This window comes from Dermacentor andersoni, chromosome 1, assembly GCF_023375885.2.
Source record: "Dermacentor andersoni chromosome 1, qqDerAnde1_hic_scaffold, whole genome shotgun sequence".
NCBI classification, from domain to species: domain Eukaryota; kingdom Metazoa; phylum Arthropoda; class Arachnida; order Ixodida; family Ixodidae; genus Dermacentor; species Dermacentor andersoni.
The window spans coordinates 28568490-28712668 of NC_092814.1; the positions used below are offsets into that span (position 1 = coordinate 28568490).

The 144179-nt window shown below is 45.6% G+C and overlaps 2 protein-coding genes across 3 annotated transcripts; both read left to right on the top strand.

Moving 5' to 3' along the window:
* The first annotated feature begins 12437 nt into the window (after positions 1–12437).
* Positions 12438–90332, top strand: LOC126545474 (cubilin-like). 2 transcript variants are annotated; one of them, XM_050193358.3, is made up of 11 exons: positions 12438–12755; positions 29722–29912; positions 35521–35662; positions 43414–43610; positions 44251–44583; positions 54380–54542; positions 65773–65954; positions 86819–86978; positions 87587–87700; positions 88129–88350; positions 89590–90332. In XM_050193358.3, the coding sequence occupies exons 1-11, from the start codon at positions 12638–12640 to the stop codon at positions 89703–89705; spliced, it is 1938 nt and encodes a 645-aa protein (XP_050049315.1). In that variant the 5' UTR covers positions 12438–12637; the 3' UTR covers positions 89706–90332. The 2 variants fall into 2 exon arrangements, with proteins under 2 accessions (XP_050049315.1, XP_054917239.1); XM_055061264.2 differs by lacking the exon at positions 87587–87700.
* A 32912-nt stretch (positions 90333–123244) lies between these two features.
* LOC126545481 (uncharacterized) lies at positions 123245–143635 on the top strand. Its single transcript, XM_050193369.2, has 5 exons — positions 123245–123319; positions 132281–132486; positions 138487–138558; positions 142425–142631; positions 143105–143635. The coding sequence occupies exons 1-5, from the start codon at positions 123304–123306 to the stop codon at positions 143372–143374; spliced, it is 771 nt and encodes a 256-aa protein (XP_050049326.1). The 5' UTR covers positions 123245–123303; the 3' UTR covers positions 143375–143635.
* Positions 143636–144179: the final 544 nt, after the last annotated feature.

Here is a 144179-nt window from a genome sequence, read left to right on the forward strand (position 1 = left end):
TCTGGCATGACCGGCTTCCGAGGTGTCACAACAACCCCGGTCGTCTATTGGCACTGTCACGGAACCGCTTTCTAGCTATGTTGATGGTCTCATTAAAGAAATTCCTCATTCATTTCCCTCGCATCGCAAGGCCACTAACGATTTTTTCCCTCACAGTCTTGACCTCGACGTGCCTGCCAACTGGATACTTGTTATATTGGACGAAGCTTCCCTCCATACTAACATTCCACACGACGACGGCATTCCTTCGGTAATAAGCGTTTATAACGAATCTACTTTGAATAAACCTGTTGACAGCTCAACTCTAGCCTCTCTACTAAAACTAATCTTCCAGCTAAACAACTTAGAATATAATGTCACGCACTATAGGTGCAGGTGAGCGGGACCTAGATATATACTAGGACCGAATTACGCCAACACATTCATGGGTCAATTAACTCACCATGAAAGAGAGGTACGTGAATCATTTCTGATGTATCAATTTAGGGCCGTATCATCTGACATTTAACGAAAACGCAGGAAGGCTGACATTCCTGCCGATGTAGCGGATAAGCCATTCCAGATCACCACATCACGGTCAGTGCTAGTGATTTACATTTCTTTTGTATTTCGTACAATTTTTAACACTCGTCTTGTTATTTCACAGGCGTTTATGTTATGCCCCTCTTGGCGCTTTTTTGTTTCCTCTTATGCTTTTATATACCTCTGTTACCGCTGACGTCTTATTCTGATGGTATGGTTTACGCTGATGTGTAGCTGTTACAAGACCACCGTTATAAAACCCATGTACATTTTTTGTGCTAAAAAATCCAGTTTTTTAAGCATTGATATTTAGCTCTGATCCCCTCTCAGCAGCTATGGTTAACAGGAACCAGAATGCGGTGAAGACGCGCCATGAGTGGGGCCGCAATGTTCTGTGCATGGGAGAGATGATTGCCCCATGTCAACACCACCACCCCCTTCGGACCGCCACTAGCTCTCGCTTTGCTTTCACATTCAAGCTTTCCCTTTCATCCATGTCCCCCTTTCGGAGCCCACCTCCTGAAACTTTCTGTTCTTTACGAAAGGGGGTGCGGGGGGGGGGGGAGGTTCGACTCCCCCCTCCTCTGGCTATGCAAATGTCCGCAGTGTTTACATCTTGGAGGCGGTGAGTCTCCTGAGCCCCAGATAGGGTGGAGTGGAGTGGGTAGGTTGTTGGTTTGTGCTTATAAGTGTGCCCTGTTTGCGTTGAAGTGGTGCGCATAATTTTGGAAAGAATCGTCTGGACTCTTGGTATTGCCAAATCGTGCGCTGCTTGTAAAAGCGTCTGTACTGGATCGAGGATTTCGGCGCCCAAAGTAGCGTTTCTAGGACGAGCTGGTTATCCCATTCATTTCCGGATAGTCACGCGTATCCAGGTACCCGAATGATTTGTTGGTTTGCTGAGGCTGTTTATAAATTATTTCATGTAAATTGGTTGGTAGGTAGCCCGCAAGCGTTTGGAGTGTGTGTAGACTGTGATGGCTGTAGCACTGGCTGGTGCATGTTGCACAGCCCCAACTACGGCTGTAAGCTCAGCCCAGCTCCATGGCAGAGGTGTCTTCTGTATGATGTCTTATGTATGTATGTATGTATGTATGTATGTATGTATGTATGTATGTATGCATGCATGCATGCATGCATGCATGCATGTATGTATGTATGTATGTATGTATGTATGTATGTATGTATGTATGTATGTATGTATGTATGTATGTATTGTTGCGGACTTTTCACTTTCATGCGTGAACTTGGCCATCGCTGCCGACTACGTCCGGCGTCCTGGTCACGAAGACGTTGTAGCCGTAACATCCAGTCAGATCGCCGACGGAGACGCGCTAATCGCCCCTTCTTCCCGCTGTACTTCTCGCGGAATCTCATTGCCACCTGTCTCATCCGGTTTTCACGTGGCCGCGCCCTTCTGTCTGCTTGCAACACGACCCCAGATCTAGTGATGCTGCCCAAAGGGATGACTCTGGCAACCCTCGCTGACACTCAACCTATCTCTATAGTTACGCTTTGCCCTTCCTCGTCGCCAGCATCAACCTCAGGTTTGGATTCTTCTTTTCCTCCTCCAGCCGTTCTTGGTTCTGACCTAACTGCCGCGCAGACCGAAGCCTTACTGGTGGTCTTGGCAAAGCACAAAGCCTGTTTCGATAGCTGTTCCCCTGTGTTGAGCCAAACTTCTGCGGCTACACACCGCATCGAAACAGATGGTTCCTCTATAATACGACGACGCCCCTATCGTGTATCACCGTCCGAACGCAAGATCATTGCACAACAGGTTGCTGACATGCTTGCGCGGAAGATAATACGACCTTCGTCAAGCCCATGGGCTTCTCCCGTGGTTCTGGTAAAGAAAAAAGATGGCTCCGTTCACTTTTGCGTCGATTATCGAGCGCTCAATAAGATCACACGCAAGGATGTATATCCAATACCTCGAATTGACGACGCTTATTTGGACACACAAGGGGCGGAGTATTTCTCCAGCATTGATCTTCGATCAGGATATTGGCAAATTCCGATGAACGAGACTGACAAAGAAAAGACCGCATTCGCTACACCAGACGGACTTTATGACTTTAACGTGATGCCTTTTGGCCTTTGTAACGCTCCTGCCACATTTGAGCGCATGATAGACAACGTACTTCGTGGTCTAAAATGGAAGACCTGCCTCTGTTATCTGGACGATATTGTCATCTTTTCGTCTGACTTCAGCCAACATGTTCATCGATTAGACGAAGTTCTTAAGTGCCTTGCAAATGCTGGTCTCCAGATCAATACAAAAAAAATGCAAATTTGCAAGCAAGGGCATAAAAGTATTGGGCCACGTCGTCTCAAAAGATGGCATCCAGCCAGACCCCGAAAAGATTAGTGCTGTTCTTCAGTTTCCTCGCCCCCAGCAACAGAAAGATCTACGCAGTTTCCTCGGCTTGGCGTCATATTTTCGTCGATTTATACGCAACTTCGCTGCAATAGCAGCTCCTCTACACAAGCTACTGGTTACCGGTGCCTCTTTCACATGGACTAGCGACTGCGAGTCGGTTTTTCAAGCTCTTAAGCGACATCTTACTTCCGGACCAGTGCTTCGCCACTTCGATAATCGAGTCCCCACCATACTTCATACTGACGCAAGCGCACAAGGTATTGGCGCAGTACTTCTGCAACGTAATGCAGCCTCTAAAGAGCAAGTCATAGCATATGCCAGCCGAACACTTTCTCCAGCTGAGCGGAACTACACCATTACAGAGCAAGGGTGCATTGTAGTAAGGTAGGTGCAAGGTAGGTGTGGGGCGCGCTACCGGAGCAAGAGGCGTCGTGGGTGTAGTCATCGCTGTCAACTCTTGCTTGACGACCTCGCGCAAGTTGAAGGTGGGCGTTGGGGCGCAGGTAGCAGGTGGATGCCTTAGGTCTTGTATTTGAAGCTCTTCGCGGATGATGGTGCGGATAAGAGCACGCAGATCTGGAGAATGGGGAACCTGAGGATCGCTGCTGTCATGTTGAAGACGAATAGACTGCAGCTCGTCTAGGCGTTGACACGTGGCAGTGATGTCTTGAACAGAAGCCGGATTTTGCATGATTAAGGCATTGAACGCGACAGACCCAATGCCTTTTAATATGTGGCGAACGCGTTCGGCTTCCGTCATGCTAGGGTTCACACGGCGGCACAGAGCCAAGACATCCTCTATGTATGAGGTGTAAGACTCCTGTAGAAGTTGGAGGCGCGTGCCCAGCTTCTGTTTGGCGACTTCTGCACGGCCAGACGAGGAAGCGAAGATTTGCCCCAGTTTGGCGGTAAACGTGGACCAATCCGCGATGTCGGATTCGTGGTTAAAATACCACGTCTTTGCGACACCGGTCAAGTAGAATGCGACGTGCCTCAATTTCTGGGTGTCGTTCCACTTGTTGCAAGAACTCACGTGGTCGTCTTGGTCGATCCAATCGTCGACGTCATCACCGCGGAGTCCCGCAAAGGGGGATCGCGCTGAGGGCTCGTCACAGTCCAAGAGGGTGCCGCAGGCGGGGTCGTCTGTATGGTAGGGTTAGAGGCGCCGGAAGAGCCGGGGTTGGAAGCGTCCATCGTTGTAGGGGTAGCCGGGCGCACGCGGCGACCGGAACGTAGCTCCAGGGAGGACGGGAACGCGAGAGAACGTCGGGGTCTTGACGTACCTCCACCGCTTTATAATACCGAGACCGACCAAGTTGTCCAGCGCTGTTTATTCCCCAAAAAAGGCAACGCCCCAGCTCATGCGCGAAGAAGTCGAAGAACAGGGAAGATGATGATGGCTATGTACAAATGAAAACGACGAAGTACGTTAATAGTGCTTACAGTATGTATGTATGTATGTATGTATGTATGTATGTATGTATGTATGTATGTATGTATGTATGTATGTATGTATGTATGTATGTATGTATGTATGTGTGTGTGTATGTATGTATGTATGTATGTATGTTACAGCTTCGGCTGTTTCCTTGAAGGAGGTGTCAGAGAGAGAGATAATTTAATTTAAAGTAAGAAGGCAGAGAGGTCGGCCTGAGCTAAGGCGCTCTAGCCTGCTACTCTGCACAGGGGGAGGCGGAACGGGGACATAAAGGTGTGATGAGGGATGATGATGACATAGCAAGAGGGATGCGCAAAGGTGAAAGCAAGTTCAACACTCTGATGATAAACATTCACAAATGTCATCCTAGAAGCCACTATCAGGTTTCGTATCAAGTCTGTAGTCACCAATTCAAGTGAACTTAAAGATAAAGGCGCTGGGACGAAGCTGGTGTGTGGACCTCCCCTGTGTGAACAGCACAAGCGCCAAACAAAAGCTTTATAGTATTGAAAGAGCTGCGATAAGCGGCTCCAGCACGGCGAGCACTTGTAGGGCACCTTTAGCGGCCGGATTCTCGAGACCACCGAGAATCACGCGCATTGACTTTACCACGTTCTTCAGCATTTTTTGTACACTCTCCTTCTCATTGTGTTCATCTCCTTGCTTGCCCGTAGTGTCGCCGGTTTCATTGGCCCTATAATTCTTGGCTTCATGGCGGAGAGGACCACGAGGGCCCGCTGGCATGGCCGTGGGCCTAGAGGGCAGCAAAGACCATTCCGTGTCTGTATCAGCCGGTGGAGGTGAATGTTTGCCGCGTGCTCTCGTCGACCTTCAACTATCAGTAGACGCCGTTACCGTCCTCGATGCACGCACATGCAGAGGTGGTTGTGGTACTTGTGCCACGCTAGGTAGTTCTCCTGAAATGGTTTTGTAATGCTTCTGTCGCGAGCGTTGGTCACTTTGGCGAACAGATTGAGCAGCCTCCTTACGTGAAGATTGGTCTCTTGCAATTTTTCGAAGAATACGAACCTCTTGTTTCATCTTTGGGCATTCCTTCGAAGGAATGCCCGCATTTCGATGGGGGCGAAATGCGAAAACACCCGTGTGCTTAGATTTAGGTGCACGTTAAAGAACCCCAGGTGGTCGAAATTTCTGGAGTCCTCCACTACGGCGTGCCTCATAAAGTGGTTTTAGCACGTAAAACCCCATAATTTTGTTTACAGTTGGGACATTTAAATGACGACGCCTCACAGTCGGTGGTATCATGCTCTCCGCCGCAACGGTTTTACAAACAGCGCTCACGTGTCCTATCTTGTGACATTTCCGGCACTGAATAGGCCTCGGAACGAATGGTCGTACTCGGTGTATCACGTAGCCCACTTTGACAGACGCTGGTAATGTCGAAGTAGCAAATATTAACTTGATACATCGGGAGTGCCCCAGGCGGTGAATCTCAAGAATGCGCAACGATGACCTCAAAAGACTCTTGATGCTTGATTTCAAGCTCCACGTCGGAAATCACTACACTTGTTGTCTCCTTCCCGTAAGTATTAAATGAGCGGACGGGGATTGCGCTTAACTGTGGAATGGTCTTTAACTTCTCAAGTATTGCGGAATTTTTCACATCTGTTGTCAGGATGTTCTTGCGAGTGTTGATCTTGATCTCGTTGATTTGCCCAGGGGCCACACTCTCAAAATATTCGGTTAGAAACTGCCTGCTGAGGGAGTTCATGCTATGTGACGTTGAGAGCGGCACGTAAGAAACCATGAAGGATTCCTGCTCACTCTGATTCGATGAAGTCGCCTCAGTCGACATACGGCGCATCTTCTTCATACGGCGGCCCATGACTACGGTGTACTCGCTGTCAGAGTCCATGGCTTCTGGCGTTGAGCTCTCCCAGGAATCGAGCTGGTCCGAGCTTCCAAAGGCACGTCGTCCAAAAATGAGCGATTGAGTAGACGACTGACCTTGTTCAGGTGGTCGCGGGAACATCTTCTTGCTCATCCTTGATGAAATGACTCTCACGAAAATGGCAAGAACGTAAAAAAATGCATAACAGCGAGAGGCCCAGAGCACCAGTGAGCTCTGGGCACTTCTTTCTTTTCCTCCTTCAGAGGTGTGCGTGGTGTGGGCTGTTTCGAGCATATTTTTGGTAAAATATGCTTTCCTGTTCCCGCCTGTTTACGTGACGGGATGGACCCATGTGTCGGGGAATGGGCGCTGAGTAGGACAGAAGTAGTGTGTGGAAGCATTTTATGTTCCGGCGGTGGTTTTTCTGTTGGGGTAATGCCTGTGGAACTCAGTATGCCTCCGCCTGCTGAGGTCTAAAATGGATGGATTGATACAACTTTCTTGTACGTCCGGCAAGGTTTAACGCGACCCGGGCTCAGGTCTCCCACGGGGGAACGTCAAGGCCCTGCCTCAACGCCGCCTCACGGGCTTGCTGGACTGCCCACGTCTGGATTCCGAGGTCTGAGCTGCGCAGAGCTGCGGCCCACCTCGACGACAGGGTCTTCGGAGTAACTGCCATCCCTCCTATAATTACATTGCACTCCCACAGCATGTGTTTGAGTGTTGCTGGTCCTTCCTGGCACAATTTGCACGTGTCGTCCTGATGCTTATCTGGGAAGATACGTTTCAGACGGAATGGATTAGGGAAGGTGTTCGTCTGGAGTTGCCTCCAGGTGACGGCCTGCCTCCTGTTCAATTTGGGACTCGGCTGTGGGTATATAGCCATAGTTATTGTCGTCATTTGTGCACAGATATGAGTTTCTCATGTCTCTTGTAGTTGGCTGTCTGTTCGACAAGCCATGTGTTTGTGTTGCTCGGAACGCCGAGTGCAATTTTGTGCTTTTGCGAATGAGCGTTTCTGTAAGTGTGTGGTTTCCATCTTGTTGAGGTTAGTTTCCGGAATGTGTTACCGAAGCGGGACAGGAGTACAGCACATCTCTGAATTGCAGCATGTCCTCTTCATGCAGACCTTTGTTCCGGTTAGATATGCAGCGCATCATCCTTAGTACTTGCTCTCTCTGTCTTCTCCATCACGTTGGATGCGGAGGCCTAGAATTTTGAGTTGTGTGGCTTCTGGTATTAGGGTTCCCGCGCTATCTATGAATATGGGCGGCGGTTTCCATCTGTTACTGTGTACCAACAGAACCTTGCACTTTTCAGGTGAGCGTTTAGGCCCGATGCTTTGTGCTGAAGTGTGTACCACATTCATCGCTGTCTGCAGGGTATCCCCAATCTGGTCTAGTGAGCCCCTGTTGATCCAGCGTGTGATGTCGTCAGCATATATGGTGTGTTTTAATTCAGGGATGGGTTGTACAGCTTTTTATATTCGCAGTATGGCCAAATTGGATATTCGTCCCTAAACTCTGTAATGAAATACGTCGGTGCTGCATGCAGTTTCGCCTGCAGTGCGAGAGGAAGGCTCTGTGGGATAATAAAAATTGTTGAAGAAAACACCGTACATGATTGTCAAAGTTATGTGGGCAGCATAAATCAAACGGAAGCACTATGGCAATATTTCCGCAGTAAACTGCTGGCGTACTTCGATAGCCGCGTTTGCACTGCGGGAGTCGTACGACGCGAAGCTGAGTTGAGCCGCGAAGACGGAACAGTGCATCTGGGCAAAGACGTACTTGAGCGACGAACCCGTCTCGCAACCGCCAGCCCAGGACGCGCAGAAACGCGACAGAGTACCACCACCATGGCCACCGCCGAATACAGCATCTACGCCACAAACATTGAATAAATAACCGTCACAAATCTCTCGCGCGACAGCACAGGCGTCTCGAGGATCCATACTCTATCTCAGTACTTGCTTGCAGCACCGGGGGAGCTGCAGGGCTCCTTAGCCTAAGGTCCCTCTATAATTTTTATTGAGGGACTTTACATTAGCCAATAGGAAGGCTGAATGCGCCTCAATATGTGTTCATCCACGCCGCGTTGTCTGCTCAGCATCTGCTTGCCATCCTTTCGATACACCTTCCACTGTTGGTGGAGTGACACAACAAATATTTTTGCGTTGTCACTGCATTCGTACTGAATGCCACAGCGGGACTTCGGTTCATCGATACGCTTTCTGAGCAGTTCCATGCAGCCTTCTTTGCCAGTTTCAGTAAGAGTGAACGCCCTGATGAATGTTCACACGCGCCGCACCATCTGCTCGGCGTCTATTTGGCGTTTGCTCCCCACAGTCATCACATACCATACTGGAGGCAAGGAATTTATATACCTAAACTTCTGGAGTGGAGGTGGCTCTCCAAAGGTGAAACCGGTGTAGCACGCCGCTGTACAGGGTGATGACACCTTTTGGTCTGCGCCGCACCGCCGTTTTGATCCGCGGTCGCCATATTGGGGAGAGTCGCTTGCTGCGCCCGTTCCTTCCAGCGTTGGTACAGCAGCATTGTTGGGGAGTTTGCGAAGCTGCTGCGTTGTGCGCCAGTTGCTGGGCGGTTCAACTGTGTTCAGTCGCAAAAACCAGCATGCCAAGGTGTTGTGTACCGCTGTGTGCCGGCTCGACAACGAAAGGCATGCGCCGTTTTCGCTTTTCACGGCATAAGGAACGGAGAAAGGTATTCCGCTTTTAGGTACCAGCATTGTGTGGTTAGAGTAATGCCGCGAAGCTTGCTTTTATTTGTTTGATCATTCTTAAAGCGGCCGGCACGGCGCATTATCAGTTTTTCTGTGACGCGAGATGCGACCAGATTTATCTCGATTGATCCGAGCCACGCGCGACTATGTCGGGTTCCAGAATTTTGTCGTTGTCTTTAGCATGTTCTCTCGAAGTTTCCTTACCGGCTTTAAATTGAGCTCGGCCGAGAGAGGCGGGCATCCTGTTCACTGATGACAGCCGAGCACGTTTGCTGCTATCACCGCCGCGAAGTTGTGCAGTTCTTAGTGGGCGCAAGCCAGCCTAATAAAGGGTTTCTTTTAGGAGCCTCAACTCAACGTCAACTGGTTGCTGATTTGTAGCAAGAGACACAGTGAAGCCTACTACATGTTGTGCACCTTATAAACTCTCATGTCTGACAGCACCCAAAGGCGTTCCTTTATAAAGCAGTCAATCTAGTCAAGTAATTCATTGGTTTGAGCATCCCATTTGGCCAACGCGGACCTAGCTGCACAGTATAGTCATTTCCTCCGAGATCTATGCACGCAAGCATACGCTATTTCATTTCTGTGTGCAAGAAGCGCTTAGGATGGCGAGTAAATGTGCAAGACCATTATACACCTGAATTTGCTGGCGCAAGCGCATGCTAAACAAGAATATAGGCCGACGCTCCATTGCCCACCGTATCTGCACGCGCTCGCCGCAATATGGCGGTCACGAAGGCAGTGTCTCCACTCTCTACGGCGGCGCGCTACATCGAGGCACCCTAGTCCGGCCTCGGAAACTCGGCCGCTCCGGTGGCAGAGGTAATTGGCGCCATCCATCAGAAGGGCGGGAAAGCAAATCCGCATCCCTTGTACGACCTCCTAGATCGGCGCGCGCCCGCGCGCGCCGATACAAGAAGCCGTGCCCTTGCGCCCCTCCTCTCAACTCGTTTCCCCTTGCCCTCTCACAGCTCCCTCACCTTCGAATGTCTCCACGCGCGCCCGCCGGCCCGGCGCCAGCTTAGCCCGCTGCATGACGTTTCATGTTTCGTTATCTGCTGAGTGCAAAATAATGTGATAATGTGTATTTCCGTTTTTAATACAGATATTTTTATTCTGCCATATCTTTTCCATTTTGTTCAGTAGTAACGAACATGTCACACATTTCATATACTTTTGTGCAGGTTTATAAGTAAGCGCTTGTTTTTTTTGTATGGCTGTCAATCAAACAATCTTAACATTTTCTTCTATTTCTTAGGTATTTTGCGTGTTATTGTTTTTGCCATAACCAGTGAGTTTTCCCTTCTTTAGTTGTCATGACTATGCCATACACGTCGTCCAATTTTGTGCAATATCTCAGTGAGTATATCAAAAGCTATGAGTGCGCATATCAGAAGCGCTTCTACACTTTGGTCTTTAGGGCATTATATAAAAATCTTCTATATGTGTGCACATGAAAAGGCCTTCGCGTTTTCTCGAGTTTTACTTATTACTTTTTTTTCACTGTCTGTGAACTTTCGTGTTGTTTAGTAGTCATGTACATGCCATGCCTTTTTCACTTTTGTTTATTTTCTGAGCGTGTATCATACCAAGTTATGCAAAAAATATTTGTTTTCGGAAACGGAAGGGAATAAAGCGAGGCCAAAGATCTGTTGTGTTGGAAGTGGAATTTATATACGCTCTGGCATATGCCGGCATACTCAAAGTATAGACAAGACTGCGTGCGTGCTAACGCATAAGGAACCCACGGCGCGCCACTCACCAGTTCACAAACAATGCCTGGGGTAGAGCACGCGCGCGATAAAAAAAAAAAAAAAAAAACGCGCCGTGGGCAGGCAAAAAGAAAGCAAAAGTAAAGGCGCGCGGGACATGGGGAAAGGTGGAGAGGTAGCGGAGCGGGTCGGCATAATAAATAAAAAAAAACGCGAGAGGAGGTGCCACGCGGCTGTTCCTGTTGCCGTGACAACGTAAACAATCGTGTGCGCCGTCATTTTGCTAAAGCATCGCCCTCCTGTTAGGGCCGTAACTGAAAGGGACCTTGGCGCTAGCGTCGAAAGAGCGTCTGCTTCAAAACAGCCAATGGCAACCATCCGGAGATTCACCCCTGGGCCCTAGTCTTTCTGTATACGCCGCGCCATGTAGTGGCGCTGCTGAGAAGTACGCGCATATCCGCCGAGACGAGAAGAAAGCGAGAGAGAGGAAAAGGCGGGGAGGTTAACCAGAGAGGAAGATTCTGTTTGCTACCCTACGCTGGGGAGAGGGGAGGGAGAGGTAAAGTGATAACAAAGTAGAGATAAAGAAAGGAGCACAGACATACAATCACAGTCGGTAGCGTGGCACGCCGGTGCCTGCGAACGCTGAGAGTTGCTCCCTCGCTTGACGCGCACCCAGGGGCACATACTCAGTGACCCAAGTTGGCAAGAGGACTTGGCTGGGGTGCGTTTGGCAGGCATTCTCAGATCATGAACAGCAGGTTGCCACTATCCCTCAAGAGAAAAGTGTATAACAGCTGTGTCTTACCGGTACTCACGTACGAGGCAGATACCTGGAGGCTTACGAAAGGGTTCTACTTAAATTGAGGACGGCGCAATGAGCTATGGAAAGAAGAACGATGATTGAAACGTTAAGGGATAAGAAAGGAGCAGATTGGGTGAGGGAACAAACACGAGTTCAAGACATCTTAGTTGAAATCAAGAAAAAGAAATGGGCATGGGCAGGACATGTAATGAGGAGGGAAGATAACCGATGGTCATTAAGGGTTACGGACTGGATTCCAAGGGAAGGGAAGCGTAGCAGGGGGCGGCAGAAAGAAGGTGGGCGGATGAGATTAAGAAGTTTGCAGGGACAACATGGCCACAATTAGTACAGGACCGGCGTAGTCGGAGAAGTATGGGAGAGGCCTTTGCCCTGCAGTGGGCGTAACCAGGCTGCTGCTGATGATGATGAGAGCGGCACATCCCCAGTGGCACATAGTTACCCAAGTTGGTGTCAAAGACGTTCACTGAAGAGCGACACACACCTACTGGCACATAAACATCGACTCAAGTTGGCATCGAAGAGGTTCATTTAATGCCAACGCAGACCGAGTGGCACATCCGCAGTACTCCAAGTAGGCGTCAAAGTGTTTCTTCGAACATTAGTGCCTACCCAGTCCCGCATCTACAGTGACCCTCGTCGGCGTGAAAGAAGTTCATCGAAGAGAGGCAGGTATGTGCACATCACCACATAGACGTTGACTCAAGTTGGTCAGGTGGTTGGTTTCGAACCGTGTTATCTCAGCAGAGCAACCCGATGCGCTAACCATTCGACCACGGACTACTCAGTGACCCAAGGTAGGTGGGAAAATGGACATATACAAACACAGATAGTCCCCTCGAAAGTGCGTGAAGCACCCTAATAATGCGAACGCATAAAAACTTTCAGCACACGATAAGGAAAAGTGAGACAAAATGTATGTTGGTGTACTCGTTATTGTGCGCGGTAAGTTACTCAGCGTTGATATTATTATGATTCGGGATACGGCTATCACCTGAGGGGCCAGCCCAGCAACGTGGGCGTCTGAGCAACCGCGGGACCGGGCTGCTGCGGAGAAGGAGGCAGGAAGCGACATCGCCTCGACCGCCGTCCGGTGTCAGGTGGCCGCGCGCAAGGGACAGCCGCGGACAGCCTCAGGCCACACCGCGCAGCCACTCCCATGAGCGCTTGGCCGCCTGCCCTGACCAGGGGCCCGGATCTCGCGCTTCTGCGCCTGCTACTACCCTCGCTGCTCTTCACCTCAGCCCTATGGCCGGCAGCCCGTGCACGAAACGCCTGTGAGTCAAGGTCGCCATCTTGCCATCCGAGTAATCGTTGCGGCCCGGTGCACAGACTTTCCACATTATAACTTGCGCACGCAAAAAATAAGAAACAGAGAATAACCCTATTAATTTTTCTGCTGCGTTCGAGGTTGTCGCGTCGTAATTTATGTGACTGTGCTAAAGAAAGAAAACGAGTGACGAGAGCTGCCTCTCAGAAGTTTCACGCAAGCGACATGACAAGGTGCTTACTCTCGTCATAACAAATTCGAAGCGTCGCCACTCCTGTCGTTTTCATACAGATTGCTCCTATGCTATTTTATGCTATTTAAAACTTAAATTTGGAGGGATGATCAGCTGTCCTATGTAATATGTGATCGTTTTATTGGTATTTGTCAGTGTATATGAATGTGTTACGTATTGTTTTCCGGCAGAGTTATCAGCCTTTTGTGCTATTGACATTTGTATATACTGTGCGTCGGCGACAAAGGCGAAGCACGTTCCGGTCGGGTAGCTCGATCCCTAGAGGCAGAATTTCTGACAAGCATTCTCTGTCATTAGCCGCGTTTACATGAATGCGGCAGAGGCGCATCGCATTTCTAGGCATCGCATCCACCTAAACGGCTGATTCGCTTGGAAGACGAATCGCATTAAATCACCAAAAGAGTGCGTAGATCGAGAAATTGTCTCACGCGACGCGCGTAAGCGTTGGCGTATCGCATCGACAGAGGAAGATTGCGACAGTGCGTGCTGGGCTCAACTCACCGGCGAAATGCGCTTGACGGATGCGTCTTCTTTCTGTCGAAGGCGCCTCGTGCAAGCGCTATCGCGTAGTATTGCGGTGATGCTCTAAGAAATGTTACACGCTACTGTCGCATTCATGTAAACGCGGCTATTGTAAGTTCTTAACTTTCCTCCATATTGACACGTTAGCCTGTTAATAAACACACACACACACGCAGATACATACATACGAGGGGAAGTCAAAAAGTAAAGGGACTTTTGAGGAAAGGTACATTTGCTCTAATGATAGAAAACTGAACCGTACATTATTTTTCTACATATCCTCCCTGGACTACAACGCACTTTGCCCAATGATTCACAAGTTTTTTTTATTCCGTCGGAAAAAAAGCTTTTTGGTTGCACCTGTAACCAATTTTGCACCGCATCAATGACTTCTGCATCGGTTGCAAATCTTCTCCTGAGCGCTTCCTTCACTGGTCCAAACATATCAAAATCGCTTGGAGCCAGATCTGAACAGTATGGCGGGTGTTCCAGCAATTCGAATCCCGACTCCTTGATTGTTTCGGCCGTCCGTTTGGTAGAATATGGCCGAGCGTTGTCTTGCTGCATGATGACATCTTTTCGCAGTTTTCCACGACTTTTGGATCTGATTTCAGGTTTCAGTTTAGTTTGCAACACATCACAATAGTTCCCACTGTTCACAGTTTCGCTTCTTGGGTTGAAATGAACGGCTACCACATCTTCCATGTCCCGGAATAGTGTTAGCATAATCTTACCAGCTAATGGTTGACGTTTAAATTTCTTAACTTCTGGTGATGATGAATGTTTCCAAACCATGGCCGCAGCCTTACTTTCCCATTCGTGATGATGTGTGCCCAAGTTTTATCTTCAGTAAAAATTTGCTGTAAAAATCCATCTCCCTCGCGACGATAAAGGGCCAAATGTTTTCGAGAGATGTCCAACCCTTGTGCCTTACGCTGCGCTGACAATTCTTGCGGGACCCACCTTACACACACCTCCCGAAAATTTAGCCTGTCGTCGTGTAAGATGGAATACGCTGAAGCATGACTGATATGCAAAGTATTGGCGATTTCGTCCACTGTGATTCCTGTTTTCCATCACCATACCCTCATCGACTTTCAAATTGTGCTTCCTCGTCCCGTGCTTTCCCTTCCCCGTGCTTTCCTCGTCACATAAAGAAGTTTCTCCTTGTTTGAAACACTCTATCCATTCGCAGATCTTGCTTCGCGATAAACAACTGTCACCATACTGCGCTTCCATTCGACGAATAATTTCCGCAGGTTTAACACCTTCCGCAAACAAAAAGCGAATCACTGCCCTCATTTCCTCCTTGGTGCAGATTGACAATGGAACTGCCATGTTTAACGGTCTGCAACGCTCTAACGACTGACGCGGGAATAAGAGTGACACGTTGCATAGAAAACGAGAAGAAAGGGGGTTAACCGAGGGGCCCGATTTTTATTAGTCATATCATGAGAAGCCAACAAACACTGACACCAAGGACAACATAGGGGAAATTACTTGTGCTTAATAAATGAAGCACAAGTAATTTCCCCTATGTTGTCCTTCGTGTCAGTGTTTGTTGGCTTTTCATGATATGACGTTCCATAGAAGTGTTACAGACGACACTAAGAAGTGTTGCAGACGACACTAATTTAGCGCTGGATACTAGCAGCGTTACCAAACCCTAGAGCGAGAAATTGCAAAAGTCCTTTTACTTTTTTACTTCCCCTCGTACGTGCATACATACGTGCATACATACATACATACATACATACATACATACATACATACATACATACATACATACATACATACATACGTACATACATACATACATACATACACACATACGTGCATACATACATACATACATACATACATACATACATACATACATACATACATACATGGCACTGAATATTTGGCTGCGCGTGTTCAAAAAAAGATTTTGCACTCGCCGCTGCACTGTTCTTGGTCAGATTTTGCAGAACGATCGCATTTTCCTGTCGACTTTGTTTAGTATAACACTTGGCACGATTAGTCGCCTGTTTTTAAAGACAAAAATGAGAAATTGTTCGCCTATGGGAAAAATGGAGTCTGACAAGACGGCCCTGGCACAGACTTGTGCCGCCTGCCGGCAGCAGCAGGAAGGAGCTGATGCGCAGACCATAGCCTCCTATGTAGGAGGTTATTCGCAGACGAAACGGCGGCCGCTTACGCTGTAGCAGTGCCTTCCTGCTGCTGCCGGCAGGCGGCGACACAAGGCTGTACCAGGTATAGTACCAAGGTGACTTGTGTCGGTTTGAATATTTGGAGTTTGAAGAACGACTGAGGAATATGAAAGAAAGTAAATGGGCTGGGAGATTGTTGAGGTATGTGTACAGGAAAAACATTGATTCACAGTGGAGGAAAAGAACTAGGAAGCTTACCAGCAAGTATGCGGCCTGTAGGGTGGGCAACACAGCAACAAAGAACATCAAGCGGAAAGTGAGAGAGGCTGAAACAATCTCACGGGTGGCGACCATGTAAAAGAAACCTGCCATGAGTAACTACTTAAGAGGAAAAAAAAACGAAATCAGGAAAGAAAGAATTTATGATAACTCAAAGGGAAGCTCATTACTTTTCTAAGCGAGATCGGGATGCCTTAGAAGAAGCACCTATAAAGCGATACATAAGAAGGAAGAAGAAGCATGTGCTTGCTGCGGTAAAGCTAGGGAAACTATGGTGCATGTTTTATTAGAATGTGAAGGCGTCTGCCCAGTGGTTGATTTAGGCACCACTGGCCTCCTTGAAGCCCTTGGGTTCCGCGAGAGCAGTGGAAAAGTAAACATGTCTGCAATAGGGATTAGCATAGAGTTACTATACTGACTCTAGAGGACAAGCTACCCATAGGGCCCATGCATTGAAATCGAGAACCGCAAGAGCGTCGCAAAGTTGCTACGCGCCGAGGTTGCCAGTTCCTGAGACGCTTGCTAGACTTGGTGACAGTAGTCAGTTTTAATCTGGCAACCGTAGCAGCGTAGCAGCGTGGCGTCTCGCCTGCAGTGTGGTGATGTGGTGTACGTGCAGCCGTGTGTTTGGGGCTTTATAAGTTGGTTCTTTACTTAGAATACTTAGAATATTTGGATGTAACGTACACCGAAAAGCTTATTTGGAGTCTGCATATAGAGCATATTACCTTGAAGGGAGCACGCGCAGTAGGAATGCTGCGTAGACTTGCAGCAATTGATCAGGGTTGCGTCGGCATGCCCTCATTATGATCTATTGCACGTATGTTCGCCAGATAATTGAGTTTGGCTGCGTTTTGTTTTCTGGGGGACCTGCATACAAAATTTGGCCTCTGATTCTATTAGAACGAGAGGAATTACGTTAATGTCTTGGGCTTCCCAAATTTGTCGTTAACGATATCTTATATTGCCACGTGGTAGTGACGTTAACGAACACAGTAGCAATACTGTGAAAGACAAAACTAGCTTTTATTGGGCGAACCTGTGCCCACAAAGACAGGCTACACTTAAAGCACAACGATAGCGGCGAACGCAGTCGGCGATCGTCGAAAATCTGATCAGCGGGTCAAGCGCGTACGCTTTTATAGATCAGTCGTCGAACGTTCCAGAGTAGCCGCTGGGACCCGTGTGCCTCCCACAAAATTCTACACTATTCGCGTCGCGCATACATGCAATCAGATCACACAAGTTGCGGGGAAAGACAGCGGATGGAACCATCGATAACATTCCAGAAACTTCTTTTACATACAGGCGCATCCTGCGCTGTGCGATAACATTTGTTAGGTGGTGAGAAGTGGTCGCCCGATAAAGATAAAGAAGTACACGTGTCAATATCAAGAAGCACGCCTGCCTTCTTTTCTCATACGATTTCATATCCTAACAGTACAAACTTTTCTAAAGATATATGCATCACCACAGAGTAGATCACAATATGTTTTCCTTAATGAACCAGCCTCATTTTTTAACTATCAGTGATGTCTCTCACGTTGTCCTCAAGTTGTTTTCGTGCAAAAACTATTGAACCCATTAAATGTTCGCCTATGCGAGGTGCTGTTACTAAATTCCTCTGTTCCAGTCGCTAAAACTGAATTTGAGTATATTTTTCCAAATAATGCTAAACATTTGCCCTATCAATATCTGGATAGTATTTTGGAAGACCACCTTGCACACCTGGATGCAAAGACCGTTATAGCAATTAACTGATGCTTCCGTCTGCGAAGAAAAGGGAGGTGTGGGCATTGAATCACCACATCTAAATTGGTCTTTTTCCATTCGGCTACCTGACTTCACGCCTATCTTTCAGGCGGAATTATTGACAGTTGTATTAACCTTACGTAAATTACCACCATCTCTGTCATCAGCCATAATATTAACTGATTGCCTGTCGGTTTGTACTTCACTCACCAAACCCAAATTGGCAGATTCATTACATTTCCGTTCTCTTCTCCCAAGACACTTACGTCTTGTTCGTTTAGTGTGGATGCCAGGTGACAGAGGTCTAGCCTTAAATGAATATGCAGATACGCTCGCAGTAGCATCCCACGATGGTCCTATATTCGCCATTTTGCCTTCGTCAGCTTTCATCACTGCGGCACGATTAAGAAAATATCCTACTACAAATAAGTTCGCGCAATCATCATTGGCAACATCTGATTTCCCGCATCTATTTTCCTTGGAACAACAAATGGTGCTCCTCTAGAAAAATTGAAGTAACGGTTACAAGACTACGGTGCCGAGTCCCCTACACTGAACATTTACCTCCACAGGTCTGGTCAGGCTATATCGCCTTTGTGCAATGAGAGTGAATCTCTGCAACACTTATTTCTGACATGCCGTCGTTTCATTATTCAACGGAAAAGATTTTTAGAAGAACCCTTCCAGAAGCTTGGCTTGAATTTGACTCTTCCTGTAATTGTTTTCTTTGGGGCTACCGTACTAGGTTACAGTCACAGGAACATTTGTGAAGCCCTCTGTATCTTTCTGCGTGAGGCAAAACGAATTGCATGCTAGAATTCTTAATACTTATTTTGCTCACACAATTGTTTTTATGTAATACTTAGATAATTGATTATTCATATCTGTAACAGTAGCCACTTTAAATCCCATTTGCAAGATACTTTTTCATATAACCTTAATTTATAAAAAAAATGATAATAGTTCTTTCACCGCCCGATTCATGGACGATCCTCCAGAGTGGGTTGCGCTATTCACTTCACTGGGGAACAAGAACAAGAGCTCGGTCTGGTGTGCTCAACTATCGGGCGGCGGTATTCTACTGTTCATTTAACGTCTTTGTTGTTGATCACGATGATGATGACCTTAATGTTCATGGTGCATACCCACTCACGGGGATTGACCAAGAGTCGGGCGGGCTTTACATGTGTCTTCAGGTAAGGAATTTATAAATCGATAATTTTGATGACTAAATTAAAGCGAGGAAAGTTCAAAACGATTCAGTAGACAGTAATTCAACCAAAAAGAAAGAAATTATATATAATATAAATGAGGCAGTAAAGGAGAAATGAAATGAATAATACGGTCAACAATGAATCGGTTTGATTCAATAATGAATTTTTCTAAGGCGATGCATACATTCTGTGTGAGTGCCCAAGCACAGACGCTCCGAAAGACAGCAGTACCGGAGTGTTCAGTGGCAGGCCGAGCTGTTGCACTTTAATTTCCTTTGCCATTTTTCTCAGGAAAGAGAAACGCCGGAATCCCAGAAAGCAGTGTTCAACCGTTTCTAACGAATTGCAAAAATGGCACAAAGGGGAAATTGCCAGACCAGATTGGTGCATGTATAAATTTAGGGATGGGACTCGACAACGCAGTCTCGTTAATGTCACTTCCGTCTGTCTGGTTTTGCAAAATTTCCTGCTCCAAGGGAATTTGCAAGTGGTGTAGTTCTGAGGATGATGTTAGATTTGATTTTGATGTCAAAAGCATGTATCTTCTAAACCTGACAGACGTGATGAAACGCGTGGTTGGTAGAAGGGTAAGCACAGGGTCGCTGATAGAAGCCTTGGCCAAGCTGTCTACCGCTCAATTCATAAATATGCTTTTGTGCCTAGGTATCCATATTAATCGTAAACTCCGAAAATGACTTGGAGCCAGTGAGTACAAAGTTTTTAATATATGCGACTCGCCGGGAGCAGTAAGTGAGGTGCATAGCGATAAAGAGTCTGTGATTATTACCGCGGTTGTCCTGGAAGCTTGTAGCTTACGCAAAGCTAGGACAACAGATAGGAATTCCGCTAGGAATATTAGAGTGAAGTCCGGAAGCCGAATAGAAAAATACCAATCTAATATGATGAAAAAAATTCCAACTCCGGCTTTTTCCTCACTGCGAAGCACCTGTTGCTATAATTACGTTTGTGTGGAGCTGATTCAAGTAATTCTGGAGTAAGCCGTTAAGAACATGCGAGGGAAGCTGCTTTGCATTGTTTGGGTATATGTCCTCATAAGTAATAACCAATGAATTTGAGATACTGTTCATCGTGATTACATCATTTATATGTGCGTCTAACACACTCAATAACGATTGTGTTATAATCACTTGTGCCGTGTGCAATCGAGGCCATGTTATTCCAAAAAATTGGGCTCGTTCATTGGTAAAGATTGACTGTGACCTTTTTAATGGCAATTCATAGAGCCTTATGCATGTTTGAACGGTGAGTATTTTAAATCTCATTTCAAGGGAACGTATTCGTGATTCCTTGTAGAGCACAGCGTTTCCTACAAACTTTGGTAGCCCCAGACATAAGCGAAGCGCTTCCCATTCCAGCAAAACTAGTGGACGTAGCTTGTGAGCAGAGGCGCCGGGGAATAACAGACAGCTGAACTCTAGTATAGGTCGCATATATACATGCGGTAATTCATTATGAGTGTGTCTATACGCATGCCCCATCGATTATTGCTTATCCTTCTTAGTATCCTCATTGCACGGGAAGCTTTTGACGTTATATGTTCAATATGATGACGCCAGTTAAGATTTACAACATAAATAATTCCAAGGTACTTGACTTTTTTCAATTGTGGAATAGTGGAAGGCCCGTATGAAAGGTATATGTTAACTGGGTCTTGTAGAGAGAGATAGAGAGAGAGAGAAGTGGTTCTTGTGGGGGAAAGGGGGAAAGGCTGACACTATCTTCTGCAACCCACGCGAGAGCACGCCTCAGCGCCAGCAGGGTGGGGGAGATGGGAGAAAAGGAGAGAGAGGGGAAAGACAAGAACGGCACTCTTACTTACATTAAGCGACAAGCGGATACTGTCCAGCCATGCTTTTAGCTCGCATAAGTATTCCTGTAAGCACTCGTACAGTGACTGAATGTCACTTGCCGAAGCAAAAAACGCTATAATATGAGCGCAAACGTACGTGCTTACATTCTGATGATAAGGAATGGAGCTGAGTAGGATGTCAAACAACAGCGGGGAAAGAACTGCGCCTTGAGGAACCCCGCGCGTTTGTCTGAATACTCCCGATGAAATTCCACTTTGTGCACAGTAAAACTCCCTGCCCTGCAAGAAGTCAGCAGTCCACGTTACGAAGTATTCAGGTAATCCAATATCCTGTATTCTCTTTATTAATATACGGTATTCCACACTATCGTATGCTTTAGAAATTCCTAGTGTAAATAGAGCTGCATATTGTTTTTTTGACGAGCCAACTGAATTCGGCTCTCTAAGTCGACATGTGCGCACCAAATGGACACCCTGGTCTAAATCCAATTTGGCAGGGGCTCAATAATTCTCTTGTGGTCACAAACAACCATACATGCGTTTAATAATCTTTCTATTAAGTTCACAAAATTTGATGTTAGAGAAATAGGCCGAATATTGTCTAGGACATACCCTTTGGTTTGGTCTTTCTGCAGTGGAATCACCTTGGCGATTCTCCACGCAGGAGGGATCCATGCATATTGTATCGAGCAATTTACGGCATCTAACAAGCCGTTAGGAGTGACGTCAAAGAGAAGTTTAATCATCTGAGTAGTGAGTCTATGGGCACCTGGGGCTGCAGCTGGTAAACATGAAACAGCTTGGGACAATTCTCACATAGAAATCTCTTCGAAATCTGCTGATGTGCCCTGTCATTGAGGAAAGGAGGGAAGGGAGGTAACGAATCGGGTTTCTAACCCTCTCGCAATTACATCTAGAGAGTAAGCTTTTTCATTGGTGGTTCAATCTATTGACTCCAAGTTCAAGGGGCGCAGAATAATTTTTTGGGATCTTAAAAAGCGCAATAATGCATGCTTATTATTTGATTTTGAAAGAAATTCGAAATGGCGGACATTGTAGTTGTCTTTTGCTTTGGATACGATTGTTTGAAATGTTCCAGCAATACATTTATAGTTGCTCCAGTTTTTCAGAGACTGGTTATGCATGAGTTGTTTCCATGCAGTTAGGTCACTTGTAGTCCCGCGAGCAATCGTCATTCCACCAATTTGTAGAAGCAGTGTCTTTGCGTGCTTCGAACTGGAACTCTGACCTTTTGCGCGAAGTATCTAAGATTGAACAAATATCCTCAGCGTTCAATGAATAATCTTCAATTGATTTGAAAGTGGTCTGCAAGCATCTTTTAAATGTATGGTAATCCACAAAAGAGTGGATTCGAGCCTCCACGGTGGACTGTGGACCTACCATTTCAAACACAACTGGAAAATGATCACTGTTTGTCCCAACACCCACCGTTTCCCATGCGGATATGGAAAGACCTGGACCCGGAAACGTAAGATCCAGCAAAGATCTAAACTGTCCGCGAAGAAATGTAACTGAACCCAAATTTTGACACGAAAAGTTATTAGTTGTTGCCCAGTATTATAGATGCTTTCCACACTGGTCTGATCTGGATTCCCATAATATATGATGTGAGTTGAATTCACCAGCCAATATTATCTCTTTACCGCATTTTTCCAAAACTGAGTCTAGTAGGCGTGTATCCTGCACGCCCGAAGGAACGTATATATTGACCAACGAGAAAGGCCTACTGCCACGGAGAATAATTTCTACTGCTAGAATTTCCCATTCTGGAGACATCAGCTGGAATGATGTATTTTCCCTGTGGCAAAACTTGCTTGAGACCATAATTAACAAGCCCCCACCTCTAAACGGGCGACCTAGGCGAAAGGACCTAAAATTGCGCAAACAAATTAGTTTTTCAGGCGATAACCAAGCTTCTTGCAGTAAAATTGCAGCTGGAGAAATTTGAGATGATAGAACGTTTAAATCAGTAGAAGCAGCGAATACTGTTTTGCAGTTCCACTGCAGCACCCCCATCTACCTTCCAGTGATGAGAGCACCGCAGAGGCAACAGCCTCCTCCAAAATTTTTTCAGTTCAGGTTGACTTCAGGGGGGATTTTCTTCGATTTACTAAGTGTGAAGTTGTAGCTTCCAGGGGAGAACAACTCGTTTTCTGTGCCCTCACGTCAATTTTCATGTTTGAGGTATCCTGATAATGAGAGTTGTCTGGGCTAGTAGTGACCTTGTTTTAGGAACCTGGAACAGGCCTGACGTGCTTTATATGGGATGTGGACACAATTTCCCCATCATGCTGAGAGTGGGGTGAACAAGCTTTGTTTCAGAGTTTATTGGCTGAGCAGTAGTAGTCGGTAATAATTGTGTTAATTGTGATGATACCATTCCGTTAAAGCATTCCGTGACGCTTTGTACAATGCGCTCCATAATTTTAGCCATAGAATTTTCAATAGCTTGTGCAATTACCTCTGACAAGCTTCCATCAATGACAGCCTGGTGTCGTGCTGTCACACTGGCAAACCATGGGCTCTTTCCTTTACCGCCGCAATGGCCTTTTGGCGTGAGCAATGCCTTTTGTGCATAACTTCCAGTATTTGGACAGTATTTGAGGGCAGTTCGAGCAATCAGCCTTATGGGCTCCACCGCAGAGGCATCACGAGTCCGATTGGGCCGAGCAGTCACTAGTGGATTGACTCCCGCCGCAAGCGCAACAACGAAGACAAGATTTACAACCACCCATGCTATGACCATAGCGTCAACAATTGGGACATTGTAATGGACGCGAGGCAAGCGGGTCCACTCTGAAGATTAGAAGCCATACTTTTATCTCAGTAGGACAAGATGTACCTGCGAACGTGGAAATTACTGACTCGGTTATATCGGTTACTGACTCGGTTATATGACAGCTTATATCCCTAGCTGAGAGTGACCGATAGACTAACTTTTACGCAGTGGCATCAATAGTGTCCTTGTGGCTATTGTGCCTACCAATGGGTGTAAATACAGATGAAGAACTCGAAATAGATTCAGGTGGTGCTTCGAAAGGCCACGTCCCAGTTCCAGAAGATCACCGATGTCCGTCAATTTGGCCGCGGTGCTATTCTTTGTTGTTCATCATATCAGGAGTGCGTTCGAGACCCCCTCAATCGCTCTGAATTTGCATCGAATCCGGGGAGCCCGTTTCGCCCGAATCCGGGGAGCCCGAATTTGCATCGAGTCCGGGGAGCCCAAACCATCACGCGTCAAGCACTTATCCTCATTTTTTTTCCCGGTGACCCTGTCCCGCTTCGCATTCCACCACACAGTCTAAAATGGAAAACCAACTAGCCGCCCTTAGCTGGAGGCTTGAAAGGTCCTCGCAATTGAACGCATACTATAGCAATCCTGAGGTTGATCGTCGCGTCACTCCCAGGCCATTAAAGACGTGGCACAGCATCCGCGCCGACTTGGAACATGTATTTGACATAGCGAGGGAGTTCATGTCGATTACAGCAAATCTATAGCTTCCGAGACTCTATTCTAACATGCCGGTTATGTGCCTATTCAAAGAAAGTGTCGGTTTCACCCAAACATCCTGTTTGGATGAAACAGCCAATTGACGTTCCTTCGCTCTGTAGAAAAGAACATGTGGTATAAAATCTTAAACCAGTAGTTTTATTTTCCCCTGTGAAAATTGCGATTTCTTGCATATTTTAGTTGGACTTCACCTTTCAATTTTGCCGTTTTTATTATTTCTTGTTTACTGTATAGGAATTCACTAGTACCTTATGCGTATCTTGTTTATTTCTGCTGTGAGTTCCATTTTATGACATATCTTGTTTATGTTTAGAAAGGCGACTAGTACTAACTCTATTTAGTCTTTACGAAATTAAAGATTATTCGTTACCAAACTTTATACACTTGTATTTCAAACTTGCTTCCCCTTCTCAGACATTAAAATAAGGTCCTACAAAAGTAGATAAATGTGTGTCAACCTTTCTAAAGTGCCGGGAAAATCTTAGCTTAATCAATTAATCAATGAAAAACCCTGCGTCAAAATCGATTACTCGATTAAAAACTAAAATGAAGAATGATTATTCGTTAATCGAATAAAAAAGTTAAGCGACCATCCCTAGTCAGCTGGCGCAGTTTCACTGGTGCAGCCTCTACCCAAGCTCTTGCATCCCAGGTTTCAGCTGCTTTAAAACTAGCTCAAAAATAAACATCGTCACCCAATCCATTAGCTGGCTCTCCTTGTGCAGGACCTCCTACATATGTAGAACAGACGGAACCAGAACTCCTAACGGAAGATTATGAAGACTACCCGGATGTAGACATGGAACTTTATAATCAGAAATGCACCAGATCTTCCTACAAACTTTCTTCTAAGTCAAAAGCTAAAACAAAATATGAAAATGAGAATCTCTCCAAGAAGGACTTTCTGAAAGAGAGTATTTTGGAACAGGCAGTTTCCGCTACCGTTCTATATTAAACATAGGCTCTTTTGAAATCTTACAGTGGAATTGCCCTTTGATTGTTTCTGATACTATAGATCTATCATACACTTCTTCTAATATTTACCCATACATAATTATCTTACAAGAAACCTGGCTTTCAAATGGTCAAAATTATTTCCTAAAGAAATATCAATTGCTTCGTTTGGATCGACCTACCAGACTTGGTGGCGTTGCTTTTTTGGGTTCAGCTGAATATAGTCACAAAGCCACGATATGGCATCACTGTTTGTGTGCCGAATGCAAAATTTTAGCATTAGACATAATACTCCCAGACTGCTACCCTTTTACTTTAGTTAATTTATTTTTCACAGCAGGAGTGCATGATCTAGACAGCCCATTAGTTTTTTCCAGAAAAGGCGTAGTACTCGATGGTGACCTTGATTCTCACCATTAGTCTTGGGGTTTAAGACTGATTTAGGTGGAAAATGCCTCTGAGAATGGACTCTTGGTCATAACCTATATTATTTAAATTCAAAAGTTGCTATGTTTGTTCGCGGCCAGTCTCAATCGGCAATATATATCATTTTCTGCAGTTCGTCTCTAACAATATCCTCGTGGAATATACTATAGACTGTGCTACAAACAGCGACCACCTTCCTGTTATTTTTGAGATTGATTTCCTTGTGATTTTTTCAGAAGAAAAAATACCACATTTGTAAACTATGACAAGCTTCAAAAATACTTGATGTCTACGATGCCTTCCCGTACGGCTATGCAAGAAGATATTAGAGCTATGAGCTTCTGTGCAGATTTAAAACGTTCCTTGAAAAATGCAGCTGTTAATATAACCTCCAACGCAGGTAGATCTTTCAGTCCATGGTGGAATTTAGAATGCACGTGGGCTCACCGAAAACGAAAAGCTGCCTGGACGCAACTTCTTTGTAATGAATGTCCAAACAATTAGAGTGACCACCAAATTGTTGCTGCATCTTTCAAGTGCAGGATAGCTGAAGCCAAAGATGAGTATGACATGAACAAATTCACTTACCTATCTAAATAAAAAAGCCTTTTTATATTTTTACGCTCTCGAAAGATGATTCCGGTTCCAGCAAATATTGACTCTTGTGTTTTTTTCGCCACGTGAATTGTCAGAATTATTAGAAAATATTGGAAAGGGACTCTCTTCAATCGCAACTTTTGAAACCATTACCTCTAGAGGAATTTAGGCAAGTCACATGGCAGGAACTGGCGGATGTTGTCAGCTCTCTGCCTTCATCAGCACCAGTTCCAGATGCAGTTACCACAGCCGTGATAAAGATTCTGTATGAATTGTCCCCGCAAGAACTTTTAAATATGGTGAATTACTCTTTAAAAGATGCCCGGATACCTTCTAAAAGGAAAATTGCTCAGGTAAATCCGGTATTTAAAAAAACAGGGAGGTGGGTATTATTTAGGTAATCGTAGACCAATTTCTCTCACATCCAATTTGGTTAGACTAACAGAAATAATTTTGAATGGCCGAATTACAGCCTACATTTCTCAAAACTAAATACTTAGCCCCGTCAAATTGGCTTTAGATCTGGGTTACTCAATATGGTGTGCGCACGTAGACTTAGAGAGTCGCACACAACTTGCTCGTCGCCGAAGGGAATATTCAGCATTAGTGACCCTACATCTAGCTAAAGCTAATGATTCTGTGGAGCATGGCATACTGATAAAGCAACTAGAGAATTACAGGTTCTCAAAATACATCACGGCATGGGTTTCAGAATTTTTAAGGGAAAGAGAATTCTACTCTTTTCAAATCGGATGTTCATCGTCTTGGTATAAGCAGAAACGCGGGGCACCACAAGGGTCAGTGTTATCTCCTGTTTTATTTATTATATATTTAAGCTCCATCCCTTTGCTCCAGGACATTCAGGTATACGTTTGCGCCGATGAATTCAATTAACGGATGTGACAGCGAAAGCTGTTTTACGTGACTTCCAAGTGCCAAAAGGGAAAACACTGTTTATTCGAGCAAAAATCGAAATGGTGAAAGTCTGGAGATGGTATCAACGATAATTTGCTTAAATCATTTTGTAGGCAAAGTTTTCTGTGCTTCGATGCAGTGACATAAGCTGTATCTGGTAAAATAGGAATCAAAGGTCCACTTAAAGACGTTCAGGCTAATAAATCTGTCATTTAGTTTAAGTATAAACCGCGGTGTCCAGGAACCCACAGCAAATTATTTTTTTATATATAGGAACTAACTTTTGGAATGCGTTTAAGATAGTTGTATACGTTGCCGAGGAAAGTGGCACAGATACCGACAAAGAATCTATAACTACGACTGCTTATGATTGATTCGCGGGAAGCTTGCGCAGCGCTAGAACAATAGCCAATAATTCTGCTATAAAATAGGCGTGTAATGTGGAGGGCGAATAAAAAAGGATCAACAAAAACAGAAGGAGACAAAATGCATACGCCAGCCTTCTCTTCAGTCAGTGAAGCATCAGTGGCTATTATATTGCTTATTTCCAGGCGAGAAAGGTAATCTAGTAATTGGTGATTTAAATATTGATATGTCATTAGTTTAGCATTTGAGGGGAAACTAAATTCTATCTGGAGGCTCATCTTGGATTGACCTGTTGGTTGAATACGTTGAATTCGCACAGTTGATGGTTTTAGCTGTTCCTGTACAGATACAATGTGAGGTGTGCGTAGTCGCGGTCAATGATTATTAAAAAATGAACTCGGTTCATTAATGAGAACATACATTGATCTTCTTTGAGAAGAATCGTAAATTTTTAGGTACGTTTGGACAGTTAGAATTCTGAATTTACTTTTTAAACATGGTATTCGCGCTTTCATATACAGAACAATATTTGCAAGTTCTTATTTATTTATTTATACTATACTGCGGACAAGAAGCCCAAGCAGGGTGAGCAAAATACAAATGAATATATACACAGAAGAACAAGATGAAACAAGTGTGCAACATGTTTTTCACACAAATTGTTTGGTAATAAGGTAGACGATTAAGTAAAATTTAAACTTGATTACAATATAACTATGATTAATACACGAAATAACAAGATTGCTTGCACGAATGATATACAGATCATGGGCGCTGGGGGTATGCTTCAGTTAGTTTATTCCAGTCATCTGTTGTTTGTGGAAAAAAAGAGTACCAAAACGTGTCAGTCCTTGTTAAAATTGGTGTTAGAGAATGAGGGTAGTGGTGTCGAGGGGGTCTGCTTATCAAGGGGGATACGTATTTTGCGGTGTCTAAGGCTAGCCTATGATTGATAAAGTTTGAAAGAAACTCTAGCCGCAGAGCTTCCCTTTCTAATAGAATCATAGGCCTAATGTTATAAGCTTGGATACCGGAAAACAAGACGCACCCAAATTTTATGATGGGTTGGCCCTACATTTTATATATCATAATTAATGCGTGTCTTCGCAACCCATACGGACGGTTACTGATCTTACGCAACAATCCGACGGCACGAGTTGCCTTAGACGCGACTTTTTCAATGCGGCTTTTCTTGTTTAGTGTACCATCATACGTGAGTCCCAAGTGTTTATGAGAATCCACCTGGGAATGAACTCTTGACGATACATGACTGAAATGGGAACGGGAACATCTAAAGGAAAGAAAAGAAGGGCACTTTTACTGATGTTCAGAGACTTAGGCACCTTCTCAATCGAAGCTTCAAGAGTACATAAGTAGATTTGAAACGATTGATGAAGTGAATGTAGATCATCATTCGATGCCATGTTCCACAGAATCATAAGCTTTAGCTAGATCTAGGGTCACTACTGCTCAATATTCCCTTTGGCGACGAGCAAGTTTTATGGGGCTCTCTAAGTCTACGTGCGCACACCATATGGAGGACCCAGACCCAGAAGTATTAAGTTTTCAGAAATATAGGTCGTCATTCGGCCACTGAAAAGCCTTTATATTAGTTTAACGAAATTTATTGTGAGAGAAATTGATCTAGTATTATTTAAATTATACCCACCTCCCTGTTCTTTTAAGTATCGGAATTATCTTAGCAATTTTCCATTCTGAAGGTATCCGAGCATTTCTTTAAAGAGTAATTTACCATATTCAAAATTTTTTGCGGGGACAATTCATACAGAATCTTTATCACGGCTGTGGTAACTCCATCTGTACCTGGCGCTGAAGGAGGCAGAGAGCGAACAACATCCACCAGTTCTTGTAATGTGACTTCCCTAAATTCCTATAGAGGTAATGGTTGCAATAGGTACGATTGAAGATGGTCCCTTTCCAATGTTTTCTAATAATTCGGACAATTCACGTGGCGAAAGGACAAACGAGTCAATATTTGCTGGAATCGGAATCATCTTTTGAGAGCGTAAAAAATATAGATGACTGAGTCACAGCGATTTGATGGAGAGTCATACCTTATTTCTCCGAGAGCACGTTCTGCTTTCTTCAGAGTAACGTGACAATCCAATGAGGCAGAGGCACAGCTGTTGATGGCCCTTTGCGTTCTATTGCTGCGCAGCGTGTGGCGGCTTCCTGACGCAGTTCCGGGGTCACTTTCAGTCGCCAAATTACCCCGACCACTACGACGACTCTGCTGTGTGCCGCTGGTACATATTCGCGCCGAAGGAGTTTGCCATCCTCATCGAGAAGCACGCCATCGACATCGAGGACGATGCAAACCGGGCGGACTGCCCCTACGATTACTTGAGGGTGAGAGCCTGCCCACTGTCACTGCCTAAGTTATTTCCTAACACATTTTATTACTATTTTATGTTCTTTTTCACGCCTCACCATAATTTTTGTTTTTTGTTCCTCGTAATGTTGTCGCTGCGCTTAATTACATCTTCAAACTCTAAGTGCTCAAGTAACTTTGCTGATGGGGAAAAAGGGTGCAGTTCGGCGCGAAAGGCGAAGCATCGATTGCCCAAGCAAATTAGTGGGTAGGTACACGAAGTAAGGATAGTAGTTTTATCGGCCGTGTAAACTTGTAAACATAGGCATACTATACTCGCGGACAGCTTTCTGTGGCTGTGAAGGGAATGCTACGGGCGCGTGGCTGCTGCACATGTGTTACAGCGCCAAGTAGTCCGGCAGCGTTTGACAGTGCGTTTGGTTGCTCGGAACAGACGCTGAATTGACGCAGCTTCCACGTGCGACGGTTTCGGGTTTCCCAAGACACGGAAGGAAAAAGCCGCAAAATAAGTGAACCTTTACACTCACTGGTGTGTTCTGTCTTATTTAATTGTTGCCAATAAGGTGTTTATGTTTTGTCTTCCCCCGCCTAAACTAACCTCGAGTAAAACGCGGAACTCTTTTCAGAAGTGCGCTCATTTCTGCGCTTTGCCTTCGTAGCTTTCCCTTCATAGCCACAGAAAGTTGTCCGCGAGTATAACTAAATTAACAAGCATGGTGTCACGCGTGCGCAAGCTAACACGAACACATTTCACTCGATGACCGCGGGAACTCAATGTCAAAACGCTGCAGTCAGGAAACTCGGCCGCAGCAGCGAGTGAATTGACTTTCGTGCAGCCGCTCGCATCAGCGAGAACTACGTCTTGAAAAGAGAGTGCAGCGCATACTCTATACCCGTCGCAGATGGCTTTCAATATACAGCGACCCGGCCGGGCGCACGTGGCCGCCTGTTCCGCCTGGAGCAGAACGCGCTCCCCCTCCCTGCCCTCCCCCCGAAGACTTGGGCGCAACGGAAGGCGGTGCGCTTGGTCCCCGCTTTCCGCTGTTGCGTGCGCGAAATTGAGCCGCGATCGAGGGCTCACCCTCGCACGCTTTCGCACGCACATACAGCATACGGCGCGCGGCGATGATTTATCGCCCGTGGACTTTACACGGAACCTCACGGCGACGGCGACGGCAGAAATGTGCCGGGAGTGTCCATATAATTGCTATCGCAACAAAACTGGATAAAGTAAACAACCATACCAGTAAATATTTGCAGTTTTTGGCAGGATTGTGGTTGTGTTTTACGAATGTATTGGTAGATGGTTTAGATTCCTTTCTGAAGCTTCTCAAACCAGCTTTGCTTTGATTTGCTCAACTTCACAAATAAATTCATGCCAGTTCGTCTAGGTACCAATTTTTACAATACAAGGCTGAAAAAGATTTAGTTGCATATCCTGCAATTGTGTCGCACTTAGATTACACAAATGGAAGGCTGACGGGAAGTGTAACTTGACCTTCATTGCCTATATCCTGCTTTATTTGACTCCCCTCACTCCCATATTCACATAGTGTGGTGCTAGCGCAACATTAATACCGCACGTTAGTGAAAACATGTCAATTACTATAAACAGTGTGAAATAGTGGTCGAACAAAGGACGTCTATGGAGCCAGCGTTTCTAAAACGGTTCCTTTTCTTCACGAGGGCAAATCCCCTTGTCGAAGTCTTGCCTTCATATATCCCTTGTTCAATCGCGGCTGATCAAGTCCCCATCTCCCTGTGTGTACCTCAGTCTTCCTTTTATTTGCTCTGAGAACGTGACGGCAATTTGTGCTGATACGTTAAAAAATAGTCTTTAGCACACGGGGCATCGGTCAACGGTCAATACCGCGTTTCCAGAACACGATCGGCGCCGGCAAGGCTCTGTGAACGCAGGCGCAGCTGCTAGGGCACATGCTCACGTGGCCCTTCAGGAAAAGGAAAGAATGAGTATACAAATGACTGCATCAGCAGGCATTAGTGTTTCAAAGGGAATTTTGTAATATATTCGTTACATCAATGACAAGAATGCAGTAAACAACAGCGCTTAACTTTTGCAGTATTACATATGGTCAGAACAGAGTTCCGAACACGTACACGAGGTGGCGTTGCGGTTCAAGGTGGTTCAAGGGGAGCGTATGACAACGTAGACCGCAACATTTTGTGGGATATTTTGGAAGGGGAAGGCCGAAGTGACGATTGTCTGCAGCTTTTAAGAGATATTTACCTAAAAAATACCGTTTGCGTTGAATGGGAAGGGATGAGGAGCAAGGGGAAAGTTGATATCAACGAGGGACTGAGGCAAGGGTGTCCTTTATCCCCACTGCTTTTTATGATGTGCATGGTAAGGATGGAAAGGGCGCTAAAGGGAAGCAGTACCGGGTTTAATCGCTCATACGAACAGTCGGGTACAGTAGTAGAGCAGCAGCTTCCAGGTTTGTTTTATGCGGACAACATTGTGTTACTTGCTTACAAACTAAGTGACATGCTACGTCTGGCTGATATCTGTGGACAAGAAGCTGAGAATTTAGGATTAAAATTTAGCGTTAAAAATTCAGGTTTTATGGTATATAATGAAAACAGTGAGCAGACAGTCTTAATCCAGGGCCAGGAAATATCTCAAGTAAAAGAATGCAAAACCTTGGTATATGGATAAACAAAGTCGCTAGATATCTGAAGAGATAGGAAAAACGATAATAGCGACAGGAAAGAGAAATGCGACCATAATGCAACACAGCGGAGTTATGGGGATACAATTGAAAGGAGATGCTCCGGAGTATGTGGAAAGGTGTTGTGGTTCCAGGAGTTGCATTTGGAAATGCGGTTGTTAGCTTGAAGTCAGGGATACAGTCAGGGATACAGTCAGGACTCGATGGCAACCGAAGGTCAGTGGGACGCCTCGCATTGGGCGCTCACGCGAACACTACAAATGAAGCCGGGCAGTGTGATATGGGCTGGACAAGTTTTGAGTGAGAGAAGCTCAGGGTAAAATTGATTTTGAACAAAGACTTAGGAACATAAAGATAAGAAATGGGTTGCTAGATTGTTCAGATATTTGTACACGAAAAACATTTATTGACAGTGGAAGAAAAGAACTAGGAAACTTAACAGCAAATATGCGACCCGTATAGCAAATAACATGGCAACAAAGAACGTCAAACGCAGAGACAGAGAGGCTGAGAAACTCTTATGCATGACGGCAATGGAAAAGAAGCCTGCTTAGAATAACTTCTTAGGAGGAAAAGACGAAATCAGGAAAGAAACATTTTATAACGCAAAAGGAAGCTTTTTACTTTTCGAAGCGAGGCCAGGGACGCTATAACGTAAAACTATTCCAGACTTTTCTATTCCAATTTTCAAATCAGCCCTCGGCGATTGGTCAAAATCTTTTTTGAACCACCCCCACTTCGCCTGTCTGTCAAGCGACGTCACGAAAACCGCGATAGCTCTCAATCTGATAGGACGCCTACACACTGATTATGCAAGATTGGACCGAACAAAAGAAAAATGGTTATTTCTGATTCGACGCCTTTTCGCCATTAGCCCTCGACTAATGGTCAAATGTTTTCGGGCTGCACCCACTTCACCTGCTTATCACGCGACGTCACAAAACCGCGACAACTCACCGCGTCAAAGTGACGTGTACGCGTTAAAAATACATTAATAAGCCGAACACAACTGCATTTTTGTCTGAATAGCGGCAGGCTGCCCCGTTCCGGAAAAATAAAAGATGGCTGCAGCCGTTCGTTCATGCACTGGCTACTTGCACCTGCCAGAGAGCATGGGTTTATTTGCGTACAATAAACTTCTTGCGTGGCCGTGTAGCGTGTTCGAGCATTTTCGGCACGTTTACGACCTCGCTCTGCCAACTCTTCTTTGCTCCGTTTAGCGGCATTCTTAACCTCCCGTTGCATGCCGCCGCGATTTTCCACCAGCCACCTCAAGCTAATTAAGGGAAGGGGGACCGGTCGTAGACTCTGGCACTACCCTCTTCATCCGGTTATCGATTTTCAGTGCACTGGCTCGGCCCCATCGAATCCCTCTCCACTTGAGTGTACTACTCTCCTCTTGTCAGCCATTTAGATAAGACAAGCGGCTCAGTGTAGGCAATGTTATTCGTTTTTAAAGCAAACAAAAGCGACCTCCTTTAAACGAGGAGAGCGTCTCATTGGTTTGTTCAGACAAACCTGCGGATCACCACCCGATGCTTGCGTCTGTGGTTACGCAAACTTGACGTCAGGAGATTGGAATAGAAATTAACATATTCGAATAGCTTTAAGTCATAGGGCCCCAGGATGTGTTATAAAGTGCACTTATAAAGCGACGTACAACAAGGAAGAAGAAGCATGCGCATGCTGCGGCAAAGCTATGGAAACGATGGAACATGTTTTATTAGAATGTGAACATATCTACCCATTGGTCGGTTTAGGCTCCTCTGGCTTCCTGGAGGCCCTTGGGATCATCGATAGCAGGGGAAAGTAAACATGTCCGCTAGAGAGATTTGTAAGAGGCGATTGCGAGTTTGGTGGAAGAAAAATCGGGAGATCACAGACAACAGAGGCGCACAAAAACAGAGTTCCCTCTAGTGGTTAAGAAAGCTTGACGCTGGGAATTCTGTTTTTTTTTTCTTTTTTTGTGTGTGTGTTTTTCTGTCTTTTTAAACATAGGTAGGAGATTAGGCAAAATGACAACAAGAGCCTTGTGGCGCAACTCACCGCCCCGTTTCAAGGGGACCGCTCATAGCATCCATCCATCCATCCATCCATCCATCCATCCATCCATCCATCCATCCATCCATCCATCCTTCCATCCATCCATTCATCCATCCCACAATAAATCATCATTATCATTATCATCATCATCAACAACAGGCGTGCTGATAGGGAAGATACACGGATGGCGTAATACGCACACAGAGACTCAATCCTCAAAAGCGGGTGTGACTACACAAAGATGAGTCGACACACATATTGGACAACAAGCGTCCACAAATGAAGCAGATTGTGCGCACCCAGTACCCAGTACGGCAACATATAGTACATGTTTAATATGCCTGGGTTGGTCAAAGAATTGTTCAGGTGCGTTGAATACTTCTCGCTGTGCTGTTTCCGGTGGGCAAGGGTTGCGCAATTTTACAAATGAGAAAGGTCGGTGGGGATGAATTTGGTGTCGCAGTTCTTGTTATGGCTGCCGTCTATGCGCTAGCGTGCCTGGGTGAATCGAGGAGAACATCATCATCGTTTCCTTGTTCGGCTTCTCCTTCCCCTCTGGTTAACTCTGGTTAACCCACCTGCTTTTCTCTCATTTGCATCTCTCTCTCTCTCTCTCTCTCTCTCTCTTGATCGGTTTCCATTTGCCCTGCAGAATAAGCTTGAGCTTTTCGGCGGCTGTGCCGAAATAGCGACAGCATAGCTTTGGTTTATCTTCCTTCCACAATCGTGTGTTGAAAAATCCGTTGAATAGCGCCACCGAAGCTTGTTCTGCGTATTGAGGCTAAGTGTGTCGGTGACAGTACGAGATTTAATAATAAAGAATACCCCAACGACTGCATCAATCTTTCTCTTATTTTCTTTTTTATTTCCGGTTCTCGATCCTGCCGAGCAGTATTCTTTTGGAAACTGGAAGAAGACCTTCTGCGGAAAAGGAGCGGTCGAACCTATTCTCCTGGACACAAATTTTGTTACAGTCGTTCTCAAAACGGACGCAAGTATGTCTGGAACAGGTTTCAACATATCATACAGATTTGGTGAGTAACGTGGCTGCAGTTTTATTCTCTTTTCTTTGAAGACTCGTCAAAGGCTGAGCTCAGCGGCCTGTGATTCACGAAAAACAACAATTTAAATAACACCTGCAGGAAATTGTGTCTCCATGAACTATGTCTCACGATTTGAGTTAAAGCCCTCCGTGTGCGCTTTTTCGTCTTGCCATTTTCTTCCTCTAGAAAATGTTGCTATGTTACATAAGTCCAGTGAAGAAAAGCACAACCGTTCGGTCGATGTGACGGAGGTACTGATGGGAAATAAAAGTTTATTACCCACTACGTTTCTCTGCTTCTACATATTCATGAATTAAACTTTCACTTATTTTGCACAAACCTGGGTGATCATTTCATACTGGAGCTTATCACCACACAGTATCAATGAGCAGATTAAATTTGATGACAATCTAAAGGTACGAGAAAAAATACTAGTACTATGTTCAGAAATACTAGATGTTCAATTTGAATTACTTTTTTTTTCTTTTTTACTTTTTGCGTTGCGTAAACATCTGCAGGCTTGGAGTGACGCCTGTCACCGGTAAAAGATGCCGAGAGCGAGTGGGGCTATACTAATCCAGGTACAACCAAATTAGGAAGGCCCACTAAGCTTCAACAAGGACACTCCCTCACCAGAACTGGAATTGGCCTCCCTGGTGCAGTATTCGGCCACTACTTCCCAAATGACGCCTTCAATAAACCCATAGCCATCAGTCCCCAGCAGCTGCGGCGCATCTGACCAAGGCGGCGGTCAGACCTGTAACGCAGCAGATGGTGCTAAGAATCTCTGGATCCGGACAGGCCGCCAATGGAAACTGACCCTTGCAACGGTTAACACCCGAACCCTCTCGCGTGAATCTAGTTTAGCAGGACTCTTTAAGGAACTATCAGACATTGTTTGGGATATCATCGGCCTTAGTGAGATTAGAAGAACTGGTGAGGCTTATACATTGCTGAATAACAGACATGTCCTCTGCTATAGAAGTATCCCAGATCAAAAGCAATATGGGGTAGGATTCCTAATCCATAAGGACATAGTGGATAACATTGACGAATTCTACACCATAAATGAGAAGGTAGCTGTAGTCCTAATCCAACTTAATAAGCGGTATAGATAAGAGGTAGTACAAGCCTATACGCTCCAACATCCAGTCACGATGATGAGGAAGTAGATCACTTTTATGCAGGTGTTGAATTAGCGATGAGAAAAGTGCAAACTCAGTATACTGTAGTAATGGGCAACTTAAATGCAAAAGTGTGGAAAAAGCAGGCTGGTAAACAAGCAATTGGCAACTACGGCGTCGATTCTAGGTACGCTAGAAGAGAGATGCTGGTAGAATTCGCAGAAAGGAACACGCTTCGAATAATGAACACCTTTTTCAGGAGGCGTAACAACAGAAAGTGCACCTGGAAATGCCCTAATGGGGAAACAAGAAATGAAATTGACTTCATACTTTCTGCTGATCCCAACATAGTGCAGGATGTAGAAGTGATAGGTAGGGTAAAGTGCAGGGATCATAGGTTAGTGAGGGCTAGGATTCACCTCGATTTCAGGGGAGGAAGAGTAAAATTGGTCAAGAAGTTAGAGGTAAACCTAGAAGCACTAAGGGTAAAACCTGGCGATTTCAGGCTGCTACTTGCAAACAAATATGCAGCCTTAGAACAGAGAGATGATGATGACATAGAGCTAATGAATGAAAGCTTACTAGGTTGGCTTCAGAGGCAGCAATTGAAGTGGGAGGCAAGGCACCAAGGCAACCAGTCAAGCTCTCCCAAGTAACAAAGGACCTAATAAAGAAACGACAAATAATGAAAGTGTCCAACTCAAGAGAGAAGGTAGAATTCGCGGAACTGCCAACCCTGATCAACAAGACGAAAATAAGTGATATTCGAAACTATAGCGTGAGAAAGACCGTAGAAGCCGTAAAAAATGGACGCAGCCTGAAATCAGTAAGAAAGAATCTTGGAGTAGGACAAACAAAGATATATGCACTGAAAGATAAGCGGAGTAATCTCATCAGCAATCTCGAAGATATAGTAAAAGAAGCGGAAGAATTCTATACTCACCTCTACAGTACCCAGATGAGTCAGGATACCTATATTTGAAACAGTAATGAACAGGATACAGAAGCTCCTCCTATAACTAGCGATGAGATCAGAAGGGCCTTGCAAGACATAAAACGAGGAAGAGCGGCAGGAGAAGATGGAGTAACAGTCGATTTAATCAAAGATAGAGGTGACATACTGCTTGGGAAACTGGCGGCTCTTTATACGAAGTGTCTATCGACTGCAAGAGTCCCAAAAAAGTGGAAGAATGCAAACATTATACTAATCCACAAAAAGGGAGACATTAAAGAATTGAAAAATTATAGGCCCATTAGGTTACTCCCAGTATTATATAAAATATTTACCAAAATTATCTCCAATAGAATAAGGGCAACACTGGACTTTAGTCAACCAAGGGAACAGGCTGGCTTGAGGAAGGGATACTCTACAATGGATCACATCCATGTCATTAAACAGGTTATTGGGAAATCCGTAGAGTGCAATAAGCTTCTCTATATGGCTTTCATAGATTACGAAAGGGCATTTGATTCAGTAGCGATACCAGCAGTCATAGAGGCATTGCGTGATCAAGTAGTACAGAACGCTTACGTAAATACCTTGGAAAATATGTACAGAGGTTCCACAGCTACCTTAATTCTACACAAGAAAAGCAGGACGGTATCTATAAAGAATTGGGTCAGACAGGGAGACACAATCTCTCCAATGCTATTCTCTGCGTGTTTGGAAGTATTCAAGCTATTAAACTGGGGAGGCTTAGGAGTAAGGATCGACGGCGAATATCTCAGCAACCTTCGGTTTGCCGATGACATTGTTCTATTTAGCAACAATGCAGACGAGTTACAACAAATGATTGAGGACCTTAACAGAGAGTATGAGAGCGGGGTTGAAGATTAATATGCAGAAGACAAAGATAATGAGGAATAACCGGGCAAGGGAACAAGATTTCAGGATCGTCAGTCAGCCTCTAGAGTCCGAATGAGTACGTTTGCCTAGGTCAGTTACTCACAGGGGACCCTGATCATGAGAAGGAGATTCATAGAAGAATAAAAAGTGGTTGGATCGCATACGGCAGACATTGTCAGATTCTGACTGGAAGCTTGCCACTATCATTGAAAAGGAAGGTGTACAATCAGTGCATTTTACCAATGCTGACATATGGGGCAGATACTTGGAGACTGACAAAGAAGCTTGAGAACAATTTAAGGACCGTGCAAAGAGCGATGGAACGAAGATTTCTAGGCATAAGGTTAAGAGGTAGTGAGAGAGAGCGGTTTGGATCGCAGAGCAAACGGGTATAGACGATATTCTAATTGACATCAAGAGAAAAAAAATGGAGCTGGGCAGGTCATGTAATGCGCCGGTTATATAACCGTTGGACCATTAGGGTTACAGAATGGATACCACGAGAAGGGAAACGCAGTCGAGTACGGCAGAGAACTGGGTGGAGCGACGAGATTAGGAAATTCGCGGGCGCTAGTTAGAATCGGTTGGCACAGGACAGGGGTAATTGGAGGTCGCAAGGAGAGGCCTTCGTCCTGCTGTGGACATAAAACAGGCCGATGCTGATGATGATGACTTTTTGCGTGCATCATCAGAAGAGTAACGAGGCTGATAGCAATCGGAGGTCCCAGAGTTAGGAAACTGTGGGAAACGTTTTATGAATGTGGATCCAGGGTTCCTAATTACAAAAGGCTCTTACGTTAGAATTATTCGCAAGAGCGTGTTGTAGCCAATCCCGACGCTGGATATATAATTCATTCGCGAAGCCGGCCGGCCATTGGCGAAAAGCGCTATTGAAGGAAACGTTTTGTGATTTCTATCAACAGGACTGCATTCACAAAGGCGTACTTAAAATTGTACGTAAGTGCAGGTACCGGTACATGGTTTATTGGACATGTTAGCGGAAGTGACCCGCCAGTAGCAAACAGAATTTACGCATTGAAACCTTTGTGAATTCGGCCCCAAGGCCGGTATATTGAAACGATTCAATTGAAATACTTTTAGCGCTACGTCAGTTGTTCGAGCAGCGCTCAGCCTTTATCACCACCGGGATCGGCAGACCCTGAACGGTGTACGATAAGGAAGAAAGAATCGAGCAAAATGAGTCATTACATAAATACTTTCCCAGAATGTCCTTTCTTGATTTATTTTTATTTCAAAGGAGGCAAGGCGCACACATCCATTACGCGTTGCCACCGCACTGTATCTGGTTATTACGACTGCGCGGTTGCTCGCGGTTGCTTGGCGGTCTTTCTTTTAAGGAGGCGTCCCATCTATATCTACCAGATGCATCCTTGTGCATGAGGCGGTAGCTTATAGTGGCTGTGGCGTTGTGCTGCTGAGCTCGAGGTCGTGGGTTCAATCCCGGCTCAGGCGGCCACCTATCGATGGGAGCCATATACAAAAAAAAAAAAAAACGATCGTGTACTTAGGCGCACGTTAAAGAAGCTCAGGTGGTGGTAAAGCTTAACCCGGAGTCTACGGCGTGCCTCATAACCAGATCGTGGTCCGGCACGTAAAACGTCAGATGATGATGATGAACAAACTTCAGTGAATTCGCGGTAGGGTCCCCCTCCCCCTCGCAGGGGAGGAGGGGGGTGCCCAACTTAGATGTCGGCCATGATCCCTTGGACCCTGGCGGCGTCTTCGGCCTGCCGGATTAAGAGTGCCTGTTTTTGTGGGCTGGAGCTCAGGAGAGGACCCCCGAACCCCCACCCCTCCCGTTCGGGAATTCGACCTTCATGGTGACCTCCGGGCAGGCCCAGAGCATGTAGCTCAAGTCCACCCTGTTATTACAGAATGTACATTTGCCTGAATAAATTGCCGGTGCGTAGTGATTCACTGTTGCCAGACCTGGGAATGTTGTCTGAAGTAGGCGCCACGCTACTGCCTGTCTCTTGTTTAACACCTCAGAATGTATTCCTTCTTTATTTAAGTTCTGATACATAGACAATCGCCGTGCCATTCAGCGTCTCTTTAAAAGAATGACCCCGAAGTAACCGCCCCGTAAGAATGAGATGCAGAATTTTTCACGGGCAAATTGCAGTTGGATGCAAAACGAACTGAAATAATTCTAGTGGTCGTTTCTTATGAAAGCCTGCAGATATAAAGTGTGAATGATAACTTGGCTGTTGCTTTGTGGTTAAATAAAACGACTGCATGACAAAGATGTTCTGCAACGAACAATAACTCAAAGTGGCGTCAAGCAGTGTTCGACGACGTATGTTAAACGACATTTCAACAAGAAAAAGGACAAATAAAGAAGTGTATACGCAAAATTTATGCGCAATAAGGCACTAAAGCAATATACACAGAAAGGATGAGGTCGTGGGATAAAATCCCGGCCATGGCGGCCGCATTTCGATGGGGGTCAAATGAAAAATACCCGTGTACTTGGATTTAAGTGCACGTTAAAGAACCCTAGGTGCATAAAATTAATTTGGAGTCCCCCCACAGGGCGTGCCTCATCATAAGATTGTGGTTTTGGGACGTAAAACCTCATAGAATTTAAAAAAAAGTTTTTGAAGTGTTTTTAAAAAATTAAAAGCAGCTAACGAGGAGATATATATATATATATATATAAACGGGAGAAGGACGGAAACCAAGGCGCTCGATTTTGTTTATCATGACCACATAAAGCCAACAGACAATGAAGCCAAGGAAAGCACCGGGGAGAAATGGAAGTGGACGAAAAGATAAGTTGTCGCCAGTGGGAGCCGAACCCACCACCTCCGCATTACGCGTGCGTTCCACTGCCAATTGTGCTACGGCGACGACTATCAATTCGTCCACTAACTTCGGTATTTATGTTTACTAGATCAAGCCCTAGGAGTGTTAGCCAGCGCAACTCAGAGCCATGGTAGGCGGATGTCGAACATCCTTTTTTGCCCGATACCGTCACGTAACACGGGATCTTAGTTGAGTAGGCGCGTGACTAATAAACCCTCGCATGGTACCTAATGACATCAAGGCTGCCAGATTCGAGACCCTCGCTATGAATAAACGAGAGCAGAAGGGGAACCGAGGGGCTCAGTTTTGTTAATTATGACCACATAAAGCCAACATACAATGAAGGCAAAAAAAGCATCGGGGAAATTAGCTGTAGTTGATGACTAGGTGGGGTGAAGAAATTAAGAAATTCGCAGGCGCCAGTTGGAATCGGTTGGCGCAGCACAGGGCTGATTGCAGATCGGAGGGAGAGGCCTTCGTCTTGCAGGGAACTTAAAATAGGCTGATGATGATTAGGATGAAGTCGAAATGTAGAAAATAGTAGTCGCCTAATCAGGTGAGTCTTTATTTCTTTTTCCTGCTCAGTGATCTTATCCGTGTTTGCTTTCTATACTTGGCTATCAATTGGGGGATCACTCTCCGCGGTCAGTGACAAGTTAAGGAGCACCGTCAAGTCTTTGACGTAGTAGTTCTGCGGAAACCCGCAAGGTGGAGAGAAGTAATGAATAAAGAGAAAATCAGACATCCACCCGTTCGCAGCAATTGCTACAAAGGAAACCCATACGGGTTCATACGGTTCGAACCCGTATGGGTTTCCTTTGTAGCAGTTGCTACGAACGGGTGGATGTCTGATTTTCCCTTTATTAATTACTTCTCTCCACCTTGCGGGTTTCCGCAGAACTACTACGTCAAACACTTGCCTTTGCTTCGTGTTGTTTACAAATTCGACTTCGCCCTGCCATCTGCTAGCCGCCTGGTTAGCTCAGATGGTAGAGCGGCTGCCCCGGAAAGGCGGTGGTCCCGGGTTCGAGTACCGGACCAGGACGAATTTTTCTTCAACTATAAGGCTTCTCTTTCCAAGAACCCGCATGGGTTTCCTTTGTAGCAATTGCTGGGAACGGGTGGATGTCTGATTTTCTCTTTATTCACCGTCAAGTCTATTCAACAAGTAGGCACTTCTGTGCGCCACGGTTGTTACTGATCACTTTTAAAGATTTATTAGCAGCTGTCATTGAGTGTCAGTCTCTTGTTCTTCACTAAATAGTTATACTCAGCCAAACACAAACACGCACCCACAAGGCCTGTGTGTGTGTGTTTGTGTGTGCGTTCGTGCGTGTTCCCAAACCAATTTACCGAAATTTGAATGTTACACAGCTGACTGCTCTCAGTAAGGTAGCGACGCAATATAACGACTCAGCTAGAAAATAACAGGCATTAATAAATACGGTCTCTGTCAAACGAATGGCCAATATACCTACCTATGTAGTGGAGGAAGGGACAGAAATCTACGAAGGAGCGTCACATGACATGCCTATATAAAGAAAGGAAGGCTCGCGAAGAAAAGGCCTTACTCACAAGGCAAGGCAAGCGCTGCAGGTTTTTATAGTCGCCGCACGCGTTGAGGGTGTGAGGAGGAGGAAATAAAGAGAGAAGGCAGGGATGTTAACCAGAAATGCGTCTGGTTGGCTACGCTAATCTGGGGGACGGGAAAGAGAGTACAGAAAGATAAGAGTTCCGGAGAACCGATCTGCTCTACCGCGGCGAGAGCTATCATGAACCAGAACAATGTCTTCAAAGACGCTCTACTTGAAACGTCTAACAACTTTATAGTTGGCTGAAAACAGAGGCTCCGATGAGGCTTTTTAAGGAGAGAGAATTGACAGCGTCACAGGCTGAGCGATTGGAGTGGCGTCGTTGCTCAGGCTCGTGTGCCGTCTGCATCGCAGTTCTTCCCCCGTGCGTGCGGACCTTCACGTCTGGCGAAGGCCTGCTCGAGATCCCCGAGGACAAGAGCAAGCGGAACATGCTCATTCGCCGCCGGCGCTGGTGCTTCCGCAGTGCTCGCGGAAACAGCTACCAGTTCACCTTCGACTACTTCGACCTCGTCGGCGAGCCTCCAAAGTGCCGCCACATGTACATGAAGGTGTGGCCTCTCGCCAGCTCTTCGCATTACTTGTGCACTGGACGCGCTAATGGCGGTACTCGAATAAGGCACTGTTGAAAGCCTGAGCCCGTATTCAAAAAAAGCGCTTGTGCTAGAATTGTTCGTAACAACCAACTCCAGCCAGTACTGTTGCTAGACATATATCATTAGCCAAGTTGGCCAACCAATGGCAGAGAGCACTCTTATCCGGCCCTATTGAGAAAAACGGGGGTGATGCGGATCGCGGCCTTTCTGGGCATCGCCACAGCGTCAAACTGAATTTTCTCGTTCTCGTTATCGTCAGCTCGGTATTTCTGCCAATGAGCATAACTCCAAAGTAAAAAATAAAGATCAACCAATAAATGAAAGAGAAACGGAAACAAGTGTTGTATTCGGCTTCAGTTCTTCTTTTCTTTGGTGGAACCATAGGTTCGCTCAAGAATAGACAGGGGCCAAACTAGAAAAGTTTGCGCACAACCCCTTTTCACTGCGTCGGCTAACGTGCACGTTGGTATCTGATGACGCGGCCTTGTGTATGCTCCGGCTGCCCGTGTGACTAATGGATTACTCTTACGTTCTCTCGGAGCTGACCATCGCCGTCGTGGCTGTCGGTCTCTCGTCAGTATGAACGCGCGCGCAGGTCCTGGAGAAGAACGAGGGCCAGGTGCGCAGCCATTCGAGGATGTGCGGCAAACTGATCCCAGAGCCCGTGCATACGCGTAGCAGCTCGGTCTCGCTGCTCTTCCTGAGCGACCGCCCGCTTGACAAGAATGGACTGCATGTCAGCTGGAAGGTGTTCGGCTGCAACGAGGAGCACCGCGCGGCTGCCGGCAAGCTGCGGTTCCCGCGCGAGGGCGTCTACACCGCCTATCCGGCGACCTGTCGTTGGACCATCTACGCGAACAGCGACCAGACCGTCGAGCTCACGGTCACCAGGCTGAACCTGCAGCGCTGCGACCTCGAATACCTCAGGGTGAGTTGGGGCAGCCGTGGGATCGGCTGTCCGGCCATCACAAATGTCTGCGAGAATACGTTGCTGTTTAGTCGAGGGTTTGACAAAAGTTGCTTTGGTCATCATCATCATCATCATCATCATCATCATCATCATCATCATCCTGGTTATGCCCACTGCAGGGCAAAGGCCTCTCCCATACTTCTCCAACTACCCCGGTCATGTACTAATTGTGGCCATGTTGTCCCTGCAAACTTCTTAATCTCGTCCGCCCACCTAACTTCCTGCCGCACTCTACTACGCTTCCCTTCCATTGGAATCCATTCCGTAACTCGTAATGACCATCGGTTATCTTCCCTCCTCATTACGTGTCCTGCCCATGCCCATTTATTTTTCTTGATTTCAACTAAGATATAATTAACTCGCGTTCGTTCCCTCACCCAATCTGCTGTTTTCTTATCCCTTAACGTTACACCTATCATTCTTCTTCCCATAGCTCGTTGCGTCGTCCTCAATTTAAGTAGAACCCTTTTCGTAAGCCTCCAGGTTTCTGCCCCGTACGTGAGTACTGGTAAGACACAGCTGTTATAAACTTTTCTCTTGAGGGATAATGGCAACCTGCTGTTCATGATCTGAGAATGCCTACCAAACGCACCCCAGCCCATTCTTATTCTTCTGATTATTTCAGTCTCATGATCCGGATCCGCAGTCACTACCTGTCCTAAGTAGATGTATTCCTTTACCACTTCCAGTGCCTCACTACCTATTGTAAACTGCTGTTGTCTTGCGAGACTGTTAAACATTACTTTAGTTTTCTGCAGATTAATTTTTAGACCCACCCTTCGGCTTTGCCTCTCCAGGTCAGTGAGCATGCATTGCAGTTGGTCCCCTGAGTTACTAAGCAAAGCAATATCATCAGCAAATCGCAAGTTATTAAGGTATTCTCCATTAACTCTTATCGCTAATTCTTCCCAATCCAGGTCTCTGAATACCTCCTGTAAACACGCTGTGAATAGCATTCGAGAGATCGTATCTCCCTGCCTGACGCCTTTCTTGGAATTTTGTTGCTTTCTTTATGGAGGACTACGGTGGCTGTGGAGCCGCTATAGATATCTTTCAGTATTTTTACATACGGCTCGTCTACACCCTGATTCCGCAATGCGTCCATGACTGCTCAGGTTTCGACTGAATCAAACGCTTTCTCGTAATCAATGTAAGCTATATATAAAGGTTGGTTATATTCCGCACATTTTTCTGTCACCTGATTGATAGTGTGAATATGGTCTATTGCTGAGTAGCCTTTACGGAATCCTGCCTGGTCCTTTGGTTGACGGAAGTCTAAGGTGTTCTTGATTCTATTTGCAATTACCTTAGTAAATACTTTGTAGGCAACGGACAGTAAGCTGATCGGTCTATAATTTTTCAAGTCTTTGGCGTCCCCTTTCTTGTGGATTAGGGTTATGTTAGCGTTTGCATTTTTTGCAAGTGCATTTTTTTATGCTTTGGTCAGGGATCATTAAAAAAAAATGCACTTTCATTCCACCTTGTTAAAGCTGGTGCGGACGTTAGACAAGTACCGCCCCACCAAGTGACGTTAGACGACGCTACACAAGCACCACCCGTCACGCGCGCACGCACGTGTGCGGAAGTGCAGAATACGCCCTCATTCTGCTAGGCCGTCGACCAAGCGCAAGTGCTTTATTGTACTAAATTAAAGGGAAAAATGATTTCTTCTGCTTCAGTAAATTACCGTTCTACAACGCCAACAACATCACTCTTACAACGATAAGACGTTTGGTAAGCCAGAAAAAGCGCAAGAACGAAATACGGGTGGCGACGCCTACTTAAAGGGCCACTAAAGTGAAAATTGATTTCTTCTGCATCAGTAAATTACCGTTCTACAACACCAAAAACACCACTCTTACAACGATAAGACGATTGGTAAGCCAGAAAAAGCGCAAGAACGAAATACGGGTGGCGACCCCTACATAATTTTCCGCACCTGGGGGCTGTGACGTCTTGAATTTTGATGACATCTTCTACGGCCTACTAATTATATATAGCGGTACAGATTGACTACATTGTGTTCTAAAGGAACCAAATATTAAAGATCGCAAGTTTCGGGAACCTTTACTCAGCCAAAGCGGCCCAAATGCGAAAACATACTTTAGAATACCTGACGTCACGCTGACGTACCGGCGCTGGGGTTTCGGCGCGAAATTCAAATACTGAGACTTGGACCTTCATTATCTCATCTAATAATCAAACTATTTCTTTTAAATGACTGCCTGCAGGGTTCTCAAACAATGCTTCATTAGTCTAAACTGATTTATTGTTTCGCTTTAGTGTCCCTTTAAGTTCCCGCACCTAGAGGCTGTGACGTCTTGGATTTTCATGGCATCTTCTAGGGCCTGCTAATTATATATAACGGTACAGATTGACAACATTGTGTTCTAAAGGAACCAAATATTAAGCATGGCAAGTTTCGGGAACCTTTATTCAGCCAACGTGGCCCAAATGCGAAGACATACTTTGGAATCCTTGACGTCACGCAGACGTAACGGCGCTGGGGTTTCGGCGCGAAATTCAAATACTGATACTGGGACCTTCATTTTCTCATCTAATAATCAAACAATTTTTTTGACATGACTGCCTGCAGGGTTCTCAAGCAATGCCTCATTAGTCTAATCTGATTTATTGTATCGCTTTAGTGTCCCTTTAATGTTGAAAAGTATATTGCGTCAGAAAATGCGTAAAGTACGACTTATACAGAAGCTGCAGACATGATATGTTCGGATTGTAATAGGAATAAGTATTTTTTGATCTATATATAGTCACCAGTGGCTCTGTATGTATATTGGTATGGGTGTGCATGTGTATATGCGAGTATGTTGGTTCATGAGAGTATATATATCTATAATGCATATGTGTTTGCATGTACGTTGTTGCCGAATATTCTTTAGGTGGGGCTGCGGGCCTCGTCGAGCTGCCTCTACTGGAGCAGCTTTTACTTGCAGCCTTCTCCATCAAGTAGATGGAAATAAAGTTATCCTATTCTATTTTATTCTAATATACAAGAAAACATAATTCTGTTTGGCGGAAACTGAAAGACAAAGCCCTTTTTGCAGCTGCCGTACGAGGTCCATCCTCATTCTTGTAGGCCCTCTGCCTGGCTCAAGAGCGTTATTGAACTAATTGAATTTCTGAAAATGAAATATAACGTAGAATTCGTAAAGTAGAACTGATACACAACCTACAGACATGGTAACATCGGATTGTAATTCGCATATACGAGAAAACATAGTTCTGTTACGTGGAAACTCAAACACAAACCCCTTTTCCAACTGCCTCGTTTGGGGTGAGCACGCCACGAAAAATCCCGACCAACCGGAGGCTAACTGTTCGCTGTAAAAATTATTTCGATCACTGACCAAGCCAGGACTTCCGGAGCCCTTACGGATTCCTCGGAGGACCAAGAAGGCTCGTAAGGCCTGTGAAACGTAGTTTTCTTTGCGTCTTCACTTTGTCAGTGACCGGAATAACTACTCGAGCGCAAAATACATAAGAACACCGCAAAAATGAGACTTCATGAGAAAGTCTTCAAGAGGGGGTAGAGCTCGGTTCGGCCTTAGTGTCGCGATATTTTAACTGACCATGTGTATTTGCCTGTCCGTCTCTGGTTTTAACAAAACGTCGTCAGCACGATGCCCTCACACAGCGGCCAGTGATCGAGCTCGTCCGATACAACGACATGAAGCCAACAGACAATGAAGCCAAGTAAGGCCAATTACTGTTACAACAGTCAAAAGAATTCAATCGTGCTCGTTGCGTCCGTCCGTCTTTTGCGTTACGCCATCGTCAGGCTACCCGCTGAGCCTCACCATAGGGCGAAGAGCAACAAAATTTAGGCACCGCCGCTGGAGGGTGAACGTCAGCACCAGGGGCAACGTCGGTCGGGTACACGCTAACATTTGATTGCAACGCACGCAGAAATTGGCCATTTCTGAGGAGGCTTGCCCATCACGCACACTTGCCCACAGCAGGCAATACTCTAGCAAACGAGGGCTTCTCTGCGCCCATCTGAAAGAAGGTATTGTTGTTGCCGTTCTTGTTTCCCAAAGTTCTTGAAAAGATGTCGATGTCTTCGTCTAAGTTTCTTATAGACGATAATTATGGCCACTTAGGCCACAAGGATGGCTGGCTATCCCGAAATCACATATTTAAAGGGACACTAAAGAGAAAAATGATTTCTTCTGCATCAGTAAATTACCTTTCTACGACACTAAAAACACCATTCTCACCACAATAAGACGCTTGGCAAGCCAGAAAAAGCGCAAAAACGAAAGGCGCGTGGCGACGCCTCCTTGAAGTTCGAAGTTCCCGCACCTGGTCGCTGCGACGTCATGGATTTTGTAGGCATCTTCTAGGGCCTACTTACTTATACAGTGGTATAGATTCACTACATTGTGTTCTAAAGGAACCAAATATTGAACACAGCAAGTTTCGGTAACCTTTTCTCAGCCAATGCGGCTCAAATGTGAAAGCATACTTTGGAGTCCCTGACGTCACATTCCCGTGCCGGCGTCGGGGTTTCGGCTTGAAATTCAAATACTGATACTTCGATCTTCATTTTCTCATCTGATAATCAAACTATTATTTTGAAATGACTGCCTGCAGGGTTCTCAAACATTGCTTTATTAGTCTAAACTGATTTATTGTTTCGCTTTAGTGTCTCTTCAAGAAAAGCAACAACATTAATAATAACAACAGCAAAAAGATTATGAAAATACACAACACTGTCAAAAAGCTATAACGAAATAGCAAAATGCTAATAGACCAAGTGCGCAGACCCTGGTGGAAAATAGCGAAAGAGTGAAAGAAAGGTTGAATACTCCAAGTGTTTTGAGACAACACGAGTATGAAAAGGTCAGAGCTACACAGAGGAAATTTAGAATGCATATAAATTACTGTTCACAAAAAAATTATAAACTCGCTGGCTGCGAGAAAATCCCGTGGAGCCTTGAGAGCTAACCTCTGGTTGCTGGGGCAAGACCAGAGTCCAAGGAACTTTTGCACAGGGAAAGGGCTTCTAATAAAATGTTGAGACGACTGCGATATATCTCTCGCTGTTGGTCGTGTTGTGGCTACTCGATGAGACAGTGCCTAACTGAAGCTTCTATTGCGGTACAGTCTGAGCACTCGGAGATGGCGGTGTCCGCTGTAAGAATCTGCCGCAATAAAGAGTTCAGGCCTGGGCCGGATAAATCCTTGAATTATTTGTGTTTTGCTAGTCATCACCACGAAGACGCGTGCTTACACAGCGCCTGATCCAAGGCATCCTGCTCTCGATTCGTCTGTGACCCAACAAGCTCTGTCCATTGACTAACTTATGCTCAGCCGCCGAGCAGTAGACAATGAGGCAAACTGCTAGTCAGCTTTGCCGAAATAATCAAGCATTGTACTATACCAATAAATGCCAGATGTAAAATTGAGTGAATGATGGGGTGGCGGCACGTTACTTTCTGCCCTTAAATACATGTTGTCCTTATATAACACAGATCATAAGCCAGGAAGGTTTCTTGTTAAAAGTGTTCAGAGCCCGAAACGTGTTTTTCAATGTATATGGAGGTGGCAGAACCTGATTCATTGGACGCATACATCCACACGTTCACAAGATCCAAGTGTTACGGGATCGCTTTTTCAGGCACGTTGACATTCACGCACTCGAAGACTTGAAAGACTGAAATACCTCTCGCGAGAGCTTCTTTTGATTTTCCACCCGCTGCTCTATATATTGTCATGGAGTAGTTAGGATAAAGAACTCAGCAGCAATACTGTGAATGACAAAACTAAATTTTATTGGGCGAACCTGTGCCGCAAAAACATGCTACACGTAAGGCACAACGATAGCGGCGAACGCAGTCGGCGATCGTCGAAATCTGATCAGCGGGTCAAGCGCGTCGGCTTTTATACATCAGTCATCGAAGGTTCCAGCGTAATCGCTGGTGCCCGCGTGTCTTCTAGAAAGTTCTACACCATTCGCGTTGCGCACAAATGAAATCAGATTACACAAGGTTAGGTGACAACAGACACAGGATAGAACCATCGATAACATTCGAGAAACTTCGGATCTATACAGGCGCGTCCTGCGCTGTGCGATAACATTTGTTAGGCGGCGAAACTTGGTCCCCCGATAAAGATTAACAAGTACACGCGTCAGTATCTGCCTCTTCAAAAGCATCGTCTCGATGCTGCAAACAAACTAAAATAATAAACAAAAACACCCGTAGTAAAAAAACAACAAAATGACGAAGTTCGTCAGCGTGCGTAAAAGGGCTTAAGACGCACCACGTGGACCACTTCAGATCGTGCGCAGCGCCGCTGTGATTGCGAAATGCCGTTTGGCACGACCTCATAGCCGAGTGCGCCGATACGTCGGATGATGTTGTAGGGTCCGAAATAGCGTCGCAATATTTTCTGACTGAGTCCTCGTCGGCGTATCGGGGTCCAGACCCAAACACGGTCACCGGACTGGTATTCCACGTAGCGTCGTTGAAGGTTGTAGTGTCGGCTGTCGGTCCTCTGATGGTTCCTGATGCGCATGCGGGCGAGCAGCCGGGCTTCTTTGGCGCGCTGGAGATAGGCGGCGACGTCGACATTTTCTTTGTCGGTGACGTGCCACCTTGAACGGGGTGATCTTTGTTGTTTCTTGTACTGCCATGTAGTAAGCGTAGGTTACGTATGACAGGACGGCATCTCACGTCTTGTGTTCGACGTCGACGTATGTACACTGCTAGCATGTCGGCGAGAGTTTTGTTCAGCCGCTCCGTATAGCATTCGTCTGCGGGTGGTAGGCAGTTGTCTTCCTGTGGCTTATCTGGCTGTATTGCAGAATGGCTTGGGTGAGCTCTGCAGTAAACGCCGTTCCTCTGTCGGTGATGAGGACTTCTGAGGCACCATGTCGCAGCAGGATGTTTTCGACGAAGAATTTCGTCACTTCTGCTGCACAACCTTTCGGCAGAGCCTTCGTTTCAGCGAAGCGAGTGAGGTAACCCGTGGCCACGACGATCCACTTGTTTCCAGATGTTGACATTGAAGAGTCCAACAAATCCATCCCGATCTGCTGAAATGGTCGGCAAGGTGACTCGATCGGCAGTAGTAATCCCGCTAGCTTCATTGGCGGTGTCTTGCGTCGTTGGCACTCACGACAAGTCTTGACGTAATGGGCGACGTCACCGGTCTGGCGCGGCGAATATTACTTCTCTTGTATCCTTGCGAGGGTACAAGAAAACCCGAGGTGCCCGGCTGTCTGATTGTTGTGCAGAGCGTGCACAACAATCAGACAGGCACAATGAGGAGGTAGTTTGTATGGTTCCAGGAGGGCCAAGGCAATGGCCACTTGCTCGGCCGCACGCGACGACGTGCTTCGTACCGAAGCGGCGTTAACGGTCGAACCCCTGTGGTTGATTAACACTACCGTGAAATTGTTGCTGTTGCCATACTGGGCCGCGTCAACGAAGCAGCTGCCGCCAGGGAGTTCTGGCGCGAGGCGTAGGAGCGCCACCGCCCTGGCCTTCCTTCTTAATATTTCTACGTTGCGCTGGGAATGTATATTGCGCGGGGCGGGCGATATGATGATGTTATCTTTCTACTCTTTCGGAAGGCCCTGGTAGGCGTCTTCGACAGTGGCCGGGGGGACGCCCATCTCTGTTAGGAGTCGTCTGCCCGCCCTGGTGCCGGAGAGCCTAATAATCTGTGCCATTTCTTGTGCTTCTGCATTTTCTTCCAGGGTATTATGAATACCCGATGGTGCCAATTACCTCTGCCACCGAAGTGGTGGAGGCCCGGGTGTCTTCCAGAAAGTTCTACAGCATTAGCGTCGCGCATACATGAAATCAGATTACACAAGGTTCGGTGACAACAGAAAGCGGATAGAACCATCGATAACGTTCGAGAAACTTCCGGTATGTGCAGGCGCGTCCTGCGCTGTGCGATAACATTTGTTAGGCGGCGAAACGTGGTCACCCGATAAAGATAAACAAGCACACGTGGTCAATATCCTTTTGTCATTGCATGCGCGTGATCGAAGCCGATGCTTTGTGTATGACGTCGCGCGATCAGTCATACGCGACCTTGCCCTGTCTTTGGTTTTCATTTTTTCCGATCAGCCCATGACCGCTTAACCTCCGAAATAAAATTAAATTATAGGGTTTTACGTGCCAAAACCACCTTCCGATTATGAGGCACACCGTAGTGGAGGACACCGGAAATTTCGACCACATGGGGTTCTTTAACGTGCACCTAAATCTAAGTACACGGTGTTTTCGCATTGCGCCCCCACCGATATGCGGCCGCCGTGGCCGGGATTTGATCCCGCGACCTCCGTGCTCAGCAGCCCAACACCATAGCCACTGAGAAACCACGGCGGGTAACCTCCGAAATAGACTCGCTAATGGTGTCTTTATTTTTCAGTTACTCTTAAGTATAATATGCGTGTGCATCGAAGGAGAGTTTGCCTTTGGTCGAGAAAGGCCTTCAATTAATCAATAAATCCGTTTATTTTCAAGCATTTCAATCTTTTCTCCATTTTAGAACAGCAGTTCGGGGTCCCTCAGGCGAAGAGCGGTTGCAGACCACTTGAAAGTGCCCGACGGCCCACGTACATGGCAGCGGTTTAACAGGCCAGATGTGGGCAAATGTAGACAAGCGCAATACAGTAATAAATAAATTTACTTAAAAATACGAACGTATTAAAAATGAGTATTTATTACAAATACACCGAAGACAATTATTCAACGAACACGTACATTCAGGAAATGTTTAGCACACTTTCAGTTCGCTCAGCATAGGGGGTCGCTTGTTAAATCTGCATGCAACAAAAACACCCAATACTACTATCGCTTATATATTTGCAACCGTAACTACCCATGCACCTTACTTTGGTATCTTTGTGTAACGGAAAGTCGTTATTCCATTGTGCATGGGTCACGCGCACAGATGGCGCCGTTGTCGCTCCACACATGGTGCAATCGGAGCTAAATTTACCCTCTCGCTCGGCGTTCCGAGAGGCACAGCTAGGCAGTACGTTCGTCGATCCGAGCGATCTCCCTCTGCCGTAGTAGGTTGCTCGGATATGGCGCTCCGCGTTCGACACCAAGAAATGGCGGGAAGGATCTCGGGCAGCGAAGCAGAAGGATGCCATTCCTCACCCACCACCTTCGACCACGGCGGGCCCCCTACGGATAGGGAGCGAGCACGACTGTGAGTTATCTATTTGGGCCTGTTGGTGTGCCATAAGTATGTGCAGAGTTGCGCATAAGGCTTGTGTCCGTGTCCTTTATGCGCAACTTTGTGCATACTTATACGACTGCGAGGTTAGACCGTGGGACCATCACTAGCTGTATCATAAGTTAAGCTTGTACAGCGCTTAGCGATTGAAACGCGATACTCAGATAGCATGATGGCCGGCACGTTTTCGCGCCACCGTTGGACGCTTGGGACGTTAAGCTGATGCACTTTTTTTGTCACGCAAAAATGAAAATCATTTCGATGCATCGTGACGCAACTGGGCCCCTTCAGCGATCACCCAGCGCTCACCGGTGGCGCAAGAATCACCAGCCGCCGTACTGTCCGAGTATCGCGTTTCACTGTACGCTTTGTAATGCGTGTATAAATACTGCTTGTGCATTTGGTTACGTCACATCTGTGCCCTGGTGCCCATACACCCTCAGCAGCACGCACAATATATTTCACGTATTCTACTGTGGCTTTGTCCTGATACAGCTAGCTTACATTTTTTTTTTCAATTCGGTCGCAGATTTTCGAAGGCGAGGGTGAGCGTCGCACGCTTTTGGACGACGTGTGCCGGCTGGACTCCCCGGTGGTGATCTCATCTACCCGCCGCATTATGAGCCTCCAGTTGCGACTACACGCTCTACGTCGAGACGCTGTCGAGGCTGCTTACCAGATGAGGGCCACGCGTGAGTCCGCAATCAGTATCCAATATTTTACGCACTATTGTTTTTATGCTGATGTAAAGATTTGTGAATTACTGAGAAAGATTTGAGCTCCTAAAATCATACTTTGGAAGAACACATACGTGCATAAAAGCATTACGTGCACATATATATATGTTACGTTATAAGTATACCAAACGTTTCAGCTAAGATAAAACGAAAAGCCTTGTGAATTCTCGCCCAGGTTCCGAATTTGCCAAGCTAGGATCGTTTGTAAGTGCTCCTTGCCTCAGGGCGCTAGCCTTCGCTAGTACTTTGTCCAGCATCAGGACTGGCTGCATTTTTCTCTTACGAGAACAATTCTAGCGTACGCGCTTTTTGTGGCCTTTTTTAAAAAGGCATTATACAGGGGCGGGGCCGCATTTACGAAAATTATATTGCCTAAGAGTGTTTTCTCGTTTGCTCGTGTTCTGACCACCACTCATGAAAGAGATCGGTGCGATAACAAGACGATAGGCACGACGACTATAAATGGCAGATGGTGCTTGCACAAGATAAATTTTGGGAATGTGGATCCAGATTGAAATAAAGGTTTCTCTTCTTTTCCCTTGCTTTCTTTTTCGACAACGCATTCATTGCAGCGGCGCACACCCTAGAGAATATTTCACACAATTAGAAGAATAGTCACCGAATGTGGCCAAATAACTTTTTATTCATTTTATTTTATCTTAAAACACACATTTGATATCACGCTGTTGCAGTTATAGTGACTGCTGAAAGCACTTTCAATTAGTAGGAATCCTCAACATAGCCCCTGTTTCTGCATATTGTGCCCCAAGATCTGCCACAAAATAGAAAAAATAGTGGTGCCTGACCCCGGAAAAAGATGCCGAGTGCGAGTGCGGCTATACTAATCCAGCTACAACCAAATTAGGAAGGCTCATTAAGCTTCAACAGAGACACTCCCTCACCAGAACAGGAATTGGCCTCCCTGGTGCAGTATTTGGCCACTCCCTCCCTCATGATTGATTCCTAAAATTAACCCATGGTCCTCAGTTCCCAGAAGCTGCGGAGCACCTTACCAAAGCGGCGGTCAGACCTGTAACGCAGCAGAGGGTGCCAAGAACCTCTGGACCCGGAGAGGCCGCCAATGGAAACTGACCCTGGCAACCTTTAACAGCCGAACTTTGTCGAGTGAGGCTAGCTTAGCAGGACGCTTTGAGGATCTATCAGGCATTGTTTGGGATATCATTGGCCTTAGTGAGATTAGAAGAACTGGTGAGGCTTATACAGAGTTCACTATACGGCCATGTCATCTGCTGTAGAGGTCTCCCCGATAAGAAGCAATACGGAGTAGGATTCCTAATATACAAGCACGTTGCGGGCAACATTAACGAATTCTTAATAAAGGAAAAATCAGACATCTATCCGTTCATAGCAGTTGCTACATAGGAAACCCATACGGGTTCCTGGAAAGAAAAGCCTCACAGTTGAAGAAAATTTGTTGTCACATGAAAAAAGTAACATATGTCTCAAGACGCCCTTCTTTGCTCCGGCTTTACCGGGCGTAAATGGGAAAGAATGCTGCATTAACCAGCAGCCCGAGCTCGTGCACCCGATGTACCAGATGTGTAGTGATGCTGAATTGTCTGTCTGTTGCTTAGAACAGAACAACGTAGGATGGTGATAAGGCTGCAGCCGACGCTTCTGTGGCAGCTACGCAAAAAGCCCTTTATTCGAGGCAGGAGCGTACTTTTACAGATAACGCTGCATGCCGGTCAGGCACACGTCATTCATGGTACAATCTTATCAGGCCGACTGGCAGATACAGAACATACGTAATAATTGCACGAATTTGTGGGCTAAAAATTTAATTCGCTTAGTGGTCGCTAACCTACTCGCCTTAGCGGAACGTTTCATGTGCTCGTGCGGTGCGCTCATCTCCGATCATGGTTTGTGTGTCGTCAGTATATACAGGGTGCCCCAGCTAACTTTAGCCAGAGTTTAAAAATATGCGAATGCCACGTAGCTGGACAGAATCAAGGTAATGTTGTTTGCCATCGCTTCGAGATACTTAAATTATTGTTTTTTTTTCATTCCGCATAATTAGATAATTACCATTGATTAATTAATCAACTTCTCATATACAGGGTGTCCCAGCTAACTTGGACCAAGATTTTGAAACAACCTATGCATTCTTCAGAACAGAAATCGCGTGGATGTTAGCATTTATCTAAACTTACATAGCCATTTTTTGCTCGTCTTCTTTAAGTAATTAGCCGAGATAAATTAACTTTTTAAATATAGCTCGAGACGTTCAGGCGTAAATAGGAAAGTTGTGGAGCTTCACAAATATTGCTCAACCCAGGTACTTCCAACGAGATAGACTTAGCGTGGCCGTTTTTCTTCGGGAAAAACGAAAGCCCGCGAAGTTTAAAAAATACCAGGTGACAGCGCGCTCTGTGCGCCCGAATGCGCCGCGATTACAGCGCTCTCGTGAGTGATTCGTAAAAACATCGCCAGCGCCGCGCCTTCCCTTCACTTACACTCTTAGGCAAAGTTACACCCTTTGGCTTGCCCCTTCTGCCACACAACAATAATCGTTATCTGCCTTGATGCGTTTCCTTTCTTTAACGCTGCGAGCCCGGAACTTTCCAGTAACGAACGGCACGCGCGTTATCAGCATAGAACAGTTTACACCCTTTGGAGTGCCCCTTCTGATAACGCGCGTGCCGATCGTTACTGGAAAGTTCCGGGCTCGCAGCGTTAAAGAAAGGAAACGCATCAAGGCAGATAACGATTATTGTTGTGTGGCAGAAGGGGCAAGCCAAAGGGTGTAACTTTGCCTAAGAGTGTACGAGAAAGGGCTTCAACCTTTGCTCGGCTCTGACATTACCGGCAGCGGCTGGCGACGGCGCTCCGAAAAAGCGCTTCGTCAGCAGCCGCTCGCGCCTGTCGCCCAAGAACGCGCCGTCATCAGCGGTTTGTTCCGATATGACGAGAAGAGCAACTTTTTTTTCCAGCGTTCAAGTCGATGCGGAATAGAAAAAAATACACACAACACATGCATCATACATGTGAAACCTGTGCGAGAGAGCATCATTTGTTACAACGCGTTTTTGAAGGCCTTTACTGGCCGCGAACTTGCGATTTAGCCGTGGCCGTGCTCCGAGGAGGCACATGACGTCACACCGCGTTCCTCGTCACACCGCGTTTCTCGTCACACCGCGTTCCTCGTCGTTGCGTTCGCCTCCGCTCGCTGCGCCAGCTGCGTCGCATGCCTGAGAACATGCCGGAGGATTGAAAAGGAGAGCTCGCGTGCGCCGCAACCACAGTTGAGGCGGCAGTATGGACGGCGACAAGTCTGATGAACAGGAGGAGGCATGGAATCGACATCGGAACGAGATAAAGAGGAAACAAATCACCCAGGAAACAGACGAACAGCGCGCCGAACGACTGGCTAAACGCCGCAACATAGCTAGACAACCAGGCTAACCTGGACTTGCAGTCAAGAATAACCAAGGCTAACCTTGCTATGCCTTAGCTTTCGCTACGTATATCCTGGCATAGCCGAGCTAAGCCACTGCTGCCAATTTTTTTTCCAAACTGTGCCAGCGGCTAGATGCATGTGAGCTCGACTGTCTATTACTGTCGTGCCGCGCAACCGTTTCGAAGAATCTGTTTGCAGTGCCTAAAGCATGCCGTACTCAAGCGAGCAGAAGGCGAACACGGTCTTAGCCTTGGAAGTGGCACGAGGCGACAAGAGGAAAGCTGCCAAGGTATACCGGAATTGGCAATGTGGGGAAGATCTAGCGCGAACACAATTATGAGGAGTTACGTGACGCTGAAAGAAATAGGTAGCTTCAAGAAGACGCGGCACAAAAAGGGGACCATCAGTGAAGAGGCTGAAGGAGGCATTTTGGCTTTCATGACTGCAAACCCTTTATTCCAGCGTGCGTGATGTGAGGGGTGAGGGCGGCATTTGAAAGTCTTCAGTGTCGAGAGTTCTTAGGAAGGCTGAAATGCATCCGTATCACCTCCAACTGCATCAAAAGCTGCAAGAAAGAAACTTTCAATGGCGGCTTGATTTCTCAAATTGGATCCTTGTGAACAGTGACGAACTACCGTATTTTGTTGACAAAGTGCTCTGGACAGATGAGGCAACCTTCTCCAGAAATTCTCAAGTCAGCATCCATAATGCGCATTACTGCAGCAATACGAAACCGCATTGGGTGGCGCAGACCAGACACCAGTACCAATGGTGATTCAGTGTGTGGTGAGGTATCTTTGACGAAAGAATAATTGGCCCCATATTTTTGACCACATGCTCACTGCTCAGCGGTACGTGAACGACATCTTGGAAGGCCCAGTCGAAGATTTTCGCTGTGATCTTCCTATTGCGTTTTCAAAGCAAACTTGGTATCAACACGACGGTGCACCAGCTCACAGCAGCAGCCTTGCCCGAGCCTGGCTTGACGAAGCCTTCAAACGCCAGTGGGTCGGGCGGCATGGACCAGTGGCATGGCTTGCAAGGTCACCGGACTTGGCACCTCTTGACTTCTTCTTGTGGGGACATGTGACGAACCGAGTGTACCGCAAACCTACAACTACACCAGAAGCGGTAAAGGCAGAGATTGCTGAGGCCTGCAGCGAGATACCGTCCTGCGTCATAAAAAAAAGCTACATCAGACGTGCTGAAAAGGTGTCAATACTGCATTATGGCAGAGGGCGACTTGTTTGAACGCATTTGACTTGTTTGAACGCAGCGAATAAATCTCTACAACCATTATCCATGAAAAAAGCCATCCTGTGTGAAACTTTTGTACGAATTGGAAAAAGCACGTAAGTAACATGAAATTACAAATTCTGTGCCGTCAAGGAATGGACAGGAAGCTTAAAAGCTACCCTCCATGTCAGTTTACAATTTGTGACAACCAGCGTAATTCACTCGACGTTATCAATCTTGTTATAACGCGTGTTTGCGTCTTGCTCCCAAATTCGAACTCATGAGCTTGTCATTTTTCCTCCGCATGCATTCTGCTAGCGTGAGAGTGCAATTATCGCCGCAGAAATTAAATTATGGGGTTTTACGTGCCAAAACCACTTTCTGATAATGGGGCACGCCGTAGTGGAGGACTCTGGAAATTTCGACCACCTGTGATTCTTTAACGTGCACCTAAATCTAAGTACACGGGCGTTTTCGCATTTCAACCCCCATCGAAATGTGACCGCCATGGCCGGGATTCGATCCCGCGACTTTGTGCTCAGCAGCCCAGCACCATAGCCACTGAGCAACCACGGCGGGTTATCGCCGCAGAAACGGGTGCCGCGCTGTATTTCAACTGCCGCCCGAACCCACTGGCGTTTATCGCGGAACAAAGCGCAACGCGAAGCTCTGTCTTGGGCAGCACGAAAGGCGCAAAGCGAGCGATCTTTTTTACAAAGCACGGTTGAGAGCGCTGTAATCGTGGCGCATTCGGGCACACAGAGCGCGCTGTCACGTGGTATTTTTTAAACTCCGCGGGCTTTCGTTTTTCCCGAATAAAAACCGCCACTCTAACTCTAGCTCGTTGGAAGTGTCTGGGTTGGGCAATATTTGTGGAGCTCCATAACTTTCCTATTGCCGCCTGAATGTTTCAAGCAATATTTAAAAAGTTAATTAATTTATCTCGGCTAATTATTCAAAAAAGACGAGCAAAAAAATGGAGGACGCTTAAGCTTTGCCTTCAAAAGTGGAACGCGACAGCGTTCCCGTTAACCCGCCAAGGGGTGTAAGACAATGCGCTACGGCGCAGCGATCACTTACGAGGCGCCCCGCATCGGACTTTGCACCCACTAATCACGCGGTGAGCGCCGAGCAACGCAGCGTTCGGCGCGGCAACGAAACGTGCGCCTGAGCAAGCGGGACGAACCAAAGAACTCGGTGATTCGGAGGGCGAAATCATCTACGCGAGCCAAACGTCGTGATCGGCACGGACAGCCGGGCCGCGACGCGCCTCGCCCCGATCCCCGCACAGCCCCAATGCACTCAAACGAGATGAAGGCGAGAAGCGGGCGAGTGGGGCGCCACCTGTCGGGACAGCGCCGTACAATGCGAGGAGGGGGTCTTCTCTGTTTGCCGCAAGATGGCTCTGCGTGTGCGGCAAGCACAGAAGAAATGTAGCGGAAACATACTTCGCTACGCGTTTAACTGCGACTTCTGTAATTTACATGCTAGTAATTACCGATATACACAGCAGTATAACTTTCTACGGCAGGTTTCTAAGGCAACACCGCATTCACTAGAGGCGCTTTTGTCCCACATTGAACCCTCGAACTCATGGCTGAGTGGTAGCGTCTCCATCTCACACTTCGGAGACCCTGGTTCGATGCCCATCTTGCAAGTTGTTTTTATTTATGAGTTGCCTTCCGGGATTTTTCGCTCACGGCCAACGCCGCCGACACCGGCTTTTCTGCGACACGAGCTCTTTAACGCTGTCGCTTTAATATGGTCCTGTAAGTTTAGATAAACGCTAACAACATCCACGAGATTTCTGTTCTGAAGAACGCATAGGTTTTTTTCAAAATCTTGGCCCAAGTTAGCTGGGACGCCCTGTATATAATTAGATGAAAAGTGCCAATGAGAAAATTGTAGAGCAACATGAAAAGCGTCTGATATAGCTTTCTGTGTTGCTCAATACGTGCTACATAAAAGTGTTTTTCCGAACGTGAAATAAACCCGCGAATACACGTGAAATTGCCTCGCGACTGGCCGCTCGATGCACTTTGCGTTACCTTACACCATTACCTTACCGTTACAACCGCTACAACATTACCTTGGTTCTATCCAGCTGCGTTTCATATGCATATTTTATAACTGTAGCTAAAGTTTGCTGGGAGACCCTGTATACAGTGCTCCATTTATCAGTTTTGTATCGTTTGTAGTGGTTTTGTATCAGTTTCGCGGCGTTGAATAAAAACACTGTCTCGTTGTCCTAGCTAACCGTGTCTTTATCATTTTGTTGTTGTTTTTTAACTTCATGTCAGAAATACAGTGTCTTGTTTTAGCTGCACGGAATTTTACAGAAAGGTGAATTTTGTGAGTATAGGTCCCGATATTCTAACAGGTTATGTATGTTTGTGAACACTAGGAACTCGGTATCGTGCAAAATATGGCAGATAATTCATTAGGATATCTTAAATAACTGCTTAATTGGCAATTATAGCGGAAATTCGGGAATTGAGGACCCAAAGTTACATTATTAACTCAACAAAAACTTATTTTCTAAACAAAATCGCCTTGGATGTTAGAGCCTGCAGTACTTTGGCCCTGTGGGCGGCCCAGTATAGCAGTACCGAAAGAAATATGAAATAGTACATGGCTGACGTCGATCTCTCTATTCTCTCAATTGCGTGTGCAGACCAACAGTAGCTCAAGCTTTAGCTGGCACGGGCTTCATCGCAGCCTTCTTTTTTTTTGCATGGTGACGCCACAAATCGACGCGAAGCGTGCTCTATTCCGTTCCCAACATTGTGGTGGTACCGCAGCTTGGATAATGACGTTTGCCAACAGTCACAAATAAAGAAAGGCTTTGTTAATCAGTATCAAGAGAACTCGTAATTGCCATAGAATTGATGCCCGTGCAGCAGAATGAAGGTGACGTTTTCTAATAGGGTAGGAGACCAGCGTCACTGACACGCTATTTAATTTTTGTTTGCTTTCAGGGCTGCCCACAGCCAAATTACTACAAGCCGTAGTACCTACGACGATTCTTTTGAAGTTGTTTTTGGGCAACATCGAACTGTCGGCCTTCAATTTTACAAAGGAAATATTGGCGCTAAAACTGCTAATTAAAACTTTATTGAAATATCTTTGGTACTTGTGAGCCATATTTTCCACGATGCCGCATCTGTATTGGCTGGCAAGCCTTACAGTCTGACATCAGATATCCAAATGCGCTTATTACAAGTTATCAGTGCAGCACCCTGTGTTATTTGGTGCAGAAAATAAAACAGCGTGTATACCTGCTACATTCTGGGAACGAAAGCTAATTCTGGGAACGAAAGCTAAGGGGGGGGGGGGGGGGGGGGGGGGGGGCATGCGCGGTATCCAAGGTGGCTGTGCTAGTGTTGAATCATCACCCTCCCCCCCTCCTCGGAAATTTTCGATATCCTCGCCTTGCTTACTACCCTGGGGGGGGGGAGGGTTGACAGAAGACCATGGGCCCCGGTGGTCAAACGATCTAGCTGCGCCACTGCACAGGGGTAATGCATGAAACCGTAACTAGGCTGGCTTCAAAGGCAGCAAGTGAAGTGGGAGGTGATGCACCAAAGCAACTAGTAGGCAAGCTCTCACAAGTAACATCATCATCGTCATCATCAGCAGCAGCAGCAGCGTGTTTTATGTCCACTGCAGGACGAAGGCCTCTCCCTGCGATCTCGAATTTCCCTCGCCCTGCGCAGATCACAAGTAACAAAGTACCTAATAAAGAAACGACGAAGAATGAAAGTGTCCAACTCAAGAGATCAGATAGGATTCGAGGAACGGTCAAAACTGATCAACAACGAGAAAATAAGGGATATTCGAAACCATAACATGAGAAAGGCTGAGGAAGCAGTAAAAAATGGACTCATCATGATTTCAGTGAGAAGGAAACTTGCCATAGGACAAACCAAGATGTATGCACCTAAAGATAAGCAGGGTAATATCATCAGAAATCTCGAAGATATAGTAAAAGAAGCGGAAGAATTCTATACTGACCTGTACAGTACCCGGAGGAGGCACGATACCTCCATTCGAAGCAGTAATGAACAGGTTGCAGAGACTCCTTCTATAAGTGACGATGAGGTTAGAAGGGCCTTGCAAGACATGAAACGGAGAAAAGCGGCAGGAGAAGATGGAATACCAGTCGATTTAATCAAAGATTGAGGAGACATAATACTTAAAAAACTGGCGGTGCTCTATACGAAGTGTCTGTCGAGTTCAAAGGTCCCAGAGATCTGGAAGAATGCAAACATTTTACTAACCCCCAAAGAGGGAGACGTTAAAAAATTGAAAAATTATAGGCCCATTGGCTTACTCTCAGTATTATATCAAATATTCACCAAGATAATTTCCAATGGAGTAAGGGCAACACTGGACTTTACTCAACCAAGGGAACAGGCTGGCTTGAGGAAGGGATACTTTACATTGGATCACATACATGTCAGTAATCAGGTAATCGAATAATCCGCAAAGTACAATCAGCCTCTCTATATAGCGTTCATAGATTATGAAAAGGCATTTGATTCAATAGAGGTACCAGTCATAGAGGCATTACGTAATGAAGGGGTGCATGCCGCTTACGTAACTATCTTGAAAAATATCTACAGAGATTCCACAGCTACCTTAATTCTACACAAGAAATGTAGGAAGATACCTATAAAGAAAGGGGACAGACAATTAAGGAGACAATCTCTGCAATGCTATTCACTGCGTGCTTGGAAGAAGTATTCAAGCTTTTAAACTGGGAAGGCTTAGGAGTAAGGATAAAATGGCGAATACCTCAGCAACCTTCGGAATGCAGATGACATTGTCCTGTTGATCAACACTGGAGACGAGTTACAACAAATGATTGAGGACCTTAAAGGTACGTCCTCACTTGCGGAAATTAGCGCGCAAGGCGGCGCGCTTATTTCGGCAGCGCTTGTGGTGTCGTCTTCTCGTCTCTTGTCCCGTCCACGTTTCGCGCTGTTAACACCACGATGGAAAACCAACAAGCCCAAGCTGTTATTCTAGAGAATTCTTGCTGCGAAAGCGCCTTTTGCTGCGCGCGTTATTAAGCGCGCGGCTTTGCGCGCTTAATTCCGCAAGTGAGGCCGTACCTTAACAGAGAGATGACATGACATGACCTTAACATGAGAGTTGGGTTGAAGATTAATATGCAGAAGACATAGATAATGAGGAATAACCGAGCAAGGGAACAAGAGTTCAGGATCGTCAGTCAGCCTCTAGAGTCTGTGAAGGAGTACGTTTACCTAAGTCAACTACTCACAGGGAACCCTCATCATGAGAAGGAAATTCACAAAAGAATGAAAATGGGTTGGAGCGCACTCGGCAGACATTGTCAGCTCCTGACTGGAAGCTTACCATTATCATTTAAAATGAAGGTGTACAATCAGTGCATTTCACCGGTGCTGACATAGGGGGCAGAAACTTGGAGGCTGACAAAGGAACTTGAGAACTAGTTAAGGTGCGCGCAAAGAGCGATGAAACGAGGAATGCTAGGTATAACGTTAAGAGACAGAAAGAGAGCGCTATGGATCATAGAGAAAACGGGTATAGCCGATATTCTAATAGACATTACGAGAAAAAAAAGTGGAGGTGGGCAGGTCATGTAATGCGTGGGTTAGATAACCGGTGTACCACTAGGGTTACAGAATGGGTGCCAAGAGAAGGGAAGCGCAGTCGAGGACGGCAGAAGACTAGGTGGGGCGATGTAATGAGGAAATTTGCGGGTGCAAGTTGGAATCAGTTGGCGCAGTTGGAATCAGGACAGGGGTAATTGGAGATCGCAGGGAGAGGCCTTCGTCCTGTAGCCTACATAATAAGCTGATGATGATGATGATTGTCCGTCCACGTACTTCCGTGGGCAGGGCGCAAGAAAGGCGTTTGGGAGGAGATAACACATGGAATGGCAGCTCGCTGTAACTTTTAGGGGCTGAGAGATCAGCCAGACGCCCGTCCTGTTCTCTATATCATACACAGGGGAAAGGTGTACAAAGCGATAAAGAGAAATGAGAAAGAACATTTCTTATGCGCACTCGAGGGGGTGCACGTCTCGTCTACAAACGTTCACTCAGTATTTCTGGTAAGTGGACATAGCTTCAGCGTTGACTAGATTCAGTTCCCCAATCGCAACATGTGCCACAGAAAGCATAATCGATAAGCTAATGGTGAAATTCAGTTAGTTCAACAGCGTATTAGTCCTCATCGGTCACATAATGAATGCTATTTAACCCCCATCGAGATCCATGCACACAATCGGCCTTGTGTGTATGCCTAGTAATAGTTTTGTGCCTGAATATCAGAAAGATAAAATATATGCCTTTTGAAGACTAGGATTTTTGTATTGTATAGAGTGCCAGCGCCTACACGAAGACATGGGTTTGAACTAGGCCTACATTCAGAAAAAGCTATTTCCAGCCAGTCCTATTGGTGGACATATATCCAATGGCAAAGAGCCCTAAGGAACGAAACGCCTCGTGAGTAAGGGTTTGCGTGTCTCTTCCACAGCATGCGGCGGCCTGTATGAAGCCAGCGAGGGTTCAATCGTGTCACCAGCCGACTTGGCCGAAGCGGAAGGCGGCCTCACGTGCCTCTGGACTATTCGCGTCAGGAGCAACTACCTGCCACGCGTCGAGTTCAGGGAGTTTGCATTCAGCGAGTCTGAAAATTGCTCCTCCGGATACATCGAGGTGAGAGAAATTTGGGCGGCGCTTACGGTTTCCCGATATTATGTGTGAAGTGCTGAGTATAGGGGTGCGGAGTACAGGGCAAGCACCGCCAGACTAGTGTGTTTACAGAGGGAGTCGACGTAAACGTTAATGATAGTGGGAAGATTGTCAATCGCTGTACCCCCCCCCCCCTACCACCGTTACACAAAGGGTCATTCGTGTGTTCGTTTCTAAACCTTTTTGGCTGCATTGTTTCTGTTGTATATCAATAGGCATTATTCAGTGTGTGTTACTTTACTGTGCCGCCTCTGGTTAGGGGTGGCTTTTACGAAAGCCTACTCATTCCTCATTGGAATGTCCGACACACCGATCTGTGACTCATGCAACTGTGAAGAGACGATCGAGCACGTGTTGTGTTTTGTAATCTCTATGACATCGAAAGCGACGTTCTTCGGAGGGTGTTAAACCTATTAGGTAGCAGACTATTTTCAGAGACTAAGATTCTCGGACCATGGCCTCACGCGTCGCAGGCTAATAAAACGACGCTTGCACTGCTATAATTCATGACATGGACTGGCCTCAGTGACCTATTGTAGGCCTGAAATGATGGACAACCGCTCGTGTTCACAATAAGAGTACGTTCATCCCTCCCTCTCTTTCCTTTCTTTTCATCCCTTAAACCCCTTCCCACGTGTAAAGAGAGAGAAGAATACAGGAAGGCAGGGATGTTAACCAGTCAATAGTCTGGTTGGCTACCCTACACTGGGGGATGGGAGAAGGGGAAGAGAAAGAAGGGAGAGAGAAGGTGTAGGTACGTGTACGAACAGTACTTAAGTTAAAGTCGTTCGAGCAAACCAGAAGTTCTGAGAAAACACAAAAGTGCCTTCACTGCCTTCTGAGCCGATGATCGGTCGGGACGGTGCTCTAATATTGTCTGTTCACTCAGAGGACGATCATCTAGTTTCCTCAATGTGTCGGACAAATACTGTCTTTGTGCTTGAAATTGAGGACAATGGCACAATAAGTGGTCAATGTTCTCCTCGCATCCGCAAACATCACATGCAGGACTATCAGCATTCCATTTAGTGCTGAGTAGGCATTGGTGAAGGCCACTCCAAGCCATAACCGACACAGAAGAGACGCTTCACGCCGGTGCGCACCGGCTGGAGGTCTGAGTTGAAGTGACGGGTTTAGTCTGTACAGTCTTGTGCGCCTTGTATGTACGGTATTCCACTCTGCTAAGGAGATCGTGCGTGCCAGAATGCCAAGTTGTCTCGCGGCGTCGGTCCTTGAGAGCGGAATGGGGACGCAGTGGTCTTCTTGGTTTGACGTCCGAGCTGCCTTATCGGCGTCATCATTTCCAAGATACCGCAATGACCTGGTATCCACTGAAAAGAGATATCATGGCCTTTTTCTCCTAAGTGATGGACAAGTTCCGCGATTTCGCACGTGAGCTGATCGTGAGTTCCATGTCGGAGAAATGACTGCACACATTGCAAGGCCGGCCTTGAATCGCAGAAGACTGCCCATTTTCTAGGGCTTTCAGTATTTATCACTTGAAGCGCGTCGCGGAGAGCCGCGAGCTCTGCAGCTGTAGACGTAGTGACATGGGAAGTCTTGAACCGCTTGGTTATTCTCATTGCTGGTATAACTACAGCGCCGCCGGAACTGGTTGATGTAGTTGATCCATCAGTGTAGACGTGTGTGCAGTCGCTGTATTACTTCGCCCGGACCCCTACCCACCACTTAGCAAGTCTCCCAGTAGATAGGCCCCACACGACATTCAGTGGGGCTGTCTTCACGCACCGTGCCTTTTTCAGGTCAGGTTACGCACCTGCGGCAAGGCCTTCTATTCGTCCATGGTGTATGCGCCGTACTCAAGTGAACCTTACAATCCCAGGACTTCGGAAAAAGTCGGACTTGCCATCATCAGCGCTCAAGCAACTTCCCACGTGTAGGGTAGCAAACCGGACGTGCATCTGGTTGACCTCCCTACCTTTCCTTCCTTCTTTTCCTCCTCCTCCTACATAATCTGCAAATAATGTAAGGCATTAGTCCTTGCCTTTGCGAGAATATGCTCGCATCTTCGCGGTATAATTGTGGCATACGGCTGCACCGCGGAAAATTCATTGTGATAGTAGTTGGGCGTGAGAGCAGGTGGAATTTCCTTATTCCCTCTTAGTGAATTTCCCTTATCAGAGCAACCCTCGATTACGCCTCTTTTATTTGGAACCCTCGCGCAGCTAACCTTTCTGATTGCATCGAATCTATTCAATATAAGGCTGCGTGCTTTATTTTGCGCTCCTACTCTCGATACCGAAGTGTCTGCATTAAATCAGACCCTTAATTTTCCGGATCTTGGCACACGACAGAAATATTTCCGTCTCTTTTTTTCGCTCCCTTTACTATTGCGGTTCATCTTTTTCATCGGCTCCCACCTTGCCGGCCCATTATCTGTCTAACCGCAATAACCATATATGCCAACTGTATCCCATATTTGCTAGGACCAAAAAATTCCAAAATTCTCCTTTGGTGTTATCAGTGAATGAAACGCCCTACCCCAAGATATGGTAACAATCACTGACTCTGCGCACATTTTTAAATGTATAAAATGTTCAGCTGCCACTTCTTGCTTGGCCTGTTTTGTATATATATAACATTTTTAAATGTGTATTTTTCCAACATTCACCTGCCGCGTGTGCCTTGTTGAAGCGTGCCATGTATTGCAAGTGTGAATTGTACCCTGTACTCTCACCCTAATTTCTTTTTTTTTTTACAAACTGACTCTTTACCCAAATCTGTGCTTGATTGTTCTCTTCAGTCCTTGTTATTGTGTTGACATATCATGTGTGAATTGTATCCCGCCCCCCCCCCCCCCTATGTAATGCCTTTCGGGGCCTTTAGGGTATTAAAAATAAATAAATAAATGATAAATAAATGAATACTATAGAGGCAATGCGCTGACTAGAACGAAGCAGTAGCAGTAAATGGTTATTTATTGTTAAATAACATGAATTAGAGGACAGCAAAGAAATTACTCTGGTCGCGCTGTAACTGTCTAGCTACGTTTACTGACACCTGAACGGCAGTCAGCAAGGACTGCCGTTCAGGTGAGGAGGGGGGGGGGGGAGGATAGGCGAGGACGAAGCAAACCATCTACACATTGTACAATGTGGTAATAAATAAATAAATAAATAAATAAATAAATAAATAAATAAATAAATAAATAAATAAATAAAGTTATGCACATCGCACGTACTGTGGAAATCGAAGTTATGCGAAGCATTTTGCAGTTAGCTGTATATGGCATCGGCCCTGCGGCGGCGCGTCTCAACCGGCTCTTTGACTCGGTCACTGACTTCCAGTAGGCGCTCATCGTGGAGTTCGGACGTGCTGAGGGTGAGAAAGAACGTGGGCTTGCCTAGCTGCTCGATCATTGCGAGCATGGTCCCTTTTCTCTGCGCCCAGCAGTACGCCATCCTCGAGCTGCTTCAGTAAACCTCTGAGGAACACAATGCCCGACTTGACGCTCTTCTCGACGTAACTGTGGCCGTCCAAGAGCTTCTTCCGGGAGCCCGGGATTGGCGTGCACGGGATGGGAAACTTGCCTTTGAATCGCTGTTCGTAGGGAAGTAACCACCGACCGGTGCTCCGCAACCGGCATGCCGGGATCTTCTTGTGCGCGCCACCTGGTTCGGCGCAGGTATAGTACGCGAGAACCAGCGGCGACAGTCGGATGGTGGAGCTCGAATGACGACGATGCCGCGACCACGCCGGCAACGTGATGAGCACATATAGCTGGTAGGCACCGCCAGCCCCGCAGCGTAGAAGGCTAGATATATATATACACTCAAAGGGCTTGAAATTCACGTAGAATGCTTCGCATTAAAATCGACTATGTCGTCGACAGTTATTAAAAGGTGCAAAATTTTACGAGCAGAATCTCCTGTAAGAGTTGTCTAAGTGATGCTTGAGCATTTGCTACTAATTACCTGTTGTTTCGTCGTCGTATGCTCTTGTGTTTGGAATAATTGCGAGAAACATCGCGAACGAATCGGGAAAGGGAGAAGCGTGGTTGCGACACCGAAATGTTAAGTGAGACCAGCATGAGATGACGAAGAAGAGGAGAATAGTAGCAATGTTCACTCGTGTTATATGATGGTTCATCTGGATGATTCCGCTGCTTCGTGGAATATTAGCACTGGTCGATGCGTGCTGTGGTACGTGACGTAACTGAACAGTTTCACGTCTGGTAGACCTCGTACGTAGACGTGCTCGATGACGCTGCTTCTACTCAATGCGAACCATTATCAACCGCGATCAACCGTACTCTGGCGGCAGCTGCGTATGGTGCGGCCACGCGTGCCCTATCTGGAAAGCGATCTGCGATGGGAACAGAGTGCGCCGAGTGCTGATGGCTTCGTGTGCGTTGTGTTCTGGCCGCTTAGTTCACGTTGAAGCGAGAGGCAGCACGAAGGTCAATTCGCTCGCTACTGCGGGCCCTATATTGAAAGCGATTGTCCTACCTGACGGACGGACGGACGGAGGGACCGACGGACGGACGGACGAGTTTTTTCGTTGGGTAGGCATAAAAATGCTTACGCATTTATAAAGGATACCAGCACTCCGTGAGGAGGCCTGTTGGAGACGCAGGCAGCGAAATGGTCAAGACAAGACGAGAAGCAAGAGATGCGGGTCGGACGCGCCTGCTTTGTCAATCTTTTGTGAACTCTTTTGACTGTGCTCGACGCGAAGACTTTCTCTTCTGTTCCAAACGATTCCAGTGGTGACTTGCCCACAACAGCAACAGATATGTGAATGATTATTGTTACCACTTATCGTTTCACAAATACTTATCAGAGAAACACATGTCGCGTGTCAGATCAACACCAGTGGGATACCAATATCATGATATGTTTGTGTCATACATGGATGCTGGGTTACCGAAGTAATGTATTAGGGTCGCAGTCGAAGATAATAACAGAGTTTATCGCTATATAGAGGCCAATATAAAGCTCCGTGCATATTCGCCAGCCACGGCTCACGTCACGATTCCTTCGTGCGATAGTGCGAACAAGCGGGCAATTTCTACGCGAAGTTGCTCGTGGATGCTCCGACCTCACATCTATATGGCAGGGCGTGCGTTTTTCATTTAGTAATTATTAGCTCGTTTACAGTCAACGGAGCACAATATTGACAACAGTAGAATTCATCGTGACAAGGTAGGTAAGCACGTTGCCACACGTGTAGTCATAAAAAAGAAAAAAATATTTATTTTGCAGCAATAGCATATAGATCTTTTCATTGACTGAGGAGGAAAGAGTGTGCGGCGAGTCCTTCCTCCTCCTCTCTCTCTCTCGTGCGAGCCGGCGCGGCGCTGTTTGAATGTGTTGTCGTCGCGTGCTGCGGAACGATTCGGGGATGTTTTAGCTCGTTGTCCGTCAAATTCACGTGACCTGAGTTCGTACAAAGTCGCCGAAGAACCACTGTGCAGCCTTTCGGTGCAGCGGTAACTACAGTATGCAGAAATTTCTCTTGGCTTCGAAAAAGACGACGCGCATCATCAGTGGCCGTGCGTGTGCGTGTTGTGAACTATTTTGCCTGTATCGGTTTTTATTCAAAGAAGAGCAGCGGCGTGAAATGGGAAATCTCGTCATTATCTGATCGGTTGGCGTAAGAACTAAAACATAGAGGTGCTCGTGTGCGGCGAACCTAATGGCACCTCGAAACATTGAAGCGTCAATCGTTATCAAATATTCGCGGCAGACACGTTGTTACGAATTTCAAGTCTAGTAGATTTGAAATTCCTAGGCTATGCCTACGTTTGCCTCCTGTATGAGGCCGATGGCGTTGCTCAACGCAGCGATCACTGCGGTTGGCAGACGAGCATGATACACTCAAGCGTTGCGCTTCAGCATTGCCTTTTTGCCCTGTAAACCAGTAATATTAAGAGGGGATCGCATAAAAAGAATACGACGGGTATTGGTGAGCACATAATGTCCGTAAAACGGGTGAGTACGTCGTAGATGATGGGACGAACGAAAAAAAAAAAATCGGTTTTCATCCTCTTCTTTTGATATAAAAAAAAATAGACCACTGGGTAACGCCTCAATAAGACCTCACACGGTAATGACGTACGCTTGGACCATGCGTTATACATAGCACAGATCTACAACCCGGTATATACCACTGCTTCGGGCGCTCGTGCAGTCCGCAGCCGGTCGCTCGGCCGCTCGGCAAGTGTGATTCACAGTGTACGGTATGGTGTTCTCCGTTGCCGAAACGATTGTATTCGAAGGCGGAAACCGTGTCCATCGAGCGAGGTACTCCCGCAGTGTACCTACAGATAACAATTTGAGAGAGAGAGAGAGAGAGAGAGAGAGAGAAGGAGAGATTTACAGAAAGGCAGAGAGCTCGACCTGCTCCTCTACACTGGGGAAAAGGGACGGGGCAGAAAAAGACTGATGAATGATGATGTTGATGTAAGGAAGAGGTGCCTATATACAAGGTCACAGCGTTATGTCATTCCTAAAGGCGTGTGTCCAGCCCAGTGGCTTGGAGAAACGCTATAGCGGCGCTTGTTATCAAGGCTGCGCTGTCTGCATTTAATTATTTATTCATTTATTTATTTATTTATTTAGTACATACTGCAGACCTTTCGGTACAATCAGAGGGGAAATATAATGCAAACAAAAGAGAATAAATTAGGAACAAGCAAGTACAAATTTATACAACTTTTAGTCACACTGTGTCTGTAATCTGTCGTTCCAGTCTGATATTGTTCTGGGGAAAAAAAGAAAATTTAAACGTGTCAGTTCGAGCATCATAGGGTGTTAGGGAGTCCAGATGGTGCTGTCTTGTGTGCCGTGTTATTGCAGGCGTTATGTAAGTCGATGGTTTCATTTCAAGCCTGTTGTTGAGAAGAAGTGAAAGGAATTCAAGCCTTACTGCTTTCGGCGCGATTCAAGAGTGCGTGTGGAATTTTCGGTCATAATTTTTGAGGCAGAATCCAGTCTTGCAAATTTATCAAATAAAAACCTAACTGCCTGTCTGTATTTTTTCAAGACGCGCGATATTTGATTTAGTGTAAGGATCCCATGATATACATGCATACTCTAACTTTGGTCTAATAAATGAAAAATAACAGTAATTTTACATTAGGCGAAGCATTTTTCAGATTTCGTCTTAGGAAACAAAGCTTGCGCAAAGCAGAAGAAAAAATATCATTAATTTGCATGTTCCACGACAATGTGGAAGTCAAAGTAACACCTAAGTATTTGAAGTTGTTAGTCTCACGCAGAGCTGAAGAACCTAGCGTATAAGAAAAAGTCAGTGGTTTTTTTTTTACGAGTAATACGAATACATACGTATTTATTAGCGTTAACAAAAATACCCCATTCATTACACCACTGCAATATGTTAATTAAACTCATTTCGAGGACAGTGTGATCAGTCTGACAAGTGATATCACTGTACAAAATACAATTATCGGCAAACAGTCTAAATTGCACACCAGGAGTTATGGTTTTACCGGTGTCATTTATATACATTAGAAACAATAAAAGGCCCCAAGACACTACCTTGGGGCACCCCTAATGTGACTGGGACAGTGGCAGAGCTATGTTGACCAATTGCAAAGTGCTGAGTGCGTTTGGTTAGGTAAGCAATAATCCAGTTTATGAAAATGTGAGGTATGCCAATGATTCTAAGTTTGAAGATTAATTTGTCGTGCGGAACAGACACAAGAACGGCCAAGGACCTAAAAGAAGCTCGTCTGATAGCGGTCTTTTATCGACGTTTGCAATGCAAGAGACCAGTTGCTGCCGTTGTTGCGCGTACGCGTTACAAACGCAAAATATTTGATCAAGTGTTTTGGGTACTTGACAGTATTCACAGTTTGGGCTACTGTCACTGCAACCTGTCAGATGTCTCTAACGGTTGGTGAATGCGACACCAAGGTGAATTCGGTGCACCATGCTTGCTTGGCTTCTTTTGAGCTTGTGAGGTAAACAAACACTTCATTTCTTGGTCCCACTTATGTACTCTCTTGTGTCGTCGATCTGGTAGGCTCCAGTGTTCCAAAGTACGGTTGCGTATTACGCAACGAAGTAGGGCGTTTGTGTCTGTTCGTGAGAACGGAATGTGTACTTCAGAAGCATTATTTAAAGCAGTTTTCGCTTCAGCGTCTGCCTGTTCGTTCCCTATCACGCCACAGTGTGAAGGCGTCCACTGAAAGGTGACATTGGTGGTCATTTCTATTTGCATGATCGAGATGCTCTGTACTTACTATAGCCATTGAATAATATGGGCCCAGTCTGAGGACATAGTCAATCGTTTGAAGAGCTGGCTTGGAATCGCACAACATCGTCCATGTGTGAGGAGGCTTCTCGGAGAGAAATCGAAGTGCCTACCGGATAGCAACAAGTTCTGCGGCAGTTGATGTTGACCAATGGTGCAGTTTAAACTGCCGAGCGATGATCATACGTGGGATGACGAAGGCTGCAGTGGAGGCATATGGTGTGTCAGATCCATCGGCATACACTTGTACAGTACCTCCATACTCTGCAGAAATGGGAAACAGCGTAACTTGCTCGAGGCCAATGGATGCAATGGATTACTTTTTTTTGTAATTCCAGGGATCTGCAGTGTAAGGAAAGGTTTAGGCGGGACCCACGAGGGTATTCTGGGAATACAGGCGGGAGAAAATCCTGACAGCAGAATATTCGGATAACGCGATAGAGTCCTTGAAAAGCTGGAACCTTGGTGGGTGGCATTGAGTGACGACAGGGGATGGTTTCTCTGTCGGGTCAACACACGAAGGTACATTCGAAGAGGCTCGCAGGTTTAGTGACTACTCGTTGCTGCTAAACCACAGCTTCGAATTACGGTGAGAATGCTGTAGTAATGTCACATTCGCGAAACAAGTTTTCAGAAATGCATAGCGCTGGTCTCCGACACTGATTGTAGGCTCAAACGCGCGCGCACACATCGCGCTGGGAACCCTGCGCGGTTGCTTAGTGGCTTTGGTGTTGCGCTGCTAAGCACGGGGTCGCGGAATCAAATCCCGGTCACGGCGGCCGCTTTCGATGGGGGCGAAATGTAAAAACCCCCGTGTACTTAGATCTAGGTTCACCTTAAAGAAGCCCAGGTGGTCAAAATTATTCCGAAGTTCCCCCCTACGGCGTGACTGATGGGATCGTGGTTTTGGCACGTAAAACGCCATAATTTAATATTTTTACCATCGGGCTGGGTGACCCCATAATTTAACATTTTTAACATCGTGCTGGGTGACCCCTTAATTTAGTTTTTTTACATTGTGCTGGGTGCTTCGTGTGCCTCAGCGCCAGCAGAAACTCCGGTCACGCAGTCGTGTATCACTTCAACACGTCTCATGGAACCGTTTCGCACTTAGAAGGCGCCCCGTCATGCTTAATTAACAGACCGCGCGAGAACAACAACCAGAAACTGCCGCCGGGCGCATGTATACCATGGCATACAACACGGAGCCCAAGCTAGCATGCCGACTTCCCATAGATGGTGCAACTGCTTACGCAATATGGTGGCGCCTGTGAAGGAAAATGTTTATACGGCGTCTAACGGGCTGTCATTACGGAATTTTCAAAAATCAGCGGTGGCAGATATTAGAGTCCTTGATCTGGATTACTCGAAGCGGCGGACATGCACGAGGAATCGAAACACATAATCAACTAATCAACAGAAACTCACTCTTAATTAATTACATTACGGCACATATTACTGTTTACGATTGTAGTCGGTTAGCTTGCAAGGCATATCCACCAGGAAAAACTTTTAAGGATGCCACGGGTTTTGAGATATGCGCCACAAACTCGCTGTAAAAATGCATTGTTGTTCCACCTACATTTCTATAAAACGCTCTGTTATGCATTAAAGCACAATAGTAACTGGAACGCCCATGTATTTCGTCGCACGCTTTGGCAATGTATATCTCGAAAAAGAGACGGAAGAAAGGGGAAAGGCAGGGAGGTTAACCAGGTGCGAAGATATCTCTGTAAGTGAATGCGCCTTGCCAACTCACTGGCTACAATCCGCATTGTGCAAGATGTGGCGTAAAGTAATTAAAGATAAATTAGTTAATTGCTGTTAATTAGTATAATGCGTTTTGATTTACCACGCAAGTAATGCCAATCTCTTTGAACATTCCATCTCAAGGAATGGAATTATGCCATCTGCCCCAATGGATTTTTAAGGATTATGTAAAACTTAAATATGACCACCCGGTATACCGGGTGCTTTCATTTTAATGTTAACGTTTTTTTTTAAATATAACATGTGGCACATAGCACTAATTGACTCACTGAGATGAATTACTCAAAGAAGCGGGCATTACATACACTGGTAATAATGCATAATGACTAATAAACTAAATTTCATTAAATAATTTCTTAACTAATTACTTTAGAGCACATATGCAGCACACGTATTGAAACCATCGATTTCAAAGGCGCATTGACTTCGAACGAATTTTGAAACTAGCGCCAATTTCGAGATAAGTACTGTCAAACTTTTAAAAATGCACTGTTGCTCCACTTTCTTTTTTAACAGAACGCCTCTTTAGGTAGTGAAGCTCAAGAGTTACTGGAATACCAATGCATTTCGTCACAATATTTGTAATGCATATAGGTCGAAACTGGTATCATCATCATAGTTCGTTCTTAGTGGATACAGCGTTCGAAGTGACCGGCTGCAATTCGTAAAGTGAAATGTGCTGCAAAGTAATTTATTTAAAAATTATAGCGAAACCGGGCTAATTATTCAAACATTAATTTTGCTTCTTAGTGCATATAATGTTCACCTCCACAGCAATTTTGCTCAGGCAGTTGCATTGGGCCGCATGCCTCAGGATATTAAAAAAATTATGTTAACGATAAAATAAAAAAGATTGTATAGTAACCCGAAAGATAGCAATACGCACATTATTGAGAAACCTCCGGAGCAGGCGATGAAATTGGCCGCTCTGGCGATACGCTTATCTTCCGACGCAATGCTGCTGCTGTTCTACTACGTGACATTGACTTTTACAAATAAAAAATCAGATTCTATTATGGATCCACGTCTATTCAGCGCGGCTTCTCCCGGCTTGAAGCACTACCTAACTTCTCGACTCATGTCTCACCGGAGTCCTCGCACCGGATCGCACCGGAGTCCTCTGTATATAGACGAGGTGCGTATGCGTTACTTCATTCTTTCTTGGGAGCAGGCCTATCACCACCGCTAAAGAAAGGATTCGCTCAGGAGAACTAAAATCCAGCTATACATGCTTTTTGTGCAGTGAGACGGCTCCTACTGCTAGCACAGCACTGACCGAATTTTACCGCACGGCCCGGGCCCGCCCTTTAATGCGTAATAAAGCTGTAGGGACATTAAAACAGTGTAAAAAACTTTTTCTAGCAGAGCAGGTGCACAGCTAACATGAAAAGGTCGACAGAAGAGATAGCTGGTCAAAAAAATTTCTCTCAGGTCATTTTGTTGTTCAAGGCTATTATGTACATACACTTTGTTGTAAACGCCATGCAAGGATTATACGTATACAGTCGAACGCCTTCATAATACGTCGCTTGGGGCCTCCAAAACCATTCGTTAGACAGGTCACTAGGTTGTAAAGGTCTTGGACAGCATGGCTCACATTAAACCAGGACAGAATTATTGCTTTGTTACACAGGGTATTTAGTTCTAGAGACGTCCTTTGCAGAAGCGCTCGACTGTAACACCTGTAGAAAGGTTGCAATTTCGCCCGAAAGGCGAAACATTAATAGCGATAACAATTAAGGTTTAGCGCTAAACTCGCGCTCCTCGCAGGGTGTTGTAACAATACGTGGAGGTGGCATGGCGGGACGCAGCACGCGAGGCATGCGCTGCTTGGCAGCACGCAGGAAAATCGCAGCCACAAGGCGCACGATGGCGCATCGAGCAACGTCGGAAGGTGGCGTCGCACCTCGATGGCGCACGCGATGAGGTCGACGGAGAAGGCTGTCGGAGTTTGTCAGCGCTGGATTGACGTTTACTGTCCATTTCTTCGAAAAAAAAAAAACCACGAACGCAGAATGACACCATACGAACACAAGCACCGCTATTACGTGTTGGTGTCTTTCTGTGGCGCCGTTTCGAAGAAACAACCCTTGTACCAACTCGCCTAGCTGCCAGTTAATGTTTTGCCGTCCTTTCCGCTCAGTACAGTGTGTATGCACCGAGGTATAAGCACACCGCCACTCAACGGGAGCGATGCTGACGCTCATGCCAGCAGGACTGGAAGCCTGGCCGGCTGAGCGAGGTTCATCCCTCGTATCACACCGCGGGGGAGCACTAGCTGGCTGGTCTCATACCCTGCTCGAGGTCGACTTGGCTTCGACGCTTTTGCAGATAAACGCGCTACGCGTCCCTGTGTAGCCAATCTAAGCCAACAGGGCGCATGCGCGTTGATACCGCGACGCGCCGGCAACGCGCCTCTTATAGTGTTCTGATTAGTGTCGCAGTAAAATGACTCTTGTAAATAATTCTTACACCAAGACAAGCTTAAAATTATATTAGGTACGAAGCATTTGAAAGTTCCAACGCGGATATTCTAACTTGGGCACGAATGTAATGAAGATGGGAAATGCGCTGCCACACCAACCCCTGCAACGCCCACGACGAAGCACTCCGCAAGTATAAATTTAATGCCCGCGCAGACCGTCGCGAATTCGTTTAGGGTGGAAGCAGCCAGGTGTACTGCAGCGAGCAACCAGAAAGGAATCGTCAAAGGGGTGAAATAAATAAAAGGGGCAAAAATGACGCAATCGCAATGAAATAATCCTATCAAGAGCGATAAAATAGTGCAATCGTAAAATTGGTAACAGTATGCCTACGAAGTCTCCCAAATTTTTAGTAAGCTTTGCGAATTTTAGCCCGTTTTATGATTTCGCGAATGTTGCGTAAAGTTCTACAAAAAAGTAAATTCTGTCTGCAAACGAGTTGTCTTCACCTATCCCTCACGCTATATTGATTGAGTGTTACGGAATATTGATTGTTACGACATATTTGGATCACCTTTACAACGGACTCAAAGCTATCTTACTTATCGGACGCAGGTTGCTAAAGTAAATGTTTATTTCTGAACAGCAAAAATCACTAACATAGGCGTTCCCGGCGACCAATCTTTGGGCCCCTTTTATTCTTGCTCTTAAAGATTTACCGCTTAGGTGGAAACACACTACCGCTCTCCTTTATGCTAATGATACCACAATTTTTGCTATACATGCACTTACGCTACAAGACCTACTAAATGTCGATTTTAACAACGTTCATTCATGCTGCGTGACGGACGCATTACGTATGAAACCATCGAAGACAAAATTCATGGTGTTTCATTCCCCTCAGTTATCGCCAAACATTTCCTTAGCGGCGACACTTTGTGGACACCTCATTCATACATCTGCGTCTACAAAATTTCTTGGAATCATCTTGGATAAGCATGTAAAATTCCGTAATCATGCTCAGTCTCTGATTCAAAAATTTCTTTTGGCAGTCATATTATCAAAACTCGCTCCTAATTACTTTGAAACATAAGTCATTCTTTCCATATCATCATCATCATCATCATCAGCCTAGTTACGCCCACTGCAGGGCAAAGGCCTCTCCTATACTTCTCCAACTACCCCGGTCATGTACTAATTGTGGCCATGTTGTCCCTGCAAACGTCTTAATGTCATCTGCCCACCTAACTCTCTGCCGCCCCCTGCTACGCTTCCCTTCTCTTGGAATCCAGTCCGTAGCTCTTAGTGACCATCGGTTATCTTCCCTCCTCATTACATGTCCGGCCCATGCCCATTTCTTTTTCTTGATTTCAACTAAGATGTCGTTTACCCGCGTTTGTTGCCTCACCCAATCTGCTCTTTTCTTATCCCTTAACGTTACACCCATCATTCTTCTTTCCATAGCTCGTTGCGTCGTTCTCAATTTCAGCAGAACCCTTTTCGTAAGCCTCCAGGTTTCTGCCCCATATGTGAGTACTGGTAACACACAGCTGTTGTACACTTTCCTTTTGAGGGATAGTGGCAACCTACTGTTCATGATTTGAGAATGCCTGCCAAACGCACCCCAACCCATTCTTATTCTTCTGGTTATTTCAGTCTCATGATCCGGATCCGTGGTCACTACCTGCCCTAAGTAGATGTATTCCCTTACCACTTCCAGTGTTTCGCTACCTATCGTAAACTGCTGTTCTCTTCCGAGACTGTTAAACAGTACTTTAGTTTTCTGCAGATTAATTTTCAGACCCACCCTTCTGCTTTGCCTCTCCAGGTCAGTGAGCATGCATTGCAATTGGTCTCCTGAGTTACTAAGCAAGGCAATATCATCAGCGAATCGCAAGTTGCTAAGGTATTCTCCATCGACTTTTATCCCCAATTCTTCCCACTCCAGGCCTCTGAATACCTCCTGTAAACATGCTGTGAATAGCATTGGAGATATCGTATCTCCCTGTCTGACGCCTTTCTTTATAGGGATTTTGTTGCTTTCTTTGTGGAGGACTACGGTGGCTGTGGAGCCGCTATAGATATCTTCCAGTATTTTTACATATGGCTCATCTACACCCTGATTCCGTAATGCTTCCATGACTGCTGAGGTTTCGACTGAATCAAACGCTTTCTCGTAATCAATGAAAGCTATATATAAGGGTTGGTTATATTCTGCACATTTCTCTATCACTTGATTGATAGTGTGAATATGGTCTATTGTTGAGTAGCCTTTACGGAATCCTGCCTGGTCCTTTGGCTGACAGAAGTCTAAGGTGTTCCTGATTCTATTTGCGATTACCTTAGTAAATACTTTGTAGGCAACGGACAGTAAGCTGATCGGTCTATAATTTTTCAAGTCTTTGGCGTCCCCTTTCTTATGGATTAGGATTATGTTAGCGTTCTTCCAAGATTCCGGTACGCTCGAGGTTATGAGGCATTGCGTATACAGGGTGGCCAGTTTCTCTAGAACAATCTGACCACCATCCTTCAACAAATCTGCTGTTACCTGATCCTCCCCAGCTGCCTTCCCCTTTTGCATAGCTCCTAAGGCTTTCTTTACTTCTTCTGGCGTTACCTGTGGGATTTCGAATTCCTCTAGGCTATTCTCTCTTCCACTATCGTCGTGGGTGCCACTGGTACTGTATAAATCTCTATAGAACTCCTCAGCCACTTGAACTATCTCGTCCATATTAGTAACGATATTGCCGGCTTTGTCTCTTAACGCACACATCTGATTCTTGCCTATTCCTAGTTTCTTCTTCACTGTTTTTAGGCTTCCTCCGTTCCTGAGAGCCTGTTCAATTATATCCATATTATAGTTCCTGATGTCCGCTGTCTTACGCTTGTTGATTAACTTAGAAAGTTCTGCCAGTTCTATTCTAGCTGTAGGATTAGAGGCTTTCATACATTGGCGTTTCTTGATCAGATCTTTCGTCTCCTGCGATAGCTTACTGGTTTCCTGTCTAACGGCGTTACCACCGACTTCTATTGCGCACTCCTTAATGATGCCCATGAGATTGTCGTTCATTGCTTCAACACTAAGGTCCTCTTCCTGAGTTAAAGCCGAATACCTGTTCTGTAGTTTGATCCGGAATTCCTCTAGTTTCCCTCTTACCGCTAACTCATTGATTGGCTTCTTGTGTACCAGTTTCTTTCGTTCCCTCCTCAAGTCTAGGCTAATTCGAGTTCTTACCATCCTGTGGTCACTGCAGCGTACCTTGCCGAGCACGTCTACATCTTGAATGATGCCAGGGTTCGCGCAGAGTATGAAGTCGATTTCATTTCTAGTCTCACCATTCGGGCTCCTCCACGTCCACTTTCGGCTAACCCGCTTGCGGAAAAAGGTATTCATTATACGCATATTATTCTGTTCTGCAAACTCTACTAATAATTCTCCTCTGCTATTCCTAGAGCCTATGCCATATTCCCCCACTGACTTGTCTCCAGCCTGCTTCTTGCCTACCCTGGCATTGAAGTCGCCCATCAGTATAGTGTATTTTGTTTTGACTTTACCCATCGCCGATTCTACGTCTTCATAAAAGCTTTCGACTTCCTGGTCATCATGACTAGATGTAGGAGCGTAGACCTGAACAACCTTCATTTTGTACCTCTTATTAAGTTTCACAACAAGACATGCCACCCTCTCGTTAATGCTATAGAATTCCTGTATGTTACCAGCTATTTCCTTATTAATCAGGAATCCGACTCCTAGTTCTCGTCTCTCCGCTAAGCCCCGGTAGCACAGTACATGCCCGCTTTTTAGCACTGTATATGCTTCTTTTGTCCTCCTAACCTCACTGAGCCCTATTATATCCCATTTACTACCCTCTAATTCCTCCAATAACACTGCTAGACTCGCCTCACTAGATAGCGTTCTAACGTTAAACGTTGCCAGGTTCAGATTCCAATGGCGGCCTGTCCGGTTATATTATATTAGGCATTTATTCATTCTCATGTGTCGTAGTGCCTATCCTCGTAGCGCAATACATATTGGTCGCATCTTGGACCCTTTGAACGTTTGCAAAAGCAAGCTTTAGGACTGAGCACCTTAAACCCATTTTCATCTCCAGCAGCCCCCATTTTTTGTAATTTTTTGTACTCGAGACAATGCCGAAACACGGGGAAAACGTGGTCATGGCCATCGACATCAAGGGAGCCTTTGACAACGTGTCCCACGCCGCCATTAAGGAGGGGATCAACACCACTAATTGCGGGAAGAAAGTCCATGACTATATCAGAAGCTTCCTAACCGACAGAACAGCGACAGTAGGCCTGGGAGACCTACGGAGTGTGACAGGTATTCATGTGACAGGTAAGTTCTCCAGACGCCTCAAGGACCATAAACGTGACGTAAGAAATAATAGTCACATGACGAACGCCCTTGCCGAGCATGCGCAAGAACATAATCACAAGAGTGACTGGGACAATGCCACTGTTGTTGCCAAAAAAAAAAAAGAACGTGTCATCCCGACGGCTGCTAGAATCTCTAACCATTCAATCGCCGCCAGCTACGATGAACCGGGCACCAGTGACTATGCCTGCCATTTACGCACGTTCGTCACGTCACGTGCTGGCTATATAAGTGACGACGATTTCCTGTCCAACTCAGTGAACAAGGAACCCGTACGCGGTTCCGAAACGTCGGATTATTCATCAGACTTGGTCAGTGACCGTGATCCCCTTCATTTCCATGCCTGACCAGATGAACTTTCCTCAAACCCTTGATTATTATAGTTCGCACTTTATGTTAAAGCAGATTATGATATTTCGAAAACCTGGTGTCGTTGTTATTCATGAGACTAAGATCAGTAAGACGGGGAATACATAATTGAATACTTATAAGACGAGACATGACGATCAGTAATTTATGACTAACACGTTTGCGATGAACGTTTATGGTCCTTGAGGCGTCTGGAGAACTTACCTGTTTCACCAATATATACTTTGTGGTAATCAGCGCATGGTATCTTATGCAGAACTCCTGGGAATTATTCAACAGGTAACCTGCCTTTCACATTCATTAGCTGGTTCCGGAGCTTGCTCGTGGGGATGTGGGCAATGCGCAAGTCGTATTTTGAAAATACGCGCGACAATGTCTCGCTGATTGCTTGGACGTAAGGGATGGCTGCACGTGCACAGATTGTCGTGTTGTTCTCCGAGCTTGGCTCTAATATCCGCGTCTCGGTCCTGCATATGAAACGACTACGGTAGCCGCTGCGGGTTAGTTCACGGTGGATCGTCCGTAATTCCTTTTTCATTGCATCGTCACCTGAGCAGACGCGTACGGCGCGTGTTATCAGGGACGACACTACGGACGTCTTGTGGCCGACAGGATGACAAGAATTAAACCTGACATCATCATTGGCATCATTTTGCAGCAGTGGTCACGGCTGGAAACTACGAACTTCAGTAAAAACATTCTGCTTGCTTTTGCAGGTTAGTGCCGCTGCTGGTCAAGCATTTATTCAATTTACTGTTTCTTCCGTGACTGCTGCTGCTCCAGGTGCTCGTATTATTTTTGTGCTTGCCACTATGCCTACTTGTGCGGAGCTTGCGAAACGAATTGAACAGTTAGAAGCCATGTTCAAGGGTCGATGTGACGAGGCAGTCGCTGATCTTATAAAAAAGTGTTCGCTGAAGCTATCGACAGAACTAAACGTTGCTGAACTGACACGTGAAATGGAGTCTCTAATTAAAAGTGTCGACATGCTCAACTCAACGATTGAAGAAGCTCGAGCTCAAAATGCTACTTTGACCGCAGCTAACAAAGAACTATAGACGGAGAATGAAGCACTCGGCAAACGCCTGTCAGAACTTGAGCAGCGCTCAAGAATAAGCAATGTGGAAATCAAGGGAGTAGAATGTACACAGGGTGAGAACTGTCTTGCGATCATGAAAGCTGTCGGTGAAAAAATATACTGTCCAATTTCTGACGACGACATCGATGTTGTACACCGCGTCTCAACGAGTTCAGGAATGGGCAATAGGAACATTATTGCTCGGTTTTGCTCAGCGAATACAGCGGGTCAAGCGCGTCGGCTTTTATACAGCAGTCGTCGAATGTTCCAGACTAATCGCTGGGACCCGCGTGTCTTCCACAAAGTTCTACACCATTCGCGTCACGCGATGAAATCAGATAACACAAGGTTCGGCGACATCAGACAGTGGATAGAAGCATCGACAACATTCCAGAAACTTCCCATACATGCAAGCGCGTCCTGCGCTGTGCGATAACATTTGTTAGGCGGCGTAACGTGGTCGCCCGATAAAGATAGGCAAGTGCACGTGTCTATATATATATATATATATATTTAACGTTTCGGCCGTGCCACGGCCGAAACGTTAAACCATTAAAAATGCAATTTTCGTAAGTGTGCTCCTGCGTTTCTTCAACTACCTATGCACCGGACCTACAGATCTGTTCCTTGTATTATATATATATATATATATATATATATATATATATAACGCCAACAATCAATCGCTCCTAGGACAACATAGGGGGAATTACTTGTGCTTACTAATTGAATTAAAGGAATAGTAAAACAATGAAAATGGGTGAAAAAACAAGATGGAGGCTTACACTCCCACAGTTAGTTCTAGTAATAACGTCATAAATACCCGAGGAAGTGAATGGGAAAACGGCACCGTGGTAGCTCAATTGGTAAAAGCATCGCACGCGTAATGCGAAAACGTGGGGTCGTTCCCACCTGCGGTCAGTTGTTTTTTCATCCATTTTCATTTTCGATAACTTATTGTTTATGTAATTCAATTAGTAAGTTCAAGTAATTTCCCCTATGTTGTCCATGGTGTCTATAATTGTTGGCTTCTTACGATATGCTTAATAAAAATCGGGCCCCTCGGTTCCCTTTCTTCTCATTCTTCACATATATAATACTAGCCCGACTCGTTATCGCTGTAATTGTAAACATGTGTCAGGCTAGCGTTTAGAAAAGAAAAAGTGGTCGACGAAGGAAGAAAAGACCTAAGCAGATCGCAAGTGCAAATTAAAGGGAGTGGCGACCGCTGCATGGAAAAGCAGAGAAGGGAAATCAGCCCATGTAATCTAGTTTTCTCTAGAATAAAAACAGGAACAGCGCAACACAGGACGAGCGAGTAAAGAGCACAGGACAGAGCGCTGACTAGCAACCAAATGTTTTATTTGCAGAAGCAGCATATAAAGACATCATTGAATGTTACATAAAGAACAGAAAAAGAGGGATGAGAAGGATAAGCGTCAGCCACGTAGATAATCCAGTTCTTTTGTTGAGAGCGTGAGGGACGCAGAACTGACGCCCGCATCGCCACTTTTGAATATGCAAAATGCGTCAAAGTTTTCCCACGTACGCTTTTCACTATATCTGCCAATTATTTCGCACTTCTTTAAGATCGGGGTGCAACCTCACGTGTTACAGTGGGCAGCCAGATCACTGTACGGGTTTCCTTTTAGCGAAGCGACATGCTCGCGCAGGCGATCATTAATGCACCTCCCCGTTTGCCCTATGTAGCAACGTTTATAATCGAGCGGTATATTATAGATGACCTGCGTTGCACAGTCAATGAAGCCGCGAACAGCAGCTTTTGCGCGCGACAGTATCCACCCAGTTCACTATTTTGCACAACCCGCGGGAAATCTTTGAGGCATTTTGCATATTCAAAAGTGGCAACGCGTGCGTTAGTTCTGCGTCCCTCACGCTCTCAACAAAAGAACTGGATTATCTCCGTGGCTGACGCTTATTCTTCTTGTACCTCTTTTTCTGTTTTTATGTCGCATTTAATGATGTCTTTATATGCTGCTTCTGCAAATAAAGCATTTGGTTGCTAGTCAGCGCTCTGTCCTGAGCTCTTTACTCGCTCGTCCTGTGTTGCGCTGTTCCTGTTTTTTATTCTAAGGATGAACCAACCAGCGCCATTGAACACACTGCTAGTCTTCTCTCTCGCGCAGAAAGTGCCCTCCTACGGAACAACTGGTTGAACGGTCGACGGCCACGCTCTAAACTTCATATCGCGTGCGCCTGTACCTTGACGCATAGAGTCATCACTTCAGAAGAGTCCTGCCGCAAAAAAACTTTCCAAAGTGCTTTATACCAGCAGAATTTAAAAAACAAGGATTTCCCTTGTGTAGTACAAGTGACATCTTCAGTGCGATATTGTGGGTTTCCTGCTGTGTGGGGGTGGGTCACGTATTCACCATCTAGCCATTGTGAGAGTTTATTGTCCCATGCTCAAATGGCGCTATATGGGATCCCATTTAGACAGAACTGCTTCGGCAAGCCGTCGTTTCGACGTCAGCAAGCGTGCAGAACCGAGCTGACAAGCGCGGCTGCCTCTAACCGCTGCATCGTGGCGCAGGCCTACTTCCTGAACCAGGGCAGCCACATGCAGCTGATGCCCCGCCGCTGTGCGGCCGAGCCTCCGCCGCCCGTGGTGGGCATCGACAACGAGGTGCGTGTCAAGCTACACGTCGAGCATCGCGACTCCCACACGCACTTCAGACTGCGATTTCGATCAGGTACACACACTTGAGCGTGCGTGCATGCAGACGAACAAAGACACGAGGGAAACACTTTTGTTGCTTTTCTATTGTAGGCTCGGGTTATAGCGCGGTCTCGTTTTTCTGTCTATGTAGCCACGATTATTGCGAGCATGTTCAGAAGGCTGTCGCTCCAGGCACATTTCAGAGTCTGCATGCCCAGCTGGGGACTTTCGGTGTCTGTTGGCGAGTGACGACACAGCCTCGACATCTGGAATGCATCCCAGAATTTTTTTCCTTGGGGTGGGCAGAGGTGGGTGGTGAAGTTTCGCCGAGACATCTTGACGGTGTTTACACTAGATCTGGGATCCTGTAATGCAAATCAACAGTTGCATTTCACTTCTATCTGAATGCGGACGCTGCGGTTCAGGGTTTGATCCAAGTATCTTATGTTCAGCTGCAGAACACAGCCCCTGTGCTAAGGGCGGCACGTGGGGCAGTTGAAGTCTGCTACACTCCAGATAAAGCCCGTACTGAATGCGCCTTTTGAACACTGAAAATAAATCGTCAAGTGGCAGCATACTTCGGATCCCTCTTAGGCCGGTAATGTTTAGCTGAACTGAGTCGTTGCCATGTCGAATCCGCAGTGTGCGAGACAATGGTGATCGCTAACCGGACCGGTGGCATGTCGCAGTCCTTCGGCTTTCCCAAGCTTTACGAGCACGAGTCTGAGTGCAGCTGGAATGTGTACGCGCCAAAGGGTAAGTGTTGAGAACACAGAATTTTGGGGATCTGAAAGAGCAATTCCGAGGAATAACATCACAAAGGCATTTTATCCAAAACAATGTGGACGGTGTACCCAAAGGCATACACTTTCCCCAGTATTATGCGGCTACATGCCCTCGCATAACGCGACACGACACGCTTGTGCTTTCGCTCTGCTGATATTATTTGAGGATGCAGAGTAAAATTTGGCCATGCAACTCCCTCGAACTTAAGGACTACAGTGAATAAATGTATTAAATATACGCCGAACTGGCACTTTAGCGTGACTGTGGAAATATGCCGCTCATCGCTTCAGATTTATACGGAATTCGTTACATCTCTAAAGATACAGCGATGCAAAATGTACCCTAATGGCATGCGTTTTGTTTTTCTTTCCCCTGACGCGTGCCTTACCCGAGCGCAGGCGAGCGACTGGCGCTGTTCGTGACCGACGTGCGGTTCAGCAAGAGCAAGTACTGCGCCGCGAGCACGCTCACAGTGACGGACGGCACGCAACCCACGTCACCTGTGTTGGCCACGCTGAGCCGGCCCGAGCCCCGCGCCTTCCTTTCGAGCGAGGACGCCCTGTCGCTGCGCATCTGCGGCGGCGTCGTCAAGTTCGTGTACATGTCGGTGCCCAGCGAGAGTGAGTGCACTAGCCGTGCATGCCTCGTGCGGCCACTCATTTCCTTAGGCATTGCATCCCTCCGTGTGTATATGTTGCGCGTGCTCTAGTTCACGTACACCTGTGTTCGGGTGTGCATATAGTGCACGACGGTATGGTACACATGCACGGGTAGCGTACGACTCGCGTTGCCGTCACGAGAAAAAAAGAAAGTGCATCCACAGTGAGGCCAGATGTAAACCATTCGCTGTTTTCCTTCAACTTATACCAGCACTTGATCATGTGCACCTATCCTTTACTCTGCAAGATACTTTTGCGACTATAGCGCATGATTTCCTATATCTAAATGTCTTCCGGTCTGCGCAGCAGATGCTGCCGCCGTGTGCAAACGTCTCCTGAGGTGTGCCTCACACTGGACAGCTTTAGCTTTGCGTATATAGCAAGCTGTGGTAGTGGTGGCTGCCTAGTTATACCGTCATTGCGTCACAACATGGCAGCGCCAGTTCCCTGCTTCGATTTGAATTCACCTTAGCTACTTGACCTACTTCGTAACAAAATAAAATAAAATAAAAATAAACGTTAAAATCAGAAATTGCTTAGCCTTCTTTTATGTTGAGGGCAAGTATTAGCGATGTTTTCTCATTATGTGTGAGATGAGTTGTTTGGCTATTAGTTAAGACAGAGAAAAGACGCCACCGTGCTAACTAGCGTTAGTCTCGCCTTTGCAACATAGAACACTTTAAAAACCTCATTGTTCACTGGACCATTAATTTACTTCTTCCCTTAAGCGCGGTACGCGATAACTGTGTGCTAAAATACTATGTCCACAGCGGATTTGTGGACAGGCAATGAACCTAATAATAATAATAATAATAATAATAATAATCATAATACAATGGACCTAACATATCACGCATTTGTGGTTTCAACGGTTAGGCGTGGAAGACACGGACACAAGACGAACGGAAAGAACAACGCAAACTCAAAGTTCACACTGTGGCAGACAAGACGGAAGGCACAAAATACTATCTGTGCATGCGCTAGGGAAGGCAGTGGTGTTACACATCATGCGTAGATAGTTTGGGTAGCGCTGCCTTCCCAAGAACAATCAAACATTACTAGCATTCCTTTTTTTTCCCTTTCGGTGTACAATCGGCGTTTGTGTCGTCGTTTTTGGTCCTCTCGTGTCCGCCTGTGCCGTGCCAGAGATTTGAAGCCACTTGACTCGTGGTCACGCTCGACTTGCACGTCTCCCCGCAGCATGCAGCAAAGCGGAGCAGCCCGTCACGGAGCCGCCGCGCCGGGAGGTCGCAGCCAAGGCAAAGGCTGCTGACACGTCGGTCGTGTGGGAAGAGATCGACCAGACCCCAAGTTGAGGACGCGTGTCCGGGCCCGTGCGGTCGCCGGATGCCGGGTTGGCTCGCTAGAATTGCACAACAATGTAGGCGGGTCTGGGACACGTGAGCGCAAGAAGAACGCAGCATGAAACATATGCACCGTATCATCCACTGCGCCACTGCTTTTGCAGCGGATTTAAGGACTCTGGGCCTCCTCTCGGTGCTGCTACGGTCTGCAAGTCAGATAGAATCAGCAACGACTGGCGCAGCATAAGAGCCGATTCCTGCCAGCAAGCAAACCTGCAAATGTTTCGTAGCCGTGCACGTCTGTTTGGCGAACGGCATCGCCTGCTCAGTATAGTAGCATCAGTGCTTTAGTCAGATCATTACGGCGCAAATTAGACGGGTACGATGGAGCGAAATCTGACAGTATAGGTGCACATGCGTTATACAAATTTTCATTGTCGCCACAAAACAAACGTGCGCGTGCTCACTTGTGCAGCATTGTGAAAATGGTGACTGGAATACTGGAATATCCTGTTCAAAGTTGCAAGCACGCACGAACGGCCAGTTCATGTTTTCATTCCAAAAGCCTAGTTAACGCGGATAAACATGGATTGCCATGAACCACTTAGCGTCAAATAAACTGTAATTGCATTCGGTAAATCTCCTGCTCTCCACTGCGGACCTTCACCTCTTAATTGCTGGTATGGAGGTACTACATATTTGTGTACATTTTTTTACGATAAAAAAGTACGCTCCACCACTAGAACGTCTGTGTATGTGCATATGTTTAAGCCGCCAAAAGACCAGCAGAAACCATAAGTATTCTACGGGGGGCAGTGTGGCGTTAGTGTTTGAGACATAAAAATAAACGAAGAAAAAAAATCTGTGTGCGATGCGAGGCGTTATCTTTGAGCGAGAAGAAATACAACGTCTCAGTATAGAACGTGAGGTGCTGCGCCAATAGGGTCTGAAGGCATGCATGATAGAGTTCTTTGACAAAGACTGTAAGAACACCAATGGGAGTCAATATATGAAGCGCCAATATTGACGGCGCACTAGGAAGGAACAAAGACAGGACAAGGCGCTTCCTGTTCCTTGTGCCGTCACTATTGGCGTTTCGTCTAATGAAAGCTATGCACCAACTAGCCCCATAACGTGTTTTACTGCAATACCAATAGGAGCCACTTGCACAAAATATTTCACTCACGGTTGAAAGGCTTCGCGACAAGGTGAGTAAGTTGCCGCGACCGGTGTTGCCGAACGATCATTACAGCAAAATATTAACCTTCCTACTCAACAACTTTCCGTGCGGCAACTTAGTGGCGCCACTTCGCGAAGTTTTTTAACCGTGAGTAAATTTAGCCACGGTAAAACGACCTCAAAGGTCATTTGCGGTTTGGTTATTCGTATTCACGTCACGGATTGGTATTCACGTCATTTTTGAAATTGACAATGAGTCGAATGCAGCCGCACTCAATGTAAAGCCCCTGTCAAAAATTGTATGCGTGCCTGTGCCAATGAAAATAAATTGATCTAAAATTTTCCAATGCAGGAAACGTTGAACCATACTCTGACTCAATTGATTGGCTTGTCTTAATGGACACGTAATCGTTTGAGGGGTTTTCAGGTCGAAGCGGCTGTCGAGACTCGCCAGAATGGCCGACCAAAAAATAATTAGGAATTTTCATGTTACCTTCGATACGAGTTGTCAAGGAAGCGCTCTGCTTTGACGTGAAGGACTGGCTATGCTGAAGAAGGAAAAAAGGACATGGGCATAGAGGACGTAGTACGGGCCGGTGACTTTTCGCTAATACACAAAATTCTGGCAGTGTGCTCGCTAGGGTGCATCATTGATCACGTCTTTCATTATCTTTCTTTTGGTGTTCTGATAATAAATATTTCTTATCGGTTATTATTAATGACTAGGTTGGTAGCCTGAGAATATTGAGAATTTTGACAAACCTTTTGAAAAGGAGTGGTTTAATCTCTACAGTACTAAAACAAGGACCTACCAGGCACCCATCTTCGGCATAATGCGCACGCGTGATGCGGAGAGATGTGGGTTCGGTTCCCACCTGCTGCAAATTATCTGCCCGTCCACTTTCATTAACCTTGCTATTTGTTCAATACAATTAATTTCCGCTATGCTTTCCCAGGCATCGCTTCTGTTACTTCGCATAAGTGGCATGTCCATTTGTATTTCTCCTTGCAAGGCTTTCGTACGCAGTCGCGCAGCCATACACCTAGTCTGACTGACGCAGAATAAGCATTGCGCGACGGTCACATTTATACACGCGCCCCGCTGTTACACTATGTTTAAGCGGGTTATGGCGGTCTCTTACATAATGCTTTTTTTTTACTTTCATGAAATCTGGACGAACTCTGCGTGACATTCCATTATAACTCACAGGCCACCTGAAACAAAATTTCACCTTGCTAAGTTGACAATAAATAAGTAGATATATACTACTGAATCAATCTTGGCAATGCTGGAGGGCTCGTAATTGCCTAATATTTCATCGGCAGTCCTTAAACAGTCCTAAAATACATATGGGGGCTACATCTGGCGATTAGCGGATATGAAGAAAGCCACAGCATGTCGCTTCAGATTTTTCAGCGCGCAGCCGCGGGCAGGTCCAAGTCTAGGAGATCATGCCGAAGAATCACGGCGTTCTGAGTCATGCGTCACTTCCGGCGAGCGGTAATGGTGGTATTCTTTTTTAATTGCTTAGTTTTGGTATATCAAAACGTCTACGTTTGGGAGCCCTTCGTGACGCATCAACTTCTATTTCAAACGTAAAAAATTGCATGGAAGATACTCCATATCTGCACTATCTGAAACTAGGCTTTCTACGGGGCCCAAAATTTTGTTGCAGTTGGCCTTTAAGAATTTACCCTCATCATCCGAGTCGCCGTCATTCCAATTTAGGCAAATGCCGGACAAAGGCCTCCTTCAGAGATCTCTTTTTATCCTTGCCCTGCGTGAAACGAACCCACAATATACCCGCATGAATAAAGGGAAAATCAGACATCCACCCGTTCGTAGCAATTGCTACAAAGGAAACCCATACGGGTTCCTCGAAAAAAAAGCCTCCTAGTTGAAGAAAAATTCGTCCTGGTCCGGGACCCGAACCCGGGAACACCGCCTATCCTGGATTTTGTTTTTCTTTTTTTTCAACTAGGAGGCTTTTCTTTCGAGGAACCCGTATGGGTTTCCTTTGTAGCAATTGCTACGAACGGGTGGATGTCTGATTTTCCCTTTATTCATTACTGCTCTCCACCTTGCGGGTTTCCGCAGAACTACTACGTCAATATACCCGCATATTTTCTAAAGTCACCCGTCTCGCCACCTCGACTGCAATACAACTTTACCGACCAAGAAAAATGCATTCATGAAAATATCATGTTGCCCGGCGTGCGCGCCAAGCAATTCAATGGGCTTATTACATATCTGCAAGAAGTTCTAAGCTGCGATTAAGATTCGATCGCTGTTTACTGAGCAGTATAATATTACTCATAAAATTGGTTCAATTTAGTTCATTTTCTGATAAGGGAACAATATTAGACATACGGATGGACATCAAATGGAAGTTGCCCGATGGTCAATGCAGTATCTCCAAAGCATCCATTGCTTCGAAAACCTTTGCAGCAGCCGCATTCTCACGACAGCACCTCGGAGCTTCCCTAACCATATTTTCCTGTCATCCCTGCCTTTAACACTAAGGAATATGCAGACTGACTCTTTGTTTACATGTCACATTTGTCAACACATTTATACCGACGCCATTATTTTTAAACATGAAATGCTTTTAACTCCCGTTGTCGGCGACCTTCAAGTAACCTTGAGCCAAAAGCCAGAGCCGTTATCCGGGCAAGTTGCGAGAACAAAACGAGATCATCCGAGCAACCAGTCAAGACTTTAAAAAATGCAGTCGCTGGCCCCCAACCCTTTGTAGAGGACCATGTTACATACGCTAGTTACTGCCCAAACAAGTAACAAAAAAATATTGCTTCCGGGTTCTTTCTAATGTTTGTTCACAATATCACTCCAGCTCTAACTTCCAGTACGCTGCAGTTTTATTTGTCATTTCTAATAGCGACGTTTAAAAGGCAGATACACTGCAGGACACCATATACTTCGTCGTCATCTTTTGGCACTGAGACAGGGTTTCGTTTTGAACGCCAGCGGTCCGTGAGTTCCGCGGCACGGGTTTTGCGTCGCCTCCAGAGATGAGGCCACGCTGCGTGGCGCCTCATTTTTTTCTTCCAACTGGGTAGTGCGCTCTGTCGTGCCCCCTTCAGCCGATTTTCCTCTAGCTGGGCAGCGTCCATATGGACTAGTGCACAGCGTGGCGTGGTGCGGTGTGGTGTGCCGTTGCGAACATACGCTGCACCCATTTTAAGATTGTGGCTAGTGGCATCTCCACCCAATCTGCTTTGCCGGTTGCTATTTCATGCTCACATCTACTCTCGATTACAGTAGAGCCAGCGATTTTTTTTAGAAGTCACTTGCCTTGTGCTTTCTGGCTGCCTTTACAGGTGTGACAGTGGTTGTTTGCTATTCTGCTGCTCAGTCATCTTCTATGAACAGTGATCAGTTTACCCCGAAAACCCTTGATCTAGCAGCCTAAATGTTCACCGAAACAAAATATTTATTTATGCACTTGCCGCTATGTTTTGTCATGCTTTAAACATACGAGCACTCGTCTGGCTGACAGTGTTCGGGCTCAAAAACATTGGATAAAATATTGCCGTGGTTGAACGCGGTTAAACTAAGTTAGTCGAGCGATAGCACGGTTTTACTTGCTTCGGGAACGGACACAGATGTTGTTCGGTGCAGCAGCAGCGAGCGGATTGCCCTCCATCCTGCGTCTCGTTTCAACGCGAACTAAGCATCGAAAGCACAGCGCATACGAAGCTACCAGCAAGCACTCTGCGCACTTTGTACACATCGCAGATCGCTTTCACGATATGGGCGCCCACGCGGCGTACGCAGCAGCCCCAGTTTGACCTTGGCTGAGCTTGAAGGTCAGATTTGCGGAACCAGACTTTTTTTCTGGGTTTGTACCTGGAGTAGTAGAGCTATCGCTCTAACACTTATTTTTCGAGTACGCTCGATGTCTCGGCAATTCATTTAACTGATATATGGTGGACTGTCACGATCGCGCACAAATGGTATTAAGAGAGTTCTCTGCCGCTGCCGTTGTTGTGCTGCTTTTATTTAATCTTACACTCCGACTCACAAACTTTGTGGAGTGCATCAGCCAACGAGAAAAGAGAACCAGAGGAAAGGCTCTCCCTCGGTGCGACGCCAACTAAAGGGAAGCTTCACGGAAGGATGCAATCCTTGCTTCTGGGAACTCATTACTCATTGCACGCACTTGGTGAGTCGTGAGCTTGGTCTGAGTTTTACCGCTTTAAGAAATTACTAGACCATATCTGAACAGTGGGCTAGGGCGTGCATTTCACGGGAAAATTACCGACATTTACGTTATGAATAATAAATAATAAACGCCCGGAATCCAGTGGATTTCAGCATGATTTTTTTTAAAACAATACATATGAAAGATTCCTGCGCCATTGTGTTTTTTGTTTCGCTAAACAGTGTTCAATCAGTCATTCATGACGCCTAAGAATATAGGTTACGTTTAATAACAACAGACGATGCTGGCAAAGCATCCTTGGTTTACGGTCACACATGACATCGCAAAAGTTTGCTCAGTAAGTACTCTCTCGGTGCAATAACGATGCCTCAAGCAGCGGACAATTCACTCAAATTATACACTCCACACACCTTTCAGTGAAAAAAAAAAAATAATTTCCTAGCGTGGAAAAATGGCTAAGTGTTTCTCTCTGAACACCTAGTGGACAGCCACCATGCATGCATAGGCCTTTTTCTAGGCAGGCGATTTCCAATAGTCTTGGTAACTCAGTATTGTACATTGGGATCCAACCAAATGCTCGTCCAAGTCGAACATCAAAACACCGACTCTAGTTGTTTGGCATGAAATTAAATTATTTGATTCGAGGTTAAAAAATATCGAATATTCACGCACCCCGTAACTTATTTGCGTCATGAGTACAGAAATTGGACAACCACGTATTTCTTCGTGGTGACTAGGGGAACCATAGAGCAGCTTTAACCACTTTAACTTTGTATTTATTGTTTTTTTCGCATTTCGCGTTGAGGTGAAGTTAAATTTCAATTTATCGGTGCTGAATTATTTGTCGCGTATCGTATAAAAAGAACAGTGCTGCGTAGGTCAAGTTCTTGGACGCCGCTTGAGCGGCACTTATGAATGGGCAAAGAAATGATTAGCTAAGTTGTTAATTATATAATTGAAGGTAATTGAAAGTACAAGATTTACACACAACTGGGGATTGATTGATTGGTTAAAGTCACTGGTTGGTACTTAACGCGTATCTAACTACCACCATATTAAATAAAAAAGCTTTTTCACTTATGGCAGTGTTGTTTATACGCTATTTACGCGAGAACAAGCACTTTAGCAACTTCAGCTGTTCAGCATCACTATATGTGCCGACTTATGTTCTACTGCACTCCTTGAGATACACTGGCCTGTGTGAACGCCCCTCATGAGAACGCCCTTCCTGTCTTCTGTGGTGTACTGGGCTAAATGTACACCGCAAGGTGCGGGGAGAAAGGAAAGAGACCACAGGAAAGAGCGCAGTTACTTTATTCAGGTGGCCGAACACCTGGTGGACTACCAACTTTTTATATTTTCTGGAGTGCCAAAAAGCTAATACAAAATCAGGTTACACTTGCGCTACCTGGAGAAACGCACCATATATGAAAATGTTCCTTCATTATTGATAATTACATATCTTGTCTGTTTTCTTAAACAAGAAAGTCAACCGCATGTCACTTGAACCTAATGACACCTTCCTCTTACTTGTGTTGTTCTTGTAACTTCGCTCTCTTTTTTTCTTTCTTTTCAGCACTCTCCCACCCCACTGGAGGGTAGCAAACCGGAAACTCGCATATGCTTAACCTCTCCCTGCCTCTCTCTATTTCTCTCTCTGCACCCTCCTCTCGTTATCCTTTGCGCTGAATAAGCGTAGCATTACGTCTTGAGTGCGAGGTCTGGGTGCTCTGCGATGAACACTGGCAAGAAGAAAGTATGCTTGCTCTCGCGACACCCTTCTGGCGCTCTGTCAGAGCCGGTTTTGAGAAACTGCTCCTAGAGAGCTATATAGTAAGCACGGCACGCCCCGTGGGCAGGGATCGGACACCCTGGGGGACGAGAGGAGTGTAGCCGCGTGCCTAGCGTACAGTTGCCGTATATTTCCCTTCTTTTCGTGCCTAATACAGAAGATCGCTTTGGGCATCTTAAAACTCGTCTTAACTAATAGTCGAACCACCGCTTTGCCCGGCAAGCAGAGCGGCGCCCCTAAATATCTGCGGCTTGAACCGATAGTTTTTTTTAACCTCTCCACGGCGCATCGTCACGGTACGTTTTCGTCGACCCGTTGGGCACTTGGCTTTAATATTGCCATTGAAATTCCCGATAGATATCTCCGATTAGGTGCCATTTTCAGCGTTGGTGTTGCCTTAAAGTATGCCTGCCTTAAGGATTGAGAATTTGAGTATTGCGAATTTGAGAATTGAGTAAACAATCGACCCTGATGCTGTCATAAAAAAAATTAAAAAATTGTGTTTAAATTTGTATCACATTTACATCATCAACATCACGTCGTACCGATGATGACAATGGTACGACGACAGCGTGATGACGACGGCATGACGGCAATAAGATGACAACTCTATGACGACCACGGCTTGACGAGAGTCGGATGGTGAAATTACGGCGATGGAACGACCACGATGGCATGACATGGCCCAAGCTGTAGAGAACTTGGGTGTCCCGGGTCGGCGTAAGAGAATCGCCATCGTCGTCGTCGTCAGCCTATTTTTTATGTCCACTGCATTATCTTTATGTTCCTTGCCATGCTATTGAACATTATCGTTGTCTTCTGCATATTAATCTTCAAGCCTACTCTTACACTCTCTCTGTTAATCTGCTCAAATATTTGCTGCGATTCACCACCAGTGTTGCTGAACAGGAGAACGTCATCTGCAAATCGAAGGTTGTCGAGGTATTCCCCATTGATCCTTACTCCTGTGCCTCGCCAGAATAATAGCTTGAATAATGCTTCTAAGCATGGAGTAAATAGCATTGGAGAAATTTGTGTCACCTTGCCTGACTCCTTTCTTGAAACATAACTTTCCACCTTTCTTTTGGAGAACTAAGGTTGCTGTGGGATCTTGGTGGATATTTTGCACGATGTTTACACAAGCCGCCTGTACTCCTTGATTACGTAATGCCTCTATGACTGCTTGTGTCTCTACTGAATCAAATGCATTTTCATATTCTATGAAATCCATATAGAGAAGTTGATTGTGCACTGCAGATTTCTCGATTACTTGATTGATGACATGGATGGGATCCTTTGTAGAATATCCCTTCATGAAGCCAGCCTGTTCCCTTGGTTGACCGAAGTCAAGTGTTGCCCTTATATTATTGGAAATTATCTTGATAAATGTTTTATACAATTTTGTAGGCAAGCTATTAGGCATATAATTTTTCAATCCTTTATTGTCTCCCTTCATGTGAATTGGTAAAATGTTTGCATTCTTCCAGTTCTCTGGGACCCTTGAAGTCAATAGACACTTCGTATAGGGAGCCGCCAGTTTTTCAAGCATTATGCCTCCTCCATCTTTGATTAAATATACTGCTATTGCATCTTCTCCTGCAGCTTTTCCCGGAAGACATGTCTTGCAAGGCCCTTAAAACCTCATCGCTAGTTATAGGAGGAGTTTCTGTATCCTGCTCATCACTAATTCCAATGAAGGTTGCTTGGCTACTCTGGGTACTGTAGAGGTCAGTAAAAAATTATTTTGCTTCTTTTACTATATCATCTAAATTGCTGATGATATTACCCTCCTTATCTTTCAGTGCATCCATCTCACTCTGTCCTATGGCAAGTTTTCTTCTCACTGATTTCATGCTGCGGCCATTTTTACTGCTTCCTCATTTTTTCGAACAATATAATTTTGAATATGGCTAACATTCTTCTTGTTAGTGAGCTTTTACAGTTCAACGAATTATATTTGAGGGCTTGAGTAAGACACTTCCACGCTTTGTCGTTTCTTTATTAGGCCCTTTGTTACTTGGGAAAGCTTACCTACTGTTTGCTTTGGTACCGTACCTCGCACCCACTTCCACAGCTGCTTCTGAAATCAACATTCTTACGGTTCATTCATTACGTATATATGTTATCTTCTTCGTGTTTTAAAGCTGCATATTTGTTTACGAGCACCTGACTAAATTCGTCTGCTTGTATACCCTTACTTCGTTTAAGCCAGCCTGTTTCTTTTTGACAAATTTTGTTCTTTCTCCCTTCAAATTGAGAGCAAGCCTAGACCTCGCCAACCTACTTTTCACAGGCCTTTACTCTACCTAACACTTCTACATCCTCCACTATGCTGGGATCTTTAGAGAGTATGAAATCTATTTCCTTTCTTTTTTCACCATTAGGGCTTTTCTGTGTCCACTTCCTGTTACTGCGCTTCCTGAAGAAGGTACTCATTATCAACAGTCTATTTCTTTCCGCGAATTTTACAAACATCTCTACTATTCCTAGAATCGATGCCGTAGTTGCCAATTGCTTGTTCCCCAGCCTGCTTTCCCCCCGCTTTTGCATTGAAGTCGCCCATGCCTACAGTACTGTACAGTACAGTACAGTACAGTACTGAGTTTGTAGCGTTCTCATTGCTAATTCAACATCTTCATAAAACAGTTCCATTTCCTTTTTTTTTTCCTATTTCAAGAAACCTTACAGGCCCTATGACGAGCATTAAGTAAGAGGGCATCACTTCAAGAAAGTTGTACCCGTGAATACCGCAAAGACGAGTAGAAGTAATCGCTGCAAAATAGGGCTTCAAATGCACAGATGCGGTAGCAAACAAACAGCAGATAAATTTTATGCCGCACATTGCTTGCTCGCATAATCAAACACCGTGTAAAAGAAGTAGTTTAAAGCATGAAAATGATAAAAATAACAATACTAACAATACTCAGACAAACAAAATACATTTCGGGGTAGCGTACAAAACATATGATATATTTTATCACGCATATTGCTCGCGCACATAATAAAAAAGTGCAGTTTAAAACATCAAAGAGGAGAAAAAAATCTACGTGACGTTACATAGGTATACAAAACATGGCATATAGTATGACACATTTTTTGTACCGATACTGCATGTTCATGAGTTGGCTCAATTTATCTCTATCCGTCTGCATGGCAGGGCTGGCTCGTGGCAAAGCCGACAGATTAAATGCATCAGTGTTTCTGTACATGGGATTGAAACTTCTCATTGTTCAGTCGTCGCGATATCGTGATATGCAACTTGCACGTTCCAGCAGCAAACATGATGACCTCATTTGATGAACATATTTATCTAGCAAGGACAGCAATGCCACGTCACGACAACTACTTAGTGAATGAAGCGAAAGGTCAACGTTGATTTGAGTTATGCTTGGCTGCCTATTTTAATTGCGGGAAACGAATCGACTAGGTCGGTTTTGGATGGCTTCTAACATGCAGATTAAATATTCGAGATGAGGAGACCATATCGGGCATGTGAACTCCAGCTGCGGACGGACGAAAGTCAGAAAGGTCAATTTGGGTATGTTGGACGGGGATTTACGGTGGTTGCAACGAATGTATCCTACTGTTTTTGAAGCATTAGCGCATATAGCTGTTATATAGGAGGCCCAGTAAAGATGTGGTGCGACATTCATCATCATCATCATCAGCCTAGTTACGCCTACTGCAGGGCAAAGGCCTCTCCCATACTTCTCCAGCTACCCCGGTCATGTACTAATTGTGGCCATGTTGTCCCTGCAAACTTCTTAATCTCATCCGCCCACCTAACTTTCTCCCTCCCCCTACTACGCTTCCCTTCCCTTGGAATCCAGTCCGTAACCCTTAATGACCATCGGTTATCTTCCCTCCTCATTACATGTCCGGCCCATGCCCATTTTTTTTTCTTGATTTCAACTAAGATGTCATTTACCCGCGTTTGTTCCCTCACCCAATCTGCTCTTTTCTTATCCCTTAACGTTACACCTATCATTCTTCTTTCCATAGCTCGTTGCGTCGTCCTCAATTTCAGCAGAACCCTTTTCGTAAGCATCCAGGTTTCTGCCCCGTTGGTGAGTACTGGTAAGACACAGCTGTTATACACTTTCCTCTTGAGGGATAGTGGCAACTTGCTGTTCATGATTTGAGAATGCCTGCCAAACGCACCCCAGCCCATTCTTATTCTTCTGGTTATTTCAGTCTCATGATCCGGGTCCGTGGTCACTACCTGGCCTAAGTAGATGTATTCCCTTACCACTTCCAATGCCTCGCTACCTATCGTAAACTACTGTTCTCTTCCGAGACTGTTAAACATTACTATAGTTTTCTGTAGATTTATTTTCAGACCCGCCCTTCTGCTTTGCCTCTCCAGGTCAGTGAGCATGCATTGCAATTGGTCTCCTGAGTTACTAAGCAAGGCAATATCATCAGCGAAACGCAAGTTGCTAAGGTATTCTCCACCAACTTTTATCCCCAATTCTTCCCACTCCAGGTCTCTGAATACCTCCTGTAAACATGCTGTGAATAGCATTGGAGATATCGTATCTCCCTGTCTGACGCCTTTCTTTATTGGGATTTTGTTGCTTTCTTTGTGGAGGATTACGGTGGCTGTGGAACCGCTATAGATATCTTCCAGTATCTTTACATATGGCTCATCTACACCCTGATTCCGTAGTGCCTTCATGACTGCTGAGGTTTCGACTGAATCAAATGCTTTTTTGTAATCAATGAAGGCTATATATAAGGGTTGGTTATATTCCGCACATTTCTCTATCACCTGATTGATAGTGTGGATATGGTCTATTGTTGAGTAGCCTTTACGGAATCCTGCCTGGTCCTTTGGTTGAAAGAAGTCTAAGGTATTCCTGATTCTATTTGCGATTACCTTAGTGAATACTTTGTAGGCAACGGACAGTAAGCTGATCGGTCTATAATTTTTCAAGTCTTTGGTGTCCCCTTTCTTATGGATTAGGATTATGTTAGCGTTCTTCCAAGATTCCGGTACGTTTGAGGTCAAGAGGCATTGTGTATATAGGGCTGCCAGTCTTTCTATGACAGTGTTCCCACCATCCTTCAACAAATCTGCTGTTACCAGATCCTCCCCAGATGCCTTCCCCCTTTGCATAGCTCCCAAGGCGTTCTTTACCTCTTCCGGTGTCACTTGTGGGATTTCAAGTTCCTCTCGCCTATTCTCTCTCACCTTATCGTCGTGGGTGTTACTGGTACTGTATAAATCTCTATAAAACTCTTCAGCCACTTGAACTATCTCATCCATATTAGTAACGATATTGCCGGCTTTGTCTCTTAACGCACACATCTGATTCTTGCCTATTCCTAGTTTCTTCTTCACTGCTTTTAGGCTTCCTCCGTTCCTGAGAGCCTGTTCATTTCTATCCATATTATAGTTCCTTATGTCCGCTGTCTTACGCTTGCTGATTAACTTAGAAAGTTCTGCCAGCTCTATTCTATCTGTAGGGTTAGAGGCTTTCATACATTGGCGTTTCTTGATCAGATCTTTCGTCTCCTGCGATAGCTTACTGGTTTCCTGTTTAACGGCGTTACCACCGACTTCTATTGCGCACTCCTTAATGATGTCCATAAGATTGTCGTTCATTGCTTCAACACTATGGTCCTCTTCCTGGGTTAAAGCCGAATACCTGTTCTGTAGCTTGATCCGGAATTCCTCTAGTTTCCCTCTTACCGCTAACTCATTGATTGGCTTCTTATGTACCAGTTTCTTCCGTTCCCTCCTCAAGTCAAGGCTAATTCGAGTTCTTACCATCCTATGGTCACTGCAGCGCACCTTGCCGAGCACGTCTACATCTTGTATGATGCCAGGGTTCGCGCAGAGTATGAAGTCGATTTCATTCCTTGTCTCACCATTCGGGCTCCTCCACGTCCACTTTCGGCTAACCCGCTTGCGGAAAAAGGTATTCATTATCCGCATATTATTCTGTTCTGCAAACTCTACTAATAACTCTCCTCTGCTATTCCTAGAGCCTATGCCATATTCCCCCACTGACTTGTCTCCGGCGTGCTTCTTGCCTACCCTGGCATTGAAATCGCCCATAAGTATACTGTATTTTGTTTTGACTTTACCCATCGCCGATTCCACGTCTTCATAGAAGCTTTCGACTTCCTGGTCATCATGACTAGATGTAGGGGCGTAGACCTGTACAACCTTCACTTTGTACCTCCTATTAAGTTTCACAACAAGACATGCCACCCTCTCGTTAATGCTATAGAATTCCTGTATGTTACCAGCTATGTTCTTATTAATCAGGAATCCGACTCCTAGTTCTCGTCTCTCAGCTAAGCCCCGGTAGCACAGGACGTGCCCGCTTTTTAGCAGTGTATATGCTTCTTTTGGCCTCCTAACTTCACTGAGCCCTATTATATCCCATTTACTGCCCTCTAATTCCTCCAATAGCACTGCTAGACTCGCCTCACTAGATAACGTTCTAGCTTTAAACGTTGCCAGGTTCATATTCCAGTGGCGGCCTGTCCGGAGCCAGGGATTCTTAGCACCCTCTGCAGCGTCGCAGGTCTGACCGCCGCCGTGGTCAGTTGCTTCGCAGCTGCTGGGGACTGAGGGTCGGGGTTTGATTGTTGGGTTCATATAGGAGGTTGTGGCCAAGTACTGCACCAGGGTGGCCAATCCTGCTCTGGTGAGAGAGTGCGTTACCGGTTCTGGTCACCGGGATCAGGCCGCACTCCAGGCCTGTTTGTGCAATTTTCTCAACACACGTTTTTTTTGTTTTGTTTTTTCCGGTGGAGAATTGTGCGGCACCGGGATTTGAAACACGGGCCTCTTGCACGGGAGGCGGATACTCTACCGTTCCCGCAGGAGTTAAATTAAAAATTAAATTATGGGGTTTTACGTGACAAAACCACCCTCCGATTATGAGGCACGCCGTAGTGGAGGACTCCGGAAATTTCGACCACCTGGGGCTCCCCAACGCGCACCCAAATCCAAGTACACGGGTGCTTTCGCATTTCGCCCCCATCGAAATGCGGCCGCCGTTGCCGGGATCTGATCCCGCGACATTAGTGCCTAGATATTTGCACAGTGAAGCTTCCAATACCGGATCCTATATATATAATAAGAAAAACTTGAGTTAACGTGTTTGCGTGTAAAAGTCAGTACTTTGAGTTTAGATGAATAAGGCGTCATTTGGCAGGTGTTGCACCAGTCGCTAATGCGTTGAAAGTCACCTTTAAGAATAAGGTGGTCCACAAAGCTGGTAATTTATTGTCGGTGTATTATACAATCGTCGGCAAAAATTCGCATGCAAGAAGAGATGTTATGGGGCACGTCGGTAATGTAAATTAGAAAAAGCAATGATCCTAATACACTGCCCTACGGTACACCGGAAGTTACGTAGGTGAGGGGTGAAGTAAAATTGTTCACAACGGTGAATTTCTGACAATTTGTTAGGAAGTTGTGGATCCAAGACAGCGTTAAACAGTTTAATTTGAAAGCAGTTAATTTGAAATTAAACGGAAGTGAACTACACAGTCGAAAGCCTTAGAAAAGTCGAGAAAGATGTAATCTGTTTGAAGGTTATGGTCCATGTGAGAATGTACGTCAGTAGTGAACTCTCGTAACCGTGTCTCGCATGAGGAACCTTTCCTGACCCCGTGCTGGTTAGTAAAGAAGAAAATATTGCATTCAAGATGTTCTTAAATAATAGATGCTATAATTTGCTCGAGCATATTGCAGCATATGCTCGTTAATGAAATTGGACGGTAGTTTTAGGAGAATTTTTGCTGCTACTTTTGTGCGCAGGTACCACTTTAGCAACCTCAAAATCAGGGGGGAGTTGGCCTGATGATAATGACTGGTGGAAAATATGGCACAAAACTTTGCTAGGTATTGAAGTTGAATGTTTTAAAACCTTAAAGTTAAAATTATCGACGCATGAAGAGCTAGATATTTTAAGGTTATTAATGAGATATGCGATACCATCTTCAGCAATATTGATCGGTTCCATGTATTGGCAGTCGAAATCAGTGACTTCAGGAATGTGTGAAAGGTCTTCATTTGCGAATATGGATGAAAAAAACGTGTTAAAGACCCCGTGTCATTCACTATCAGTAAGCGGCACTTAATTTTCACCATCTAACGAAACATGGTGCGAACCGTGGCTAGGTGATATTGCCTGCCAAAACTTTTGGGGGTTGGACTTAAGAAGGGAGGATAGATAGTGAAAATAGTATTTATCTTTAGTCTTACTTACAGCTGAGCAGTAAGCTTTTAAACATGGGTTACATCTGTCCCAAGCCGTGGGCGAGCCAGTGTGCTTTGCCATTCGTGTATAAACGTATCTTCTTATTCCTAAGCGTTCGAAGGTACTCGCGAACCATGGGTTCGTTTTATCACCTAATATTTTGATTAGCGGGATATACTTTTTTACTAATGCGCAGAGCTTTTCCTTGAAAAGAAGCCAGTTTTCGTTTTACTGATCCAGCAGAAAACAAAAAAAAAAGACGTCTCAAGTTCCTCGTTTATTTTATTGTAGTCACGTTTGTTATAGTCACGGATAGCTATCTTAGTGACACTTGTAGACTGCAAGGGGACATTAATTGTAAGTTGAAGCAACTTATGATCACTAAAGCCTTCTAAGTAAGCAACTTCACCAAATGTTTCTGGGGCGCTAGTAAGGACTAAGTCTAAGATGTTATTGCCGCGGTTGGGTTGGGTAACCGTTGGAACAAATTATAGTCTAAATAAATAAATTCAGTTGACGATCGACAGGATTATGATAGTTTATTCCAATTTATCAGTGGAAAATTGAAATCTCCAAAGAGATAAGTGATATCAGCCTGAGAGATGTTAATTGCTTTTGTAATGCTATTGCGCAGTTCAACGAGAAAGCACTTATTCAAACCTGGAGGGCGACAGCAGCCTACAATTAACACTTTGTGGTTGTGGGTAAGAATTCTACCCATACGATCTCAATACATGAATTGATGTTAATGGGACGACGCAACGAGCTATGGAAAGAAGAATGATAGGTGTAACGTTAAGGGATAAGAAAAGAGCAGATTGGGTGAGGGAACAAACGCGAGGTAATGACATCTTAGTTGAAATCAAGAAAAAGAAATGGGCGTGGGCAAGACATGTAATGTGGAGGGAAGATAATCGATGATCATTAAGGGTTGCGGACTGGATTCCAAGGGAGGGTAAGCGTAGCAGGGGGCGACAGAAAGTTACGTGGGCGGACGAGATTAACAAGTTTGCAGGGACATGGCCACAACTAGTACATGACCGGGGTAGTTGGAGAAGTATGGGAGAGGCCTTTGCCCTGCAGTGGGCGTAATCAGGCTGATGATGATGATGATGATTACGCCGTGGACTCCACGAGCGACTTGTCGTGGACAGAAGAGAAACTTACCATCGGGCAGTTTAAAGAGGACGTGACACTTCAATGGTTACCAAGTCACTGTGGGATCCTTGGAAACGAGCAAGCAGACGCAGCCGCTCGATCTCCACATAACAGTGGCGATTGCGTCGCTATCCCGATGGCAGGAACAGACGCAACAGGAAAGCTCCGTGCGTTTGCTCGTGAGCTTACGTTGGCTCAGTGGAATTCGGCAGACTAAAAATCAGCGCCTTTCTTCCCTGGGTCCTCATCTGAAGCTCCGTCTTCCGCATGGCTTACCACGACAGGAGGTAGCTCTCATTTGTCGTTGGTGGGTTGGAGTAGCCTTTACTAATGCGTACTTTTACCTCATCGGAATGGCCACAAGTCCAGAATGTGAAGTTTGCGGGTGCAGAGAGACGATAGCGCACCTTCTTTGTGATTGTTGTCATTTGAATGCGCAAAGAAAAGCCCTCAGCCCCACGCTCGACAAGGTTGACGACCATCCCCTTACGGAAGCCAGAATTCCTAGGCCCTGGGCCCAGCCGACGTCAGCCCGAACTTCTTTAAAAGAACTAATATGCTTTTTAAAAGAAACGGGTCTCATTGAAAACTATAGAATGTGCGAACTGCTGCGTTATTTTTTTTAGTCTTCTCTTGATTTCTTTTTTTTTATTGAAGTGAATGTTAGGCGAGGTTGGCGCTTTTATCGTGGCACCGGCTACTCCTTGTCACTTGGCAAACGAAACAAATTTGCGTAAAAAGGGAGAATAACGACACAATATATAACACTCAGTAGAACACCTTTTTCAGAGCATGAAGCGCTCTTTTTTGAAGGCCCGCAGTTGGCCATGGGCCAAGTATCTTTTTTAGAGTCAATGGTCTTCTGTCTAATATAATTTAATTAGCTTGCAGTACCGTTCTTTGTGTATCGTATTTCGTGCACTCGAGAAGAATATAATGCACATCTTCGTCTGGATGGCCACAAGAACACTGCGGACTAGAGACACGTTTTATCCTGTACAAGAAGTGTTTCTTAAATGCAGTACCAAGACGCAGCCGGTGTACCAATGTCTCTCTTAGATATAATCCCGTCAACCGATAATTCTATTTTAGGGCATGTTAACATCCAGGGAGGGTAACTAACATCCACTTTGCATAATTCAAATCTTGGTAATAATGCTTTATGTTCTCGAACAACATCATGAATTTTGCTTTTGTTTCTTTCGGTGAGCGCGAGGTTTAATGGATGCTTCTCGTGTTGGGTTAAGATGCGATAAATATGTCGGCGTTTCAACCGTTCGTTTGACTGGAAATGGGGGGTGACGAGCTTCAGCAATTACTAAAGAACTCGAGGTAGCCTGCGGAACCCCAAGACACACTCGTAGCCCCCTTGCTAGTAAACGTTGAAGACGTTCCTCAGAAGTTTGCAATAAACCATGGAGAATAGGTGCCGAGTAAGCAATTTTTTGTTTTATGAGTGCGTTATGAACTTGTAGTAGCGAAGAGACTGATCTCCCCCCCCCCCCCCTCCACGTTGTGCCTGTGAGTCGCCGATGTACGTTTATTACTGCATTGGTCTGCTTTTCAATTGCGCGGAGGTGTGAAGCCCATGTTAGCTGGCTGCCAAGAATAACTCTTTCACAAACATCAAAGTTTGTTCGTTCAGCCTAAGTTGGAAATTATTCAACTGTCGTCTAGTGAAAGGAAGTACGGCTGTCTTTGCGTATGAAAGACTCATGCCTCTTTCTTTTAAAAAGGTGTCGATACTATCAAGACCCTCTTGCAGCGTTGTTTGAATGTCTTATATATGAGATCCAGAGGCCCATATGCAGATGTCATCTGCGTACAGAGAACACTGTAGACCAGACGGGAATTTTCGTGGCAGGGCTGCCATGACACAGTTGAATAAAAACGGACCGAGAACACTGCCCTGCGGAACGCCCTGCGTGATGCTGTGATAATTACTTTCTCCTTCAATTGTATCCATAAATATTTTTCTATCTTTCAAGAAATTTGATACCCATCGCAGCGTTCGACCGTGTAGGCCAAGCTCTAACATACCAGCAAGGACGTGCATGTGACTTACAGCGTCAAATAATTTTTGAATGTCTAAGAATACTGCTACTGTCACATTTCCGCAGCTTCGTTCATGTTCGACGCATGTGGCAATGTCTAATACTGCATCCATTGTACACCGATTTTGTCGAAAGCAGGTCATGTGGTCGGAAAACACATTTGTGCGTTCACACCACCATTGCAGTCGACTGTCTATCATCTTCTCCATTAGTTTGGAAAAACAGCTTGTGAGCCAGCGTCAAACAAGAAAGTGCTCTACGAAGCTGAGTCACGCCCTCTACGACTTCAGGCTTCCCAGGCTCTGATGATCCAGCTACTATGATTGAGTGAGTCTACGCCCGGCAGAGCCCTCTTACGACGTATAGGTAACAGGCCGCGCTCACATTTTTATGCAGCATTGAACACGCTTCGCGTATTAGGATTGCGCTGCTCGAGACAGAGAGAAAGGATAGAACCGCCCTGGACATTCGAGGACATCACATGCAACTTAAGTGTACCACGATTGCAATCAAAGAGCTGCATTCCATCTGCAGAAGCCAAGTCATTAGTCCTAGAACACCTGAGCACGACTTACCCGAATCACCTACAAGTATACACAGATGGCTCTGTCAAGGCAGACGAAGACCGCTGTGCAGCTGCGTTCTACATTCCCTCTCTAAGATATACGTGGTCTGGCCGTCTGGACTGTATAGCCTCGTCGACAGTTGTGGAAGGCGTAGCAATAGCTTCTGCTCTGCGCAAATTAAAGACTTTGCCTCCGCAAAATGTGGTTGTCCTTACGGACTCAAAGGCCGCATTACAACAAGTATACCGTGGTTTTCCATCCCTCAAGTTCCCACGCAAATCACTAGCCATCGTGAAAGAACTCAACAACAAAGGCTGCACAGTAAAGTTTTAGTGGATTCCCTCCCACATTGGTATCTCAGGAAATGAAAAAGCTGATGCACTTGCATACTCAGCGCTCTATCATCCTCCCAAAATCAAGGCTCCAAAGAGTAATCAAGTGCAAAAATCTGACATTCGAAATCACTTTGCGTCGCTTTGGGTTCCACCGCATATGCCCTGCGTAACCAAGAGATTGCACCGAGAGGAAGCCACACTTCTGTATCGAATAAGGACGGGATCTGCTAATACACCGGCCTGGTTATTTAAAATGGGGCGAATTAATTCTCCGAACTGTACGGCATGCAACGAGACAGGAGACATTGAGCACTTTTTGTGGTCCTGCCAGCAATTCCAAGATGAAAGAGACGCTCTCCTGAAGAATCTACAAAAAAAGGACCTTCCGCATGCGTGCCTGCAACACCTCGTATTTCCCGAGGGATCAGTTATAGCACGCAAAGAAACTTCACGTCTCCTCATCGAATTCTTAAGAGAGACTGGTTTGATGGACGTATGGTGAAACCCTTCAGCGGTATTGTGCGAGACGCTCGGGCGGAGCAATTGCCGGCCTTGTTCGCCAGGCTAAACCCGCCTGGTGCTACAATTCACCACCACCACCACCATCGGTAGGAGCCAAGACAAAGTGGAGTCTTTCCTGGTTTTAGCACTAGAATTACCCGAGCTAATTTCCATGAATCCGGAAGAGTCTCTCTTATCCAGCTATCATTAAACATCTCCAAAAGAGTCATTCTTCCTACTGGACCTAGGTTCTTTAGCATCATATACGTAACACCATCTAGGCTTGCGGTTGTCTTTGTACGGCATGACGAAAGAGCACTTTTCAATTCATTTAAACTAAACTCAAAGTCAAGTTGAGGATGTTGTGACATAAAGCACGCACGAACCTTCTGTTCTGCTAGTGTTGTCGAACTTGCAAATTGTAGGCAAGTAAACTCAATTCCTGGTCTGGATATAAGTTGACAGAATTCGTCAGCAACAGATGTTTCCGGCGTGCTTCGAGCTACGGCAAGGGCTCAGAAGGGATGGCTCTGGGTAACTGGACCACTAAAAGATCGGACAACGGACCATATTCTGGGAACTGGAGTAAACGGAGACAACGATGCGCAGTATTCTCGCCACCTTCTCGTACCTAATTTTTGTAAGCGTCTGCGCGAAGTTGACTGAACTTTCTGTGCCATCTTGTAGTCATCTTGGGCAGTCACACGTACTGTGCGACTGCCCAGCATATATGCTGGAGCGAAGGACGTTAGACAGTTTCCTAGCCAGCGTTGGCAGACAGCTACTGTCGGAGGAAGTAATCCTCGGCCCATGGCCTGACACTGCAATTTCAATGCGCGCAACAAAAGTATTGTTGAAGTTTCTGCAGGACACCAAGCTCGACGAGCGGCTCTAGCGAGACAACTGTCTCATGTAAATAAGCACTCACCACTTCTCTTATCAGCGTCATCATCCATCCCAATACTTTCACTCCCCTTCCCTCTTCCGCAGTGCAGAGTAGCAGACTAGAGCGCACTAGCTCAGGTCGACCTCTCTGTCTTTCCTATCAATAAATTCTATTCATAACATTCATTGTAGTCATGCAGCTTTCCACTGCGGCGGTAAGCCCATTCTGCGTGTCTTCTAATTGCTCTTAGGCATTCATATTCGCCGTCGACTGCAGCGTATTCATTTGGAACAATGACTTGCTTTGTGAAAATTTTGTAAGACTCACACAATATATTGGCAAAACTTTGAAAGTTCGGATTTTCGCCCGATGAGTTACTTAAATGGTGCCGAAAACTTTGCCAACTAGTATATTTTGAGTAGCGTCGGGTCCCCTCACTCCGTATGAGGCGATGTTTTACCAGGATCGGAAAATGATCACTACCGTGGGTTTCTATGTCCGTTGACCATTCAGCGCCATCAAGAAGGTCTTGCGAGCACAGCGTAACATCTATACAGCTTGAGTAACGAAACCCCCTCAAGAACATTGGAGAGCTGTCATTTAACACAATCAGATTACTTTTTTCCGCGGCAGACTCTATAATGCATCCACGGTAATCTTTATATTCACTGCCCCAGATGACGTTATGTGCGTTGAAGTCCCCACAAACCAGCACATGGGAGTTTGCGATATCAAACACATTCACCAAGCTGTCTACTGATATTTTGCTAGAACATTGTAGATAAAGACTGATTACTGTGACGCTTGTATTTCCAAAAGATATCTTGCATGCTACGAACTCCGGTATATTTAGATCACTCGACTGTATTAAATAGGATGGCAGGTCTTTTCTCACGCATCACATCGCTCTGCTACTTCGAGCAATGCGCGATGATTTATATATAACATAGTTCGAAAGACGAAAGTCATGTCGTACGCCTGCCTCCTGTATACGTAAAACCGGAAAGTTATGTTGAGCTAGTAGTTTGCGAAAGTCAGCTGACTTATTTCGAAGGCTATTAGCATTCCACTGAAATATGAAAACATTGTTATAACGATTATTCATTGTAAGCCTGCAGTGGAGCTGTTGGTGGTTGTGGAAGCACCAAACATTCCATAGAAAGCAGTGCTTTTACCTCTGGAGGGTTGTTTGCGTGTGGAATGGCACTGAGAATGGCACGCAGAGCTGTGAATAGCATGGGCAGGATCATTGGTACCACGGGTAAAGACGCGTAATCACCAAACGATGCTGAAGCTCCATGTGTGCTCGAAGCAGGTCGCTGAAGAGCTGGCTGAGATGGTCGCTGGAATGACTGGTGTGGTTGAGGCGAATGTTGAGGTAGTCGCTCAGATTTTAGGTGAGGTTGCTGTGTCAATGGCCCAGGGCGTTGTTTAGAAGGACGGCGAAGTTCACTCGAAGCCTGGGTAAGATGTGTAGTGTTCTCTGGAGGTGGATCATGTCGCTCGCTGTCAGAACGTTGTCGACCTGAGTGCTTTAGAGCTGCAGAATAGTTCATATTGACCACTTGCTCTTTCTCTTTGTTGGCAGTTGGAGGCGCGCATCTTACAGCATCAAGGTTGGGTGGGGGCGCATTACGAGGAGGCAGCCTTCCGTATTTCAACTCATGTGTGCGCAACCTTGAGGCAGCTCTGCTCTGAGGGCACCCGGAGAAGGAAGCTGCATGGTTTCCGCCACAGTTGGCACACTTTGGCTGACACACAGACTTGCACTTTGAATGGTCGTGGTATTCTGAGCATATCTTGCAGCGACGTGGACTGCGGCAGTTCTTCGATAAATGTCCAAATCTCTGGCAGTTGTAGCACATAGGAGCAGGGCAGTGATATTCTTCTACGGGATGACTCGTGAAACCTAAATGCACTCGTTGCGGCATTGGTTTGTCTTCTCTGAAATGGAGAATGAGTTCTCAGAGGGCGTGATTCTACCGCTCCGTCTTCTTGGCGATTGTAGCGTACCTGACGACGGGCAGATGTAACGCCAAAGTCCTTCAGGAAGTCAACCAGTTGTTCTTCTGTATACTCAACTGGCACATGGCGTATCTTGCCGACATTCTTGGTATAAGATGCCGGAATGAACGGTTTGACTCCCTAACCAGCCACTTCGCTCATCGACAGTAGATGTCTTACCTTTTGTGCCCCTTACCTCATCCTCCTGTGCAGAGTAGTCAAACGGACACTTCATTCAGTTAACCTCTCTGCCTTTCACGTATAGTTTTTCCTTCCTTCCTTCCTTCCTTCCTTCCTTCCTTCCTTCCTTCCTTCCTTCCTTCCTTCAATTTCCATATCACCCATTTGCTCTGTTTCCTTTCACCAAGAACGCATTCAATGAGAGAGAGAGAGAAAACATTTATTTCTAATGAGGTGGGGAGACTTCCTCGTAGGGTGGAGCCCTTAGTTAAGGGCCCCCATTGGCTCGTGCCACTACGCGTGCCCGCGGGATCAGCCGTCGCTGCTCTTGCGGGTCTGGGCTGGTCAGCGCAGTCTCCCAGGAGGAAGGGGAAGGAATAGGGGAGTAACCCGGAGGGTGTGGGCACTCCCAGGTGCAATGATATACTGTGGGCTTTGCTCCACAATAGGGACAGTATGAAGGATATTGTGTAGGGTGGAAGAGTTGAAGATAAAAAAGGCAGGGAAATGAATTAGTTTGAAGCTGTCGCCACGCAACGGCATCTTCTCGGTTAAGGGAATTATGTGGAGAGTGGTCGGAAAACAACATGTATGCACCATAACTGCGATACTGGTATTATGTCCAATGTTACGTAAGTTCAGTCTAGACGGCCGTGGCTTACACCTGAAAATGAATATGCGAGTCGCTGCGCTCCCCTCCCAAACATTGCGCCACATCTTCAGGTTGAAAATCTGCAATTATTTTAGACAACAGCTAAGTGCTTCGGTCGCTAAATGAGAGGTTGTCCGCCCTTTCGCTAGCGAATAAAATGTCGTTGAAGTCTCCTTTAAATATCGCGAGTTTATCTACATAAATAAAAAATTGCTCTTTATTATACACAATTTGGCTTGTACATGCACACATAACACACCAACCGTGGAGCGGAGTTTATAACAATTGTTTCCTTATATTATTTCAGCTTTGTCACAGAATGAGTGTAATGAGGGAATCAATCTATACCTGTGTAAAAAAAATATTCAGTATTTGTATACGACCACGTAGCAATGTACACGTGATGCAGACATCGTCTTCGTGTTTGGCAAAATTTTCTGTGCCTGGGATATAAAAGGGGTCAGTAATCCATATAATTAGTCAGCGCAGCGGCAGTGAAATAGGTAGACTTGACAATTTCATTGAGAGATAATCCTTTTATTTATTTTTATTTATTTATAGATACTGCGACCTGAAATCAGATCATAGCAGGGTGGGTATACATAGAAATATACAAGCATGTAAACACATACAAAATTCATCACATATGCAGGCATTTTCAGACATTGGTGAAGAATACATAACATACAAGAAAAAAAAAAACATACAAGCAGGTAACGCAAACGAATTTATAACATTTGCAAGCATTTTTCAAACATTAATAAGGAATTCTGGGTAACAATATCAGAATTAGGATTATTCCAGTCTGTTATTGTCCTAGGAAAAAAAAGAATACTTGAAACAGTTATTCCACGCGTTCATGGGGGTTATCGATAAAGCATGCCTTCGTCTCGTGTTATAACCTGATGAGTAAGTAAAGAACTTGGAAGTGTTGACCTTAGAATGGCCGTTTACAAGTTGAAAGAGGAACTTTAATCGACAGATACGGTTGCGCACAGTCACCGGGGGTAATCCACCGCGTCTTACGAGCTCACCAACAGACGCGCGGCCGTATGAATTAAAAACAAACCTAACTACCTTATGCTGAACACGTTCCAGTTTTTTAATATAGGTTAAAGTGAATGGGTCCCAAATAATTACGGCATATTCCAGCAACGGACCGATGTAGGAATTGTACGACTGTAAACGAACACCAGGCGTAGATGATTTCAGTGAGCGCCTCAAGAAAAACAGTTTACGCAAACAATTTACAACAACAGTATCTATGTGCTTCGTCCAGGAAAGCTCATTGCTTATCCATAGGCCCAAATATTTGTACTCTCTTACCTCTGATAGAGATACGTTGTCAACATTATATGCAAATTTTCAGGTACCCAAATTAAATGACCGCAACTAAAGTATGCAGGTGCCAGGCAATGAAATGCCCTCATGATATGACAATCATCAAAGGCAGCCAGTGACTATTACGGCTGACGTAATTGATGGATTTTATTTGCTGGGTGCCAGTACTACCGCCAAGGAAGATGGGTGGAACATCTAGCAGCCTAAGAGAAAAAGTGCAATCTAAAGTTCATGAAAATATTCTGACTTTTCATCACACTGTGAAGTCTATGTTGCAACGATGATGTTCGTTGGGAGACTGCATATGATCATGTAACAGACCACCTAAACACAATATCGGGAGTAAATCTGAATATTAGGAGGAGTATAATCAAACTTAATGTCAATAGAATCTCAGCAGTTGGAAATCGGAAGCGTACTACAGATATGCACGTTGAAATTTCGAAGTAATGGTTGCACGAATGTAGTCTGCGGTGCATGAAATCGCGACCAGTTAACACCAAAAAATAACACAGGTTGGGGAATGAAAACTGCTTCGGACAGTAATAGATATTACTCGTACATTTTCAACGTTGCCTGTAAGGTCAAAATGGGAAACATCTATGTCAGAGAAAGAACCCGCAATTCTAAATAAAGAAAAATGTATACAACAGGGTTAGGCAGCCCTATACAAATAAGCGCAATGCTTCTCTTTCCAAGACAATAAGAGGGCAAGACTTGCTGGCTTGAACACCAAAGAAAACTACGCGACCAAATATTTAATACAGGACGAACGCATGGTGCGAGATATCGTCAGGAGGTTATCTTTTCTCCATTCCTATTCTACTGTTAGTTCGCGCAACGCATATTTCCAATTGCGCACGTGTACTTTTTCCAGCTACATAGTCTATGTGCGGGTGCCAGTTACGAGAACCATCGTAAGTCACTCTCAAATCACTCTGCTTGTGGTGTTTCTTCCAAATAGTATGACAGTCAGCTGTGCAGTGGGGCAAATACAAGTAAAACGAGAAAGGTTCAAGCATAACAAAAACGGTGCATTTGCTGACATTGAGTAAAAAAAGTTTTTATCCAACCAGCTCTCCGTAAACGCTGCAATCAACTGTAAAAGCTGATATAGGGAGATGATATAGCGTGCGGATGCAATAAAAAAAAAGAAGAAAAAGAAGAAAAGAAAAGAAGGAATAAAAACAAGCGATATCAATTTGCATAAACATATATAGTATAATTGCACAAACAGGCCTGGAGTGCGGCCTGATCCCGGTGACCAGAACCGGTAACGCACTCTCTCACCAGAGCAGGATTGGCCACCCTGGTGCAGTACTTGGTCACAACCTCCTATATGAATACAACAATCAAACCCCGGCCCTCAGTCACCAGCAGCCGCGAAGCAACTGACCACGGCGGCGGTCAGATCTGTGACGCAGCAGAGGGTGCTGGCTCCGGACAGGCCGCCATCGGAATCTGAACCTGGCAACGTTTAACGTTAGAACGTTATATAGTGAGGCGAGTCTAGCAGTGTTATTGGAGGAATTAGAGGGTAGTAAATGGGATATAATAGGGCTCAGTGAGGTTAGGAGGACAAAAGAAAAATATACAGTGCTAAAAAGCGGGCACGTACTGTGCTACCGGGGCTTAGCGGAGAGACAAGAACTAGGAGTCGGATTCCTGATTAATAAGGAAATAGCTGGTAACATACAGGAATTCTATAGCATTAACGAGAGGGTGGCAGGTCTTGTTGTGAAATTTAATAAGAGGTACAAATTGAAAGTAGTACAAGTCTACGCCCCTACATCCAGTCATGATGACCAGGAAGTCGAAAGCTTTTATGAAGACGTGGAATCGGCGATGGGTAAAGTAAAAACAAAATACACTATACTGATGGGCGACTTCAATGCCAGGGTAGGCAAGAAGCAGGCTGGAGACAAGTCAGTGGGGGAATATGGCATAGGCTCTAAGAATAGCAGAGGAGAGTTATTAGTAGAGTTTGCAGAACAGAATTCATTCATTCATTCATTCATTCTTTATTTACATCATATTTTACAAAATACGAAAGCCTTACTGGACCCATAGCCATTGGCTAGTCCCGGGTCCATAGTGAACTTAGGCTATAAAACGCAACACGCGAGCACACAAAAGCAGCAGACATATTACGTAATAGTAATATAAACAGATAACTCAGACACGAATGTAAATATAACTCAGCGTTCTTTTATCCTCAACGCGCGCGAGCAACAAAACAGACATAATACTTAACAATGACATTGACATTCACAACTTGAGCAATTGACATGTATAACTTAGACAGGAATCTAAATTTAAAGTAGTTTCTTTTTATCGACTGTATTTTTCAAAAAAGTATTTTCTCACAGCAGACCTAAAGTTACGGGCTTCTTTTATATGTATTGGCAAAGAATTCCAAATAAGTACGCCATTAAATTCCACGAGTCTTTTCCCGTACAGATTTTGACATGGGGGCAAATTAAAACACTGATTACTTGCAGCTCTTGTATTTCGTAACGGGATTTTAAACAAGGTAATCGGAAGTGGATTATTGTTTTCGATAATACTATGAATTACCTCAGCAATTTTCAATTCATACAATGCCTGCACTGGCAACACATGCAATGAGCTATACAAGTACGTACTGGATTGTGTACACCTAGATGAGGTTATAATTCTTAATGCGCGTTTTTGCAGACGGAATACAGGCTCAAGGTAAGTTAGAAAGGTGTTTCCCCATGAGTCAATACAATACGATATGTGGCTCTGAATGAAGGAGAAGTACAGAATGCGTAGGACAGGATATCCGAAACATTCACGAGCCTTAAGAAGAATATAACATCCGTAAGCAAGCTTAGAACAAAGGTGTTTAATGTGAGTTTTCCAGTGCATGTCTGAATCAAAGAAAATACCTAAATATTTGTAGGAGACAACTTGTTGTAGTTTAATGCCACGTAATGATATGTCCAGTATTTCAGTATTGAGCTTTTTCTTCCTGGAATGAAAAACTGTATACTTAGTCTTAGTAAGATTAAGGGTCAGTTCATTGGACGTGAACCACTTAAAAACATTATCTAATTCTGCATTTATTTTATCCTGTATATCGGGCAGACTGTCTCCAGTAAATAGAAGAGCGGTGTCGTCAGCATACATCAAAGCCTGTGAATGCCTAAGCGTTGCAGGGAAATCATTTATGTAAAGTGAGAAAAGCATGGGCCCAAGAACGGAACCCTGTGGCACACCAGTTAGTACAGTTTGTAAAGTAGACGTATAATTTTTAAGTATTACTTGCTGTTTGCGGTTACTAAGGTAGCTTCGAAGCAGGTTCAGGATTTTGCCCCTAAACCCTAGATTGTTAATCTTGTTCAATAATATCTGATGGTCAACTGTATCGAAGGCCTTTTTTATGTCGAGATAGACAACGACCGCAATTTTATTTTGCTGGAGAGCCGTATTAAGTAGGTGCGTTAGGGTGAAAACAGCGGTGGAAGTTGATTTCTGAGGTCTGAAACCGTGTTGGTGGGGGCTCAGTATATTGTATTTGGATATGAATTTGTTTATGTGTACAGAGAGTATCTTTTCAAATACTGTGTTGATCACGCTAGTAATAGAAATCGGCCGATAACTTGATGGACTAGAGCGATCTCCGTCCTTATAAATCGGAATTACTTTTGCTATTTTTAATTCTGAGGGATATGTTTCGGAATCAAGGGAATGATTAAATAGGTGAAGGAGGGGACCCGCTAATATGTCAATGTTGTCCTTAATTAGCTTAACAGGTATTTGGTCAAGCCCAGCTGCCTTAGTTCTTAGCCCATTAACAACTGCTATTATTTCATCCACTGTGGTATCCTCAATTACCATAGTATTCACCACTGATTGGATAGGCTGCGGATAATGAATACCTTATTCCGCAAGCGGGTTAGCCGAAAGTGGACGTGGAGGAGCCCGAATGGTGAGACTAGAAATGAAATCGACTTCATACTCTGCGCGAACCCTGGCATCATACAAGATGTAGACGTGCTCGGCAAGGTGCGCTGCAGTGACCATAGGATGGTAAGAACTCGAATTAGCCTTGACTTGAGGAGGGAACGGAAGAAACTGGTACATAAGAAGCCAATCAATGAGTTAGCGGTAAGAGGGAAACTAGAGGAATTCCGGATCAAGCTACAGAACAGGTATTCGGCTTTAACCCAGGAAGAGGACCATTAAATTATGGGGTTTTACGTGCCCAAACCACCTTCTGATTATGAGGCACGCCGTAGTGGAGTACTCCGGAAATTTTGACCACCTGGGGTTCTTTAACGTGCACCTAAATCTAAGTACACGGGTGTTTTCGCATTTCGCCCCCATCGAAATGCGGCCGCCGTGGCCGGGATTCGATCCCGCGACCCCGTGCTCAGCAGCCCAACAGAAGAGGACCACAGTGTTGAAGCAATGAACGACAATCTTATGGGCATCATTAAGGAGTGCGCAATAGAAGTCGGTGGTAACGCCGTTAGACAGGAAACCAGTAAGCTATCGCAGGAGACGAAAGATCTGATCAAGAAACGCCAATGTATGAAAGCCTCTAACCCTACAGCTAGAATAGAACTGGCAGAACTTTCTAAGTTAATCAACAAGCGTAAGACACCGGACATAAGGAACTATAATATGGATAGAATTGAACAGGCTCTCAGGAACGGAGGAAGCCTAAAAGCAGTGAAGAAGAAACTAGGAATAGGCAAGAATCAGATGTGTGCGTTAAGAGACAAAGCCGGCAATATCGTTACTAATATGGATGAGATAGTTCAAGTGGCTGAAGAGTTTTATAGAGATTTATACAGTACCAGTAACACCCACGACGATAAGGTGAGAGAGAATAGTCTAGAGGAACTTGAAATCCCACAAGTAACGCCGGAAGAGGTAAAGAACGCCTTGGGAGCTATGCAAAGGGGGAAGGCAGCTGGGGAGGATCACGTAACAGCAGATTTGTTGAAGAATTATGGGAACACTGTCCTAGAAAGATTGTCCGCCCTATATACACAATGCCTCATGACCTCGAACGTACCGGAATCTTGGAAGAACGCTAACATAATCCTAATCCATAAGAAAGGGGACGCCAAAGACTTGAAAAATTATGGACCGATCAGCTTACTCTCCGTTGCCTACAAAGTATTTACTAAGGTAATCGCAAATAGAATCGGGAATACCTTACACTTCTGTCAACCAAAGGACCAGGCAGGATTCAACAATAGACCATATTCACACTATCAATCAGGTGTTAGAGAAATGTGCGGAATATAACCAACGCTTATATATAGCCTTCATTGATTACGAAAAAGCATTTGATTCAGTCGAAACCTCAGCAGTCATGAAGGCACTACGGAATACGGGTGTAGATGAGCCATATGTAAAGATACTGGAAGATATCTATGGCGGTTCCACAGCCACCGTAGTCCTCCACAATGAAAGCAACAAAATCCCAATAAAGAAAGGCGTCAGACAGGGAGATACGATATCTCTAATGCTATTCACAGCATGTTTACAGGAGGTATTCAGAGACCTGGAGTGGGAAGAATTGGGGATAAAAGTTGATGGAGAAAACCTTAGCAACTTGCGTTTCGCTGATGATATTGCCTTGCTTAGTAACTCGGGAGACCAATTGCAATGCATGCTCACTGACCTGGAGAGGCAAAGCAGAAGGGCGGGTCTGAAAATAAATCTACAGAAAACTAAAGTAATGTTTAACAGTCTCGGAAGAGAACAGTAGTTTACGATAGGTAGCGAGGCACTGGAAGTGGTAAGGGAATACATCTACATAGGGCAGGTAGTGACCACGCATCCGGATAATGAGACTGAAATAACGAGAAGAATAAGAAGGGCTGGGGTGCGTTTGGCAGGCATTCTCAAATCATGAACAGCAGGTTGCCACTATTCCTCAAGAGAAAAGTGTATAACAGCTGTGTGTTACCAGTACTCACGTATGGAGCAGAAACCTGGAGGCTTACGAAAAGGGTTCTGCTGAAATCGAGGACGACGCAACGAGCTATGGAAAGAAGAATGATAGGTGTAACGTTAAGGGATAAGAAAAGAGCAGATTGGATGAGGGAACAAACGCGGGTAAATGACATCTTAGTTGAAATCAAGAAAAAGAAATGGGCATGGGCCGGACATGTAATGAGGAGGGAAGATAACCGATGGTCATTAAGGGTTATGGACTGGATTCCAAGCGAAGGGAAGCGTAGTAGGGGGCGGCAGAAAGTAAGGTGGGCGGATGACATTAAGACGTTGGCAGGGACAACATGGCCACAATTAGTACATGACCGGGGTAGTTGGAGAAGTATGGGAGAGGCCTTTGCCCTGCAGTGGGCGTAACTAGGCTGATGATGATGATGATGATGATGATGATGATGATGATGATGATGATGATGATATAGTTACGTCTTGGTCAAGGGTAATTTTGCTCATATTGTTTTCGGCAAGCAGAGTACTGCCTCAGTTCGGATAAGGAAATCCCCACGAAGTCAATGAGGCGACTAGCACAAAATTAGGAGCCGGAAAACAAAATGCAAGGCAATTTTCTAAGTCTTTGGCAATCTCCTCTATTGAGAGGCGTTCATTTATTATCGGTGTCAAAACAAAAAGAGTCTAATGTCTACAGCATCGAAAAATAGTAAATTTATTGACTACAGAAAGGCAAACAAATCACGTTTTTTTACATAAATTTATTTTATTTTATTTTGGAAGAAAATAATAATACATAGTATCATATTCATCTTTAACTCGTTTAGGAGTGCGCTTAAAGGGACACTAAAGTGAAAAATGATTTCTTCTGCATCAGTAAATTACCGTTCTACAACACCAAAAACACCACTCTTACAACGATAAGACGTTTGGTGAGCCAGATAAAGCGCAAGAATGAAATACGGGTGGCGACGCCTACTTAAGTTCCCCGCACCTGGGGGCTGTGACGTCTAGGATTTTGATGACATCTTCTAGGGCCTACTAATTATATATAGCGGTACAGATTGACTACATTGTGTTCTAAAGGAACCAAATATTAAGCATGGCAAGTTTCGGGAACCTTTATACAGCCAACATGGCCAAAATGCGAAAACATACTTTGGAATCCCTGACGTCACGGTGGCGTACAGGCTCTGGGGTTTCGGCGCGAAATTAAAATACTGATACTCGGACCTTCATTTTCTCATCTAATAATCAAACTACTTTTTTGAAATGACTGCCTGCAGGGTTCTCAAACAATGCTTCATTAGTCTAAGCTGATTTATTGTTTCGCTTTAGTGTCCCTTTAAATACACCAGCATGAAATTTGTAATTTTTCCAATTTGGCAGCAGTGCTTTTGGTCGATAGAATGACAAACTTAAATTTTTTGCCGGGGTCCTTCTAAAACCGAACAAATCTTATCAGGAATTTCTTTGCGGCGTATGTCTGCTCTTTTTTTTTATCTTTATACTTTTCACTGTCCCACAAAACCCGCTGTTTCTAGCAAACCGCATTTTCTGTTCTCGTTTGCCCTCACGCCTTTCTCCATTCTTTCGTCTATTTCTTTCACTTAGTATAATGTGAACGTTCCTTTCTATTTTACTTCCGATAGTTTCATTTTTATGTTGCCTTTGTGAACCTGAGCGGAATACTTGTACGTAGAGACGGCAATATTTACTTGTACAATAATCCTGCTTTGAGCAGATGGTCATTTGTGTTCAAAACTTTGAAAATTTCACGTAAAGAACTTCATGCAGCAGTCGCATTGCCCGATCCTTAAAGTACATGGTTATCAAAGGCGTCGACTGTCTGCAAACTCGACCTCACTGCTTAGAGCACAAGACGGTGAAAACGCATTATGGCTTGTTAGCCAGATCCGCAGAGGGAGCGAAGAGGGGGGAAAAAAAAGCAAGGAAGTTAGTCTGAGATTGGACCAGGAGATTGCACAGGGGGATATTAAGAGAAAGAAAAGGCAATATAAAAGAACGCCGATCAGGCACAATAGGCGTATGACGAACACTAAGATAAGTAATACGATTTGATTTGATTCGGTGATTTCTTCTTGATTACTCCGTTCAAGACCGTCTCTCGTTCTGTACACGCTGTCCGTTGAGTCGGTGTCAGCGCGCCTTCCCGCGCATATTGCCGACGCCCCCGCCGTTGACTTGTGGTAGCCAGCGGGTGCATGATTCTTTCTCCCAGGCACGGTCCCCGCGCGCACGTAGCAGAACCTTGACCCATAGACAATCAGTGAGTAACTGTAATCCCTGCTTCATTCGCCTGTAGCCTGGGGTGCTAATTGTTTTTCAACCGCCATCGACCGGTTCTCCAAGCGCTCCCAGTATGAAGCACTGAGCTCTGTGGTTCGGCGCCACCCCGAGGGATCCAGAGCCCGCCATGATTAGGGAGTAAGGGATTTCGTGGTGTGCGTGCCATTTGCGTGTGCGCTCATGTGACCGCCTATATAAGCGCCCATCCCTGCGCGTCACTCGGCGAGTACACTGCCTTGGAGCCGACGGCGTCTCCAGCTTTCAGTCGGGTCTCGTCGAAGGCGCATCAACGACAATATGGTTCGAAAGCCGGGTAAGTTCTCACCTCATGAAGCTAATGAGTTTCGCAGCGGATAGGATGCCGCAATGTTGGAACATAACAGCCGGTTGGTAGAACCTTCCCAAATACAACCCGTGGTTGTGGCTTGGTGGTTCTGCTGCTGAGCACGAAGTCGCGGGTTAGGTTTCCGGCCCGCATTCCGAATGCAAAAGCGCTCCTGCACGGTAATCCGGGTTCAAGCATCGTGTAGGTGCGCGAAGCTAATCTCAATATTCACGGCGTCCCTCTTAGCCCACAGTGCAGTTACTGGACGCTAAAATCTACAATTAAATTTTCCCATATCAAATGGAGATGGCGCAGCAGGGTTCGACTGATAAGAACGCAGCTTTCTTTAACATCGAATTCACTTAATCCGCGGCTGTGTGTGCTACATTGTTTATTATGATAATTAGTACGGTACATGAACCTGTATTCACAAAACACCTCTCACCTTCAAACAGTTACTGACTGACCGGCGCACGGTGACCCGCCACTTGTGGTAAAGTGATTGGCATGCTAACAATAAGATCGCCGCGGCGACGACCAATCGTAGATGCCACTTACCTGACAGAAATTTTGTGAATACTGGTCCTGGTCGTTACGTTCGAGTACAAAAGAAAAAAGACTTCATTTTCTTTTTCAGGGTTATTTAATTTCTGATGCAAAGTATAAGCGACTGCAGAAGCTGGCGTTGACGAGCTTTGGGGAACCAGTTCACTTATTTCACGCGTTTATTTTTTATTGCGCATACTGACTGGAGCACCGCAATATATTTTATCTTCTTCATCCTCCTCCTTCGGCAGTTACGTATCAGAATCGCCACTTTTTTCTTGTGCAGGGTTCGCTAAACATAGAACCTAACATCGCTAAATAACCGTTAAAAATGCTACCAGCAATGAAAACGACTATACTAAGCAGGCCGTTTTACCTAGGGCACATACCCTAATATTAAGCTTGTGATTACTCAAATGAAAAGATGAACCTTTCAATTCGTGGGCCAGTCCACTTAGAAACCCTTATCGCAGCGGGCGCCCACCCTCTGTAGGCCGATTCGATGGTCTGCGCTTCATTACGGAGAGCGGCAGTGCTTACCTGCGCTGCAATAGGCCACGCGTAGTTCAAGATAGTGCCCTCCAAGCACTGCCACGTCATTGATGATTTGTATATTCAGAGAGAGCATGAGAACATTAGGGCTTTCGCCTGTTCTGCGAATCCTCTAAATATTCTCGTGGTCTCCCTAAATCTACATGTGATGCATCCATTGAATAACTGCACGCCGCGGGTACACAGAATATGTGGACTCGACGCTCTCGTTCCTGCTTTCATTCTTCTCTCTGAGAAAGGGACTGAACGCTGTGTCGCGAAAATTTTCGCACTGAACGCATATTTCTAGGGTTCGGGACCGTAACGGCAAGTTTTTTAAGAATGAACGCGAACCCATCCTTGCTTTCTCGTATATTCTTATTACTGTTGCTAGCACGAGGCCTTCAAGGCCAGACTCTTGGCGGCATGGTGTGCTCAGAGATGATCATAATGAGAATGCCGTAGTATACGATGGGTGGCGATTATTAGAATTATGCATTCGTTATCTCGCGCTTTTTGATGTACAAGTAGCCATGATGAATTGCCGGGCAAGGCAACAAGAGTTCAGGATCGCCAGTCAGCCTCTAGAATCTGTCAAGGAGTACGTTTACCTAGGTCAATTACTCACAGGGGACCCTGATCATGAGAAAGAAATTCAGAGAAGAATAAAAATAGATTGGAGCGCACTCGGCAGACATTGTCAGATCCTGACTGGAAGCTTACCATTATCATTGAAAAGGTGTACGATCAATGACTTCTACCGGTGCTAACATATGGGGCAGAAACTTGGAGACTGACAAAGAAGCTTGAAAACAAGTTAAGGAACGCGCAAAGAGCAATGGAACAAAGAATGTTAGGTTTAACGTTAAGAGACAGGAAGAGAGCGGTTTGGATCAGAGAGCAAACGGGTATAGCCGATATCCTAATTCTCATTAAAAGAAAAAAATGGAGGTGGGCAGGTCATGTAATGCGTACGTTAGATAACCGGTGTACCATTAGGGTTACAGAATGGGTGCCGAGAGCAGGGCAGCGCAGTCGAAGACGGCAGAAGACTACGTGCGTGTGATGAAATTAAGAAATTCGCAGGCGCTAGTTGGAATCGGTTGGCGCAGGACAGGAGTAATTGGAGATCGCAAGGAGAGGCCTTCGTCCTGCAATGGACATAAAATAGGATGATGGTGATGAGACTCTTGTATCGAAGGGGCCTTCGCTAGCTGCCCGTTGGGGTGCAAGACAAACTGCACCTATGAAGCTAAATAATGAGTCAGCATAACAACACGTAAATATAGGCCAGTGTACGCAGTCACAATTAACTTAAGGAAATACCGGAGAGTGCGCGTGGCTGCCTTCGTGAACAGCAACGTACCGATGTTGATAGCCCGCAGTATCGTCCCTTGTAGCTTTTTGTGTGTGCACTCTATGAAATGAGGAATCGTTTATTTCAAATCCGTATGGTGAAAACTGAACTACAGAAGCAGTTTTCTTCATTCTAATGACTTTATTAGCTTCAGGTAAGTCGTTCAGGTCCGCCAACAGTATAGACACACGAACTGAAACTGAAACCCTGAAGTTCTCTGTATTTTCTGTATTTCTTTTCTACAGAGAATGTGGGAAACAGTAGTTCGTGCCTGAAATTTTGATATTGAAATGTATGCTCTTTTATTTTTCACGCTTTTTGCGCTCACATTATGTTTGATATGTTGGAAGTAGTATCACCGGTTTATCCTACTGTAAGCCTTGTAAAGCGGGTCCGAACCTCTGTCATGTGAATTAACTTTCACTTTTAGTTCGGACTTTCCCCCATTCAATATGAAAATAAACTCAATTCAATTCAACTCGGCGACTGTGATAGACCTAACCTCGGCTGAACACGATCGATAACGGCTCAAACTGTGTGTGCGGATGGCGAGGGCTAAAGTTCGTGCAGCCAACAACGCAACACCATTTGCCTCACTTCTCTTGCCCGTCCACAGAGAACCTAACGTTTCGCGACAGCAACTTCTCTCGCCAAACAGTAGTTTATTATCACTAGCTCACTCCTCGGCCTTGTCGTCTGCCATTGATTCCCAGCATGCAGAGCGTATACATCCTTTTACGTCATAATACAACGTGGCCAGTATACTGAAGAGCAGGCAAGGGAGGTGGAACAAAAAGGAATGAACGAAATTTATTCATAAAAAATCTGCGCAAGTCTCAAGCCTGATGTTTTTAAAGGGCCCCTCACCAGGCCCCATAGGAAATTTTGGTTATACGCTGGAAGTTGTTACGTGTCCTCTAGGGAGCGTTCTGCCGCTAAAATTTTTCAAGTCGGCTCATTAATAGCCGAGATAGAAATACCATTATTTCAGTGCCGCGAACCCATGATTTCAGCAGGCGGGCTCCACTACCAAGCAAGACGCTCTCTTCACTCACCCCGTCTAGCCTTCGCAAGCGAAATTCATTCCCTGCGTTCTCACATGCCGGATCTCGAGGATCGCGTGACACATACGTCACGAGCCCCGCCTTCGCTCTTTTTTTTCTCGCTTTTTTTTTTTTTTCGGCGATGCGCACTTTTGGTGGCGGCGTTGCGCAGGAGCCGTTTCGCGCAGCACCCGATTTTGCGCGCTGCGCACAAGCACATATGACTAGCGGTACAATTCAGTGCTACACAAATACTGAGGCAGAACAAGCGGATCGCAGAGCGTGATCACGCGCTGGAACACGGTAGAAAATGGCATAGTTTCGGTACCGGCGCACGTGACCGCACGACCGTTGGATCAAGCAGACGAAGCGGAAGTACATCTCTCGTGCTTGGGTGTGAAGTAAAGAAAAAACACACGCAGACATCCCGTTTGTGTGTTTTATCATTTCTCTAAACTTCAATTCGTCAATTAAAGCAATTGATCACACAAATAACAGATGGTGCCTTGAATAATTCCCGAAGTCACGTGTCACCACGAGCGACGTCACACTGCGGACTCGAGTACGCAGGCGCAGGGACACGAGTACGTCATCCTTTGGCTTGGAGCGCGGCGGCTGCAAGAAGAAGGAAAAACGGCGTTCGGTTTGAAATTTGATTTCTTTCCGAGACGCGTAGCCATGTAATACATGCCGACACGATCATTATCACGCAGTGTATGCTCTGCAGCGCGCTTGTCAGCTCAAAATGGCCGGATCTGGTGAGGGGCCCTTTAAGAAATGACGGAAGCGTGCAGAAGAACGCACTGAGCAAATTTCATTCCGATCCATTGACAATGAAAAATAGCCGGAGTTGCCCTTTAACAAGCATACACTTAAGACGGGATAAAATAAGGCAAGCACATGACAAGCGTTAACTCCCAACTGCGAGTTGGCGCTTCTCGTTTGCCTGCCTTCTCCCGTCCCGTCTTATGGTGTGAGTGTTAAACCTGCAAGCAAAAACCAATTAGCCCAGCAACACGTTTTTTTCCAGCTATCTTTTTTCTTTATTCTTCACCTTGAAGTAATCCTACAAACACGCCACCCAATTCTCTCAAACACATTCACAATATGCCAGTCATGTAAAAAATAAATGCACACAAAGCTTACGAATTTGATGGACTTAAATTGGTATCTTATGACCATGCACAATTACAATGACCCGCCGCTGTGGTTTTGTGACTATGGCGTTGTGCTGCGGAGCCCGAGGTCTCGGGTTAGACTCCCGGTGGACGCATGTTGAGGGAGAAGAATACAAAAAATTATGTTAACAATAAAATTGGCAGCCTCGCCGAAATTGCGAAGACTGACAGTGACAGCAAGGTTTAACGTTGCGCTTGAACCGCTCTGATGGTGTTCTAAATATATGTGGGTCCGAGTAACGCGGGCGCGACATACGCGAGTGCGCCAAAATTTCTGGCACCCATAAAAGCTTTAACGCACCGGGTTGGGCCTGCAATGGCATCGCACAGGCGCCACTACAGTGCCCGTAAAGATCAGCGCCAGTAAAATTGCTTCACTTTCAGGTTTGAGCCGGGAGATTGTTTTGCACTTTTACTATTTAATAGTCTGTCAAGATTTAAGATAAAAAGCCATGCGCGGTGAATATAATGTTTTATAGCATTTGTTAGCGGGTTGCTTTTCTCAAGCTTCCGAGGAATATTTTGGTCTAGAACATAAGACTTGGTTTGAGCAACTTTGACAGTTGCATAGTATACCAATCTATCGTGCATATACGGCATGCATAAACCATGGCCTCCGAGATTGCGCGTTTGGCATATTTTGGTCTGGCCGTCACATTCGCACGAAGATAGCGTGGGCGCTATTCTGGACATTCCGCCATTTTCTTCGATGCATGACGTAGACGCGACGCCAATAAAATGGCGTCGATGGTCCCATTTTGCTTTCGTAACGTGACGCCAACTTGACTTTTTGCCTAAGAAGCTGAAATGAAGACGCTGAATGTAAGGTTCTCGGTAAAGCAAAGCAGTTTTCCTCCGCCGTAAAAATAAAGCCGCTGGCTCAAAGCGCATGATTCTTCCATCGAAAGCGCTTCTCGCTTCCGTCGTGTGCTGCGTACAAGCCGTCGTCTGCTTCATTAGGTAAGATGCGTGTCCCCAGGAAATGGAATGAGTCATCGTATGTTGGCGCCAACGCGCTTGTTTCCTACCTTGAGACAACATACGCGACCTACCAGTGGTGATGCGCGCGCGTTCTAGGCCACGTTATCGCTATCTCGTGAAACGCAAGCGACTCAGCCCGACTCGGCTGGCTGAGAAATGGCCGGATATCACCGATAGCGTTGCGCGCGCCAGAGATATCCACTAGCGCGACGCAAGCGCCGGCGCTGCCATCTCTTGTTCACTTCGCTGGTTATTCGCACCGCGGGAGGAAACTTCAAGGCGCCGTCTTGTGTACATTTCTTTTTATAAATTAGAAAGACGCCGTTGTCATAACTTTTGATTGTGCGAAAAAGCATTAATCTTGATTACAATACAAATGCAGCTGTGAAAAGTGGACAACATTGCCGAAAGTTTGCTATGTTCAATCAATATTATTTCGTATAGACGCGTTCTTTTAAAGAAATGATGGCCCCAAACACAAATGCCAACACCACCCGAGAGCGGTGCAAATACTATGAGCACGCGTTATGAACAAAATATTTTTATGGCGCCAAACAACGGGGAAAATGTGGCGATACGCATCCCTCTCGGCTGCCATTGCATATGGCTGCTCATTAGCATAATTCGCGCGGCTCGTCGCACCACAAATTATGGCGGAATATCTCAGCAATGGCGGCCCAGCGCAACGTCACGCATCTTCAAAATGACGTTTCCTGTGACGCCCTTCCTGTGACGCTCCTCACGGGATATTCCTTCAGCCAATCAGCAAGCTGGCATGGCGGCTATCTTGGATCGCCACCACATATTCGCGAAATTGCAGATGCATTGCACTGGCTTCTGTACGCTACCGCTCACATTCTTTTTGAAGCGCTAACGTCGCAATATACCTGCCAAGGACGCAAAAAATTCAAGGACTTCAAGGGACTAACATTACCCGGTGCCTGACTTGGTAGTTGAAGTCCGCAGCGCGGCGGTTTAACAGTAGCAATGAATAGAAATGCTTTTTGAAAACAACGTCTCCGTCAGCGAGTTACCCTCCCCCCCCCCGTTCTTTCCGTATCGTGTATGCGAATTTCTACGTTTTTTTTTTTTTTTTTTTTTTTTTTTGTGGGCCGATGCCGGAGATAGGGCTGTCTAAAAATGTGGGTTGATTCCAATGGTAGTACCGCTTTAAGCTGTGGGCACCTTCCGTTAGTATGCGCATATTGGTCGATCCCGGAGGCAATGTGGTTTAGACATGTAGGCCCATCCTGAACGCAGCAAGCTTTAGGATGTCGCAATTTCACCCGAAAGGCGAAGCGTAGATGAATATAGCCAATTAGCAGACAGCTATACGTAGTAAGAATAGTAGCTTTATCGCCCGTGTAAAATCGTAAACATTAGTTTACTAACCAAATTAACAAGCATGGTGTCACGCGCGCACAGGCAAACAAATAGATCTTACTCGATGAGCGCGGACACTCGCTGTCAAAACTCTGGCGGGAAGAAAAGCGCCTGCAGCAGCGAGCGAGTTGACCTTCGTGTTGCCTCTCGCTTCAGCGCGAACTAAACGGCGCGAACACAGCGCACACGAAGCTGTAAGCACTCGGCGCCCTCTGCAATCGTCGAAGACCGCCTTCGCGACACGCCCCGCGCGGCCGCACCAGCAGCCGCCGGAGTAGAACGCCCCCTCCCGAGCGCAAAAGAAGCCCGCGCGCACACACGCGAAGTGCCTCGAGCGGCCACTCGCGCGGCAATCTTGCGTGCATTCACGGGCTTCTTTCGTGCTCGGAAAAACACATTTATGTAGCACGTATTGATCAACAGAAAGCTCTATCGGGAGTTTTCACGTTGCTCTACAATTTTCTCATTGACAATTTTCATCTAATTATAATATTTGAGAAGTTCATTAATTGATTAAGTCTAATTACGTAGTTAGGCGGAATGCAAAAAATAATTTGAGTATCTCGAAGCGGCGGCAAACAACAATACCTTGGTTATGTCCGGCTACGTGACATTTACATATTTTTAAATCTTAGTGCATGATAGCTTGGACACCCTGTATAAACCGCGAAAGTTCGCCAATCGGAGATCCTTTCAAACCTATAGTACAGCCGGGGTAACTCCGGCAGCCAGCGGCACTCAAGCATACCACGAGCCAAGCCGGGTATGGCGTGGTGTACCGAGGATATATCACGTGATGTGCACTTTTGGCGAGCAGGGAGAGAACGACATCAGAGGAGGTTGCTTGCGGAGGCCTGGCGTCATGCTCCCTCCTATGTTTATTTCTTTCGTCCCTGAGGCAAGCATACGGCACCTTCTCTGGTGGCGACGTCGTTTCGAACCGACTCCAAGACGCTTCAAACAGCCGAAGCGTTGTAACATGACGCCATCGACATTGGGGTCTCAATGCGTCCTTGAGGCCCATAGCGAACCCATAGATCTATCTGCTGCCTTTCTAATAGCGACGAAACTCATCCCAGTTGTAATCGCATGAAGTGCTTTCAAATTTTCATTTCTTTATCACATTATCACAAAAGCTGCTCGAATATCTAACATATAATATATGACTCGAACACTGCCGCTTCTACTTGAAATTTTTCTACGATAATTTGGCATTCAATTCTCCCGAACGTTTTCATCTGTCCGAATACATAGCGAGCGCCTGGCCGACTGAGGCATACAATTTTCTGTCTCAAGCCAGTCGTGAAGTTGCTGCGAGCGACCGCTGCGAAGAGCATGAGTATGTTACATTCGTAATAAATGAGTGAACAATGAGCATCAAAAAAAGACGGAAAGACACAGAATAGAGACATAAGATTAACATTTATTCATAGAATTATTTGAACCACTATGTACGTCGATCCTGTCTTCGTTAGCCTCTACACTTGGTTGACCCTTTCGTTTTAATGACTAGGACTTGAACTGACTCCACAGATTTTATTTTGCTTTCTGTATATTTTCTTGAGTAGTTTACGTACCTGTTTCCAAACGTCAAGTATTCAACGTCACTCCACCAGCACGTATAGCCCGCTATGGTGTCTATGGCGTTGCGGTGCTAAGCGCGAGGTCGCATTGGGTGCACGTTAAAGAACCCCAGGGGGTCATAATTAGCGCGGATTCCTCCATTACGGCGCACCTCATAATCATGTCGTGGTTTTGACGCGCAAAATTCGAGGATTAAATTTTTAAACACGTATGCGAGAATGCCGGCAGGTCTGGTACTTACCACATATTGGCAAAGAATGGAAAGACACCCTGCACCTTTCGCACTAAACCGCTATACACGCATTTTCGTTCTACGGACATACTGCAGTAATTATGACCCGTGCAGCTGTGCAGCGCCTGCTGTTGCTGCTCGTGCTGTCCCGTGGTGGCGGAGACGCGCAGGAGATGCGCGTCGAGCCCGGACAGGCGCCGCCCGAATGCCGGGACACGCACGGCCACCTGCCCGGCGGTGCGCTGAGCTACGGCTACACCAAAGCGCTGCTGGGGCGCCTCGAAGCCTGCGTCCTCTTCAACCGACGGTTCATGGCAGAGGTATGGGCTGGCTTCCGGGTCACGGAGATAGGATTCCTACGTACCGCGTTCCGCGTTATTACTCAGGAATCGAGAGGATTCAGTTTTGTGCCACGCGAGTCATCTCTCCTTTCGTCGGAAATTTTTCATTTAAATTTTGAACGAAGAGAAATGTTTTGTGAGAGAGGAACAGGAGATCAGCGACTGTGACTTTATCAATGTCCCGTAGGCTGCTCTTTACTGGGGGAAGAGGAGAAGGCGTGGAATAGAGAGCTGACAATTCCTTTATTCTGAAGTGATAGTTTGCACCGCATCACACTATAGTTAGTAGAGCTCACGTACTCAAACTCATTATATTTACTCTTCTTGTGTCCAGTCAGAGTGAACGTACTACACTGGGAGTACGACAACTCCCGAAAATTGAGTCAAATGTTGCACTCTTAAAAAAGTGCACACTCTTTCGGGCGAATCTTGCCCCCGAACAATAATCGTCATCAGCCCTTACGCACACATCCTTTTTTTTTTTTTTACTCTCTTCCTATCAGGAACCCCTATGTCACTCTGATATGCGCATTCCTTTCGTGAGCTATAAGTGGCGAAGGCGCAGTTGCGTTAAATAATGGAAATGCAAGCAAGAGAGATGACGAACAGGGTTTGGAGACAAGGAGCCCTAAAGGTCGCAATTTTTCTTACAGTGCTATATAGAACAAACAGCTACTACCGCATAATGAAGTCGAGATCATTCACATTATGTTTTGTGTGTGACTACAAAGAACATTAGTAATTGCGGAGGGTGTGAGGAAATAGCTCGTGCGAAGAAATTAGTGGGAGGAAAAAGTTAATTTCCTACTCGTTACAGGTCCAAATAAGAGACCCCACGTCACTTCAGTGGCAGTTTCTTCAAGTGGCGAGTAGTTATATCCATGGCAGAACGAGTGCTGTGGTGCCTCAGTCTGACGACTTGTGGCCAGTAAAAGAACTCAACCCCACTGCGGGAGCTTTCTTTCCTGAAAGATGGCGACACCAGTACGCTGGCGTCGCCAAATTGTTCCCGCCCAGGGCCAGGTGCGGCATGTGCGTTCACGACAGTGTTCCTCGTTTTCACGAGAATAATGAATTCATGCCAAATTACATTTTTCACATAGCGGACAACACAACGTTGTCTTATCGTGAGATGCGCTCTCTGCGAAGCAGTGTTATACGGGAATTTTCTTTAAATGCAATGCACCTCCTTTCGTGCAGATGTAGACGTAATGTCGCCGCCATGAGCGCCGAGTACACGGTTACGCGGTCGAGAAAATGGAGGTGTGAAAATATGCAAGGAGCTTTTCGGCGATATTTTAGTCATTTATCGAGAAAAAGTGTCCGAAATCGGGCTTTTCCTGCCCGTGAATAGGAATTCCAAGTCCTAGTATGAATCATGCCTACAAGAAATTATTGTCGGCATTTTTCCGAACTAGACATGCGTTTCTACTGAGAAAATGGAAGTCCATGCCCCTCATTTATTCTTACTCTTGTTCAGCGAACCATAAACTCGTAGATTTTGTCCAAAATGCTGGAATAGTCATGGCAGTTTAATGTTACAGAGGCTTATGTGCATCTCACGCGGAAGTGCTGGTTAGAAAGTACCTTGTTAAGTGAATATGGTGCGAGTCTAATTACAGAGGCTGCGTACAGCTGTTCTGGGCGAGTGATAGACTCACTGGAAGAATTGCCCAAAAAAGCACGAAGGCAGAACATGGGCAACAGAAATAATGGATGAACACTTTTGTCCATCCTCTCCATTCCAATTTAATTTACAACTTCACAAGAAAATAACACCAATGTGGGTCTTGTGCTCTGTGTCCATAATTAAGACAAAATGTTTAAAAATAATACTTTATTTTGAAAATTTGAAATACGATGACGCGAAATTTATGGTGCCTTAAAAAAATCCACTGAGCACTTAAGCGTGACATGCTTCTGGCATAATATATTATAACAAACAGAGATAATTCAATTGTATTTTTATTCTAGGATTTTATTGCATCGGTAGCATTGGAGGTTGGCAACATTACTAACAATACCTCTGGCGATTTAATAATGGGCACGAAAAGAAAGCCGGCTGTTGACTGCCGTAGACGATGACTGCCAACTATGCGATTACATATCTGTGCATGACACATGCGACGTATCCGTGTGCAGTAGAAGCACCAGGAGTGTACTTCGGCAAAACGCAGCCTTACGGGTCATACGACTGGTGGCAGCGTCGTAGCAGTGAGTTTCACGCTTCATTCTTATTCTTTTTTTGCTCGCGCCCTTTATTGTGTTTCTACTTACGTTATCTCATTGAGTTGTCAGTATCCTTTTGTCGCTCTTGCCCACGAACTGGAGTAGCAAAGTGAGTAAACTTCGCTTTAGTCATCCTGTTACCTTCCTTTTTTTTAGTTATTTTTACAATTTTTTTTTTGCTCGCCTCTTTAGCCAGGTTGATTCTATGCGTACGACGCCCGAACTCACCATATCGTGGTGAGCTTTGTTGGGTTCAACATATCCAACGACATGACCGAGAACTCGCAAATCAACTCAAAAACTTGTGAAAATCGTCATTTTAGATGGCTCTTTCGGTTCTCAGTTGTTAGCGTCTAGTACGACGAACGAAGGTCAAGTGACATATCGTAAGAGGGATGCAAGGGCAGAAACTCGAAACTTGAACGCAACCGCTGCTAGAAGCGCTGAAGCACCGTTTCTTATAAATATCTCATCACAGAGGAAGAAAGTAATGTATTTGAATAACTGGAGTCTACTTTCCCAGCCACACATAATGCACGCCGCGCTAGGGCTTCTTGCGGCCACATTTATTGGTCAAACCGATGCAAAGTTTCAAGTGTGAAAGCTTAAAAAAATTACCAAATTTCATGCAGAAAAATAAAGAAGCTCGCGAGCAAAGTTATACATGAATCGGAATGGGGAAGTTAAGTGTATGTTAAAAGATATTTATTTTGTTTTAATAATACGTCTCCTAAGTACATAATTCTTTTTATTATCTCAAAAAGGCATAGTGGAAATGCAAATACAAGCATATATTCATGGCGAACCGAGCATTCTTTTACTTGTAAATGCGGTTTGCCAGTAACGCGAACGTTAACTGGTTTAATGCCCCGGCATGTATGTTTTCGCAGTGTTGCCGAGAAATATAGCGATCTTTTTTTTTTTTTTTGCGTTCACAGCACGTTTCCAATGAATCTGTTTTAGCAACCCATAAATTCCTCAATGGTAATGCGAACCTGTGCAGCTCTTATAATGTGCACGTTGTGAGGCACGTCGAGTATCACCGGGCTAAGAATTAAAATGTTTTACCACTTGGTGTTGAAGTGACAAGAAATTTAAAACTTATATGCAAGAATTTTTATTATAAATATTCAAAACCTGGGTAGAGTTGGTCCCAGTGAACTTGCACTTCTTGCGATATTGCTTGCTGTGTTTTCTTTCTTTTCTTTCTTTTTCTTCCTGCGTCTGGCCTATAAATGTTTGTTTTCCACAGGAACTGGTCTGTTGGCTATCACTCCACTTACTGCGTACACACTTCACAGTGTTCATGTGGCTGAAAAGAAAAAAAAAAGGATCTCATTTGATCCGCTTTGACTTACGGCACTGCTTGCGTTTTCAAATAATTTTTCGACAGAACAGCCTTAACTTGCTGGTAATTAATATAGAGGTGCACCACGCAATGGCGCAGCAACGCAGCAGTACATAATTTCGCGGATATCGGTAACAATTTTATGGTCAGCCACCGGCTTTCAGAGCTTACCGTCTGCATCAAAAAACCAGTTTCTCATAGTATGCGACGCTTACACAAAACACGGGGCACTGTACCAGTGCAGGTTGTAGTCGTTTGTTGCTAGTTCGTGCGTCGTTGAAGGCGCTAAGCAAGGCGCCTATGCGTGTTCTTGTAGCCTGGCACCTGCGTACTGCCTCTCACAAGTTGATTGTGTGCTTGCAGAATCTTCAAACATGATCCTAACTTCCCGAAATGTCTTCGTGCACGAAGTTTGTCAGCGGAAAGTGCAGACCAGACGCATTTCGAGAGATATATTGTGAACGCGATTTGTTTCTTCACGCAAAGTGATGTAGCTGATATTGTAGATGAGAGAAAGAAGCGAAGCTAGGCAGATGGTGTGATTCATCGAGCAGATAACCGGTGGTGTGGCAGAATAGCGGGTGCCAAGGGAAGGGAAACGCAGCCGAAGACGGCAGGGGTGATCTGATGAGATTTCGGGCATAGGATGCATAGTCGAGTGGCGCAAGACAGCGGTAATTGGAGATCATTGGGAATGATCTTCCCATCTCCCAGCGATACAGGCAAAATAGTCTGTTAATATGCCTAGCTCTCAGTGAAATAAGCTAATGAGGAGGAGGAGGATGATGACATCGTTGTGTCATCCCAGTGCGGACGTGTAGTTGCATACAGACAGCACGTTCTGCCGCAGGGCCTAGCAGGACATATTTGCTCGTACCACAGCGAGTCCGTCGCAAAGATTTTCGCAATATTCGGGAACGATTCATAACAATCCCCTCCTTACTGCGCACGTTCAGTACATCATACTGTCAGATAAATTTCTAGCGATGAAATTCATGAACATATAATTCGAATAGTAATAGCTTCTGGCTCTATGCCAGAAATAAGTTTAAATACTGCTTTCTTTTTTTCTTTTTTGCAACGTGAACACTGTGAGAGACCCTCTGAATCGAGCACAGTTTGTCCATGAGTGAGGAGAGCAGCCGTATGCCGAAGCTGTGTCAAATCTTTGCTCCTCGGCGAAATACTTCTCGTGTGTGAATTCTCTGCTCCTCTGTTGCACTTCGTGCCCCAGCCATTAATGTGCATAGGTATTACCTAGCCCAAGCTTCCAGCCATACGCTGAAACGTTGACTTGTTCATGTAGACAGCTAAGAGTTCAAGCTTAATAACCTAGAAGCGAAAGTCACAGCAGATGGTAGATGAAGCACAGAAATGTACGTCTCTGGTGAGCTGGTGACAGAAAGCGCAGGGATGTTCATGCCGTCGAGGCCATAAATGAAATAGGTGACCTACAGTGCAATAAACGCAAAGCCGTGTAAAGCCGCACAGTTTTCTCACTGCTTAGCCAGTAGGCTAACCTTCTCAACGCACACATTTACTCTCATAAAAACCTCAGCGATACAAATAAACGTTGTCTAATATCTGACGCTGCTAAATTATTTATCTAGTGATGACATTCTTCATTTTCTGTACGGTACCAGTTTACCTGTAGGCCATACTGTGAGTAAGGTGGATCTATTCGCAAGGATTTAGTGACTAATCACTGACCGCGACTTGCATTCGGCGTAAAATAGAAAGGCCGCATAGTGAGGCATTCTCTATAGTTAACATTTATTATGCATTATTTTGTTTTATATTTATTTACGCTTGCTACTTGTTCACGATCCTTGGCCGTGAAAATGTAGGAGCAGAGTCCTACGGCACTCGAGCAGATGGAAACAACGGCAGGCGCTCGTAAAAATGATCTGAGGGGACCGACATGTGACTCGAACTGCTCGGATTTTATTCTGCGCATTGTAAGTGTCTACAGGGACACTAGTAAGAAAATCAAACTAAGAAAAAATAAAGGAACTTGGACGCTTACCTTGCCTTCTTGATTTTGCACTTTCCTTAACTTTTTTCATCTCTTAATATACTATCGATGAAGAAAAAAGTGACGAAAAGAAAAGCAAAGCGAAAGATTTGAATCTGTAAGACAACTTTAAGTTTAGCTTAATCTTTAAGTTTAGTTTAATCTAAACGAAAGGAATTAGAAAAGAAATCTGTTACTCGCCGCCGATGGCACAGCAACCAGTGACGCCCTAAATGTTTTTCTTTCAACCCAGCGAACTTGTCTTGTATTCGTTTGGCCTCACTGGCTCTCGTCACTGTGCCTGGCAGACGCCGTTCGCTCGTGCGCCAAAGGTGCTGCAGTTTGACGCACACGTTTGCCTTGCCTGCCCACCACTTGTGCTATGCAGAATCTGCCTATTGAACTGCCGGACCTGACGGTGCCGCCCAAGATCCAGGTGCCACCATCTAGTGAACTAAAGGTGAGTGCACGCGTCAGCTTACGCATAGAACAATGGACATGACGTACTTGCTGACATAACGCGAAGAAGCACGTGTGCACGCTGTCTGGCGTGGGGGCCGTGTTATGCTGGAGGAAAAAAAAAAAAACAAGTGTTCGCACCGACTAATTCAAAACATGTCTGCTGGCTGAGGAGTCTGAGCACGACTCGACAGCGTTGCGAGGGGCTGTTCGAATTCGGAGATGCAACGCAACACGTGCCATACAAAGGGGAAGCGTGGAGTACACAACCGCATCAGCGCATGCATGCTTTAACGTTTCCTAGTAAGGCGAAGGAAGAAAATAACAACGCCTTCCCTCATGCAGATACGTTTTGATTGACATATGAGGTTTAACGTGCCGAAGCAACAGCTGAGCTGTGAGGGACCTCGGCCGTTGTGGACGATTTTGATTGTAATATTGACACGTGGACTTGTTTATCTTTTCCAGTGAGTGCTTTTCATCGCTTAACAAATGTTATCGCTCAGCACGGGAAGCGTCTGCATGTATCGGAAGTTTCGGGAATGTTATGGATGGTTCTATCCGCTGTCTGTTGTCACCGAACCTTGTGTAATCCAATTTCATGTACGGTGTAGAACTTTCTGGAAGACACGCGAGCACTAGCGATTACTCTGGAACGTTCGATGGCTCGTGTATAAAAGCCGACGCGCTAGGCCGGCAGATCAGATTTTCGATGTTCACCGACCACGTTCGCCGCTATCACTGTGCTTAGAGTGTAACTTGGTTTCGGGGCGCAAGTTCGCCCAAAGAAAAGTTAGTTACGTCATTCACAGATTTGCCGCTGTATTATTCACAGTCACTACTACGTGGCAATATCAAAGAAAGCCTCGCAATTTCTGCGCTTTCAAAAGTGACACATATGCTAACTATAGCTTCCACGTGATTAGTGAAAACTTCAGCCAACAATTATTAACTCTTTTGTTTGGGTCGTAAGAACGGCTAGAACAGAACAGGATTTATAACCTAAGAACCATCGTACAGTAAAGGACACTGTGTTGGCCTACGCTGGGCCAGAGGCATGTGTTCCATGTCAACCGGATTATGATAATAGTGATGATATTAACTAAAAGAATGAATTAAATTGTCAGCGAAGTAAGAAGCTCTAACGTGGATGCAGTTAAGACGATTTCATATGAAACGCAGTTGAAGAACGCTTTCACACTTGCTTTTCTAGTACTTTAAAAGCGATAATCATTGTAGGGAACCAGTCTACTGTAGTTAACATGAACCGATCTTCTATATCTTCTATCAATCAATGCAAAAGAAAGAGATAATTTATTACAGGATGACCTGAGCTAACGCGTACTGTTGTGCCACTTTACATGGAGAAAGAAAATAGAGGAAAAAAGCGATTAAGGATGATAAGTAGTTATGTAGCTATGTGTGCGCCCACCTGCAGAAATGTGACCTTCTGTCAGTGTTATCGGACATTTGTTCATTGCATTCACTTGTTTGTGGAACTGTGCCTGCATGTGCGGGCTATTCGGCTCTCTCGTGCGCTTTTTTTTTTTTTACTCCTGTGGTAGACATTGCATGTCTTCATGGAATTTCGCTTTCTGCGGGGTTATTTAAGTGCTTTTCCAGCTTTCATATATTATTTGCCCTGCGACGAGCAGTAGCCGGTTTACGGCAATGTAAAACTAAAGGATACATGCCGATTATATAAAACAGGTAAGCGGGATGGCAGTTGAACAACCGTACGCACTGCTAAAGCCGAAAAGCCTTTGACTCCGGAGAAAAAATAACTTGTGAGGGTACGTGAAAATGCGAAAATAAATATCCACTTATTATTGCACGGAAAATGAAATAGAAGTCTGAAGCAACCTCAATGAATGGTGGCAAATATACCACTTGGTCCTTTTTTTGTTTTTTAACAAGCTTTTAATCGCCTGTGGCTGCGGTTTTCCATGTTGTCCGATGGACTTAAGCGTCTAAAATTACCTGCGTGAGAAACCGCAATGTCCAGGCAGCAGTTCTACACTAATTAACTTTTTTCATTATTCTGTCTAGGCTGCATGTTTCAACTGCATAAATGAAGCCGCTTAATAATGACGTATCCACTGAGCAGAAATTTCGGGTCTGGCACCGCATTAGAAGTATCTGTCCCCAAAATTGATTAAAATGAGATTAGCATTGCAGTTAATATTGTTGCGGAGTGTTGGAGGGAGACTTTAAGAAACTGTTAACTGGAACACAAGGGTATTTGTAACACATTTTGGGGACAGATATCTCGAAAGTGGCCGTCGTATTAGGAATAGCAGGTGGAAAAAGAGAAGGAAAGTCAGGGAGGTTTCAGCCAGTGTAAATAAACCGTTCCTCATGTTATCATGAGGAACGGTTCTTCGAAGTAGTTTTATGTCGACTACGCATTGGGCACACACAGCCCACTCACAATTATTTACTTACGAAAGAAGACACACGAACATGCGAGAAATGCCAAGAACCACTAACAGTTATGCGTATATTACTGACATGTACACACATTGAAGTACACATACGAAACCTTTTGCACAAGTTATATCAACTACACATGCCTTTACACCCTTCTTTAATTTTAGGTGATGATCCGCTAGTTCCACTATCTGGTGTGCGTAAATTTCTAGACCGATACTGGATTTTTACATAAAATATAGATTATTAACATAGCCTTTTCCTTCCTAGACTGGATTTCAACACACCTCGTGTTTGGCGCAGCATAGCCTTAGCCGCTTTTGCACCATTAAACCACATTCAACAACAACAACAGCATCTCTTGGGAATTGTGGCCACTAGTTTTCCTGTTCGGTAGGAGTCGGACGCATTGGCGAAAGCGAACGGCGTCGGGGAGATGGCGAGCGCGTGGGCTAGCCGTGACCCCGAGCAGCTTTCGATTCTGCTGTAGCTTTCAATGCCCAGAACCGATCTCGACGTAACTCACTGGAGATCGCAACGTGAATGGCAGTCATTTCAGCAATTATCTTATCCTGAGAGGTTCTGCGGGTGGTAATGGTCCTCTGTCTTCTGACTTGCTTAGCGAGTCTGGTCCATGCCGCCACGTACGGTTAGACAGTAACTTATCTATTGAAAATCCATGTGTCAATAAGTCATTATAAATTGCGGATCCAAAGTTAACGGATGCCACGCACCCCGTATACGAAAGCACGCAAGCAGCAAAGTGTCTAGTCGGCACACGCTCATTGTCGCTGACATTTCCTGACTAGGCTACATAAACCGCTTGAATGCAGACTATAGTCCTTTTTGAGTGCAGCGTGGTTTTCTTACGGCTGGTCGAAATGAATTGCTATGAGCACATTCGTCTTGCTGATTCACAGGCGCTTTTGCAATCTACTGGGACTGCCACCGAGATCCGACAGAGTTCTGTTCAGCAGCCGAGCACAACTTCTGTAGTTGGCGCGGCATCTGCTGTAGCCTTGTCGGCGGAAGTTCAGCATGTGCCGCCATGTTTGTTTACAATAGGGGCAGCGCTAACGCTTTTTTGCTTCTGTCCTTTGATTCTCACCTCCGCCTCTATATTCTCAGATCGGTTGAGCAATCGGGTAGGGCATGCTCCCTCGGGCTCCGGTCTCGAGCGGATCCTACGTTGTTGCAATCATAGGCAGAGCGGTGTACGAATCAGTCCAATGTGTCACTAACTGCACATGTTGAACGTGCGGGTATAGAAGAACGCGCTCATTGAACTGCCACCTGTTGCGAATACTGGAGACAGCTGGCGTATGTGACCACTACCAGCTTGCGACCAGGTTCACGCGGTACTCCCGCGTTCTCAATGATGGCGCCCTCCGAGGTGTGTGCGCCCTTCCAGCGCGGGGCGCTTTCCCCCTTTTGTAGCGACTGACCGAGGAGCAGGCGTTCCTGCGCATCTACCAGCTGCTGGTAGCGTACACCACGTTTGCCCAGCACATGGCCAACACAAGCCATGGTATAGCGAGCTGCAGCGGCCACGCCATCGCAGCGACCAGCAAGCGCAGCGCCGCGGGCGCCGCCACGGCCCTGCAGGTGGCGACCAACAGCCAACGGAACGCCGACCAACTGCAGGTTAGTGCAGCTATTTTTACTTCTCCGTTTGCGATGTGCGTTCAGAAGTCGTGCGGAGCGAATGACTAGAGATACCGGAAGTCCGTATCTTGTTTGTGTTGCGGTCTTGTGTACGACCACCAAGATGTATTCTGAATATTGGAGAAAGCTGAATAAGAAGAGCGCATAAATTTTTCTGTTGTCCATGGACAAAATTTAAAGAGATACTCACCCCACATAGCATATTTTTAATAAAAGAAATATGTAATCACTTAAGCACACAATTTAATAACTTTGGGGGTATATTTTCGGCCGTTCTCTTCACAATACACGAAAAAAGAAGTGAAATTTCTGAGTTTTATTCATGACCACGGATGCTTTAGCGTTCTATAGCGTAGCCTTGTTGTATACCTCTGCGTGTATGACGTGCTGGTTTCTCAAAAGAGTTGTGGAGTGAGCGCCAAACTTTAATACGTGGCCGGTGGGCGCTGCAGGAGCTCCGCTGCGACGTGCGGCTGTCGAGCGCGGCGCACGGCAGCCAGGCGCAGTTCGCGGCGGCCGATGCCAGCGCAGTGGGCCTCATCCTGGACACGTACGCGGACTGCTCCAAACGCCTGCTGGCGCACTACAGCGTGGCAGTGGGCGTGCAGCAGCTTCTGCGTTCAGTGCACGGGTACCTGCTGCACTTGGTGCGCCTCAAGAGCCCCTACCCGGGAGCCGACAACGCCGAGCCCCCCGAGGTCTTCGAGCAGGCCTCGTACTGAGACTCAGTACCGCTTCACTCGTGTCCCTCGCAAGCAAGGTGACTGGCCAAAGAGGTCACCACCTCTGTCTGACCAATAGTCGCCAGGAAAAAAAAGAAGAGCAAATGTGGCACAACTCCTAATACATGCCAAATGTACGGCCACTATCAACTGCAGTGTGCCAAACTAACGGCTACAGTGAGATGGAAAAGGACTTTGTCGGCTTCGTAGCCCCTTTATGACTCAATAAAACAAGAGCGCCTTCGCCCTGCGTTGTTGGGAGACAGCGTCCTCCTTCCTTTTCTTGTAGCTATTGCGCATGAAAGTCCTTTTTTATAACAGAAACTCTTTTGTTTATGTAAAGGTTGTTGACGGCCCGGAGCATGACAACTCCTATGTTTACACGAAATTGTGTAGCGTACGATACGAAAAATTGGCAAGGAGGTCATGGGATAGTGACGGCTCCCAGACATAAATGCAGATAGAATGGATGGATAGGAAGAAGCGAACTGTTTATTGGGTGAATTTGTGACCAGAAAGCATAAGCGACATAAGTGACAACGCCAGCGGTGAGCATAGTTGGCAGTCGTAAAACCACCGTAGAACAGATAACAGAGCCCGAGTACTCTCTTTTTAGTGAAATCGTACGTTGTGTTACTCGCGTCGGTTCGGTAAATTATATACAGCGTTGGCGACATACGTACAGTCTCACTATCATGGTTGCATCTCGGTGCCTATGTGACGACACACATTAACAAAGATGCTGGCATAACGAGCGCGTCTTGCGCGATAGCGGTAATGTGATAAGAGTGATAATTCGGTGAAG

Bases quoted from the DNA above. Each gene is read 5' to 3' on its own strand.
- LOC126545481 (XM_050193369.2), top strand. The intron at 132,487-138,486 runs GTATGGGCTGGC...TGTGCTATGCAG, and splicing joins ACCGACGGTTCATGGCAGAG to AATCTGCCTATTGAACTGCC. The intron at 138,559-142,424 runs GTGAGTGCACGC...CCCCTTTTGTAG, and splicing joins CACCATCTAGTGAACTAAAG to CGACTGACCGAGGAGCAGGC.
- LOC126545474 (XM_050193358.3), top strand. From the start codon at position 12,638: ATGAGCGCTTGGCCGCCTGCCCTGACCAGGGGCCCGGATCTCGCGCTT. The intron at 44,584-54,379 runs GTGAGTTGGGGC...ATTCGGTCGCAG, and splicing joins GCGACCTCGAATACCTCAGG to ATTTTCGAAGGCGAGGGTGA. The intron at 88,351-89,589 runs GTGAGTGCACTA...GTCTCCCCGCAG, and splicing joins CATGTCGGTGCCCAGCGAGA to CATGCAGCAAAGCGGAGCAG.